The sequence below is a fragment of the Papaver somniferum genome, chromosome 1 (assembly GCF_003573695.1).
Source record: "Papaver somniferum cultivar HN1 chromosome 1, ASM357369v1, whole genome shotgun sequence".
Lineage (NCBI taxonomy): Eukaryota > Viridiplantae > Streptophyta > Magnoliopsida > Ranunculales > Papaveraceae > Papaver > Papaver somniferum.
The window spans coordinates 29,310,219-29,454,397 of record NC_039358.1 but is presented as its reverse complement, the minus strand read 5'-3'; the positions used below and the strand labels follow the sequence as shown (position 1 = coordinate 29,454,397).

General features: G+C 37.0%; 4 protein-coding genes and 1 long non-coding RNA gene across 5 annotated transcripts; 3 read left to right on the top strand and 2 right to left on the bottom strand.

Annotated features, from left to right (window-relative positions):
• The first annotated feature begins 35,061 nt into the window (after positions 1 to 35,061).
• On the top strand, positions 35,062 to 36,150 carry LOC113274024 (UBP1-associated protein 2A-like). Its single transcript, XM_026523586.1, has one exon. The coding sequence runs from the start codon at positions 35,062 to 35,064 to the stop codon at positions 36,148 to 36,150; it is 1,089 nt and encodes a 362-aa protein (XP_026379371.1).
• A 26,819-nt stretch (positions 36,151 to 62,969) lies between these two features.
• LOC113273815 (vicilin-like seed storage protein At2g18540) lies at positions 62,970 to 63,884 on the bottom strand. Its single transcript, XM_026523442.1, has one exon. It carries the CDS (start codon positions 63,882 to 63,884, stop codon positions 62,970 to 62,972), a length of 915 nt encoding a protein of 304 aa, XP_026379227.1.
• A 643-nt stretch (positions 63,885 to 64,527) lies between these two features.
• LOC113273714 (UBP1-associated protein 2B-like) lies at positions 64,528 to 66,062 on the top strand. The gene is made up of 2 exons (XM_026523372.1): positions 64,528 to 64,531; positions 65,323 to 66,062. Exons 1-2 carry the CDS (start codon positions 64,528 to 64,530, stop codon positions 66,060 to 66,062), a joined length of 744 nt encoding a protein of 247 aa, XP_026379157.1.
• A 1,689-nt stretch (positions 66,063 to 67,751) lies between these two features.
• Positions 67,752 to 70,180, top strand: LOC113282092. Its single transcript, XM_026531028.1, has 2 exons — positions 67,752 to 68,159; positions 69,627 to 70,180. Exons 1-2 carry the CDS (start codon positions 67,823 to 67,825, stop codon positions 69,662 to 69,664), a joined length of 375 nt encoding a protein of 124 aa, XP_026386813.1. The 5' UTR covers positions 67,752 to 67,822; the 3' UTR covers positions 69,665 to 70,180.
• A 3,644-nt stretch (positions 70,181 to 73,824) lies between these two features.
• LOC113282090 lies at positions 73,825 to 77,210 on the bottom strand. Its single transcript, XR_003326540.1, has 3 exons — positions 76,847 to 77,210; positions 75,070 to 75,154; positions 73,825 to 74,077 (listed from the first exon to the last, which is right to left on the bottom strand). It is a non-coding gene; the product is annotated as an uncharacterized LOC113282090 (long non-coding RNA).
• Positions 77,211 to 144,179: the final 66,969 nt, after the last annotated feature.

Genomic DNA, 144,179 nt, shown 5'->3' with positions numbered 1-144,179 from the left:
ATCAGTTATTTTCTTCAGTTAATTTTCTTGCTTTTTATTTTCTTGCACCTTGTAGCTTTTGTGCACTGAAGTCAGTGCATAATCCTCACCCTGCCCTTGGCTTCCAAGCCTTGGTTATTTGCTGCTTTTCTTGGCTGTTTCTTTGCTGCTTTACCTTCCAAGCCTTGGTTATTATCTGTGCTTCTTTTCTTAGCTTGTTTCTTTATTGCTTTACCTTGCATCTTTGGTTCATGCCATTTACATGCCCTTAGCTCACTGCCATAGTGCATTGTCACCATTGTTAGCCTAGGAAAACTTCTTATATGCTCCTCTCCCTGTGGACAAACCCCTACTCACCCTTTTATTACAAATCTTGACCTTGTATACTTGCAAGTGTTTCTGTGTGCTTTCTAATCATCACACCAAGTTTTTGGCGCCGCTGCCGGGGAGCTGGCTGCCATATTTTTGAAGTTTTCATAGCTGTTGTGGCCTTGTTGTGCTTGCCTAGTTGTGTGTGTTCATTGCTATCTTGTTCACTTGCTAACTGCTGCTGGAGCTGTGCATTATTTGTTGTTGCTGCCAAGCCTGCTGCAAAGCCTGCTGCTGCTGTTGCTGCTGCTGTTGCTGTTGCTGCTGGTGCTGGTGCCTTCTCTGCCAAGCTGTGCTGTGCTGTTGCTGCCAAGCCAAAGTCTGCTGCTGCTGTTGCTGTTGCTGGTGAACCAAAGCAACTGCTGCTGCCAAGTGAAGCTGCTGGGCTGCCAACTGAAGTGAAGCTGCTGGGCTCTGCCCTCTTCTAGTGGGCTTGTACTTTTCTGAATTGGGCTTCACCAAGTGCTGCTGGGCTCTGCCTCCTTTTGTTGCTGGGCTCGTGGTCTTCTGTGAGCTGGGCTTCGTTGCTGCTTCTGCTGGGCTCTGCTCCACCTGTTGCTGCTGGGCTTGGACGTGAGCTGCTTAGGACGATCCTAAAGCCCAACTGGGCTGTGCAACTAAAAGGGGACTAAAAGCCTATTTTTGGGCTTCCCTCCAAAAACAAGTAAGCCTAACCCATGAGTTAACCCACTTGGGCCTCATTTAAATTCAAATTTGGGCTTGTAATAATTAATTTAATTATTTATTTGGGATTGTAATAATTTTTATTTTCTTTTTCTTTTTTCTTATATTTGGGACTGTAATTATTTTTTTTTGTTTTCTTTTATTTTTCTTTTATTTTTCTTTTTTCTTTTATGGGTTTGTTTTAATTATTATTATTGTTTTTTATTTATTTTCTTTTATGAGTTGTGATAATTTATGCTAGGTTTAGTTCAAATTTTTTTTTTCCAAAGCCCAAATTTTTTTAAAAAAACCAAAAACAAAACCCCTTCTTTAAACCAAAACCCATTCAAAACCAAATCTTCATAACCCTTGTGGGACAAATTGTTTCCGATTGCTCTATCTGACCAACATGTTAGTTAAGGTACCTACTAGGACATGATTGTGACCTACAGAGACCAGACAAACAGACTTGTTAGAATTAACCCAGACGAACCTATCGAAATTCTAAGTTCTGAGGGAGACAGTCCAGATCAACCAGAAACAATGGGAGAACCACGTACCCTCAAGGATTATATGTACCCAACTAGAGCCAGTCAACCTTCTTGTATTTTGCTGCCCGAGGCTAATGGCCATTATGAGCTGAAATCAAGCACAATACAGATGCTTCCTATTTTTAGAGGTGTTGAGAATGAAAACCCGTACCACCACGTGAGAGAATTCGAGGAAATTTGTGGAACTCTGCGTTTCACTCAAATGACCGACGAAACCCTGAAGTTAAGGCTTTTTCCTTTCTCCCTGAAAGATAAGGCAAAGGCCTGGCTCTATGCTTTACAGCCTCAATCCATCATGACATGGGATGACCTCATAAAGGATTTTTTCAAAAAGTTTTTCCCGAACCACAAGACTGCGACAATTCGTCAAAGTCTGAATAGCTTTGTGCAATTAGAAGGTGAGACCTTAGCTAGATACCTGGAGAGATTCAATGAATTATTGCTCCAATGTCCCCATCATGGTTTTGAAAAATGGAGACTTGTGAAAATTTTGTATGAAGGTCTAGATGTGTCCACCCGAACAACGGTTGAGTCGATGTGTAATGGTCTATTCGTAGATAAAACTGCTGACGCGTCTTGGGACTTCTTGATTGAAGTAGCTGAAAAGACGCAACAGTGGGAATCCATCCGTGAAACCAGAAAGACTACTTCCGAAGCAAAGGCTTTTAGGATTGAAGCGGATTTTGAGGGTAGAGCAAACATGGCATCAATAGTTAGGAGATTAGAAGAGTTAGAACTACATAAAAATTCAAAACCTTCCATCACCACTCTCCGAAGTGGTAAGATTGTTGAGAACAATGTAGGCATACCACAATCAAATGAGTCTGAGCCAAGCATATCATTGCCTACACCACCAAAGAACACCTCCAACTTAGAAAAGGAACCTGAGTACATTAGCAAAGCCGACAATCCCACTGTTGTGAATACCCCTCTAACTCCTAATGTTGATGTTGCTCCATATCCTCAGAGGTTAGTTCGCCAACAGATAAACACCCACTACAATGAGATGTTAGAACTGTTCAAAAGAGTCAACATCAACATTCCTTTTCTTGAGGCAATTAAGCAAATCCCTGCATATGCCAAATTCCTCAAAGACTTGTGCACTCAAAAGCGCAAGATCAATGTGCACAAACGTGCTTTCTTAGCTGAACAGGTGAGTTCCATCATTCTGAACAAAACTCCACCTAAGTTTAGGGACCCAGGTTGTCCAACAATCTCTTGCACTATAGGAAACCACATGGTCAGTAAAGCTTTATTAGATCTAGGTGCAAGTGTGAACCTCCTGCCATATTCTGTTTATGCGCAGTTAGGTCTTGGAGAATTGAAGCCAACACCCATAACTCTCCAATTGGCGGACCGATCCGTCAAAGTCCCTCGAGGTGTAGTTGAGGATGTCTTAATTAAGGTTGATAAGTTCTACTTTCCTGTAGACTTTATTGTCTTAGACACTCAACCTGTACAAAACCCGGATAGTCACATTCCTGTCATTTTAGGACGTCCTTTCTTGGCGACATCTAATGCGATCATCAATTGTCGTAATGGAGTGTTGAAGCTGTCTTTTGGGAACATGACTGTCGAGCTGAATGTGTTTAATGTTAGTCAACAACCTGTGAATCTTGATGATGATGATGTACACGAAGTTAATATGATTGAAGGATTAATGCAAGATTCGTTGACTAACATTCTATCCGTTGACCCCTTTCAAGCATGTATGGAGAACTTTAACCCTGATTTCTATGATGATGCATACTGTAGTGACGTCCTATCTCTGCTCGAATCTGTACCTCAAATGGACATCACTGAAAGGAAATATGAAGTGGAACAACCCTTATTCTCTGATTCCAAGCTTATTCCATCCATTGTTGAGCCACCCAAGCTTGAATTGAAACCATTGCCTAGTACGTTGAAGTACGCATTCCTAGGTTCTTCTGATACTTTACCTGTCATTATTTCATCATGTTTAGACACGGAACAGGAAAGTAAGCTTTTAGAAGTACTTAAGGAACACAAAGAGGCCTTAGGATGGACCATCTCAGATCTCAAAGGAATTAGTCCCACCATTTGCATGCACCACATTAACCTTGAAGAGAATGACAAACCATCGAGGGAAATGCAAAGGAGACTTAATCCTAACATGAGAGATGTAGTCAAAGGAGAGATCCTGAAACTACTTGATGCGGGTATCATATACCCAATTCCCGATAGCAAATGGGTTAGTCCCATTCAAGTTGTGCCTAAGAAGTCAGGCATTACTGTAGTTCAGAACGACAAGAATGAATTAGTCCCTACTCGTACAACCACAGGATGGCGAGTATGCATCGACTACAGGAAGTTGAACACAGTAACAAGGAAGGAACACTTCCCGCTCCCTTTCATTGACCAAATGCTAGAACGTGTGTCTGGACACAGTCACTACTGTTTTCTAGATGGCTTTTCCGGTTATAACCAAATTCACATTGCTCCGGAAGATCAGGAAAAAACTACATTCACGTGTCCATTTGGGACGTTTGCTTATAGACGTATGCCCTTCAGGTTGTGTAATGCACCTGCTACTTTTCAGCGTTGCATGATGAGCATTTTTTCTGACATGATAGATAGTTTTCTCGAGATCTTTATGGATGATTTCTCTGTTTTTGGTTCCTCGTTTGACGAATGTTTGAAGCATCTTGCCCTCGTGATATCCAGATGTAAAGAAAAGAACCTTGTTCTAAATTGGGAAAAATGCCATTTTATGGTGAATTCAGGAATAGTTCTAGGACACATCATCTCAGAGAAAGGAATTGAAGTGGATAAAGCTAAAGTTGACCTCATTCAACATCTACCACAACCTTGCTCTGTGAAGGAGATCAGATCATTTCTAGGTCATGCTGGTTTTTACCGGCGATTCATCAAAGATTTCAGCAAAATCTCCAGACCTCTGTGCAGTCTTCTCTCCAAAGATGTTGCCTTCAATTTCGATGATGCTTGTGTGAAGGCATGGGAGGAATTAAAAACCCTTCTCACCACCGCTCCTATAGTCCGACCACCCGATTGGAAGTTTCCGTTCGAACTCATGTGTGATGCCTCTGATTATGCTGTTGGTGCTGTTTTAGGACAGCGAGTTGATAGACTACCATATGTGATATACTATGCTAGCAAAACCCTTAATGATGCCCAACTCAATTATTCAACTACCGAGAAGGAATTGCTTGCCGTCGTTTTCGCATTAGACAAGTTTAGATCTTATCTGATAGGGTCTAAGATCATCATATACACAGACCATGCGGCTTTGAAGTATCTTCTTTCCAAGAAGGATGCTAAAGCTCGCCTTATTCGATGGATACTCTTATTACAGGAATTCGATCTCGAAATCCGTGATAAGAAAGGTTGTGAGAATGTGGTTGCTGATCATTTGTCTAGGTTAACTTTAGAGTCTATTGATGAATGTGAGATGATTGGAGAATCATTCCCTGACGAACAATTGATGTCTGTGACAAACCTTCCTTGGTTTGCCGACATTGTTAACTACCTTGCTACAGGTAGAATGCCCTCACATTGGTCGAGACAAGACCGCTCCAAGTTCTTGGCTGAAGTTAAACATTTCCTTTGGGACGACCCATATTTGTTTAAGTATTGCCCGGACCAAATCATTAGGAGATGTGTCCCCAACACTGAACAGAAAGATGTGATATCTTTCTGTCATGACCAAGCATGTGGAGGCCATTTCAGTGCCAAGAAAACTGCTGCAAAGATCTTGCAGTGTGGATTCTATTGGCCATCATTGTTCAAGGATTGCCATGAGTATTGTGTTGCGTGTGAACGCTGTCAAAAGCTAGGAAGCATTTCGAGGAGAAACATGATGCCATTGAACCCCATTTTGATTGTGGAGATTTTTGATGTTTGGGGGATAGACTTCATGGGTCCATTTCCCATGTCTGACAGCAAGTTGTACATCCTAGTCGCAGTTGATTACGTTTCTAAGTGGGTAGAAGCCATAGCAACCAGAACAAATGACCACAAGGTGGTACTTTCATTTCTAAAAGAGAACATATTTTCACGTTTTGGTACCCCTAGAGCTATCATCAGTGACGGCGGTTCACATTTTCGTAACAAGTACTTTGAGTCCTTAGTACGCAAGTATGGCATAACTCACAAGGTTGCTACTCCGTATCACCCTCAGACTAGTGGACAAGTGGAAGTGTCTAATAGGGAAATCAAGCACATTCTGGAGAAGACGGTCAACCCGTCCAGGAAAGATTGGTCATTGAGATTGAATGATGCTTTATGGGCCTATAGAACAGCTTATAAGACACCAATTGGCATGTCCCCCTATCGTCTAGTGTATGGAAAGCCGTGTCATCTACCTGTGGAATTAGAACATCGTGCCTACTGGGCTATCAAAGAGCTGAATTTCTCTCTGGACGAAGCTGGAATTCAACGGAAACTTCAACTCAACGAGTTGGAAGAATTGAGAAATGAGGCTTATGACAGTGCCAAGCTGTACAAGCAGAAGATGAAGATGTTTCATGACAAGCGTATTCTACGCAAATCCTTCACTCCTGGTCAGAAAGTCTTGCTGTATGACTCCCGATTACATCTTTTTCCAGGAAAACTGCGTTCCAGATGGAAGGGTCCGTACCTAGTACGCACAGTTTTTCCTCATGGAGCTGTAGAGTTGGAGGATGTCTCCAACAAGAACGTTTTCAAAGTCAACGGGCAGAGATTAAAGCCATTCCTTGAGCCATTTCCACCCGACATTGAAACAACCAACCTGGAGGACCCAGTCTATGTGGACTAAACTGGTCCACTCTTTCCCTAAATAACCAAAACAGTTTTCCAAATGTTTCCATCAAAACCAAATTTTTTAGTTTTCCCATCAAAACCAAATGTATCCCAACAAAACCAATTTTTTTCCAAAAAGTCCAACCCCATTAAAAACCAAAATTTTCTTGTAGATAATGTGTTAGTTAAATTTCCCTTTTGTATATATTTTGTGCTCATCCATTGTGACTGCTAATATGATGGATTTTTGCCTTGAAATAACGGAGTTTTAATCGAGCTACCACCGTACAATCGGGTATTCTCTCTCCTTTTACTCTACTCAGCATGTTCCTCTTCATATATTGTTTTATAATTCTTTCCATGTTTTGAAACATTGAGGACAATGTTTAGTTTAGGTTTGGGGGTATAGAGTAGATGCCACGATAATTTGCCATAATTGAAAACGAACTCCTTCTTCTTTTTGAAAAAATTGAAAAATTCCAAAAAAAAATTAAAAAATAAAAATTCAAAAAACAATTAAAAAAATGAAAAAATCATAAAAATGGAGCTCATTTACCTTGAAATGTTGACTCTTGTGCAAATATGTATTTTTATTAGGAGTCTTAGTCTAGATATTTAGGCACCCTGATTCTAGCACAATTCACATTGTGATAAGAAATTTGCACGCGCACGATCTACCAATACATGTATGGCCTCGATCTTCAAGGTGTTTGATAGGAAGTTACGATTTCCAATCACTTTAGAATACTGAACGAAACTTGACTAGCTTGTTCTTTGGTTGGTTGGGATAGAAGGTGGAGGTTACATTAAGAAAGACAACCATCGAATTTAACTGGGTGCATCAAAAAGGGCTACCTCTTGCAAAGTGTCATGTAATTTTTGTTTCCTTTTGTATATGTATCAAAAGTGTTTCCTTGTTCTAAAAAAAAAAAAAAAAAAAAAAAAAAAAAAAAAAAAAAAAAAAAAAAAAAAAAAAAAAAAAAAAAAAAAAAAAAAAAAAAAAAAAAAAAAAAAAAAAAAAAAAAAAAAAAAAAAAAAAAAAAAAAAAATCAAGTATTTATCAATTCCATCATCTCTTGTTCCAAAAATAAAAAGAGATTTGTCAATGTAAATAAGAGTCATGTAAAGAGTTATTTTGTTGTTTTTTGTAATAAGCAAGGAGGGTGTATGCCATTGATGTACAACGCGAGTAATTGTGAAATACCTCCAACTCATTCACAATTCTCGTAAAGTCCGGACAGCTAGCTAGATTTCGACCTTGGTTCTTAGCCTGAGAAACTATCTCTTGGTGATTAGTAGTCATAACATCCGATCTTTCTTTACACATGTGTAGATACACTTTACACTCTTATCACATGTCTTTTTTTTGTTATCAGTGCTAGGATTGTGCCTTCGATAGCTAGATTGACATCTCCATTTTGCTGTGAGCTTAAACTGTTTTGCACATGTCACATTTGATGGAATCTGAGCTTATATTTTGACCTAGAACTTTGTAGGTACGTTCTAAGCAAACCTTCACGAGACTTTCACTCGTCCACTAGGGACACTTAGTGGTTTAAAAGGCTTAGTGCATACGCTAAATGCATTCGAGAGACCAGCGACAGTGGTATAGTTAGGATTTCCTTAGTTTTGTTTTACTTGAGGACAAGTAAAATTCAGGTTTGGGGGTATTTGATGAGTGCCAAATAATGTATATATTTATCCCTTTTTGTTGGCAATTTAACTCATCTTTTATGCATTAATTCTACATTTTATCCCATATTTTGTATTTTCATTGTTTTCAAGAATAAATATTTTTCTTACTTAATTTTGCATTTTTTAGGTAGTAAATAAAGATTGGATGAGTCGCGGAGCGAAAAGAGCAGAAAAGTAGTGAAAAGCCGGGAGAAATCACGCAAGGAAGCAGCGAAGAATGGTGCGCACAACCTCATTTTCTACACACAAAAGCGCCTCCGTTCTCAGCCGTCAGATCAGTTCTCAGAAGCATCCGATGGTCGCTCCTTCATAGAGCATCAAAATCTGAAGTCTCTGCCAAGCACCACAGCGCTGAAATTCCAAGCCTTCGGATTAGATGGTAGTTGAATCCAACGGTCTCTCCCTTGCTGTTCATCAACGTTTGATATCTCCGCCTTACACTACAGCACCTAACCCCATCTAGAGCCGTTAACTTCGTTGTATAAAAAAATCCAGCGGTCGCTACAAGCTTCACTTCATCTCACCGTCCGATTGATCTTTCATCTCCCTATCCCACGGCTCAGCGTCGCAGATCATCACACTCGATACACTCGCCTCACACCCTAGCGACCGAGCACCTACACCTCAAACAAACGCACCCTTCCCTTTCTCCATCGAACCATCTCCTCCATCACCCCCTCTGCAGAACCGCCATGCCCTGTACCACCACCATGTCCGTCTCCATCACCACCACCTCACCCAAATCACTCCACTAATTTCTCCCCAACTCTATTCTACCTAAACCCATCACGTACCATCTCTTTAGCATCACTAATCTCCTCAATTTCTCATCTCTGCTCACTGAAACCCTAGGTGAGAAATTGAAGATATAAGTTGATGTTAGAGCAGCAATTGGAGCGGGAGATGACTCAAGAAGAGAAATAGAAGAATGGGTCGACGAGATGGAGCGAGTATCTCATCAACAGTAGGTAAATCAATTTCACCAAACCCTAGTTCTACTGATTTTGGGGGAAAATTGGGGGAAAACCCAAAAAGGTGTAATGGGTATAAATGGATGTTATGTGAAGTGTGTAGGGGGACACTATATACCTCTCTGGACTAGCCAGTAGAGAATTAGAACAATTTTTATTTTGCAATTCCAATTCCTGATATTTGCATAACTGTTGAAAGTTGAATTTTGCATATGTGCTTAGTTATCTCAAATGTTGCTAGTTGAGTTTGAATTATTACATGTGATGAATGTGAATGTTTTATTCATGGTTAGCATGAGCTAATCAGCTTCAGGCCAAGGCTCAGTGAAGCCTTGTGCACTGTCAAGTGTAAATGAGCTAGGATAGTTACTTCCTTGTATGTTTTGATTGTGCAAATGAGAGATGCCAATGCTCATAGAGCCTGTGATTGGCTGTACTGTCAAAAGACAGCCAATGCTAGGGGTAGACTAGTGAGCAATTTGGTGTTCTTCCATTTCTAGTTGTATGCTTAGGAACAAACATAACCTAGAACATGTCATTTGATTAGGACACAAGGTGGATCATAAGCCTTGGCTTACCCACCAATTCCCTTTCAGTCACTTTTATTTTTCAGTCCTGTGTGCTTGTATTTCAGTTACTTTTCTTGCCTTTTATTTTCTTGCACTTTGTAGCTTCTGTGCACTGAAGTCAGTGCACAATCCTGCCCTTGCCCTTGGCTTCCAAGCCTTGGTTCTTTGCTTATCTTTCCCTGCTGTGGTTCTTAACTGTTTCTTTATTGCTTTACCTTGCATCTTTGGTTCATGCCATTTACCTTGTTTTGCTCACTGCCTTAGTGCATTGTCACCATTGTTATCCTAGGAAGACTTCTTGTATGCTCCTCTCCCTGTGGACAAACCCCTACTCACCCTTATATTATAAATTTTGACCTTGTATACTTGCAAGTGTATTGTGTGCATCTTAATCATCACACCACTTACACACGTATGAGTTATCACACAATGTTTATATCCTTTCAAGGTTATATTATAAACTCTCATTTTAATCATTGAAAAATTCTTAGAGGACGTTATATAGTTGTTGTTCACAAGCTTTTTTTCGTCAAAGCGATTTTCAAGTAATTGAAACTAATATGACTTTCGTCACTACTAAAGATGAACTTTGCCAAAGCGAAAGCTTACCAACACATATTTAGAGAAATAGATAAGCGATATAAACTCGGCTCGAAATAACAAGTGTGTATAATCATAGTCAGATTTGTATGTACGCAATTTCTAGAAAGCTCTGGCGATTGACTCGGTGATTAACTCGGCGACCGAATCGGCCTACTGAGTTTCACTTTCTTTGAATTTCGATCTCTTGTCTTTCAACTTTAATGCTCAGTAATGTTATAGATTTATTTCTTGTCTAGTCCCTGTCGCAATTTTAAAGTGATGCTTTTTAATTTCTTGCTTTCTACTTTACTTTGAATTGATTTCACTCTTTTGTTTTTCTTTGTTCAAGGTGTCGATTGGAGATGTTTAGCAGGTATTGCTAATTGTCCACTGATCTTTCTCTCTGTCAAGATTCCCTTGCAAAGGTTGTTCCTACCCAAAGGTTGTTTTGCTTAAAGGTTGGTCTTGTTCAAGGTGATAAGGATGCATTTGATATGTTCTGACATGACAAACGACAAAGACACAGACAAAGTGCTTAGGAAAAAGGGTTTATGGTTCGATTTCACAAGCAGGTTTAACCAATTTGTTTAAAGAAATCGACATTTATTCATGGTGAATCACCTATCTCTTTACATGAGTAGTGGCATTAGTACTCCTATTTGTACAACATATATTCGATTTAAGTCCTGTAAGTTGTATATAAATAGAGGAGGTTTTCAGTTTAAAATTCACCAGCTCTGGATCTACTATCTGCTCTTTTTCCTAATTCTCTTGTGTTTCACCATGTCAACTAGAAAATCAATAGGAGAAGTCTCTGATCTTATAGAAAGAATCAAGAATACCAATCTGGATGATGATGAGCATACTACTAGAGTTATTCGTTATCCTCATATTAGGCTGCAACCAACTATTCAGAAATGAAGTGTTTGCCTTATGGGAAAAATAATATGTGAATTTCCAATGGGAGCTGATAAGGTGGAACAGGAACTTACAATGTCTTGGGGTCATGGTCACTTTCAAATGAGAAGGCATGATACTAATATGTTTATTTTCAGGTTTTATGATTGGAATAGCTACAACTATGTGCTGGAAGAGGGCCCTTGGATTGTTGATGGGTATTTAGCTATCTTCATAGAATGGAATACCTTTATTCTTCCAGAAAATATTGATTTTTAAACTCAGCAATTTTGGATTGATATCAAAAAGTTGCCTCCAGAGTTTCTTAATGTTGAAGTTGAAAATCAAATTGCAAGAATCCTTGGTAATCCTCTCAAGCTTCTTCTAGAAGATGGTAATCCCACTGATACAAATGTTGTAAGTGTTCTTATTGAGTTTAATATTTACAATCCTATGTTGAGAGGCATAATGACTGAGAATGCAGCAAAGGTAACTCGACGGATTCCTATCTATTTCCAAAGACAACCAAAAAAACTTTGCCCTGCATGTTTAATTTTGGCTCATGATGAAAATGAATGCTTATATAAAGCAAACAATGTGGAGACCATTGATAGTTTTATTTTCAAATTTGGAGAAGACTTTGGTGAGTTTATTGATCCTAGATCTAATAATCCTAAGTATAAGCAGGGTGAACAGATATTCATTTCTCCTAAAAAGTATAGAAGCAAAAAGAGACTGGAAAAGAAGTCATTTCAAATTCCACCGGATGGGTTTCATGTCTCCACAATTTATATTGCATCAGATCAAAGTGCTGAATCTTCCACAACTTGACGATTCAAGCGTTCTACAGATGGATCAGCGGCAAGTAGCTATGTTAGTGCTCCAATTTTTGCAAGTCCACAACAAGATAACTTTTCCAAAGCAACACAATCGGAGGAAACTATGCACTCGGAGTACTATGGAAATGAACATCAAATGCATCCAAATTTGTATAGACCAATTCCTCAGCAAGCAGAATGAGACAATTTCATGGGACAATATTATGGGAATCTTGCAGCAGAGCAGGAAGATAAGGTATCCCCAATCACCTTTTTTTCTTGATATTTCATTCTGCAGTTTTCGGCTAGATTTCTGTAACTTTGATTTCCTTTCTGCTAGTTCTTCTTTAAGTTACATCAAAATGCACATATTAGCATGGAATGTTCAGGGGTTAGGAAATAAGAACATTAGACTTCATTTACAAGATTGCAATCATCAATATATCCCTGATATCATTTTTCTTTCCGAAACTAAACAACAAGACATAAATGCACCCTTTTTACTCCAGAGCATGCATTATCCTAACATTTGGTGTCATAATACTAAGATTAAGGCTGGAGGATTAGCAGTTCTCTGGAAAGATGGTTTCAAAATTGAATTCATGCATTTTACGGAGAATATGGTCAATTTTATTCTCCATAATGGTCCAGAAAATCAACCATGGGTGTTAACTTGTATGTATAGTTCTTGCTATCAAGATGAGCGAAAACAACAATGGCAAACTATAGCTGATATGGGTAGACATATAGATTTGCCTTGGATTATAATAGGAGATTTGAAAGTCACATTGTCCTGTCATGATCGAAATTCGTTTTCTACTCATGCTTATTATATACCAGAAATCATTCAGGACACTATTCATCAATGTGGCCTTATGGAAATTCCTTTTAAGGGACATCCATTTACTTGGTCTAATAGACGTAAGAATCTCCAATTAGTCCAAACAAGACTTGATAGAGCAGTTGCATCCACTCTTTGGTTTTCTTTGTTTCCTGATGCCATCATCAATCATCTCATTCTCTTAGGCTCGGATCATGCACCCATTTTGTTATCCACTAGACCTCAGTCACTCAGAACATACAAACCATTTAGATTATATGAGACTTGGACTAAACATGATACATTTAGAGACCTTATTAAGCATGAATGGGAGAAGGATCAATTTGGCCCATCATCAATGCAATTTACAAAGAAACTGTAGCAACTTAGAAGAGGTATTAGTAAATGGAAGAAGCTTCACTTTGGGAATATTGATGATCACATTAAGGAAGTTCAGCAGAAGATTAAAGAAGCTCATAATCATTCAAGCACCTCCAACTTTGAGGTTACAAAATTGTAACAAGATCTTCAGCATTGGTATAATGTCAAAGAAGATATCAACTACCAACAGTCAAGAGACAAATTGTTACATTGTCAGGACAGAAATACAAAAGTTTTTCATGCTCAAGCTAATTATAGAAGACGAAGGAACCAAATTGATTCAATCAAAGATGAGAAGGGAAACTGGTATACTTCAAGGAGTGATATTCAGCGGCTTCTCATAAAACATTTCAACACTATCACTACCTCTTGTCATCCACCACAAGATGCATATATTTTTCATCTTCCCAGTCCATGTATATCTCTGCAAGAAAATGAAGATCTCACCAAAATTCCATCTAAAGAAGAAATCAGACAGGTTTTCTATCAGATTAATGCTTGAGAAGCTCCGGGTCCGGATGGATTTCAGGCAGGATTTCTACAAGATGTGCTGGGAAGAAGTGGCAGATGGGTTAGTCGCAATGGTACAAGAGTTCTTTCAACATGGTAAAATGCTTCCTCAGATAAACTTTACGTACCAAGTTTTAATTCCCAAAAAATTGTGTGTAGAAACTCCTTCAGATCTTCGACCTATTAGTCTCTGCAACATATCTTATAAAATTATTTAGAAGATTTTAGCCAACAGGTTAAAGAAGCTGCTTCCGGAGATGATTTCACCATGGCAAGCTGCATATGTGCCAGGTCGAAACATTCTTGATAATACTTCATTGCTCACGAAGTTATAGACTATACGAAGAAAACAAAAATTAATGTAGGTGCGGTAGCAATCAAACTGGATATGGCGAAGGCTTTCGATCGCATGAAGTGGGATTTTATTATCAGAATTATGAAGTTTTTGGGATTTAATGAGAAGTGGTGTTCTTTAATTTATCAATGTCTCAGCACGACATCCATTTCAATCCTTCTAAATGGGTCCCCTACACCTCCTTTTAAAACAACTAGAGAAATTTTCCAAGGTGATGCTCTTTCTCCATATATTTTTATAATGTGTATGGAAGCTTTTAGTAGGATGTTGCAAGCAGCTGAAACAAAAGGGTTAATTTAGCCATTGAAACCAGCTCCAAAGGCTCCAAGTATTTCTCATCTTTTTTCGCAGGCGGCTGCATTCTATTTTCCACGGCATCAACTAACTCAGTTATAAATATGATGAATATTATTTCTCAATTTTGTAAGGCTTCAGGGAAGATGGTAAGTCTTAACAAGTCCAATATTCACTTTAGCAATCATATGAGTGCATCAGACAAATATTATATTGCAGATTTGGTGCAGATGTCAAGAATGCCATCAACAGAGAAATATTTGGGTATTCCTTTATTTATTGGTCGCAACAAAAATGCATGTTTTGCAGAAACTGTGAATAAGATGGATAACAGACTTCAAGCTTGGCAGTGTAAGTTGGTTAATCAAGCAGGTAGAAGCACCCAGATCCAAGCTGTCATAGGAACAATAGATGAGTTGTATGCACATCCCAGATAAATTTCTTAAAAATATGAAATCTTTACAGCGTCATTACTGGTGGAATAAACATTCTAATCAAGGTGGATACTTCATTTGTTGGAATGGATTGAGTATACCTAAAAGAATTGGAGGATTGGGTTTTAAAAATTTAAGATATTTCAATGAAGCTCTGCTCACAAAGTTGGCTTGGCTGCTACTGAAGGAAAAGAAAGCTAAGTGGGTGCAACTTCTATAGGCTAGATATTTTTATGATACTGATCCCTTATATGACAACATTAAGAAAAAGGGAACTTGGATTTGGCAGGGAATTTTAAGAGGATTGAGTTGGGTTAGAAGATATCATATTTGGGAGGTAGGATATGGGACTCTCATTAATATACAGGGCCAATGGTTTGGGAGAATTTCAGATCAGCATATCAACATCAACCCATCAAGGTTTCAAGTTCTCAAAACACAATAGTTGACTATATGAATCATGCAACAAGAACCTGGAGACTTGAAAAGCTACAAAATATTTGCCTTCCTCATCAAATTCAGAATATTCAATATATTTTTATCCCTCCACAGCCAGCTTCAGATCAGCTGAGATGGTCCCTCACAAAAAATGGAAAATTTACGGTTAACTCAGCTTATAAGGCCATCTTTTTACAGCAAACTAACGTAATGATCACAGCTCAACAACATCGAATGTGGTTGATGCTTTGGCATATAGAAGTTCCTTACAAATGTCAAATGTTTTTATGGAAATTGGCGAAGAACATTCTTCCAATGGGGGAAATATTTCAAAGGAATCCTATATGTGTTCAGTGCTCTCAAGGAATTGAGACGACCCAACATCTTCTTTTTCAATGTTCTTTCTCTTTAAAGGTTTGGTCTGCTGTTTTCAGTGAAATTCTTCAGGATGCTGACAGATTTGGAGATATCACCCAGTGGCTGCAATCTTGGTTGGATGTAGATTCGTTGCTTTCATCGCAAAGAAGAAATATTAGAAATATGGCGGTTAGCAGAATGTGGTTCTTATGGAAGTGCAGATGTTTGAAAATGTTTGAAGGAAAAGTGCAATCTCCCACAATCGTTGTTCAACAAATTTTTCAATTCTGCTACTCTCATGGCATTCACATACATAATAGGGGTAGCTCATATAGTCATATTGGTCATCATTTAGCTACTAAAACTAGGAAAATTTGGATTCCACCTCCGTATGATTGGCTGAAACTTAACTTTGATGTCTCTATTCTCCCAGATACTGACTTTGCTGGTTTTTCTATTGTCTTACGAAATTCTCTAAGAGATTGCGTGGAAGCCATAGCCTGGACAAGAAATGTAAGAGATGTTGATCAAGCAGAAGTGTTAGCTGTCTTAAAAGTGTTGCAGTGGATTAAGTTTAAGGGTCTATGAAAAATAAAGGTAGAGGGTGATAATAAGACAGTGATGGAGGCTGTTCAAAGGAATTGTAATGACAATATCAGATGGGAAGATCAAATTCTGATGTATGAAAGCTTTAGCCTTTATCAAGACTTAGTGGAGGTTGAGTTTAGGTATGTCAATAGAGTCTGTAACAACGCAGCTGATGCGTTCGCTAAGTTTGCTCGCTTAAATAATTGCAATAGTAGTTGGGTTAGGAATCCACCAGAAGGCGTTTTAAAATTAATCCAGCAGGAGGCTGTTTCAGCAGGAGGATCAAGACCCATACCAAGTTCAAGTTAATTCTTGTAGTATTTGGTTTTGCTTTTTCAAGTCTTCGTAGCTGGCTTTGAGTCTTAGAGGTTGTCCAGTATCTGTGTTGGTTCATCCTTGGTTTGTTTTCGTACTTGTAATCCATTGTTTGTTATCGTGCTTGTAATCCACTGTTTGGTGAAATATAAAGTATGTTTTCAAAAACTGTATCGTGAAGATTGTATGCACAGAACGAAAGTGTTGTGAAGATGATATGCACACAAAGTATAAACAAGCAAATAATAAGAGAAATAATAAACTTTTAGGTTTTTGTTCGATGCCTGAATGGTTACAGAGCTTGAGTATTTATAAATCTAGTGACTTCTTAAACAAACTATCAATAATTAAGGCAACTAATGACTGCCAATTAATAGAACTTCTAGAACTAACTAATTGAGGAAACTAGGTACTAAACAGGGTAATGCATAATAAAGGAATTAAGTGAACTGCAAGGTTGGTGTCCTAACATCCCACCACGCCTGAAAAATGACTTGTCCTCAAGCCTTAAATTCTGTAAATCGATCAAGGAGATCATCAGCATCTTCCCAAGTTGCCTCCTCAATGGAATGGTCTTTCCATTTAACAAGCCATTTAGTGCTAGCAGCATTGTTCCTCTTGTACATCTTGCAATTCAAAGAGGAGTTGGAGCCCATCTTGTCGCTAGGTTGCCAACTAAAAGCTCTTTGTAATCTTCAAATATAAAGTAAAATGTATTTTCAAAAAAATAAAATAAAAAATAATCATAGTATATATAGCAATACGACTTTTGTCTCAAGATAGGAGATAGAGCAGATAGAATTTTGAGTGATAGATAAGTTCAAGTCTCCACATACCTTTTAGTCGATGAAGTTCCACCAGTTCCTTGAGTAGTTCTTAGTCTTTGTATGGTAGACTAGAAATCAAGACTTATAGTTTTGATCACTAATATTGACAAACATGCTTGAGATAGCAACGCATGCGAGTTCGACCGAGCAGTTCTCTAACAATCCCCCCCTTTGTCAATTTTAGACAAAACTATCAATACATATGGAATACCAAATAAATAAATAAAATTTTGTATCTTCTCTTCCACATGCATGATCTCCTTGGTTCTTCAACATTACTCGAAATCTTCGTCACTTCCAAGTACTCCAATGATTCCAAAGGTTGTAAGTTTAACATCATCGTTGTTGAAAATTCGTAGTTATAACAATGAGAAAACAAGAGTTCTCAATCATTGTTACACAGTGTCATAGTATTATTACACAACATCAAAGTTCAATCGTATCACAACTTCGACAACAATATTATGGTGATATGTATCACTCCCCCTTAGTCAATACTCCATCTCACATGGAAACCACTCCCCCTTACATAATGATCCGAAAACCATATGTATTTGTAGTGTGAACTACACATTAATTCTCCACCTTTTTGTCAATAAAATTGGAAAAGGTACGAAAACTAGTGGGATCCTTATAAAATTTCCATAGAGACATTTTATGACCAAAAGAAAGCACATATCAACTTTTTAGATGCCATCATATAGCCGAAGCTAGATGCATTCATCAAAGAGTTTATAGAGATACAAGATAACCCCTATAATATTCCACAGCCGCACTCCCCACAAAGATTTGGCATTAAGCACAAGTTCAATTGAGAACTCTCCCCCATAAAATGGCATTCCCGAAAGAACAAAAAGAGCGACCTTGCTTTCACAAGAAAAGAAGGGTTTCTTTGGACATAAAAAATCACATACGAATATGAATTTGAATCCAAAATACTCAATTAAATTAACCACAAGAAAACCCATGATTAATTTAATCGGAGATGCTCAACATAAGAGAACTTATGGAGCCGCACAGTATATACATAAAAATATGGATCAGGGAAGATCAGTACTATGGAATAGTCAAGGATTCATCACTATTTGCACAATGACATACAATAAACATAATCCTCGTAAACAAAAGTTCATCTTATCTTCCATCAATATTTGCATAATGACATACAATAGGCTTAACTTTTGTAATATCATAAGTTCATTCGTTCTTTTATCAATACTTGCATCTCGACATGTGAAAGACTTAACTTTTGACAAAGTATGTGACAATCATAGTTCACGGACGCAAACACACATATCCCATAACAAATTGCAATATATAAAACCATAAAGATTAATACTGCAAAAATCATCTTCCAAATTTTTTTCGAATTTAACCAAATAAACCTAAAAACAATGAAGATGAAAATGTTGGACATAGCTATGTGTAATCACAATAATGGCTATTCCAAACTCTAGTTATTCTTCCTAAAAACACAAGAATAAAATTCTCATAAGATGATTTACTAGACATTGAGGCCTCTGAAAAAATCTATATCTTTCCCAAACTCCTTGTCGTCAACAGCCATGGGTACATATGATTCATGAAGAAAGGAGTCAATTCCAACAAATCTTCTAGGCTGAAGATGTCGAACCAGGGCCTTCTGAATTTCAAGAGATCTCAAAATAAAAGCCTTTATTTGCTGAAACTCCTTCCTTGTATCCTTTAACTCTTCAAGAACATCAGAAAACTTCTGAGAATTTTAAGGAACAACTCTTGGCTTCCTCACATTCCTTCTTTTTCTTTTCAAAGTTGAAGGTATCGAAGATTTTTCTTTTTCCTTCATGATTGATGGCTTAACAATCATATTAACATCTTTTCCATCAGAAGACATGATGCTTGGAGTATCCATATGCATATGAGTTTGTGAGAGGAAATCACAAAATAAGCTCAACAAGCAGTCTTTGATTGAAAATAGTTTCAAAGAAGGAAAAAATATGTAGGGTTACGAAACCTATAATCACATAGGTTCTTGGACACACAACTCTCAACCCTATAAAAGGTAGAATTGTCTATTTTAACCCTCTTTTTATTGACTAAACAGGGAAGTTCTTTCCAAAATCAATTAGATGTGAAAAGAAACGTGAGACTTTGTTTAAACAAAAGAAAAAAGATCAAGACAACTATAGAATTTTATTTTCTTAAAGCCTGAGATGTGCAAGATCTTGTCTCTTTTTAATCAGGCATATGAGACAAGATGACTTACCAACACAATTTACGTTGTGCTAGGATGAACAATAATTTGTCCTTCATATCCCTTTTGATCGGAATTCATAGAACCTTGTTTATCATACTTCTTAGACCACAACTTTCTCTCCAATGGTATTATTTTTTTTCCTTGGAAACTAACTTCCTAGACGAAGATAAAATCTTACATACCTCAGCAATCTTTTGAGCAAGTTTGAGCTTGTTTGCTAATCGATTTGCTCTTCGTTGAAGTTTGTTGACATGCCTCAATTTGTGTTTATACTTGTAACACTTTGATAGTTCATGACCTTTGAGTGAACAATATGAGCACGTCAATCTTTGATATGATTCAGGCATCTGAGATGTGCAAGCTACTATACACATAGTGGAACCTGAAACATTGCACAAAGAGTTTCCAATAGGAGGGTCAATTTTATCTTCCAGATTGGATGAGTTTTCTTCTGAAAGAATATCAAGATTGATGTATGTATTACTAAAATTATCAAAATCAATATTTTCACAAAGCAGTGCAACACTTGATTTTTCGTCTTCATTAGAATCATAGTTGTCAGACATTTCATCAAGAGTTGTAGCAAGACCTTTGTTCCCAGTATATTTCTTTCGATTTGGACATTCATTTGCAAAATGAACAAAACCTTTACACTTAAAGCACTGAGGCATATCCTCGTCGTATGTTTCATCATTATCCCTATTTTTAGGAGGAACACGATTATGGGGTTTATCCGATGACCTGGATTTATCTATGGAGAACCGTTTACTTCTCTTCAAAAGAAGATCTCTAAACTGTCTTGTGATCAACGAGACTGACTTGTCAAGATCTTCATCTGATGATGAATCAGCCTTAGAAAAATCATCTTCAGAGATGCAAACACTTTTACTTTTATCAAGTAATTTAGTGTTCTTTAGTGCTTTAAAAGTGACATCCTTACTAGACTTGGACGTATGCTTATGATCAAAGATCTTTAATTTCCCAACCAGAGTATTTCTGGAAAGTGTTGCGAGATTATTTCTTTCAACGATTGCATGCTTCTTAGAATCGTATCTAGATGGAAGCGATCTGAGATTTTTCATTACAGTGTCCTATTCAGGAATAGTCTTACCCAATGCAAAAGATACGTTAACAATTTCAGACACTTTGTGATTAAACTCATCAAATGTTTCTTCATCTGCCATATGAAGGTTTTCCCAATCAGAATTTAGGTTTTGAAGCCTAGCTTCTTTCTCACTGGTATTTCCTTCAAATATGGTTTCTAAGATATCCCAGACTTCTTTAGACTTTGTGCACGTAGTCATGTGATGAAGATCTGGGGTAATGGCATATATGATAGCATTTAAGCAGTCATAGTTTTGTTTTGCAACAAGGATTTCTTCCGGACTATATCTACCAATATCCTTAGGTATATATACATTTCCTTCTGTATTAACTGAAGGATCATAGCCATTAACAACACATACCCATGTTTGAAAATCACGAGCTTGAAGAAAAACACGCATAACGATTTTCCACCATAAGTAGTTTGAGCCATCGAAGACTGGTGGAACGTTTATGGAGATAGAATTCCTATCCATAGAGTCAGATCGCTACAAACACAGACTTATAAGGTCTTTAAACATGTTTCACTGCTTTGATACCAATTGAAAAAGCGGGGGTCTAACAACTACACCCAATATTTCGCTTAGCAATCTGTATGGACAAACTCCAATATACTTTTAAGAGAATCAACTAGACAGTCAGACTCAATCTTATTAAAAGTATATCAAAGAGTTATATCTCACTTTCTCGTTTCAATACTTACTCAAGCAAATAAAAATCTTCGAGTCTAATTGAATATAAGAGAAATCACTTGAACATTACCAAAGACCAATGTTCAAGGATCAATCAATTTCAATCAACAACCAAAGATTGGATTTCCCAAATGATCGATTCAACGCACAACCTGTGATATTTCAAATATATAACAAAATATAATGTGGAAAAGAAATAACACAGACACCAGAAGTTTTGTTAACGAGGAAACATCAAATGCAGAAAAAACCGGGGACCTAGTCCAGATTGAACACACACTGTATTAAGCCGCTACACACACTTGCCTACTACAAACTAACTTCGGTCTGGAATGTATTTGAACCCAAATCAATCTCACACTGGTCTAAGTTACAGTTGATCTCCTTAAGTCTCTGATCCCAACAGGATACTACGCAATTGATTCCCTTAGCTGATCTCACCCACAACTAAGAGTTGCTACGACCCAAAGTCGAAGACTTTAATAAACAAATTTGTATCACCCAGAAAAGTATACGATAATAGATAAATATGTTTTTCACAGAAATACCTACGAGTTTTTGTTCCGTCTTTTGATAAATCAAGGTGAAAAAGAATCAATTGATAACCCAGACTTATATTCCCGAAGAACAGCCTAAAATTATCAATAACCTCACAATAATCTTAATCGACTAGCGAAACAAGATATTATGGAATCACAAACGATGAGACGAAGTTGTTTGTGACTACTTTTCTATCTTGCCTATCGGAAAAATTAATCTCAATCCAATCTTACGATTGTACTCAAATACGATTGAAACATCAAGATCAGATCACACAACTATAGAGAAAATAGTTGGGTTTGCTTCACAATCCCAATGAAGTCTTCAAGTCGTTAACCTACAGGGTATCGATAGAAACCTAAGGTTAAAGGAGAATCGACTCTAGCTAATACAACTAGTATCACACAGGAGGTGTGGGGATTAGGTTTCCCAGTTTCTAGAGTTCTCCTTTATATAGTCTTTCAAATCAGGGTTTGCAATCAATGTTAGCTTAGTAACAAAGCATTCAATATTCACCGTTATATGAAAACCTTATTATATTCAAGCTAATATCTTTCAACCATTAGATCGAACTCATCTTGTTACACAAAAATGAAATGCACGTTTATTTAGGTTTGTGTAACCGTACCCAAACATGTAAATTTAGTTGGTTCAACAATAGATAACCAAATAGTTAGCCATATGAGAACTTTCATATCAACCATATTCATCTTAACCATAACTATTTCAAATGACTGAAGAGAACTAGTTAGAGAGTTGTTCAATTGCTGAGCTCTCATAGATGTATATAAGACACAATCGAAGAAAAAACGATTTGATTCACTCGAATCAATTCATGAACTTTATAGCCACGGTTTGCAAGTATGCATTCCTTAGGTTATATAAGTTTAAGTTCACGAATAGTCGTTTTTAGAAACTAACCCACTTAAGTACGCATACTGGTACGCGGGCTTAAGTACCCGGAATAAGTTTGTTTTGACAGTGCGGGTACTGGTACGCGGACTTTAGTTCCATTTTCCTGAGCAGCAAAGTACGCATACTTTGGTTCAAGGAATAAGGACTTACACACGTATGAGTTATCACACAATGTTTATATCCTTTTAAGGTTATATTATAAATTCTCATTTCAATCATTGAAACATTCTTAGAGGACGTTATATAGTTGTTGTTCACAAGCTATTTTTCGTCAAAGCGATTTTCAAGTAATTGAAACTAATATGACTTTTGTCACTAGTAAAGATGAACTTGGAAAAAGAGAAAGCTTACCAACACATATTTCGAGAAATAGATAAGCGAGATAAACTCGGCTCGAAATAGCAAATATGTATGATCATAGTCTATATAGCAATACGACTTTTGTCTCAAGATATGAGATAGAGTAGATAGACTTTTGAGTGATAGATAAGTTCAAGTCTCCACATACCTTTTAGTCGATGAAGTTCTACCAGTTCCTTGAGTAGTTCTTCGTCTTTGTATGATGATCGCCATGGAGTCTAGAGCTCAACTACACTTTTTATCCTAGTCCGAGACTTAGCTAATAGTATACTAGAAATCAAGACTTATAGCTTTGATCACTAATATTGAAAAACATGCTTGAGATAGCAATGCATGCGAGTTCAACCGAGGAGTGCTCTAACAATATGTGCAACAACTAGGCACATGTCTGCGCAACAACTTTCTTGTTTATCTGGAAACACAGTTGTAATAAAATGTTCAAGAAAATTATTCCAGATCCTTTAAATATTGTCAACAACATTTATGCTCCTGTGACATGGTTATTAACTTTCAAGGGCATTACCTCGACAATCTCTATTACAATACAGATTCAAGAATTGTTTCTGCTAATCCAATCACAAAAAGGGGTTTGGTATATAGATAAGTATGTATGTCCTGCATAATATTAAAATTAATTAATTTAGACATGGTTTAATTGTTATATGTTTCTCAGATTGTTGCATTGGAGCAAGAGGTTGTCCTTCATGCAGACCCAATAATGAGAAGTGGGCCAAAGAATAAGCAAATCTAAACTTTGAGTGCTAAGGATCTCCACGGAACTAATGTGGATATGAATATGAGAAAAACCAGATCTTACAATATATTAATGAGGGATACTAGAAATAATTCCAAGAAAAATTCCCCCTGAACCTCCACAGAAGTATAAGTCAGATTAACCATGACATCCATGAGGTCTCTTTTATTATGGGCAACATAACTATTATTTAAAGCTAGAAAAACATTTCGGAAATTAACTTAGTGAAAAGGAAAGGGTACCAAATACACTACCAATTTTTTAGGTCAGCAACCTGTATGGACAAAACCTAGTACGATTTCTAGTATATCTAACTAAAGATCCTTGAAGAATATGTATATAGAGTTTTTGTATTTCTCTTTCATAATCAATATGTATAGATAACAAAGTTAGTGAACCTTAATGTGTAGAAGAGTTCTTGGACGATCTCACAAATCAATATCCAAGATCAATCTAGATGTATCCAAATCAAGAGGGTTTGAACTTTGCCAAGTATGAAACTTTTTATCTATCTTTCAAGATACGAATATAATAATGATAAGTTTGTTATTGATCACAATTGATAAGGACTTAAACAACCTAGATTGAATATGTACTACTTGTGTTATTCCCATATTATAAAAATAAAGCAAAATAATATGGAAAAGGAAAAACCAATACATCAGAAATGTTAACAAGGAAAATTGCACCTGCAGAAAACCCTGGGACCTTGTCCACCTTTGAAACCCAATTGTATTAAGACTTTATAAGTACTAGCCTACTATCATACTTCGGACTGGTATTTAGTTGAAACCGAATTATACCTCCAAGAAATTCAACTGCAGTCATGCTCCTTACGTCTCTTGAACCTCACAAGGCTCCACGCAATTGATTTTCTTAGCTGGAGTCCTTTACATCCGAAGAGTTGATTCTATCTAAGTGAAACCTGAGCTGATCTTCCTGTGACATATAAGTCTATTTAATTTACCTTTAGATCATTTAGATCAAGGCTTGGAAATCTGTTTGCAATAGACAAAGCTAACAAACCTCACGAATCCGGAACACTTAATTAAACTCAGTTAGATGAGAAGCCTGGATCACTAACCACATCTCATGAACAATCTTAAACCAATCGACCGAGAATTTTTTTAGATATCTATCATGAGGAATCAAAAATTCTGAGACGAAGAGAACTTTGCAATTTATATTTATCTCTTTCTTGATTAGAGATTAATAAAAACCTTGACAATCAATAAGAAAAAGAACATGATACACTAACTATCAAGGTAAAGATAGTCGGACCTGGTTTCACGAATCCGTAAGTGAAGTCTTTAAGACATAAACCTAATTATGTTTGTAGGGGATACTTAGGTTAATAGAGGACGACTCTAACAAGCAACTAGGGCACAAAAGTGTCAGGGATTAAAATTCACAGTTGTTTGAGATTCTTTGTTCGTAGACTTTCAATACTATAGTTAGATTTGAATTCAAGCTATGATAACTTGAGATTCAATCAAATACTTTCTAAGTTTAGATAAAAATCTTCCTGGGAATTCATGTAATCATGTGAGAAGTTTATTTTCAAATTATGTAGAAGAATATGGCACAGGGTACTGGAACTGTGTACAATGATAGTTCTTGGAAAATATAGACTAAGCATAATCGTAATTGTTAACACTCGAGACTTAAACCATGATTCATAACACAAACTGATTTGGTGATCAAAGTTGTCTTAGAACTGTTTATGAGAGTTGTAGTAATGTCAAACATATTTGTGAAAATAGTGTATGAGCATCAACTTAATTCATACTGGGTAGGTGTATGTATGGGTACGCATACCTATGGACCAGTTCGTGAGTTCAATTTGCTGGGGTATGCATACTGGGTATGTATACCCTTAGACATTCACGAGCTCAGGCCATTGGAGGACGCGTGCTAGGTATGCATACCTCCTCCCATTCACAAATTTAGAAGCCTTAGGATATGCGTACTTGGTATGCGTACCTTGTTAGAGCATTGATCGGTCGAACTTATAAGTGTTGCTATTTCAAACTTGGTGTAAAATTTAGTTATCAAAACTATATCTTGATTTCTAGTCTACATTTAGTCAAGTATCGAATTAGGATACAAGTGTATAGTTGAGTATCGAATATCACCGTGTTCTAACATTTGAAGGAGAAAATCAACAGGAGTTATGGAGAACTTCTTCAACAAAAGGTAAGTGAAGACTGAACCGCCTATTCCTCAAATTTCACCTTTCTATCTACGAGACATTATCTTATAATTAGACATTAATGCATAATAGAAATTTTGAGTCAAGTTTATTTTGAATTTCGTTCTCGAAATAGGCTAAGCTTAAGAACATTTGTTCATACTTGATGAATTTATAGTTTGAACAATTTATTGTTCAAGACTTAAATTATGATTCAAGATTTAATCATTTGAAAATAGTCTGGAATAGTGATATCTGTCATTGATGTTATTCGGGAATGTTTCAAAATGATTATTAAAGAGATATAAAACTACTATTAATGTTAATCTGGATACGAAACAGTATGCATACCAATTCACATACTTGGAGAACCGTTATAATTCTGGAGCCTCAGTACATGTAGCCAATACACGTACCAACATAGCTATAGTTCAGTTGCGAATTTTTGGCACTTCATAACCGGTATCCATAGGATAAAAAGTTTGTTGACTAGTGAACCAGGAAGGTAAGCATACCTAGTATGCAAACCGAAAAAGATCTATTGGTTTCAAAACTGTAAAGGTAAGCATACTATAAAAGATGTGTGAGTTCCTGAACTCGTTTTTATTTTAAAGGTACACATACCCTGTATACGTACTATGACAAAGATATTCATGAACATGGATAGTACACGTATCAGGTACACGTACTTACCTTGTCAAATATTTTCAGATGCATAAAATTATTTTTATGAGATATCGACATTTGAATAACTATCTAAAAAAAACATCTAGACATGATTGATAACATTTTTTATCAAGAAAAGTCTTAAAGTGTTATATGAAAATGGTTAAGACCATTTTTCAATTGGCTAGTTTCGTCTAACTTTTATGAACCAGGTATTATACACGATTTGGTTACCGTCCATCCTAACCAAAGTGTATATTATGTTATGATAATCTCAAGTCAAGTTTTTCATCTAACGGTGATTATTGATTGATTAATTCCAAAGCCACCTTAGCTTAAATCCACAACAACCTTGATCTTGAAAGTCTATATAAGGAGAACCTCAAACAACTGGGGTCTTTGAATCCCTGACACTATTCTTGTGTGTCCTAGTTGTAAACTGGATTCGTCCTCTCCTTTAAACTCTTTTAGGGTTTAGAGACTAAAAGAGTTCACCTAGGGATTTGTGAAGCCAGGTCCAACTATCTTTATCTTAATAATTCATGTATCCTGATCTTGATAGATATAATTCACAAAGTTTCTTCGTCTCAGACTTTGTGATTCCACAAGTTTATACTTGTGAGGTGAACAATAGTCTAGGCCGCTCTTCGGGAGTCATAAGACCGAATTTTGAGGTTTCCTAGATTTTATCTATTGTAATCGGTTGCTTACCTCACCTTGATCTTTGATCAGAACAGAAATCACATACAATCTTATCTGTGCGAGGAATATTGGTTTAAAGTCTTCAATTTAGTTGAAGCAACTCTTAGGATGTAAATGACGTCACCTAAGGGAATCAATTACGCGGAGTCCTGCTGGGATTCAAGAAGCGTAAGGAGCGCGAATGTAACTGAATTGTCGTGACGATTTAATTTGATCTCTACCACATTCCAGTCCGAAGTTCTGATAGTAGGTTAGAGTGTGTAGCGGATTAATACAATTTTGTGTTCAAATATGGATTAGGTCCCGTGGTTTTTATGCATTTGCGGTTTCCTTTTTAACAAAATTTCTGGTGTATGTGTGATTTCTTTTCCGCATTATATTTTTTATCTTTATAATTGAAATATCACAGGTTGTACGTAAAATAAATTCAAGTAGATAAGTCCATCACAATTTTTGGATACGACTTGATTGAGTCTTGGATATTGATATTTGGAATCATCAAAGTACTCTCACAGAATAATTAGGTTCACGGACTTGTCTTTGTAACATTCTAATTGTGAGAAAAACAGATATAAACTCTCCATATCTTTCCTGATTGAGATTCATTAAGTTGAACTCTCGGAATTATATTTGAGTTTAGTCCATACAGTTTTCCTAAGAAAAAGTTGGTGGCGTATTTTGGTACCCCCACATTTTCATACCTCCCACTCATTCGGATCTCAGATATCTAGGGTACGCGCGTGATGGGTATGCGTACCTACCTTCTGTCAAGAATTTCGGTAGTTCCGAGAACTCTCTTTCAACAATTTGAAACATTTACAATCGCCAAAGATATGAAATATCATTTCTTGGGCAATTTCCAAATGATTAACTTGAGACAAATTAAAATAGGTTTTGAACAATAAATTGTTCTTGACTAAGATTGTAAAGGATATATAACATCCATTGCTTGATCAAATTTCGAGAGATTTATCAAGACAAGATTAACTCGGAAAATATAAAATCTACTAAAATCATATGACATAGCTAGAGGTGGCAACGGGCCGGGTTAGGGTCAACCCGTGGCGGGTTAGAGGGTTCCGGGTTGGTACTAAACAACCCTAACCCAGCTCGTTTACTGCTACGGGTTCTATATTGTCAACCCTAAACCATAGCGGGTTACCCGCGGGTTGACGGGTCGGACCAAGGATATTAGGTGGAACTAGTTTTGCGTATTTTAAAGGATGAAAAAAATAAGGCAGTACAGGAGGTTCGAACCTCGTACCTACAGCTCATGTATACATACTCACATTCTGGTCTCTAATTATTGCTATTATACAATTATATCTATAGATTTTCTACCGATAACTTTTTAATCCCTGGAAATATTCGTCACCTCGTCTTTTTCCTTTCTTACTTTTGTTCTATCTCCATTACTATCTGTTGAAGACCAGCACGAACATGCCATCTCTTTCGTTCTTTTTTTCTTTGAATCGATCGTCATCAATGCTTTCTCTTCTTCTTTAATTGATCGTCATCAACGACCTTGCTCACTGTGATCTCAAAGTTATATATTTTTTTCTATTGATATTATTATTGTGGTGGTGTTGATAAATAATCAATAGATCAATTTTTTTAGATTTGTTTTGTTTTTTACTGATTAGGTTTGTATAATATGTGAACTAACTGAAGAATCGAGATTATCATCAAGGATTTGTTTGTTAAATGTATATGTGAATGTCAGAAGTTTCTTTGTTTTAGTCTTTTAGATCCAAACTAATTGTTAGGGTTTCAGTATATTTGATTGTAAATTTCTAACTACAGTTAGTATTGAAGCCTTTAAAGAGAGAATTCAAATGAAACCTTGATGATGTTCATGATTTGTAAATTAATGGGGAAATCAGTGGTATATTTTACCCCAGAATCCTAGACACCACAATCTAAAAGAAAATTACGGGTTTGGCGGGTCCAACCCATTTATCAGCGGGTCCTAAAATGATCAACCCTAACCCGGCTTGTTTAGGTAACGAGTTAAGACGGGCCGGGTTTACGCAGGTCGGGTTAGGATTGAACCGCGGGTTTCGACCCTAACTGCCAGGTCTAGACATAGCTCATAAAGATTGAATGGTAAATATAATGAGTAAATAGGATGGTTCAATCTTCACATGCCTCTTGGTCGATGATTTCTCCAAATGTCTTCGTTTGATCTTCAGTCTACAATCTTCGAGGGTTATTTAGCAAGTTCTGATACCAAACTACATACTCTAATCCTAGTATGAGATTTGACTTTAATAGACTAGAAATCAAAATATGTATAGTTTTTTGCATCTAACATTCACAACAAGCTTGAAATAGCAAAACTTGTGAGTTCGACCAAGCAATCTCTAACAATCTCCACGTTTGTCAATTCTAGTGACAAAACAATCAATATGTATGAATTCAAAAATAAATAACCTTTCAGCTTAAAATTCATCGTGGTTGATTTTCTTGGTTCTTTAACATCATCTTGAATGTTATTCAAGTTTTTCTTTGATTCTGTATCTGATCGTTTCAACACCTTTGGTATTGAAGATCCGTAACGATGACAACTTATGAGAATACTCGTCTAGAGATTTTTTAGAATAACAAAATCACTCAACTTAATGGTTGTCATGTCGATACGTAGTATTGTTATCTTCATCAAAGGATGGTGCTGGGGTGATGGTTGTGGTGATTTTTTTGTGGTGTGGTTGGTTTTAGCTCTAGTGGTGGTGCTAGTTTATAAGACAAATATGAGAATCCAAAAGTTTCCAAATTTTTTGTATGCCTTCGATTGAGATTTGTTGAAAAGAATAATGTATATATTTTGAAAAAGCGGGGGTCTAACAACCTCACCCAATAATTCTCTTAGAAATCTCTATGGAATAACTCCAATATACTTTCAAGAGAATCAACTAGACAGTCAGACTCAATCTTAAGAAAAAGTATATCAAAGAGTTATATCTCAATTTCTCAATTCAATCCGCAATCAAACAAATAGGAATTTGCGAGCCTGATTGAATATAAGAGAAATAACTTGAACGGTACCAAAGACCAATGTTCAAGGATCAATGAATTTCAATCAACAACCAAAGGTTGGATTTACCAATTGATCGATTCAATGCACAACCTGTGATATTTCAATTATATAACAAAATATAATACGGAAAAGAAATAACACAGATACCAGAAGTTTTGTTAACGAGGATACCGAAAATGCAGAAAAACCCCAGGACCTAGTCAATATTTTAACACCATACTGTATTAAGACGCTACAAACACTAGCCTACTACCAATGAACTTCGGACTGGAATGTAGTTGAGGCCTAATCAATCTCACACTGATCAAGGTACAGTTGCGCTCCTTATGTCTCTGAACCCCAGCAGGATTCTACGCACTTGATTCCCTTAGCTGATCTCAACCATAACTAAGAATTGCTACGATCCAAAGTCGAAGACTTGATAAACAAATCTGTATCACACAGAAAAGTCCATTGAATAGATAAATCTGTCTCCCACAGAAATACCTACGAGTTTTTGTTCCGTCTTTTGATAAATGATGGTGAACATGAACCAATTGATAAACCAGACTTATATTCCTGAAGAACAGCCTAGTATTATCAATCACCTTACAATAATCTTAATCGATTAACGAAACAAGATATTGTGGAATCACAAACGATGAGACGAAGGTGTTTGTGAATATTTTTCAATCTTGCCTATCGGAGATAAAATCTCGAGCAAATCTTAAAGAAGATAGTACTCAATCACGATAGAAAACATCAAGAACACGCAACTATAGTGAAAATAGTTGGGTCTGGCTTCACAATTCCAATGAAGTCTTTAAGTCGTTAACCTACAAGGTTTCGTGAAAAACCTAAGGTTAAAGGAGAATCGACTCTAGATTATGCAGCTAGTATCACACATGAGGTATGGGGATTAGGTTTCCCAGTTGCTAGAGTTCCATTTATAGATTTCAAATCAGGGTTTGCAATACCTTGGTAACAAAGCATTCAATATTCACCGTTAGATGAAAACCTGATTAGATTCAAGCTAATATCTTTCAACCGTTAGATCGAACTTAGCTTGTTATACACAAATGAAATGTATCTTCATTTAGGTTTGAGTAACCGTACCTAAACGTGTACACTTAGTCGGTTCAACAATAGTTAACCAATGGTTAGCCATATGAGCACTTTCATATTAACCTTATTTGTCTTTACTATAACTAGTTCAAATGACTCAAATGAAACTAGTTAGAGAGTTGTTCAATTGCTTAGATCTCATAGAAGTATACAAGACACAATTGAAGCAAAATCGATTATGATTCACTCGAATCAATTCATGAACATCATAGCCACGGTTTGCAAAAGATTGCATCATTTATTATATAAATGTTTTAGTTCATGAACAAACCGATTTTAGAAAATAACCTACTTAAGTATGCAAACGGGTACACATACCTAAGTAGCTGGACTGAGTTTGGTTACGCCAGTACGCATACGAGTACGCATACCAATTCACACTTCCAAACTCCAGCAGAAATTCACTGACCCCAAACTTCCGCCAGTACGCGTACGGGTACGCATACCTTAGTTCCAGACTTCCAACAACCAACTAGTATGCATACTTAGGTTCCCAGTTTTGGATTTTACACAAATGTGAATACACACTATGTTTATATCCAAACATGGTTACTTGTTTTAAACTTTCATTTCAATCATTGAAACTTTCTTAGAGGATGACAATAGTTGTTATCCACAAACTATTAGCATCAAAGCGATTTTTAAGTTATTGAAATAATCAATATGACTTTCGTCAAGAATAAAGATAAACTTTCTTAAAGCGAAAGCTTACCAACACATATTTCGAGAAATAGATAAGTGAGTTAAACTCAGCTCGAAATAGCAAATGTGTGTAATTGAAGTCTATATAGCAATACGATTTTTCTCTCAAATAGGAGATATAATAGATAGACTTTTGAGTGATAGATAAGTTCAAGTCTCCAAATATCTTTTGTTGATGAAGTTACACAAGTTCCTTTGAGTAGTTCTTCTTCTTCATTCGATGAACACCGTGGAGTCTAAAGCTCAACTACACTTACCATCCTAATCCGTGACATAACTACAACTAGACTAGAAATCAAGACTTATAGTTTTGGAAACTGAACTTGACAAACAAGCTTGAGAGAGCAATGCTTACAAGTTCGACCGAGCAGTGCTCTAACATATTTCGCCTGATAATATCCATAAGATTCCATAAAAATTTAGGGGCTTTAACAATATGTATAAATCAAAATAAGTTGGATACCTCATATTTTTGTGGAATTTATTATTGATAAAATTGAATATATATGAATTTAAGGAATTCAAATAAACTTGAATTGAATACCATGAAACTTTTGGGAGTCTTTTTTTTTTATACTTATAACTACTCTATTGAAAGACCGGGCATTGTTGTCTTCTTTATATAATGGAATTGAAAGATTTGTGGAGTTTATAAGAATAAAGAACCCAAATTGAATATATGGAAAATTAATGAACCAAACAAATTTCAATTGAATACTATATCAAAAATAAAATTAACCAACACGGAATGTCCTAGTTGACCAGGGGTCAGAACTCTCAAGGTATATGTTAGAGGCTCGAATACCGTGTCGTTCGTATCAAAAAAAGAAAAAAAAAAGATTACTATGGAATTTTTGGGAATCTAAATTATCCATATAATTCATAATTCAAAATACCCCTCTGCTGTATGATGTCATCTCTGGCTCTTTGGTGGATAACAATGTTTCCCCTAGATAACTATTCTTCCCTTGTCTGTTTCTTTAATTTTTTTTATTTAGAAAGTCACTTTATTATCGATTTTCACTTTACTTATCCAACTTACTTAAAAATCACAAATGTCCATTTAATTTCCAACACATTTATGATCGGGTAGGTTTTCAAAAACTTCATCCAAAATTGATTAGGATTAGGTGATACATCATCCATAAGTGGCTACGAAAAAAATAATATTTCCTAACCGATTTTGTAAAATAAAATTTTACAAAAAGAATTAAGTTACAAATTTATTTACGAAAGAATATTACAATACAGCTGAATCTCTTTCAGTATTTCAGTAACATGAAAATCGACAATGTCGAAATATTATTTCCTCCTTGATTTCGACAGTATTCTTCATGTCTAAAGAATATCATCCACAATCAACTAGTTTTTCTTTAATTTCTCAGCTGATTGCGTGGAATTAGTTGAGATATTTACTCGCCATAACTAATCCTGAAATAAAAAAATTTATATAATCGTAAATGGGTATCTGCAGCAATAAATTCTTCTTATGGCTCATTTGCCTCATCATAATTTTCATTTTGAGTTTTTGTAAAGTCATCTATGATCCAAAAATAAAAACCACTCGTTACAATCTACAAAGTCATGCACCATGGTTGAGCCTTTCGCCTCACTATAGATTAATAGCTAAGCGTAATGAGAATGAAGGCACACCCCACAATGGAGAAGGGGCATCTCTTATCTTCACTATACGAAAACTCACTTAACTACGTGGAAACTTAGTTTCCATGCAAATAGTGCAAAATAGAAATCAAGTTTTCGCTTATTGTTTGTTACATCCGATATTCTAGATGTAAGAGAAATGTAGGAAATTCCTAAAATTTAATGTGTTAAAATATTTTGATAAGTTTCCGTCCAAAATTATATCAATGTCTCATCGTTAGCTTAAGGGTGGAACAAACCCGATCAATTTTTTTGAAACCAAACAACATCGGCACATTCAAACAAGCGAAGGACCATAATAATTGGGTTTCGGTTTCGTTAAAATTATGATATAGCGCAGCGAATTCACCGACCATAATGCTCGACATTTTAAAAGGCTACTTCATCATATAGTTTTACTTTGTCATATCTTGCGGCCCTCTCGGAGTTCTTACGGAAAATAATAATCCCTCCATTTGAACATGCTTCAACCGCAATTCAGAAAAAAATTAAGCTGCCAAATCTTGGTGCATATACAAAAAAAAGTCCTACTCGTTTGCCATGACGCATGACGGTCTCTCAGTTCGTTACATATACTTTTCCATCACTAGACGAAAAGGCAAAATGGCACTTAACCACTCAACGCATGACGGTCATTCCTCCAAATAATTCCACGGCCATACATGTATAACAAATTAACAATCTCTAAAATATGAAAAATGCAACAAGTGCTGTTTTTTCCCACATAAAAATTTCACTTCAATTTTTTAGACCTCCAAAACTACTCTCTTCCCCCGAAATGCCAATTGATGAGGAGGACCTATGAAAGGACTAAGGACCACAAACCCATGAATTGACCGACTTACACCATCAGTCAGAACTGACACTATACTCTCAGACCTTTAAATCGAGTACATCGGTAATGCGCTAGGAGTAGTAGTAAAGAATGTAGCTGGGGAAAGGACTTGCAGCACTTAACCACTCAACCTCAGTAAATGATGTTCTGAACTATTTTTGACTCCGAAGGATTCTACTGTGATACAATCTCCAATCTTAACATGGACATTGAATTGCTTCTGCATACCTGCAAGATTAGCACAGATTAGGTAATCATTTCCACATAAAAATTTCATTTCCAGAACACCAAAATCATTTCATACCCAGATTGGCAGATTGATTATCATTTTTCACCCAACATTTTTTTTTCCCAATACCAAACTTCTGCTCTAAACTTCAACAATCAATGGCCAACATACAAAGGGTTGTTGAGGATGAAGTAGATACAGAACCAGAAATGGATTCAGAACTAGATGATGCACAAGTAGAAGAAGAAACAGAGGAGGGAGAGGAAAAAGAAACAGAGGAGGGGGAAGAAGAAGATATAACAAAACTTCTTGAACCATTCAGTAAAGAACAGCTGGTTGGTATAATTCTTTCAGTGTCGACACAAAACAGAGAAATCATTCAAGAAATTCGTAGAAGAGCTGATCAAGATCCATCTCATTGTACGTTGTTTGTTCATGGATTAGATTGGGAAACAACAGCAGATCAACTCAACGGGATTTTCTCAACTTATGGTGATATCATGCAATGTAGAATTGTTGCTGATAGAAACACAGGGAAATCTAAAGGGTATGGTTTTATACTATACAAGCATCGAAAATCTGTTTTGAAAGCTTTGAAAGAGCCTTCAAAAAAGATCGGTAATCGAACGGCGATTTGCCGCTTAGCTACAAATCAACAACAGCAGAGGAAAATATTTGTAGGTAATGTAGATTCTCAGATTTCGATTATGAGACTACACTCGTTTTTTTCCAAGTATGGGGAAATCGAAGAAGGTCCTTTGGGGTCTGATATGAATACCGGGAGATTTAAAGGGTTTGCGTTGTTTATATATAAAACTGTTGATGGAGCAAGAAGGGCTTTGGAAGAACCAATTAAGCGGCTTGATGGATGTATATTGTATTGTCAAATGGCTACTGATCAAAGGCAAAAAATTGGTTCTGCTGGAGGTGGTGGTTTTAGTCCATATGCTGGTGTTAATGCTCAAAATGGGGTTGCACAGCCTTATGGTCAGGGGATTAATCTCGGTGCTGCTGCTCAACCGTATGGCCAAGGGATTCTCGGTGGTGCTGCGCAGCATTACGGTCAGGGGATTCTCAGTGGTGTTGACCGACCTTATGGTCAGGGAATTCTCCGCGGAGGTGTGCAACTTTACGGTCAGGGGATTCTCGGTGGTGCAGCGCAACCTTATGGCCAAGGAACTCAAAATGTTGAAGCTCTGTTAGCTGCCTCTGGGGATGGTCCTGCTAAGAGACGTGGTTCAGGTTAAGAAACTCGGTTTGTTTATCATGTTTGTTGTGTGTATGCTGTTTCTTTTAACCATTGTTGTTTGATCATGTTGTCCGCTGCAATCTTTACTTTGTTATTTTTCTTTAGAAATCCGAACGTAGTTACTCATATTGCTCAAGGTTGCTATAGATCATGCTTTGTTCTACCAAATGAGTTTCACAAAAGATTATTGTTGTCTTTATGCCGTGCACAACACGAAATGGACTTTGTTTGATACTGGAGAATTATAATTTCAAACGGTTCACTTCAACCAGTGTTCCATTAGTATGACCGAAGACCAAATGCATCTAACTATCCGACTTCTATGTAAACAGATTCAGAAGAAGTAGAAAGGAAGCATTAAAAAAACATCTTGAACCATTTAGTAAAGAGCAATTGATTGATATTATTTGTTTAGAAAAATCATTGATGATGTTCATAAGCTGGCCGATCAAAATGCTCTCTTTGTTATGAGGTTAGGTTGTTCATGCTAAACCTGCTTCTCTTATTAGGTTAGGTTGTTCATGCCTATAAGCTCCCATTTTTGTTTATATAAATAAAATGCTCCCTGAAACAAACTTCAAATCGGCAAAAGAAGTTGTTCTCCCCATCAGGTATGTTTCGGTTATATTAACTTTTCTCTGAACTTCAAAAAATGTTTTGGTTAACTTCAGTAACATTGATCGATCCATACCACTACTATATTAGCCTTACAGAAACCATTTTATGTGACATCAAACTCTGTATTCAGAATTACTTTGTGGCCTCTATCAAAACAAACAAGTTCTTTGACTAGCATTTACTTCCTCTTCGGGTTTTATTGAAGCCGTTAAGTAAATGCTAGTGGAGGAACTTGTGTGTTTTGGTAGAGGAATCCAGCTGATGCATCCTTATTTTTCCGGTTCAATTAATCAGACACCAGGAGGAGGATCAATATCTACAACTCTACAAGCATCCAAAAAAGCACCAATTTCCGGAATCTGTTTAGTTATTAACCTCCCCGAATACATGAAGGTGCTTTTATGAATGCCTGTAGAATATACCGAAGAGGATATTAATCCTCTGAATACATGAATCTGAAAAGTAAAGATGCATCACTTGGATTCCTTGATATACCAAAAACACACAAGTTGTTCCACTAGCATTAATTTACTTGACGGCTTCCATGAAACTCGAAGAGGAAGTTTTGTTTTGATAGAGGCCGCAAAGAAATTCTGAATACAGACTTTGATAAGTATTCTCAGTGGTGCTGCTCAACCTTGTAGTACAAGGAGCGAAACATGTTCAAGTTAGGGGTGCCAACGAGTCCAATCGGATCCGGGTATCATAATATCCGGAACCGGCTATTTTATTCGGTTCCGAGTCCGGTTCCAAAAAATGTTGGACCCGGAACCGGACCCTATAATATTATCGGTTCTTACAGCTAAAATAGTTTTGCGTTAACGTTTTCATTAAAAATGTTTCTGCAATATCATTTGTTAGACCTAATTTAGTCGTATACTTACACAAGCTACACCTGTCCGTGCACAAAACTTCACACAAACAAAAATATATGATCCCATTTAAGTTATTTTCTAATACAGCGAATTTCAAAATAGAAATTATAAGATTAGGAATCTTGGATTGCTACATGGTGTTCTTCTTCCACTACCAACACATTAGAATTGGATGCATACAGTGATCATTTTTTCGTACAAATCAAGCAAACTTAGTATAGACCAGTCTCGCTTATCAATTACTGACCACCAAATATGCAGTATCTAATAGACGAATCACAATTGATTTAGATCTTGTTGTATTCCACGATAATGGTATAACAAATGAAAATTGGAAATGGATGACTATATATATATAACATAAGCTTGATCTAATGTAAATGAAGATAGATTGTTGTCCATAGCCTACTGCATCTGTTCTAATTGATCCTTTTTGCTTCATTGTGTAATGGAGCAGAAGATGTGGCACTAAGGGACGAAGAATAAGAGTTAATATATACTTAAACTTTGTAACCCTAAAATTTTGACAGGATTAGTAACCATAATATAAGCTATATTTACTCTTTACCGGGTACTCGATATCCGACGGGTATACCCGATAAGGACTCGATATTAATCGGTTCTTTAACGGGTCTACCCGGCGGATAGTAAAGTCACTGACGGTTCCAATATTAGGATCCGGAACCGGATCCGGAAGACCCGGTTTCAGTTCGGTTTCGGGTAATCGGGTACCTATTAGCAGCCCTAGTGTTAGCTATATACTTGCTTCTGCTGGACTGAATCCATCTGCTTTAAGCGTAATGAACCTTCCGTTCCCAAGATTTAGTCTAGCTTCTTTGTCACCTACAACTTCCCAAGAATAAATTATGGGAGCTTTTGGAATGGGGAACCCAATTTGTCGGAATCCACGAAGCAATCATCCAAATATTTCACACAAGATTGCACCCTCTGGGGATGGTCCTGCTAAGGGACCTGGTTTGGCTTATTATCTTCTGAAACTTGTATGGTTATCCTGTTTAACCATTGTTCTCTGGTCATGTTGTTTGCTATTCAGTGTATACATTTTGGTTTTAGCTTTAGAATCCAGAAGTAGTTACTCATGTCGCTTTAAACAATTAGGACAGGATATTAGTAATAATAGTAACAGTAACATTGAAATGTCACAGTAACTCTTAGCTGGCATTCTCTTAGCTGGCTTTAACCATTCCCATCTATACACGTGTACTGCTCTCATAGGCTAAACATACACCTATCACACACCGCCACTCTAGAAGAATAAATATCTTCAGTTACTCTCGTTGTTGTAAGATTCTTCTTTGTAATTTCAGTTCTGCAACTGTATTTCCATTAATGAAATTCATTCATTTCTTTAGATCTACTATGGTATCATACTGAGAAAGGTTATTCTTTCTCAGGTTTTTCGATCTTTCTCTTCCGATTCATCTCTGATTCCTGTATGATTCAAGAATTTCCTGCATCTTCATCTCTTCCAATGGAAAATCCTACCTCCAACTCCATTACTAGGGTTTCACTTCATCAACTTCACAGTTTTGTTTCGTTAAAACTTACAGATTCCAATTTTCTCATCTGGAAAAATCTTGTTCTTGTTGTTATTCGAAAATTTAAATTGATGAAATTTCTTGATGGTTCTTCTCCTTGTCCTCCTCAATTCACCAATGCTCGTAATGAAATGAATGGAATTGAGAGTTCTCTTTACACAGATTGGATCGATGAAGATGCTACAATTCTCATGTGGCTACATTCAACTATTTCTGATACAATCATCGCCTACTTTGCTGGATCTCAAACCTCTCATCAACTATGGATCAGCATTGAAGAAAGATTTGCAAGATCTTCTTCAACTCATATAATTCAACTCAGAACAAAGCTCTTGGCCCTAAAACAAGGTGACAAATCGATTCCTGCTTTAATTAGTGAAATCAAATCACTTTCTGATCAACTTGCTGCCGCCGGTGAGGTTATCTCTGATAAATAATTAGTTGTAGTCACTTTATCTGCTCTCAACTCAGATCACATACCATTTGTAACTTCTATGCGTCATCATTATCCTCCTATCACTAGTTTGGAGCTTCATAATAACCTTCTAAGTGAAGAATCAATTATTAATGATAGAAACAAATCACTGCTTACTGAATCATCAAATAGAGTTTTTACTATTGAATCATCACATCAAGTGTTTGCTGCTACTAATCAGCCATATTTCCAACCTTCTGGACGTGGATATGGTGGACGTTATGGTTTTGGTCGTGGTGGTGGAAGATTTTTTAACTTTTACCCAGGTAATACTTCAAGTGGTTCTTCTACAACATCCTTACTAGGCAAAGGTCCTTCAATTGGTTCTTCTACATCAACTGCAGTTCGACCTCCACCAAGTTTTCAATCTCCTACAAATCCATCTTTGTTTTGTCAAATCTGTGGCAAACAAGGTCACACTTCTTTGGGGTGCAGCAACAGACTCAACTTTGCTTATCAAAGCTATCATACACCTCAGCATTTTAGTGATATGTTAGCCTCTGCAAACATTCCAAGCAACAATACATGGTATGCAGATACAGGAGCAAACAATCACATTACTGCAGATGAATCTGAGCTTCATGCTGCAACTACGTATGAGGGTATTGAGGAGATTCAAGCTTCCAATGAAAAAGTATGAGTATTACTCACACAGGTTTTTCTTTCAAATCCGCTCCAAATCACACTTTTAAGCTTAATAATGTCCTTCTGGTACCAAAGGCCACACATAATCTTCTATCAGTCCACAAGTTTACTTCAGATAATCATTGTTCCATAACCTTTGATTCTTCTGGCTTTATTGTGAAGGACTTATTCACTAGGAAGACACTTTTGCAAGGCCCTCACAATAATGGACTTTATCCTCTGCAGTTTACACATCACTCTACCATGAATAAACCACTCTCTGGTGTTCCAATTACTTCCACGATATTTGGCACAAGAGACTTGCTCATTTATCTTATCAAACTATGAAGCTTGTTTGCAGTACTTTAAACATACCAAATGTACTCAAATCTCTTATATTCTGCCGTGATTGTCAGTTAGGAAGGAGCCACAAATTACCATTCACATTGTCCACTCATTGCAGTACCAAACCTTTGGAGTTATTGCATTTTGATTTGTGGGGTCCTAGTCCTGTAACATCCATCTCTGGATACAAATATTATGTCAATATAATAGATGATTTTCTAAATTTTGAAAAGTCAGATTTTAGAAAAGTATTCTATCAGTTCAAAACTTAGGTACAGAAGCATCTTCAACATCATATTCTTACAGTGAGAACTGATGGTGGTGGGGAATTCTTGCACAATGAACTTACCTCTTTTCTTGCCAATTGTGGTATAAATCATGAATTTTCATGTCCTCATATACCTGAGCAGAATGGAATGGCTGAATCCAAGCACATGCATTTTGGTGGATATAGGCAGAACATATCTCATTCAGTCAGGACTTTCAGATAAATTTTGGGTGGAAGCTTTCTCTGCAGCCAATTACACCATCAACAGACTACCTACAAGGTCCATTGGTTTTAAATCTTTTTATGAGGTATTGTTTCACAAAGTACCAGATTATAATTTTTTAAGAGCCTTTGGCTGTCTTTGCTTCCCTTGGATGAAACCCTATACTACTCACAAAGTTCAACCAAGAAGCATATCTTGCATCTTTATTGGGTATAGCCACTCTCATAAAGGCTATAGATGTCTTGATGTCAAAACTGGCAAAGTTTATGTCTCAAGACGTGTCACTTTTCAAGAAGCCAATTTTCCACTAAAATCTATGGACTCCTCAACATCTACTGCTTCAGCTGGCTCTAAGATCTACAGTTCTCCTAAAGATACTTCTTCTGCATCTACAATGCTTGACTCAACTGCTTCTCCTACTGAACTTCCACTGAGTGATTCTGCTACTGCTGATACTACACCTACATTGTGTCCTTCTACTGCATCCGTACCACCATTGTCATCTCCAGCAATATTGAGCTCTGCAGAATCTGACACTAATACTCATACTATGACCACAAGGGCTAAAGCAGGTATCTTTAAACCCAAAGTTTACTCAACTAAATACTATTTATCTGCTTCACTACAAGCTCAAAGGTTGATAGTACCAACTTGTGTTAGTCAAGCTAAAAAATCTCCTCCTTGGAGACACTCTCTTCCTGATGAATATAATGCATTACAGTTAGCTGGTACATGGTCTAAAGTTCCTCCACATCCATCTCAGAATATTGTAGGGTGCAAATGGGTTTTTAGGATCAAACAAACCCAGATGGTACAATTGCTAAACATAAATCCAGATTAGTGGCTAAGGGGTTTCATCAACAAGAAGGAATTGATTATACATACACATTTAGCCCTGTAGCTAAACCAACAACCATTAGAGTTATTTTATCTCTTGCAGTAAATTTTAATTGGTCTATTACCCAACTGGATGCGAGCAATACATTTATGCATGGTGACTTAGCTGAGGAAGTCTACATGCAACAGCCTTCTGGATTTATTAATGAAGAGCATCCAGATTATGTCTGTAAACCTCATAAGTCCATCTATGGCCTCAAACAGGCACCCAGAGCCTGGTATGAGAAACTGATGACTGTTTTACTCTCTTATGGCTTCAAACTATCTGCAGCTGACTCTTCCTTATTTGTGCAAAAGAATGGCACTAGAATAACTATCATTCTTATATATGTGGTTGATATTCTCATCACTGGGAATTCTCAAGATTACTGCAAGGAGCTTATTCTTCAACTTCAACAACACTTTCCTCTCAAAGACATGGGAGAGCTACACTATTTTCTTGGTATGGAAGCAAAAAGAAATGCTAATGGTATGTTTCTCTCTCAAACAAAGTATGCTCTTGATTTGCTTGATAAATTTGACATGGGAGGTTCCAAGACTTGTGCTTCTCCAGTTCCACTCCACAACAAACTTACAGCTCACTCAGGTACACCTTTGTCAGATCCTACAACTTATAGATCTCTTGTTGGTGCACTGCAATACTTGACCTGGACTATGCCAGAAATTAGCTATGCTGTTAACCAGGTCTGCCAGCATATGCAATCTCCAACTTCTGATCATCTCATTGCTGCCAAGAGAATATTGCGCTACATCAAAGGCACTATTGACTATGGCATTCTGTTCAGTAAAGGATTAACGGCTGTTCATGGGTTTAGTGATGCTGACCGAGATGGTGATCCTTACTCTAGAAGAAGCACAGGAGGGTATTGCATTTTCTTTGGCTCAAATCCTATTTCTTGGTCTAGCAAACGTCAACCTATTGTTGCTAGATCTTCCACTGAAGCAGAATTTCGCATTTTAGCTAACTCAGCAGCTGAGGTTCTCTGGATTTGCAACCTTCTCAAAGATCTTCACATCTTCCTACCAACAACTCCATCTTTTCTTTGTGACAACATCAGAGCCATATCTTATTCATCCAATCATGTTTTTCACTCTAGGATGAAACATCTAGCTGTTGATTTTCACTTTGTCAGGGAATTATCTCAGGCCAAAGAACTGCAGATTGCATAATATCTACCATCGATCACGTGGCCGACATTTTCACTAAAGGATTTGCAGGTCCTCGCTTTGCACAAATTTCCCGATTGGAACATCTTGGCTTGGTTCTGATACTCGTGGTTTTGTTGAAGCCGTTAAGTAAATGATGGGGGAACAACTTGTGTGTTTTGGTAGTGGAATCCAGCTGCATCTTACTTTGTCGGTCCATGTGTTGGGACACTAGGAGGAGGATTAATAGCATTCACCAGCCGGAATACATGAAGATGTTTTTCTGGATGGTTGTAGATATTGAAAAGGCCATTAATCATCCTGGCTTCCGATACATGTGCTCGCAAAGTAAAGATGCATCACCTTGTTTCCTCGATCTACCAAAACACACAAGTTCTTCCGATACCATTTACTTTACGGCTTTCATGAAATCTAAAAAGAAAGTAAATGCTAGTTAAGAACTTGTTTGTTTTGATAGAGGCCACAAAATAACTGCGACGTTGATAAGTATTCTAGCTAAGTTAATGGAACTAGAAAATCGGAATGGGATGGGCTTGATAATTTTCGTACACCGGGGTTAAGCCTAAGGTTCACACATTCAGAGGCGACGCTCTGTATTTCCGATTGTCGCTTAAAACTTTATTCTCAGTTTGGTACATAGATTTAAAGTAACGTATGTTTTCTACGTGTATGGGGAGTGGATACTGGGTCTATGTAATGTATAGGGACGGATTCAAGTAAAATAAATATTTGATTCGTACGTTTACATGGTTGGAAGATAAGATCAAACCAGTTGGAGAGAGCCGACGAACAAAATCAATGGCTACACTGTTTTTGGCATTCTTGCAATTCTTAAGCAAAATGGGTAAAAGCCACATAAAATCCTGCTCTTGTAAAGTTGCAATCATGATTGTTTAGTGTTTACTAATACTAGACCTTTACTTGTTCTGGTGAAGTGGGTGACCGAGGGATCAAATCATGTACGCACGGCACGTCCCTAACATGCTATGACATGCTAGAGTATCTAGACATAATGCTGGCGGCACAAGGTCAATCAACATCATCTGACAGCCATACATTTAATTAATGTGAAAATACTTTATCCACCGTATGCCTGTTTCAAAGCCTTGGAAATGATGATTATTAACACCTAAAATGGATTAATATCATAGGCCACACTGGCTGTCTAATGCAGTAATGGTTGATGAGTCCAATCACCGCCCCTGTCAAATCAATGCATGCAAAGCATTTTTTGATCCGTTTACTCTTTCTCACATATGGCATAAATTTATTGACACTAAAGACCTCAAAAGCCCCCAAAATTTATTTCAGAGAGATGAATATGTGGATCTCGTAAGTCGTAAGTTGTAGCATGCAATGGACTTTATTTGGCACCCGGCAATGAAACGGTGCACTTCAACCCATGCGTCAGTATTAGATAAACTCTACAAAAAATCTCAAAGCACTGCTTTTCTACTTCATTTCCAACTTTTCATTGACCCACCACTATCCATGGCTAACAAACGAAGAGCAGAAGATGAAGAGCATACACAGCCAGAAGAAGAGTTAACAAAACTTCTTGAATCATTTACTAAAGATCAATTAATCGATATTATTCGTTCAGTTTCAACAGAGAACACAAAAATCATTGAAGAAATTCGTAAGCGAGCAGATCAAAATCCATCTCATCCTAGAAAATCTACTCTTAAAGCTTCAAAAGAGCCACTCAAAAAGATTGGAAATCGGATGACTGCTTCTTATTCAGCTTCTTCTGATCAACAGCAAATGAATGTGAAGAAAAATGATGCAGAGAGGAAAATCTTTGTAGGCAATGTGAGTTCACAATCTGAAATTACTGCTGAAAAACTGCACAAGTTCTTTTCGAAGTTTGGGGAAATTGAACGAGGTCCGTTAGGATTTGATAAAGACACTGGGAAGCCGAAAGGGTATGCTTTGTTTATATATAAAACTGTTGAAGGAGCAAGAAAGGCTTTAGAAAAACCAACCAAGAATTTTAATGGACATACACTGCATTGTGCAATATCTACCGGTGGCAGTAGTAGTGGTGGTAATAAGCAGAAATCTGCTTCTGGTTCAAATGAAAGCTTAACCTTGATGAATGAAGGGTGTGATTCAGCTGCAACGGCACCTTCAAATATACAACCAAGAGCAGGAGCTTCCGAAATGAGGAAATCTGCAGCTTGTGATAATCCACAAAGTTGTCAACTAAATACTTCACACAAGATTGGACCGTCTAGGAAGGCTCCTGCTAAGAAACCTGCATTGGCGTGGCCAGGAGTATGTGTATGTGCGGCTTGTTTCGGTTTTTACCTTAAAATTTGTATGTTGTTTATCTTGTGTCTGGTAGGTGTGTTGTTTCTTTTATCCAAGGTTTTTTGATTGCATATGGAGTAATTTGTGCTTAGTTTTAACCTCTATGAGCAAGTTATTTTTTTGGTAGCGTCTTGCTCTTGCCTTTTGGTGTTAGTCTTATCACTGTCTACGAATCTTTTTCTCATATGTCCACCAAAATGATAGATTTCATTTGATTAATTAAGTTGGTTATAGCTGCCAAAACAGTTTGGAAATACTAGAGATTTACATGATCAAAATAAATATGAAATTGGTTTACAAGAGAAATGATTCAGATGATCTAATATATCAACTCTTAAATGACTTTAGGAGCACTTAGAAATAGGATCATAACACCATACCGCCAACAAAGTCGATTTGTGGATCACAATTTTCGTAAAATTTACACCCAGTGCTTATAATTACGATACATTTGAGAACTTTACAACCAGTTTCCGTTAACACGATTTCGCCTGTTAGATAGATATATTCAATGGTCGTAGAAAACCAAATGCGAAATAACCAAGTGAAAAAATAAGGACCATTTTAAAGATTTTTACTAGTGGTATTCTGTTGAAGATTGATATAGGTTGAATTCATATTTAGGCCGGCCGCAGTGTGATAAACCTATTCCTATTAGGTTGGTTGGTTCATTCCCCTATTGTGATTATGTTATAATATAAAATCGGCAAAGAGTAGTTGGTTCTTGATTCCATCAGAAATGTTTTGGTTAATTTTCGGAGGGAGTATTTTTACAGCAACAAGCTTTGAAAACATGGCACTTTTGCTGCCTCATAACACCAGTTATTATCAGCAGATTCCTTGGGTCTGAACTTCATTGTTGAAAATAACTCTTCACTTCCAAGTTTTCTCGTCTCTTGCTTTGAATTACAAAATGGCGAGTAATTATGTTTGAGCTTCTTTAGCAGAATTCCTGCTTGGCTTCATAACACTTTTCTTCAATGGCTCATTTGCTGCTATTTTCTTCATTTTGTTGAAAGGAAAAAATGAGCCATTTGGGAAAAGTGTTACGAAGAAGAGAAGCTTGGACATATCGAATTTGTAAGATTCGAAGTAAGAGATGAAAAAAATTAGAGGAGAAAAAACAAGAGAGGAGCTTCTGAAATGAGGAAATTAATCAGCTTGTGAGAATTCAGCAAATTGTCAACTAAATACTTAGCACCAGGATTGGACCATTTGGACATGGTCATGCATTGGCACGGCAAGGAGTATGTGTTGCTTGTTTCGTTTACTACATTAAATATTTTCATGTTGTTTATCTTGTGCCTGGTATGTGCGTTGTTTTTTTTATCTGGAGTTTTCTGATCGTGTATACTTTGTTTTTAGTTTGAACCCCCATATGGGTAAATTCTTCTTTTTTGGGTAGAATGTCTTGGTCCTGACTCCTATCTTGTGGTGTTAGTCCTTTTCACCATCCCATCTTTCTATTGAACTGTCATTTAAGTTAATTATAGCAGCCAAGAACTAAACATTTTAATTTATACAATGGACATGGGAACAAATAACGTTGCTCATTTAGACCTTTCATCCATGCATGACTAGCAACAAACATTCAAATGCCTATAGCACTTAAATTCGGAAATACTACTAGCTGTTTGTAGACTTCTAGGTGAATTTGATTTACATGATATTTATAGGCTTTGAAAACTAAAAAAATAAGAACCTTGATTATAACATAATCATTCAAGATGATCTAATATCTCTATCACAGTATCACCCAGCAAACCGTAGTATATTTCTGCGACATAATCATCATCATTGAGATTAGAACTAAATGAAGTAATGTTTATTTTCCCACATTACACAACCTTTGCTTCTTCCTTTTCTTTTTTTTCCTCCGATATCAAAATCAAACGTGAGTTGCAACTGAGCAATAAGTGGCAAGATATGTGGTTAGTATCTAAAATAAGTGGCAAGATATTTTGTCGAGCAAAACAAATTAAGTGGCAAGATATGTTAAGCAAATCCGTAAAAAGATACTAAAACAAGATAACAAAATATTACTAAGCCAGTAAGTGGTTAGAAGACATGAGGTGTCGAACAGGGGAGTCCTCTCTCATCATATCAAACCTACTCCTTAAGAGGTTGGTTGGTTCATGCCTCTGTTGTGTTTTTGTTACTACATAAATTCGGCAAAGAGCAGTTGGTTCTTAATTCCATCAGAAATGTTTTGGTTAATACTTTATAACAACAACAGAAGAACAAGCGATCGAGAAAGCATGGAACTTCTAGGATCAAAATATCCCACAAGACATTTGTTAGTGTGGGGATGCAACCATCTTAGCATGCGAGAACGTAGCACACGTGCGAGAGAAGTTTGCACAAATATAAGGCAGAAGCTAGCACAAGAATAAGACAAGATGAGCTGTACTCCACTACATGTGAGCGGTTATCCACTATGTAAATACCTATATAAAGAGAAAAGCAGGAGAGAAAGTAATATGACAAGAGAGGATACATTTTAGGAGAGGACACATAATGTAGAGAGTGAAAATAGAATTGTTAGTATTATTATCTTTATCTTCTTCCTCTATCAATCTAGAGCTCCAAATACTCATTAATGGAGTCTCAATTGTAATCCATATGTAATTTCTACAATCATAGTGAAACCTAACCCCGTGGATGTAGATCAAATTGATCGATCCACGTAAATCTTGCGTCCTAATTTATATTTCCATTATCTTTATCTTTATTTTCATATCATATAAGTTTAGATCTAGAAATCATAATCATGATAGTACAAGGGGTGTGTTGTAGGATTTCCTACAACTACAGAACTTTTGCAGCCACGTAACTCTGGTTTTTAATCAGCATAACCCTTGGGGACTTAACTTCAATCTCTCTCAAGCCTGAAACCTACACTAGTTCTATTTTTCTTCCAAGTTTGGGGAAATTGAACGAAGTCTATTAGGATTCGGTTTCGTACGTTAAAATTTTCATGTCGTTTACCTTGTGCCTGGTAGGTGAATTGTTTCTTTTATCCAGAGTTTTCTACTCGTGTGTACAGTGTTTTTAGTTTTTACCTCTATGAGCCTTCTTGTATTTTTGGTAGAATGTCTTGGTCATGTGTTGTGGTGTTAGTCTTTTTCACTATCTATTGAACTGTCATTTAAGTTGATTATAACAGCCAAATACTAAATACTTCAGCACAAATGAAGCTGCATCCTCGTTTTCTGTTTATGTAGTGGACACAGAAACAAGTAACATTGCCCATTTATGCCTTTCATCCATGCATGGCTAGCAACCTAACATTCAAATGCCTGAAGCACTTAATTTTGGATGATACTGCATTTCCTTAGTCTACCAAATGGAACACAACTGTATCTTTTTGGTTGATTAGTAGTGTAGTTGTAAGATTTCTTACAACTACACTCCACTATAACTAGTTCAATCTCTAGGTGATCATTATGAATTCTTGATTTTATTAACAAAAGATTAGGAATGTTTACAAAATAGATTCAAGTATTACAATAATTCTCCTTGAAACCTAAATTCACTTTTTCTCTCTTCGTATCTCTTTACCAAGACTTGTCCTAGAATCCTCTCAGAAACAACGACTCTCTCCTTTATATAGGATTTTACATAGTGGATGACAGCTAAGAATCCCATTATTTTCGGGATCATTATACGACATATTCGCTCATATACAATCGCTCATCTTCGCATAACATACTTCTTCGCATAATTCTTCACACTTTACTCGTGACTTGCTGACATCATCTGGTGCATCATCTTAACTTTGCTATGTTCGACTTCCTTCGCTTAGGTTATATTCTTTACTTCGCATAGTTATTAACGTGTGCGATATTTAACTCCTACATTTTCCTTTTCTCATATCACTTATTCTTCAGAGTGAGCGATATGAGAAGTTCTCCTCTTGCAAATCGCACATGCTTTTCTTTTTTTCATTTTACTTTGCCGACAATTTTCCATATTTCAAACTCCCCTTATGTACGTGTGTCCTTTTAACCACTCATCTTTTGACACGTCTCTTTTAACCGTAAGTTTTTATCCGTTCATTTCTTCGCATTAATGAGTAAATCTTGAAAAACGGGTCGCTCTTTCCTATATATTCTCTTCTATCTTACTCCTTTTATCTCCTTCATTCTTCTTCACCTTCTCTGCAAATTCATATTCTTCATTCCCATTCTTTAATAGCTCCTGCTGGTAAAAAGATGGAGATCGAATTTAACAAAGTGAAAACTGACTTCAATCAGAGGGGTTACAAACTCTCTCTTCCTTCTTCATGTAATTTCCCATCCAAACTTAATCTTGATCTAATGAAATCTGAGCAATGGAATAACCGAAGAATCATCGTTTCGTTAGGTCAACTTCAATTCTTACCAATTCTTTATATAATCCTGAGATTCCTCTTTTCTATAGAATTCTTGCTGATGAGAGATTCACACGAGGAATATTTCAGTTGAGTGGTGATGTTATCAGGATACCATTAGAGTATGCTCGTCGCGCAGCTGGTCTTGGAAATTCTTATCCTGATGAAGTGCGAAAAGAGGATCATCGCTATAAAATTATAGATCCTGCTGAGTATACTCTTGATAATTTCTTTAAGAATTATTAGTCGCTATTATGAAGAGTAATGTGACTAAGTGGGCTGTTCACATAAGGAGAGTAGATGGTATCGCTGAAGATGAAAAGATTATGCGAGACGTTGATTGGAATTCAAATTCTAATCGCGCTGCTCGCAGATCCAATGACTCAAGTTGGATTAATTGCCCTGTTATCTTGGAAGGGCCCTTTATATCTGGTAGATCTATGGATGGTTCTGACGATCCTCTGCCCAAAGATTTCCCTCTTTACCATCCTTGGGAATTTAAATTACTCGAAAATGAGGAAAATAAAGTAGCGGTATGTAATCCTCTTAATCCAATTTGTAAATTCTCGTAACTTTCCTTCTTATATCTTATTTCTTCTCTTTCGCAGGATGCCAAAAAGGTCAGTACATCGCGTAAAATACCATCTTCGCAGAATAAGGAAGTAAGAAACACACTTTATATTTTTAACAATATTGTTGCCTCTGTTTCTTATCTTAATTATTCGCGTAGGTGAATCCTTTGAACGACAAGACTTTAGGCAAAAGCATTAGAACTCCTAAGAAACGTGCGTCAAAATCTGTACCCAAGAACACCTCGTCAAAAGATGAGGTCTCTAGGAAGCGTGCGAGGTATGATTCTTCTTCAAGTTCAGAATCTTCTGATAGAGATACCTTTGCTTCTGAGGAAGTGGTATCGATTGATTCATATCGGAAGAAGTTGTCTGAACTTTTTTCTGGAGATGCTCTCGCTACTCTTGGGGATGATGAAACGGATCGTGCCTTCAAGATGCTCCCAAGGATCTGTACTGCTTCTGATTGGGGGGATCGATCCCTTCGCGGAGCTGCCTCTGCGATAAATCCAGATTTTCAGTTCGCGATGAATGGCTTGGTAATGTTCTGCCATATTTGCCTTTTATCTCTTCCTTATTTTTATTTTTTTTACTTATAACGCTTTTATTTTCCCAGAGTGCCCGCATATCTTATGCGATTTCTTTGGATAATGAAAGAAAACTTCGCAGATTGCAAGATGAGAATGCCACATTAAAACAAGAGAAGTCTATTCTGTCGGATACAAATGCGATTCTTACAGTCGAGAATGCAAAACTTATAAATGAGCATTTAACTAATTCTCAATTGGTTATCCAAACTCGAGAAAGAAACAAGGAACTCATTGGTATGTAACTTATATTTTCTCACTCTTTTCCTTTTATGCGATCGTTCGCACTTCTTACTTTATTGTTTTCGCAGACCTGTATAACCTTTCAGATGAAGAGGCTAATCTTCCCGATGCTGAAACTCTTTTAGAACACCTCAATTCCTCTTTAAGTAATTACCCTACCCGAGGATTTGAAAACCTTAACTTGGAAGAATTAAGATTAAAATATACTACCCTTAGAGAACGCCATAAAAATGCATTATCCGCTGCGAATAATTTTAAACGACGTTTTTACGAGGAGAAAAAAGCAGTTCAAATATTGGAGGCGAAGAAGAACGATCTTATTACTGAAAAAGATGAAATCGCTCTTAGGGGTGCGAAAGCACTAGAACAATTTCAAGAATCCATTATTGAGGTTAAGATAGAACGTGATTCAGCTTGTCGTGAGAGAGACATTCTTATTGAGGAAAAAAATTTAATTCGATCTCAACTCCTTATAGAAAGTGAAGCTGAGTTCAACTGGGCTGCTAGAGTTCAGAACGATGCTACAAATAATCTAGGTGTAAATTGTAGTCTTCATACTGAGCATTCTACACTGGTTGCAGACATTATTTCCAATTATGAAGGTAATCTGTTGTTCTTTGATCTTCATTCATATTTTTTTAAGAATAATTGTCTGTTATCTTAACTCTTTTGTTAATGCTTCGCAGAGAAAGAGAAGGAATATCAAAAGAGAATTTCAGAGCTAGAAACTCGCTTGGCTGCTAAGGAAGAAGAATCATCTGCTCGTAATTCAAAGCATCAACAACTGAAGCAGAATTGGTTTAACTTAGTCTAGAACAACAGTAATGATGCTAATAGTTCTCGTGAGGCTGCTTTTAAAAGAGTTTGTCTAGAGAATGGTATTCCTTTGTCGAAATACAACTTTCCAGCGATTCCTGAAAATGTACACATTCCTGATATCCAAGTTACTAATGGAGAAAAGATTCTGAAGAAGAAATTAGTGATTCTGAGTCTGGAGAAATGAAGAAGATGAAAGTTGATTGCTTCTTCTTGTTTTAATATACTTGTAAATTCTTGTAAATTCAGTTTTCATCTTTTTAATATGATTCTTCTTTCCTTCGCTTCATATTCATGACTTCTTCATATGCATGTGAGACTTATCAAAATGAGGCAAATAACACTTCCTTTGCATTCCCATTCTTGCCTCTTGTTATTTGGCAGATTTTGGTAAACCAAAAATTAATTTGGCACCAAGAATTTTTCTTGGTGCGAACATTATAATTAATTTATTTTCTTATATTATCTAGGATGTCTTATTTTTGCCTTCCTATGTAAAGGTCTTATGTTGCCTCTGTTTATGTGCGACGAGATCGCAGGTGGTCTTTACATCATGATGTATTGACCCATTGATCTCTTCTTATCATTTTCTTGTACTATTTCCTCTTCAGGTTAATTCGCGTAAATACCACAATTCTTAATACTCGTATGAGTTAAAAGTCTTGTGATATTTACGACTTTTGACACAATTCAGCTCCCTAATGGAGGGTGCCGTCCTTATCTTCCCCCTGGCTGCCCCTTCAAGGAAGCTTACCTCTATCTGGTTAAGATTATGGCTCTTCCCATCTGGCTTTTCAACAACCAGTTGATTTCGCAATCTCGCATACACTACCTATATGGTCTATGGCAGCAAGATCGCACCCTAAGTGGGGTATCTTCGGACCGAGTGCATCATAGTCAGGACTTGTCAAGAGTGGCAGGGTACGCTCCAGACGTCCCGGGAACTCTTGACTCAACCGTGTACCTCGGCGCCATGATCGAGTTTCTGCACTCCTTGGGAGAGCCTTTCTCACCTTAGGCTCTCAATTTAAGATTTCTATCTTAAACTGAAATTTTAAGGTATCTCTCCCGGATGGGCATTATCGTTTTATTCTCACCCCAAATCTCCACAATTCAAGTTCCGGGGTCGGTGTAGCCTTCCCTTGAGTCATGCCTTCTAGGTATTTCCAATTATGACGTGCGATAGGTCTTACTATTTTTCCTCTTGCATATGAGCGAATTAGGGTGCACGACATATTTGGATTCCTAACCAATCTGATAATAAATATCATTTTTTGTAGCCTTTTATAAAGGTCTTATTATAAAGATTTCTCTTTGTGTTATCTTATTATGGATTTACCATATGAAACTAAAGTTTCTCATTCCAATCTGTTAACTCGTACAACTCTAGTACATAGATGTTTTTATTGAATCACCTTGCTCAAAGAAAATCATACACATTCATTCTACGCATTTGTCTTCTTCACTTTTGAATCTTCGTAAATTCACATATGTTTATAACCATTCAATTGGTATTGTGCGAAAGTCGTTGTGCCTTCCACCTTTTGATATTTTGTCTCCACCTAGCTTCTCTCTCTTGTTGCTATTCATCTTCATTTTTTTGTTATCCATTTCTGTTGCTGCCGTTATTGATTTCTTCTACTATTTTGTCTCCACCTAGTTTGTTTCTCTTCCTCATGATGATTCTTGATTTTAAACATTCCCATCTAATAAATTCCAGCACTTCGCATACTTGTTTCTCAACTTTGTACACCACATCAAACATCAACCATTAATCTCTCTGCTCTCTGACTATCTGCTGCATACCTTTTCCAATTCCTTCTCTTGGATTCTCTTGCTTCACATCTATCAACATCAATTTCTTGACAATTTTTGCTTTCAACTGTGTCCCCTCTTATAATTCCAACACCCTGAGATAAAGGAAACTTGATGCACTGATGAAATGTTGATGCAACAACGAGTGTACCATGCAGCCATGGTCTTCAAATGAGAGCATTATATGGTGATTCAACATCCACTACAAAGAATGTGATATCTGTTGGTAAGCTTTGTAGAAGAATTCGCATAGTCACCTCCCCTTTTGGTTTGTTCGCAGAACAATTAAAACCATAGATTTTGTATGTTGAAGGGATCAACTCATCATCTCTTCCACCCATTGTTTTATATGTGTGATAAAATAGAATATCCACAGAACTTCCAGTGTCTATAAGAATTCTATTTATCGCCCAGGTGTTTTTCTCATTTTCTTCCTCATCTTCTTCTAACGGTTTTGGATTAATTCACAATCTAACCACCAATGGGCACTCATGTGATGCTTTTCTTTCTGGTATTTCATCTGCGCTGAACGAGATTTTCTTCCTTTGCCAGTCCTTCAAAGATGATATTTTTGCCAGGTTGAAAATTTCCCTTCCTTCAGCATCTCTTGCATATACTCGACTTAAGACATTATCATGAAAATCTTCTATGTTTTTGAACGAATGTATGATCGAGTTACAATATAGATTCTTTGCCTTCGCTCCCACTTCAATAACAAATGTATTCCTGTCCTCCTTTGCATATTTATTTCCTTGAGGTGGTGGTGGTGGTAAATTTCTTGGCTGATTCAGTAAGAAATGGTCCAACTTCCCTTGCTCGATCATTCGCAATATAATCTTCCTCACATTTCTGCAATTGCTTGTTATGTGACCGTGGAATCTATGATAGACACAAAATTCTTTACTCCTCCTCCCTGGTGGTGGATCTTCGCCTTCATTATGTGGTTCTGTAATATCATCCATTAGGAGAGCATCTTCCCATACTTTATCCACTGTAGTGTTCAACTTTGACAGATTTACTTGTTCCCACACTATTCTTCCATCTTTCTTGTTATAATATATTTTCTGTCCTGCAGAGCTTCCTGGTTGAATTGTATCAGTACCTCCATATTTTTTAAGTTTCTTGTCTATGTACTCTTTATCAAACTCTGCTTGATCTGCACTGCCCATAACCACTAACTTTTGTTACATTTCCGCATTACTCCTTCCTTGATTACCCTGCGATGTACTCGCAACAACATTTGTGAGCCTCGGAAGTAAACTTGTATTTCCACCTTTCGAATCAGATATTGCAACTGGGTAAGATTCCATGTCTCTTTGCTTTTCTTCGAGGGCTATATATTCTTCTTGAAATTCGCGCAGTTCCGACATTGTGATTGTATCCTTTACTCTGAAAATTTGGGTATATAATAGGTCTGTTGCAAAGAGAGCATTAATGAATGCGAGAATAAGATGTCGCTCATCCACCCGTCTTCCCATATCACTACACATTGTTCTCCAACGACCGTTAGATGACGCAAACTCTCATTTGTTCTTCTGCGAAGTCCGAATGCAGTCTCAATACCTGGTCTTGATAGATTATTACTTATGTATTGTCCCAAAAAGACATTTTGTAGATGATGAAATGAACCAATGGATTCTATAGGTAGGCCTTCAAACCATTTCAAAGCTTCTCCTGCTAGACTTGCAGCAAAATATTTGCACATTACTGCATCATAATTTTCCCACTGCAATAAACATCTAGAATAAGCTTTCACATGTTGTATCGTGATGAGTGCTAAAAAGTGCATATTTATATATATTTTTCTTGGCATTTAACTCATCTTTTGTGCTCTAATTCTCCATTTTTAACCCATATTCTGTATTTTCATTATTTTCAAGAATAAATCTTTTTATTAATTAATTTTGCATTTTTAGGTACTAAATAAAGCATGGTTATCTCACGGAGCGAAAAGAGCAAAGGAACGGTAAAGACTCCCGCTAGGAGGAAGCGAAGAATGATGTTTGCAAGATCCGGATCAACGAGTAGTGGGCTTGAAGAGGAAGAATTGTTCTTAAAGAAGATATGGGCTTGGCATACCCAAGGCCCAAAACCCTTACCCAAATCCATTTCCATTATCCATACCCATTTCCATGAGAGCCGTCAGATTGGATCCATCTTGTCATCCAACGGTCGCCTCATCATTGTGCATCAAAATCCGAAGCTCCTGTCAAACACCATAGTACCTAACTCCATCTGAAGCCGTCAGTTTTGTTGTATCTCATAATCCAACGGTCGCTACATACCTCTCCATCGTAGCCGTTCGATTCAATCTATATGGGATCATCCAACGCTCTTTACTTGCTGTTCATCAAAGTTCGCTACACCCGATTCACACCCTAGCATCCAAAACCATCGACTTCACCCAAACAAGTTATTCTTACCCAAATATTTTTTCCCCAAAAACTCTCTTCTTCCCCCGACAGTTGCAGTCGAGCTCTGCTCCTGCCTCTCTTCCATGTCCACTGCCACCCTGCCATCGCCACTTCCTCCACTGTCACCAAACACCACCTACACGCCGTAGCTACCTCCCCTACCTCTATAGCCATCTAACTCATTGATTTTTCACCACTGAAACCCTAGGTGATAAATCAATAAATTAGGTGAGGCTATAAGACGCAATTGAAGACATGGAGAGGAGCAGAGAAGAGAGAATAGGCATGGGTCGACATCAATTCAGGGATTAGGTGAGTGGACTTTTCAATTCAAAAATTAGGGTTTGCAAGTTAGGGTTTCGAAATTTGGGGATATTTTGTAAAACTATAAAAGGCAACTGATGTGTGATGTAAAGGCTTATGCTGGGTTAGCAGCCAGTGTCCAGAACTGTTATGTTCTGTTAATGTTTTTTTTTTGAGTCTCTTCAATTTGTGTTGTTTCATGCATTGTTCCTGTTTAATCATGTATGTGTTCTGTTCAAATTGTTGTTCATGTTAAGCTGCTGTTAATGTGATGTTTGTTCCTTCATTGTTCATCTTTTGTTCATTATTTATGTTTTCCTGTTCTCTAATGTTCTTGTTATGTATGTTCTAAACCTCAGATGCTAGGACTAGATGAAACCATGAATCAATAAGATAGTCTTCATCATGTGCAGCTCATGTCCAATGTTGTTAAGCCCTTAGACTAGTTGTACTTTAATCAGACAATTAGTACTTTGGTAACTATTTTAGCTGTGAGTAGAATATCCCTTAGGTTAATGGTGGATTCAACATCCTAGTGTTCTTTCATCTCTCTTGTTTTGTCAACTGTTAGCTTCTCAAATGTTAGGATTAGTTTACTGTTGTGTGTCAATGCTAGGTTAGAGCCTTAGAGCATTGAGTTGATTGAGCAGTGGGGAGAAACTAGTGCTCACTAGTGACTGTGAGCAAGCTGGTTCTCTTCCCACTCTAGATGAATGCCTAAAGCCATTGCCTTGGCTTTGCTTTTTTTTTTTCCTTCCTTTTTTTTACTTCACTGTCTTCTTCACACCCCTGCCCTTGGCTTAGGCCTTGGTTCCATTGTTCTTTGTTTAGTTTCATTGTTCTGTCACTTTTCCTCATTCCTTCACTGCCACTGTTTTACTTTCACTTGTCCTTCATTTTGTTTGCTATTTTCTCCTGCTACTTCAACTTCTCCCTTGCTGCTGCCTCCTGCATCTGAGTTTCTGCAGCTGTTGCTGCCACTCCACTTCTCTTGCCATGTGCTACAGCCACTGCTGCTGCTGCAACTGAGCTTGGCTCACAGCACAAGCCCAGTCCAGTCATTACAAAAGCCCACTGTTCTTCTGTTCAAGCCTAAGGCCCAGCCAACTAAACCCAGTTCACTCTTAAGGTTCAAAAGCCAAAGGCCCAGTTCATTCCCAAAGAACTCAAAGGCCCAAAGCAATTCATCAAAGCCAACTGAATCCAAAACCATTCCAAAACCAAAGCCAAGCCCACTGTGCCTAGAAGTTACCAAAGCCCAATAGCAAATTAAAGCCCAAAATAGCTAAACACTACAAAACACACCCAGTCTCTGTGGATCGACCTGTACTTGCACGAGCTACAACTGATGACCGTGCACTTGCGGTATTACTGTAGGCCCGTTTCATTTCGCTTCAATTTTATACGTTTTCCCGGGCCCACCAACTTTTTGGCGCCGCTGCCGGGGATTGGTGCTGTGTTTTTCGTGTAGTTTTATTAGCTATTTTTGCATTTCACTGCATAGCATTTGCATCTGCATCTGCTTCACTTCATTTGCTGTTGGACCTGCTGTTCTGAACCAGTTTTTCCTCTGCTGGGACGCCACCAAGGAAAAGAACCAAAGCCCAACTGGGTTTTTGCAACAATATCAGAGCAGCTGGGCTGTGCTTAAAAGGTAACCCATTTAAGAGAACCCGAATTGTGGGCTTCCAATTTTTAATTCTGGGCTTGTAATATTAAAGCCAATTTTTGGGTTTTTTATTTTCTGTTGGGTTTGTAATTAATTTTTGTGGGCTTGTTTGTTTAATTTGTGGGCTTGTTTAAATTCTTTCATTGGACTTGTATTTTGGACTCTGGGTTTAAACCCAGCTGAGCTTGTAACCGATTGTGGGCTTGTTTCCACTCAAGAGTGGACCTCGAAACCAAAGTTTTAAAACAAACGTCGGGCCTTAACCAACTGGGCCAAATTAAACTTTCAAAATTAAAACTTAGTGTTTCGTGGGTCGCAGCCTTCCTCCCATTCCATTAGAGGACCAACAGTGGGCTTGCTCCCAATTTCAAAAACCAAAAATTTCTCCCATAAAAACCAAAGTTTTCCAAATGTTTCCCTAAAAAACCAAAATTTTTCTTTTTCCCATCAAAGCCAAATGTCTCCCAACAAAACCAAATTTTTCCCAAAAAATCCAAACCCATTAAAACCAAATATTTTTCCCAAAAAGTCAAATCCCATTAAAAACCAAATTTTCTTGTAGATAATGTGTTAGTTAAAATTCCTTTTGTATATATTTTGTGCTCATCCATTGTGACTCCGAATATGTTGGAGTTTTGCCTTGGATAACGGAGTTTTAATTCTGCTTTCGCCGAAATCGGGTATTCTCTCTCCTTTTACTCTACTCAGCATGTCCCTTTCCATATGTTGCATTCTAATTCTTTCCATATTTTTAAACATTGAGGACAATGTTTAGTTTAGGTTTGGGGGTATAGAGTAGATACCACGATAATATGCTATAATTGAAATCAAACTCCATCTTTTTGAAAAAGTTGAAAAATTCCAAAAAAATTGAAAAATCAAAATTAAAAATTAAAAAATTAAAAAAATCATAAAAATGGAGCTCATTTACCTTGAAATGTTGACTCTTGTGCAAATATGTAATTATTAGGAGTCTTAGTCTAGATATTTAGGCACCCTGATTCTAGCACAATTCACATAGTGATAAGAAATTTGCACGCGCACGATCTACCAATACATGTTTGGCCTCGATCTTCAAGGTGTTTGATAGGAAGTTACGATTGCCAATCACTTTAGAATACTGAACGAAACTTGACTAGCTTGTTCTTTGGTTGGTTGGGATAGAAGGTGGAGGTTACATTAAGAAAGACAACCATCGAATTTAACTGGGTGCATCAAAAAGGGCTACCTCTTGCAAAGTGTCATGTAATTTTTGTTTCCTTTTGTATATGTATCAAAACTGTTTCCTTATCAAAAAAAAAAAAAAAAAAAAACGATGTATATATTCAGAAAAAAAAAAAAAAAAAAAAAAAAAAAAAAAAAAAAAAAAAAAAAAAAATCATGTATTTTTCAATTCCATTCTCTCTTGTTCCAAAAATAAAAGAGAATAGTCAATGTAAATAAGAGTCATGTAAAGAGTCATCTTTTGTGTTTTATTGTAATAAGCAAGGAGGGTGTATGCCATTGATGTACAACGCGAGTAATTGTGAAATACCTCCAACTCATTCACAATTCTCGTAAAGTCCGGACAGCTAGCTAGATTTCGACCTTGGTTCTTAGCCTGAGAAACTATCTCTTGGTGATTAGTAGTCATAACTTCAGATCTTTCTTTACACATGTGTAGATACACTTTACACTCTTATCACATGTCCTTTTTTTGTTATAAGTGCTAGGATTGTGCCTCGATAGCTAGATTGACATCTCCATTTTGCTGTGAGCTTAACTGACTTGCACATGTCACATTTGATGGAATCTGAGCTTATATTTTGACCTAGAACTTTGTAGGTACGTTCTAAGCAAACCTTCACGAGACTTCAACTCGTCCACTAGGGACACTTAGTGGTTTAAAAGGCTTAGTGCATACGCTAAATGCATTCGAGAGACCAGCGACAGTGGTATAGGTAGGATTTCCTTAGTTTTGTTTTACTTGAGGACAAGTAAAATTCAGGTTTGGGGGTATTTGATGAGTGCTAAAAAGTGCATATTTATATATATTTTTCTTGGCATTTAACTCATCTTTTGTGCTCTAATTCTCCATTTTTAACCCATATTCTGTATTTTCATTGTTTTCAAGAATAAATCTTTTTATTAATTAATTTTGCATTTTTAGGTACTAAATAAAGCATGGTTATCTCACGGAGCGAAACGAGCAAAGGAACGGCAAAGACTCCCGCTAGGAGGAAACGAAGAATGATGTTTGCAAGAGCCGGATCAACGAGAAGTGGGCTTGAAGAGGAAGAATTGTTCTTAAAGAAGATATGGGCTTGGCATACCCAAGGCCCAAAACCCTTACCCAAATCCATTTCCATTATCCATACCCATTTCCATGAGAGCCGTCAGATTGGATCCATCTTGTCATCCAACGGTCGCCCCATCATTGTGCATCAAAATCCGAAGCTCCTGTCAAACACCATAGTACCTAACTCCATCTGAAGCCGTCAGTTTTGTTGTATCTCATAATCCAACGGTCGCTACATACCTCTCCATCGTAGCCGTTCGATTCAATCTATATGGGATCATCCAACGCTCTTTACTTGCTGTTCATCAAAGTTCGCTACACCCGCTTCACACCCTAGCATCCAAAACCATCGACTTCACCCAAACAAGTTCTTCTTCCCCAAATCTTTTTTCCCCCAAAACTCTCTTCTTCCCCCGACAGTTGCAGTCGAGCTCTGCTCCTGCCTCTCTTCCATGTCCACTGCCACCCTGCCATCGCCACTTCCTCCACTGTCACCAAACACCACCTACACGCCGTAGCTACCTCCCCTACCTCTATAGCCATCTAACTCATTGATTTTTCACCACTGAAACCCTAGGTGATAAATCAATAAATTAGGTGAGGCTATAAGACGCAATTGAAGACATGGAGAGGAGCAGAGAAGAGAGAATAGGCATGGGTCGACATCAATTCAGGGATTAGGTGAGTGGACTTTTCAATTCAAAAATTAGGGTTTGCAAGTTAGGGTTTCGAAATTTGGGGATATTTTGTAAAACTATAAAAGGCAACTGATGTGTGATGTAAAGGCTTATGCTGGGTTAGCAGCCAGTGTCCAGAACTGTTATGTTCTGTTAATGTTTTTTTTTTGAGTCTCTTCAATTTGTGCTGTTTCATGCATTGTTCCTGTTTAACCATGTATGTGTTCTGTTCAAATTGTTGTTCATGTTAAGCTGCTGTTAATGTGATGTTTGTGATGTTTGTTCCTTCATTGTTCATCTTTTGTTCATTATTTATGTTTTCCTGTTCTCTAATGTTCTTGTTATGTATGTTCTAAACCTCAGATGCTAGGACTAGATGAAACCATGAATCAATAAGATAGTCTTCATCATGTGCAGCTCATGTCCAATGTTGTTAAGCCCTTAGACTAGTTGTACTTTAATCAGACAATTAGTACTTTGGTAACTATTTTAGCTGTGAGTAGAATATCCCTTAGGTTAATGGTGGATTCAACATCCTAGTGTTCTTTCATCTCTCTTGTTTTGTCAACTGTTAGCTTCTCAAATGTTAGGATTAGTTTACTGTTGTGTGTCAATGCTAGGTTAGAGCCTTAGAGCATTGAGTTGATTGAGCAGTGGGGAGAAACTAGTGCTCACTAGTGACTGTGAGCAAGCTGGTTCTCTTCCCACTCTAGATGAATGCCTAAAGCCATTGCCTTGGCTTTGCTTTTTTTTTTCCCTTCCTTTTTTTTTACTTCACTGTCTTCTTCACACCCCTGCCCTTGGCTTAGGCCTTGGTTTACTTCCATTGTTCTTGTTTAGTTTCATTGCACTGTCACTTTTCCTCATTCCTTCACTGCCACTGTTTTACTTTCACTTGTCCTTCATTTTGTTTGCTATTTTCTCCTGCTACTTCAACTTCTCCCTTGCTGCTGCCTCCTGCATCTGAGTTTCTGCAGCTGTTGCTGCCACTCCACTTCTCTTGCCATGTGCTACAGCCACTGCTGCTGCTGCAACTGAGCTTGGCTCACAGCACAAGCCCAGTCCAGTCATTACAAAAGCCCATTGTTCTTCTGTTCAAGCCTAAGGCCCAGCCAACTAAACCTAGTTCACTCTTAAGGTTCAAAAGCCAAAGGCCCAGTTCATTCCCAAAGAACTCAAAGGCCCAAAGCAATTCATCAAAGCCAACTGAATCCAAGACCATTCCAAAACCAAAGCCAAGCCCACTGTGCCTAGAAGTTACCAAAGCCCAATAGCAAATTAAAGCCCAAAATAGCTAAACACTACAAAACACACCCAGTCTCTGTGGATCGACCCGTACTTGCACGAGCTACAACTGACGACCGTGCACTTGCGGTATTACTGTAGGCCCGTTTCATTTCGCTTCAATTTTATACGTTTTCATATCGCACATGCGCTTCCGTCAAATATACTTGTAAATGCCGGTAAACTGCACTTAGATGGTATCAGTGCTCTTTGAATTTCTTTTGTAAATGGAGTTTTTCCAGCTTCCTCCACTGCTTCCTCTAGTTGTCTTCTTCCATCATTTCTCTTTGTAGTCATCATTTCTCTTAATTCTGCCATCTCCTTAAGAATTTCTTCGCTTAATGATTGATCTAAATCCTCTCGCATGGGTCTTTTTAATCTTGCTTGTCTCAATCTATTCTCATGATTGTTTTGACGTATTGCCTCTTATATCTCCTGTTGTTCAGTTTTCTCTCTTCTTCGCCTACGCCTTTCAGTATTTGCTTCAATTTGTACTCTATCGTGTCTTTCTTCATTGCCTGTGCGATCATATCGATGTCTTAATATTTCTCTTTCTTGTGGTATAACTCGACCCTCATCTATTTCTTCTATACGATGACGCTCGCGTCCCCTTATTCGATTATCAATATGACGCAATCCGCTTTGTAATTCTCTTTCTTCGAATTCTTCCCTTCTTCTCTGTCTATCTCTCGCACGTGCAATCTCTCGCTCGCGCTCATATTTGTCTCTCAACATTTCTCTACCATGTAATATCATTTGTCCTTGTCTTGGATCCTCTTCTTTCCTTTCACAATTAGTATTTGCACGACGAAGAAGTTCGCGTGGGTGTTCATATCGATTAGTTGCTGAGTCAATTATACATCTCCTTTTCCTTTGATCTTCCAAATTTTTATCTTCTTGCGAGTTTTCTTCAATGACTTCCATATGTTGCCTTCGCCTATCATTTCTTCGATTAGATTGGCTATGTCGGGAAGAACTCCTATTGGATCTTGATCTTGAGCGTGTAGCACTCCTTGACCTTTGTTCTTGTAATCTAAGATTCTCTTCTCGTAAATCATCATTTTGACGGATTAAATTCGCACGCCCCTCTTCTTCTCTCTTTCTTTCAATTATTAATTTTTGCCTAAGCTCTGCAATCGTCATATTTCCTTCACACGCTGTAATTGGTTCTTCGTTCCCAATTCTCTGTCCTTCATCTGTAGAATTCGTCATCGCAGTATGGAAACTCACTCTATCATAATCTATATCATTATTCTGTCCTTGTTCTCGCTGAGATCCAATTGGAATTTCTGTTCTTTGATGTTCTTCCATTCTTTCCTCTTGTTGCTCAAGATTTGTCATTCGTCTTCATTCAGCAAGTCCGTGACTTCTTCTAGTTGTCATTCCTTGTTCAACAACAGACTCGATCCTTACCATTTCTAAATTTTTAGATCTCACTTTTTTCCTTCAAGTCTATGATATACTATGAGGAATTAGCATCCAGAGCTGTTTTCTAGCGCCAAAAATGTAGTTCTAATCTTACAACTACACTCCACTATAACTAGTTCAATCTCTAGGTGATCATTATGAATTCTTGATTTTATTAACAAAAGATTAGGAATGTTTACAAAATAGATTCAAGTATTACAACAATTCTACTTGAAACCTAAACTCACTTTCTCTCTCTTCGTATCTCTTTACCAAGACTTGTCCTAGAATCCTCTCAGAAACAACGACTATCTCCTTTATATAGGATTTTACATAGTGGATGACAGCTAAGAATCCCATTATTTTCGGGATCATTATGCGACATATTCGCTCATATACAATCATTCATCTTTGCATAACATACTTCTTCGCATAATTCTTCACACTTTACTCGTGACTTTGCTGACATCATCTGGTGCGTCATCTTAACTTTGCTATGTGCGACTTCCTTCGCTTAGGTTATATTCTTTACTTCGCGTAGTTATTAACGTGTGCGATATTTAACTCCTACGAGTAGATGGGTAACTAGATTTGCAACATTTGGTGTTGTGTTGATATTTTGGTTGTGTTGTGTTGTTGCAACTTTATAAAGCTGAAAATGAAGGATATATAACTCCAAGGAACCAACCAACCACTCTATTTCCTAGTCACAGAGCATTTTGCATTTATTCTCTTCTGTTTCATTTTCTTTACAGTAAAACTAAATATGGACCGTGAAACTGTTTTCCTTAAAAGACTTTTGAGTGTAAATCACAAGTTCCTGTGAGAATATCAATTCCAAGACAAAAATAACAACTGAACTGAACCAACATCGACTTAAAGTAAACACTGTACCGCGTAACTCAGAAGTTTCCTTGTGTTCCTTACCGCGTTATAGTAGAGATTGCTTAATTAAACCTACTTACATTTTTGCCATTTCTGTGAAGATGGATAACTTTGATTACATACCTTTTATTAATGTGAAATCATTTCATTTAAAAATGATTTTGCTAGTTTTTTCCACTATAAAAATTTCATTTCAAATCTATAGAACACCCAAAATCAGCTCATACCCAGATTGTCAGATTATCATTTTTCACTCCATTCTTTTCCCACAACTCCAAACTTCTGCTTTAACTTCATCAATCAATGGCCATGAAACAAAGGGTTGAGGATGAAGTAGATACAGAACCAGAAATGGATCCAGAAACAGAGGAGGAAGAGGAAAGAGAAACAGAGGAGGAGGAGGAGGAGGAAGAAGAAGATATAACAAAACTTCTTGAACCATTTAGTAAAAAACAACTGATTGATGTAATCCGTTCAATATCAACAGAGAACAGAGAAATCATTCAAGAAATTCGTAAACGAGCTGATCAAGATCCGGCACATTGTGACTTGTTTGTTCATGGATTAGATTGGGAAACAACATCAGATCAACTCAATGGGATCTTCTCAACTTATGGTGATATCATACAATGTAAAATTGTTGTTGACAGAAACACAGGTAAATCGAAAGGGTATGGTTTCATACTATACAAACATCGAAAATCTGTTTCCAAAGTTTTGAAAGAACCTCTAAAAAAGATCGGCAATCGAATGGTGACTTGTCGGTTAGCTTCAAATCAACCACTGCAGAGGAAAATATTTGTAGGTAATGTGGACTCTGAGATTTCGAGTACGAGATTACACTCGTTTTTTTCCCAGTACGGGGAAATCGAAGATGGTCCATTGGGGTCTGATGTGAACACTGGGAAATTTAGAGGGTATGCCATGTTTATATATAAAACTGTTCAAGGAGCAAGAAGGGCTGTGGAAGAACCAGTTAAGAGGTTTGATGGATACATGTTGTATTGTCAAATGGCTACTGATCAAAGGCAAAAATTGAGTCATGGAGTTTGTGGGTTCCCATGTGTTGGTGTTAGTGCTGGTTTTAATACTCAAAATGGTGCTGTGCAACCTTACGTTCAGGGGATTTTCAGTGGTGCAGCGCAACATGTTCAACCTCTGTTTGCTTCCGGTGGTCAGAATCCAGCTCCTATAATGAACCCCGCTTTCAAGAATCCACAGTCATGATGAACCAAATTCTTCATACAAGATTGCACCCTCTGGGGATGGTCCTGCTGAGAGACGTGGTTTGGGTCATCATTATCTTAAGAAACTTGGCTTGTTTATCATGTTTGTTGTGGGTTTATTTTTTCTTTTAGCCATTGTTCTCTGAAAATCATGTAGATGCTTACTATCCAGTGCTGACGTTTTGGTTTTAGGTTTAGAATCCAGAGCGCAGTTACTGGTGTCGCTTTAGACTATTAGGATGTAGTTTTAGGTGGTTATGAATATGTTCTATGTTCTAACACATTGTTATCTTCCCATGTTTTTGTCATTGGAGCTTTTCCTTGTTCCGTTTTTTCTTGCAACTGAATCGAGCTGCTGGCAGCGTTTCAAGCGAGCTTGCAAATTCTAGATGACTAGACCCAAGGGGCTTTGGATTTCTATTGTTGGTCAGCAAACGAATGTGTAAAGAAAAGTTTTGATATTTTGGCGTTTTACATTTATCTTCTTCTAAGGTAAAAAGTAAATATGGACCACGAAACTGATTGCAGCTTTAAAAGACTACTGGTGTAATATATTTGTCAATTCCAAGGCAAATATAACAACTGAAACCAATAGCGACTTAAACCAACTTGCTGCATGTCAGTAATGGATTCTTTCTCTTCCATCATGTCAATTTTACCGCGTGCATTGCCATTTACTTGACATGGTTTAATTAATTAATTAATTAGATGTTTGTAACCATACTGCACGCAAGTGGACTATAGTTTTCTTAAACACGATCACTGTGAAAACTTTACACCCTGGTTGGTTGGACGGGTAATCCTAAAGATAAACTATTTATAGTGTTTTGATAAATATTTTTTGAAACAATTTCTAGAAGTCAAAAACCAAAAAATTGGTTTGGGTGTTCAATAATGACTTCGGATACACACATCTAAAAGTAACTTTTCAACCTTTCAAAGTCAAAAATCAATAATGCCTTCTGGTGATGGACATAGCCCAGGCGATCACCCTGCTGTTACCATGAGTAGGTAGTTTAGTTGAGCATCATGTCTTTTTCTTCTATAAAAAAAAAAAAAGTCAAAAATCAAGAAATTTGTTTCAGTGTAGAAGGACTTATATAAGCAAAAAAGTGACTTTTAATGAAATAAAATATCTTTTTTTTTTATCCAAACATGTTATAAAGTTTCAAAACAATTTTTAGAAATAAAAAAGCCAATTTTTGTATGAATTGGAGTTAAATATTTTTACTTTTGATTCATGCTTCTGATTTCTACTGTTACTTATTAGTATCCAAACGTGTTAAAAAATCTCAGAACGACTTCGGAAAATAAAAAATCAGACTTTTTGTGACTTCTCCTACTTGAGAAGCAGAAACAATACTGCTTATCCGAACGCCCCTATTAGTACAAGGAAAAATAAAAGGCAATGCACAAAGTCCCGGACGCTATGGCACAGTCTGGCTTGTTCTAGATCCTAGCCAAATGAACAAGAGTCCAGGGATAATAATGACCTGACTATAGACTTTGACTAGATAACCTCTTGGAAGGTTGGGGCACCATCCATGTGACTCACCAAAGACTACCCTGGTCCAGTGGTATGTTAGCCGTTAACACCAAACACATCTAACGAATGAAATCGTCTCATACATAAACAAAACCCTAGAATCTTTGTAGGCCACCCCAAAATTCTCATTTCAACATCCCCAAATCCAAATATTCCTTTACTTCCAAAATTTTAATTCCTCTGGAAAACTCCAAACTTTTGCCCAAACTTCATCAATGGCGAAGAAACGAAGAGCAGAAGAATACTATGAAGAAGAAGACACAAAATCAGAAATAGATTCACAAGAACAAGAAGCAAAATTAGAAGAAGATTTGGTTAAACTTCTTGAACAAATTAGTAAACAACAATTAATCGAAATCATTCGTTCAGTTTCATCAGAAAACAAGAAATTTACTGAAGAAATTCATAAACTAGCTACTGAAGCCTTAAAAGAACAAACAAAAATGACTGCTTGTATTTTAGCTTCTCCTCCTGAAGAACCTCAGCAGCAAATGATGATTGTGAAGAGAAATTCATCTCGAGAGGACAAAGTACAGAGGAAGATCTTTGTAGGTAATGTGATTCCTCAACCTGAAATTACTGGTCTAAAATTATATAAGTTTTTTTTCTAAATATGGAGAAATTGAAGAAGGTCCACATGGATTTGATAAAAAGACTGGGAAACCAATCGGATTTGCGATTTTTGTGTATAAAACTGTTGAAGGAGCAAGGAAGGCTTTGGAAAACCCAATTAAGAAATTTTATGGGCATCCCCTGTATTGTGAAAGAGTTAATGGTGCTACTGGTAGTAGGAATAAGCAGAAATCTGGGTTTGATAGTCCTAGAAATTTACCCCCGAAGAATAATGAGTGTAATAGTGTAGGTAGTAGTCCTCAAATTGGGGTTATTGGTCGTCGGGGTTTTATGGATCAGGGGGATATTAATGGTGGTAGTGGTATTACTAAGCTAAAATCTGGTCCTAGTAGAAATTCACCCCTTGGTGTAGGTAGTAGTAGTCCAAGAGCTGGTGCTGGTGCTAGGTTTGATGCGCAAAATGAGATTAAGGGTCGTCGTATTTTTCTGGATCAGGGGGATATCAATGGTGGTAGTGGTACTAATAAGGTAAAATCTGGTTCTAATGGTCGTAGAATGTTACCCTTGAAGAATGATGCGCCTAATCATGGTGGTAATAGTCCACAAGCTGGTGTTGGGTTTAGTGCTCAAAATGGGGTTGTGGGTCGTCGGTTTTTGGTGGATCGGTGGGATAGTAATAGTTTTTTTGATCGGCAATGGGATAGTAATAGTGGTGCACAACTGTATGGTTGAGGGAAGGAACCAATTCAACGTCGTCAATTAGATGCTTCATGCCAGATTAGACCATCTGGGTATGATAAGGCTAAGCGACCTACATTGGCACGAGCAGGAGCTTCTGTTGCGTGTATGGGACATTATCTTGAAAAACTCGTATTATTTATCTTGTGTCTGCTGGGTGTGTTGTTTCTTCTGTCCGCAGTTATATAGATCATGATTTTGCTCATTAGTCTTTACTTGGTTTTACTTGTCTGGAATTCAAAACTTTAGTTGTACATTTTTCTATAACAAAGTAGGATTTTAAGCCATGAGAGCTTGGGGAATTGGGGGTCTTCAAATGCTTTCTTTATGTTCTAGAAAAGCTATTTTCTGGTTTATGTCCTATGAAGTCCTTAGCAGGTTTTCCCTGCAGCTGAACTACACTAATCATGCTAATCTATTAGGTTTTTGAGACATTAAGCAATGGACTTCTGTCTTATGCCCTTGATGCTTTAGTATTTAGTAAATGTCGATATTGTTTTTCTCTGCTGCATTATTGGAAATGACTTTTAACTTTACCTGTTTGATTTCCGGTCACCTCTTTGTGTTATCCAACCCCATTTTCTGTTTTCCCAGTCATTCAAATTATGGTACTGATTTTTTAAACTTCATGCTGCCGACATTTTTGGGTTAATTTTCACAGCATATGCCCTGCTCTTGCTCTACTTGTGTTTGAATTTTGTATCACAGAATGCATCTGGTATCAAGGTTCCGAATTCTCCTTCTGAAATTTCTGCAAGAATTGTCCATCTGAAAATTCTGCAAGAAGAGAAGCCTGAATACTGTATCAAGTTGGATAGTGGTGATCTTGGTATCACTAACTTGAGCATTGAGGAGAATGCTTTTAGGTAAGGTAAGTAGTTGTAGTTGTTTTCTTTGACACTTTCTTGATATCTTCCTGCAGTAATTACGGTTGTACTCTTGAATATTTTAATTAGTACTAGATATATCAAAATGTTTATATATTTCTTTTTGCAATTTACACTCGTAATCGATATACACCCTTTTAATTTGTTATCAATGTCTTATCTTTTGCTGGTACTGTAGATATTGGAAGACTGAAAAGATCATTCCATTGTTATGTCGGTTCTATGTATTTGATGTTTTTTTTACATTGGTTATGTTTTTGGTCTATATAATCATATACACCATACTAAACGGTATCCCAATGGTACTTGTCCCCTCCTGTTGATTTTTTTATTTTATCCCTGTTCTATCTTCTGTGAAGTCGTTTACGGGTTTTTCTGCAGCTGAACTACACTAATCGCGCCTTTTAGGTGTTTGATTAAAGTTTTTGAGACATTAAGCAATAGAACTGTCTTGCACTCTAGCTGCCTGCTTTAGTATTCAGTAATTGATGATATTCTTTTTCTCTGCTGCACATTGTTGGAAATGATTTTGAACTTTACTTGTTCGAGAGGAAGGGGTGTTTAGGTCTGTTTCCTTTGTTAAGTGATACTATAACTTATGGACTGGGCAGAAGACTGCGGCAGCTTAACCATATCACCCTACACGGCTCTGGAACCTAGATTCATTTATAGTTGGGTCCTTTTTTTTTTTTTTTTTTTTTTTTCATGGCTGAGTTGGTTGGCTCATGCCTAAATACTGTTTTTTCCCTGATAAAAGAGTGAAACAACCTAAAATATTTCAGTTTTCCCTCTTCTCCATTTCCTTGTATTCTGTGTTCATTTCCACATTTTACATGTAAAAAGTAATTATGAGTTTATGACTCCTGGTTTTCTTTTTACCTGATCCACACAAAATATTACTCCTTCCGTTTCAAAAAAATAGGCATGTTTCACGTGTAATGTACATTGAAACAAGCTGGTCTTTTTGGAATGGAGGTGGTATCAGATAACACTTTATTTTTTTGGTCAGGCACTTTATTAAACACACTGAAGAACCTTCTCCTTCTGATTCATTATAGGGGACACTCCACCATACCTGAGAGACTAAGACTCTATCAAGATCAAGGGCACTAGAAGTAATCTCAGGAGAAGGGTGTCTTAATGATTTTGATTTATGTACTATACATGCACATGCACATGACATAGGTGAAAGTTTCAAAACTAGTTTTCCATGGTCATGTAATTTCCGCCTCTAGTGTCCACCAATTTATCGTCGCAACTGTTAACAAACGAAGGAACACTCGCAGTGGCCTCGGTATGAATGGTTCCTGCCTTTCATACACCTTATGCAGTGATATGTTTGAATCATCTTCATCTTAACAATAATTGGTCGTTCAAAGTCGATACAGTGCATTGAAGTTAGTAAGTTACAACAATCATGTATTTGCCGAACGTGCAATATAAACCTTCAAATTTCGGCGAAGGAAGTTAGAGGACATAATGATAGGTTAGTCGGATTCCAAGTTCCAAACGGGAATGTAATAAACAAAGAGTTAACTTTGTCATAGAAAGATACATTACCAAATAGTCAGGTTGACGTTATAAAAATTGAACCATCGTTCATTAACATCCTAAAGAGCTAGGGGCATGAGCAAGCCATGTATGAAAATAGGAAAATATAAGAGACGTAAAAAGAATGTAACTGATATAACTCACCCAGACTAACTGCTAAACTGCAGCCCAAGACGACGATTGGCATGCTACAAAATTCTGATAGAAAGTACATTTTTTCTGACCCATGAATGGGAATGAAAAAGGGATGAATCCTCTTAATTTAGCATCACATGCTTTTTAATTAAAAAAACTCCTAAGACAAACCATGCTGCCATGAAGTCTTCCATGAAGTTAACTACAACTTGCCTTACTGCATCTCTCTACTACGTACCTGAACAAAATAAAATGAGCTTAGTAACCAACTATGACCGGCCAGAAAAGTGACGCACAATGATTGCGCGTTACATCTTGGATGGCCAAGTCAGTAATGCACAAAGGTTGCACATCACTGCATGGACTGCCAAGTGCTGAGGCAACAAGACCCTGTAGGGCCAGTGATGCGCAAAAGGGGCGCTATATTTTAAAGGACAACGACCGAGTAATGAAGTTTATTGGCCGACACAATGAAGCTTCATTGAGGGATTATCAAGACATGACCAAGTTTTCAGATGCAAAATGCGATGTTGGCGTTAAGGCATATCAGGGGAATTGAGTTGGCTCAAACTCAAGGATGATGCAAGAAGGTAGAATAAGCCAAGAGTTGGTCTATGCATTAGTTCAAGGTTGGTCAAAACTTGAATAATGCAAACACACTAGTAATGCATGATTGACATTGCTATTGTCGAGCAAATTGTCTAAGTGAAGCATATGGTGCATATATAACCAGAATAAGCTAAGAAAATGGCCAATTTCAGTAAGCGCAACAGTTGTGCAATATGGAGACCTAGTTCAGTAAAGCATAACAATGCTGCAATCTGAAATCCGAGTTCAGTAAAGCACAACAGTTGTGCAATATGGCTCAAATGAAGGTTAAGAGTTGGTTATTGACTTCACAAGCATGCCAAACACGCGAGACAAGATAGAACGGTTATGAAGCAAGTTTATTAGCGTGGGAGAAGGTTCATAACAACTTAAGAACTAGTGATGGATGACGGCGCGTGTTTGAAGAGAAACTGGCCTAGTTGGCACAGTTACTGGCGGTTGCAGAACTGCTTTATGAGACATATGGATGTCCCATGCGTTTGCAACAGTTGTCCACGGTTTTTGGCTAGTAAAGCTGTTATATAAATAGTCTTAAGGCATGGGAAAATCGACAGGCTTACATAGGAGATTGTGATACTCAGTTAAGAGAGTTTTTGTAAGGCTAAGGCTTGGTTCAAGAGGAACAAGTCTGTGTAAATATCCAAGTGGGCAAGTTTTGTATATCTTCCATTTGATACAATAAAATGAGATAATTGTGTCATGTTGTAAGTGTTCTTGGTTGACTGATTGTTTTTCGTGAAGTATGGCATTGTCTGAATGCATTATGGGGTGCATACAAGTCTAATTGAATGCCTTGACAAGAAAAAATAGTTAACTAACCTAGTGTGTTCCTTGTCTAGAGCTTCTGTTATTACCATACATATTATCAAGTGAACACTATGTTGTCGTATTGTCTCGATTTCTTACAAATAGACGATCACACCAACTGTACTGTGAAAAAGAGGGGGTCTAACAACCACACCCTATATTTTCGTTTTGGCAATCTGTATGGACTAACTCCAATATACTTTCAAGAGAATCAACTAGAGAGTCAGACTCAATCTTTAGAAAAGTATATCAAAGATTTATATCTCTGTTTCTTAATGTAATCAACAAATCAAACTGATAGAAATCCGCGATCCTGATTAATATAAGAAACAACTTGGACGGTATCACAAACCAATATCCAAGTTTCAATCAACAACCCAAAGGCCGGATTCAAGAACTGATTGAACTTACACACAACCTGTGATATTTCAATTATATAGAAAATTTACTGCGGAAAAGAAATAACACATACATCAGAATTTTGTTAACGAGGAAACGCAAATGCAGAAAAACCCCGGGACCTAGTCCATCTTTGAACACCACACTGTATTAAGCCGCTACAGACACTAGGCTACTACAAGTTAACTTCAGACTGGAATGTAGTTGAGCGCTAATCAATTCACACTGATCAAGGCCCAGTTGCGCTCCTTACGTCTCTAAATCCCCCCAGGACTCGATGCACTTGATTCCCTTAGCTGATCTCACCCACAACTAAAAGTTTCTACGACCCAAAGTCGAAGACTTGATAAACAAATCTGTCTCACACAGAAAAGTATTGAAATAGATAAATCTGTCTCCCACAGAAATACCTATGAGTTTTGTTCCATATTTTAATAAATCAAGGTGCACAAAAACCAATTGATAAACTGGAATTATTGTAGCGCCCCCTAAGCTAGCAGCTGATTTAATAGATTAACTATATAAAGAGGCACTAACGATCTAAAACATCTGATTAAACACCAAGAAACAAGTTCTAAGCAAAGATTAACCGAATCTAAACCCTCTCTGAAATAAATACAAGAACTCCTCTCAAATGATACATATTTTATAGTGAGTTGGTTTACAAATAAAATATAACCACAAAATAAGCATAGCGGGAGCTAACCAACTAACGAAACCAACTCCTCGAAGCTTTCATCGCCACGAGTACATCTTGATCCGTCTCTGAAACTGAAAGTGGGAATTGAGTGAGCACATCATCTCGAAGGGTACCCAGTAGAAATAACAACTAATTTTCAAGTAATCACTAGAATGATTTGTAAACAATGCAGGTTTTACTGAAAACCGATAAACGAAAACAGATAAAGCATATTAAGATAATAAGTTGTATGGAAATATAAAATTCTACCAACCAATCTTGCGGCACAGATTCACAACAGAAATAATAGTTAAGCGACGCAGTCTTTCGGAGTAGTAAGGCATGACTCTTGCGGATTCTTCAATGATCATTAAAGTTCCCTGAGGTTTGACGACCCCGTAGTCATATAAGATTTGTACCTTACCAGTACCTCAATATACGCGCACTCTACATAGCAAGTACTGAAAGAAACAAATTATGGCAACAGTATATCTGCCTGAAAGTCTAAATTTTATGGAATGTCATCGCATTCCATAAAATAAGACCAGCAACCACCTACAACATTCCCAACATCCTTTTCCTAAAATACTAGAACAAAATATAATAATTTTTGAAAGTAATTTAAAAGAAACAGTAAACATCCACGTATGAGATATGTGTTGCCCCCATACAGAAATAGGAAAAATATAATGGCCAAATTAAAACCAGACCTATATAATATTCAACCCTACGAGGCCCATCTAGGTTTGCATAAAATAGATATAACATTTGGGGGCACATATCTCACACCAATCAAAAGGAAACCTTCTCCCTTTCATGCTAACAACAAATAAAGATTGTAACCACTTTCCAGTCAACGGAAAGAATCACATTTTGGAAAATAAATAAATACTCCCAAAACACAGATATTAGTTGTTTCTAAAGATCCAAGCCCATCCCAAAATGTAAAAGAAAACTAGTTTGTATTACACACGTATAATACATGCATACAATATCATATAATAACAAAGATATGCATGGATTTCACAAACGATAGATTTGTAAAACAATAATGAACACGAGAGAGTTCGTTATCGATTCCCACCTCTTTTGATGACAAGCCTCGCCTACCTTGAGATGTTCAATCCACTGGATCATCCTTTGAGTCGATCATTGTTAATAACGACCAACTGTTATTCACACAATCACTCTAAATATTAGCCAAAAGGCTCATACAAGGCTCATATCACAATCTCATACAATTTTCTAGTTATAGGCTAAGTGAACTATCTAATGGTTCTAAGCCCATTCATGCTTCTACACCTTTTCATTATCTATCTTTAGCACAAATAAAGGTTTACTAATTCAATTAGGTTGGTTTTATAGTCCATTTGATAATAAGTCTTAAAAATATCTACAACTTTGTAGAAGGGACCAAAGACTAATTCAGACCACAAAGATCCAATACATGTTCATTAGGGAAACTGGCTATTGCCCAAGTTCACTAAACTCGGCCCACCACACAAGGCCCGGTCCACTCGGGTCAACTGACGGACTCTAACAATCAAAGAGTCAACTTAACAGTCAACGTCTAAGTCTAGGTCCAAGTCCCGTCAAATGTCAATCAATGGTCAACGGGTCAAGGTCAGGACAACTGAGTCGACTCAGGTCAAATGGTCTGAGTCAGGTAAGTCAACTAGAATAACTGGGATGACTAACATGCTTAAACTTAAGAAGCAATACACAACATGACAAGATCAAAGCATTTCTAATTCTTTTAGCAAAAATACAAAAACAAAACATCTCTTCTTGATTCAGTTCAAATACTAATAATCACCATTTCTAATTGTAATTCCAATACACCACCAACTCAACTCTCTAATCTGCTGACACTTCAACTCATGAACTGCTATTACAAAATTAAGTTCAACACCACCAATTGCATTTACACCACAATCATTACAGCATCCCTTTTTGCAAGTTCTGTATTAACAATCTTCAGAACTTCCACTTATTTAGGCAACCCATTAGCATTTCCAATTCATCCAACCTCTAACTGCAACAACAACAACACCACTACCACTTGTAGCTCAGTATAATCATTTACATCTGCAATACAACTCCAGCTACAAATACATTCAACCACCAACACAAACAACATTACACATCTCAATTGGAATCTTCAGAATCTCCACTCTTGCAATTACAACTCAACTGTAATACTCTCAGCATCATTATCTTCTTATAGTCACAATCAAACACAACTGCGAACTAATATACATTCATCTAAACTCACTTCCTTCCCAATTCAGTAATAACACCACTAGTTGGAGTTCCATCTTTTCATTACAGGCATTATACATTCAAAACCACCAGCACCATAACAATTTGCAGCTCCATTCCCAGGCAACCACCATCACTATAATCTCATCCCTGACCTGTAACAATCATTCATCTTCTTCATCTCCAACTGTGCTTAACTCCATGAACTCCATGAAATCATTTAGCTCCACCAGATTGCAATTGAGATTCCTAAGATCTCATTCAATCCATGATTTACTACCTCCATACACATATTCTCTCAAGAACAAACCACAAAACAATATTCATCATTTTCTTGTCACAGACCTCCAATTCCAAACCACTAACAGCAGCCTTAATTACCAATTCATCTTCCTTCGAATACTATTCATATAATTCATAATTAAAAACTCAAATTCCTATTTGATTTACGGAAGAACAGGAACCCTAATTTTTCTATGAAATCATAATTAAACATCATACTATTATCTACGCTTTAATTAACAACAAACCCACCTCTAATCTATCATCACAAAGCAGAATCATAAATAAACAACAATCAAATCGAAACCCTAAATTACCTGAATTTCGATTCACCATCAGAAAAACTTCTCCTCGTCAATTCGATAACAACCCCTCGATTCTTCATACATTAACGACCCAGTTCACCTCTCAATTTCATTCCAAACCCTAATTTCGATCTTCTCAAACTTATTCCGAAACTATAACAATATTCAATTGTTCTTCTTCACAAATCAGAACCACAACATCTTCATCATCGCTAAAATAGCTTCAACATCAAGTTTACTTCGATAATCGCTCACATAACTCACCAAAAATCAACAGAGATCGAACAAAGAAAGATAAAGAGAAAGAACAGGAAGAAGAAATAAGAAGAGGAAAGAAGAACAAAGAGAGAAGAAAGAAAAGAGAAATGAATTTCTCTTCGACACGTTTTGGGTGATAAGGCCAAAAAAACTTATTAAGACACCCACGCTTTGGAAAGGGAAGCCAGGTTGGTCTAAGGCAAAATAGTATCACACTAATCTAATGATATCTTCTGCGTCCGGTATCCGAATGACACGTTCGAGTAGTCTATTCCACGTAACTTTTCGAGATATATCTAGTGACACTAGTTTCGTATCCATATTGTTGTTAGATTAACTTCTATTAATTATAATATATGTTAACTAATCGAGTCGTTAGCGATTAATACGTCTCTTGACCGGTCTAACAACGTTGACGAGCTTGAGGGTCGTTACACTTATATTCCCGAAGAACAGCCAAGTATTATCAATCATCTCACAATAATCTTAATCGTATGGAAGCGAAACAAGATATTGTGGAATCACAAACGATAAGAGGAAGATGTTTGTGACTTCTTTTTATCTTACCTATCAGAGATAAATCTCGAGCAAATCTTAGAGAAGATAGTACTCAATCAAGATAGTACAAAGAAAGATCAGAACACGCAACTACAGAGAAAATAGTTGGGTCTGGCTTCACAATCCCAATGAAGTCTTCAAATCGTTAATCTATGAGGGTTTTAGGAAAAACCCATGTTAAAGGAGAATCGACTCTTGTCGCAACTACTATCACACATGAGGTGTGGGGATTAGGTTTCCCAGTTGCTAGTGTTCTCCCTTATATAGTCTTCAAATCAGGGTTTGATAGCTTTGGAACAAAGTAATCAATATTCACCATTAGATGAACTCCTAATTGTATTCAAGCTAATATCTTTCAACCGTTAGATGGAACTTAGCTTGTTACACACAAATAAAATGTACCTTCATTTAGATATGGATAACCGTACCTAAACTTGTACACCAAGTTGTCTCAACAATAGTTAGACGAAGTTAGCCATATGAACAGTTTCATATCAACCTTATTCATCTTAACCACAACTAGTTCAAATGACTCAAATGAAACTAGTTATAGAGTTGTTCAATTGTTTATATTCTCGGAGAAGTATACAAGACACAATTGAAGCAAAATCGGTTTGACTCACTCGAATCAATTCATGAACATTATAGCCACAGTTTGCAAAAGATTGCATTCCTTATTATATAAATGTATCTTTTCATGGAACAACCTATTTTAGAACATAACCCACTCAAGTATTCAAACGGGTACGCATACCTAAGTATCCGGACTTGGACTGTGTTCGCTAGTGTAATGAGCCTCAAGCTCGTCAACGCTATTAGACCATTCATGAGACGACTAAGCCGTTAATGACTCGATTAATTGGAGACAAACGTTAATTAATAGAAAGTAATCTAACAACGATATAGATACGAAATTAGTACCGTTAGATAGAATCGAAAAGTCATGCGAAATAGACTATTCGAACGTTTTATTCGGATACCGGATGAAGAAGATAACATCTGAGTTGTACGAGGGGAAAAATAATCATTTTACATCTAAACCGCCTAGCTGCCCTTATCCATTTTCTGGGCACCCTAATAACGATTCTTTCCTTATCACACCTAAACATGTCGAGAGAAACTCATTCTCTCTACTTCTTTCTCTTTCTTCTTCTTCTTCTTCTTCTTCTTCTTCTTCTTCTTCTTCTTTCTTTCTTTCTTCTTCTGTTCTCGCCTCTGGTGATTCTGAAAGTCTTGAGAGATGAAATTAAATTATGAGATCGTGAGGGTTGAATAGAGATCAAGGCATATCTGAGGATGACGTTGTTGAATCGATTATTGTATCCGAAATTCACAGAGAAAGGTAATTTGAAGATTGAATTTAGGGTTTCTGTTTTGAGTGATTTCTTTATGAAATTGGGTATGTTTGGTGTTTATTTTTCATGGGTTTGTTGTTAATTAGAGTTAAAGGGTTGTTTGGAGTTTAATTTCAGTTCCACACTACACCATTTTTAGGAATTCGCAACAAAGATTCACAACGACAATAGGTCGGTTGCGAAATTTCAGTTGTGAATCTTAGTTGCTAATATTTCGCAACGGGTTGGTGCCGTTTCGAATTTTGCAACCTCACACGGAAGGTTGCGAATTGCAACCGCGCTCAGTTCAAGCGTGCGAACCACTTGCTTGGTCGGAACACTAGAGCTGATAAACACGCCCCAGTCAAACTTCTGTCAAGACTACGTTTTTTTTTCCACCCTTAATCCAAGTCTAGGGTATATCCCACCCTTAGTCGAATTCTATCCTCATTTTTTCTCCGCCAAAACCAGGGAGACTCATCTCTCCTTCCCTCCTCTCCTCCATCTTCATCTCGATAAACCAAAGAGACTCAGCTCTCATCTCCATCTCTATCATCGTATAGATCTGTATACAAGTACAATTTGTGACATAGTTTTTAGGGTTTATAGATTTCGATTTCTAGGGTTTCAGTGATTTCTAGGGTTTCAGAGATTTGATTTCTAGGATTTAGAGATTTTGATTTAAGTTTGTCGAATCCTAGGGTTCCATTTAAGTTTTTCGGTTTTAGGGTTTAATGCTTGATTTCAGTTTTTCGATTTCACTTGTGAATCTGATTCTTTCAGTTTCAGTTTTTTTATTTCTTTTTTTTCTTTCCATTTTATGGTTGGTTGTGTATCTGAATCTAATACCCCCTTTGTTTTTTCCAAGTTAGGGTTTGTCAATATTGAAGAACTGGTCAGAGTTGGTTCAGGAAGAACTAAGAAGGTATATCCAACTATGAAATTGTTGTGGTTATTTTATATTTTATTTCCATTCTATGGTTTGTTGTTTATCTGAATCTAATGCTTTTTTTTTTCCCATGTCTAGGTTTGTCAAGATTAAAGAACTGAAGTTCAGTTCATTAGAGTTTGAAGAAGAACTGGTGAGAATTGGTTTAGGAAAACTAAGAAGGTATATCCAACTGTTTTGATTATTTTGGTTCCTTTTATTCATTAAGCCATTGGGTCTGGTGGGTTGTCTTAACTTGTAAGTATTTTTTTTTCCATTTGTGCAGTTCACACTTTTGTCAGACCTGGAAACTTCTCTCGAAGCTCTTAAAGATAAGCTCTTGTGAATGTGCATTGATTGTTAATTGGTAAAGATAGTTCCATGGATTTAATGAATCTTTCTTATGTTTTCATCTGCAGCTAAGTGTTACCATTAGTATCCCCAGGGAAAAATGAATTTTTTTCCAACCACACGCTTATCTAGGAAGGTATATTGCTGCTAGTTTTGCAGTCTTATTTGATAAAGAATAAAGTTTGCTATTTCGTACTTGCATAAAGAATGAAGTTAGTTCTGGAGTTTTATTTAAATTTGATTTCACTTCTTGGCATGCAGATTAAGCCTGAAATGTGTAGATATGAAGTCATGTCAACTAAAATTGAAATGCGCCTTGCTAAAGCTGAAGTAATCAACTGACATCTCTTGAATATACCAGGGAAAATTCAGTTCAACAGAAATTGAACTCGCCACCAGGTAGGACATTAAGCTTGTTGTATGTCTTGCATCCCAGGTTGTTAGAAGAATTGTGATTTATTGCATTAACTCTTATGAAACTGAATAATTTAATCTGTGATTAGTTCTACTGTAGAAAGACAACTAATTCTAGGGATTAATACCTTAGTTGTTATCCAATTATCTATCCTCAGATTTCCTTGGATATGCGGCATACTTGTTTTTTCACCGCTGTCTGTTATAAGGGAAAAGAATAATATTGAAACCGAAGTCATCTACTATAGATTAAGTGGTGGATTTGATTACCCTAACACCCTAGTTATCTGCCTAATTAGAGTACTCTTTGCTTCTGAATTTGTGTATGTTTTAAAACCCTGTTAATATTCTAGCCGTATCGGAAAACAAAACCCGCTTGTGGTTACTCTTTGTTATAAGTCAGTTGTAGTAAGATAACTTCAACTCTACACCCACCAAGTCCCTGTAGATAGACTTGTGCTTGCCCTATATTGCATATCGACACTGTGCACTTGCAGTTTAATACAATTGTAGGCATCACTAGCGGTGTAATTGTTTCTTTGGTCACATCTTACTGATTTCAGCTCAAGTATTGTATATATGCGTTTAGTCTTCTATTTCTTGTTGTTGTTATAACTTAGTTGTTTATATCCATCTCATGCTTTAGCTTAGTAGCATATCCAGTTTGTACTTCACTTGCATCTGTAACTTTGTTGTTGTATTACAGTTAATCCATTTGTTTATATATCTTGTATCCTTGTATTAGCTTCTGATTAGAAGAATTTGTGATGCTTTGTTCGCAGGTTAATTGAATGATGCTCATGAGATCAGAAAGGTTGGAGAACAAAGCAGCAACCATTAGGTCCCTTAGCAGCTGCAATATTTGTAAGTTTATGTAGCTTATAGTGATTTAAGTTAGAAGAACTTAGGAATTTCGTAATTTTACAAGAACTGAACTTAGGAACCAAGTATGTTTCTAATGTGTACACTAGATTTGTTGTGATACTTAGAAAACATTTGTATCGAATACTCATTCTTTTTGTTCAAATCAATTGAAGAATCCATTTTCCTAATTTGAATCAGTTTTGTATGTTGAAATGAATGAATGAATGTATGTTGAATGAGTGAATGTATAACTGTGGAAATGATGAATGTAGGGAACTGGGTAACTGCAGGGGGGAAATGTGGGGGTAAATGTATTTTGATCAGGTCAATAAAGACTTGACCTTTTTTTTTAAGTTGCAAAATATTAGCAACGTCTTTAATTTGTTACTAAGTTAGAACCAGAACCGGTAAATTAGAACCAGAACCAATAACATATTAGTTCCGGTTATGGGTATTCGTATAGTTAGAAAAAGCTTCGCAACGGCACGACTTGGTTGCGAATAAACAGGGTCACAACGTCAAAGTACGTTGCGAATCCCCGTTGCTGACCAAGAGTCGCAACGGAGCCTATGCTGTTGCGAAAAATGCAACACCGTGTTTTGAAACGTCACTTTGCCGTTGCGATCCCGGTTAGCAACGGACAGGCGTCGTTGCGAATTCCTAAAAATGGTGTAGTGCCATAGAGAATTAGGGTTTTTTCTGTTCTTCCATAAATCGATCAAAAATTAGGGTTTAGAGAATTGAACCGTTGATGAAGATGAATTGTTTAAAGGTGATTGAAATTGGGATTTGTTTAGGGTCTCTGAGAAAAACCAATGATGGTGTTGAAGACTGTTGAGTATGGTTGAGATATAGGGGATATGAAGCTACAATTATAATGAAGTAATGGCTTAGAAGTGTAACTATATTGAAGATTTAGGCTATGGAGTGAACTGGAGATGAATTTGTCTGTGTGTTGGTGAGTGAAAGTGTTTGTGTTGCTTCTTAGGTGCTTGCGTTGGAAATTAGAGGATAAAATAGCTTCTAGATGATGGAACTGATGTTAACTGAAGATGGTGATGGTTCTAGTGTTATAGTTATAAGACTAGTGATGATGCTACTGAAGAGTAGATTATAAATAGAGATGAAGTTATGGGTTGCTGGTAGTATTGAGATTTGAGCAAGCTTTTTATTTTGTGGGTTGTAGTCTTGGCATGAAGCTATGGTAGTATTATTGAACTGGCAAGGGACATGAAGAACTGATATTAGAAATGACTGGATTAGGGATGTACCAATCAGAGCAAGGGGAATGAGTGGCAGTAAGGTATATGAAGTATGAATTACAGATTGTAATGAAGTTGCATATACTAGTTATGAGGAACTGAAATGTAATGGAGGGGTTGGTGATCTTTTGGGAGTTGCAGGTGGTGATAATTAATGAATTACAAGACCTTAGAAATGGTCTTGTAGTTGAGAATGTTGTGTATGATAGTGTTGTTGTTGAAGCTAATATGGCAGTATTGATAGAGTTCAAGAGATTTGAATGAGTTGAAGTTGTATTAGGTTTAGTGATTTACTGGATTGCTGGAGGTAATGAAATTTTTGATCTGAAATGTTGAACTAGTGGTGTTGGTGGTCTAGGTGAGTTGTACATGATCTGAGATTGCTAGCTGAGGATGTTGAGTCATGAGATAGACCTGCTGGTGGTGGTTTCTGAGAAAGGGTGAAGTTAGTTACATATGTGGCTGCTGAGGTTGGATTGAGGATTCATACATGGAGTTGAAATTACAAGAATTAAGTAAGTGTCATTATGTGTATGTAAGAGTCTGAGTTAGTCTGGAATTGGTGTGGTGATGCTGTTCTGGTTAGTTGTGTTGGGACGAGTTGCAGATGTAGTTGTTGGTGCTGATAAAGTAGGTTGCAGGTGGTTGACTGTGTTGTGTATGATTTTGTGTAAGAGATTAAAATGGAGAACAACTGCAGGTACAAGTGGATTATGAAGCTATGTATAGATGTGAAGAGTATGTTACTTAGAGATAGGAATCAGAGTGTAGTGTTTGATGAAAACATGACTTTGGAGTTGGAAGTTAGTTTGTAACTTAGAGAACTGGGTTTAGTTAGAATGTTGTTGAGATTGTGTGTTTGCTTTTGTGCTTTGATTATGCATTAAAGTGTTTGACTCTGTTCTGCTCTTTGTTAGCTGAGTTAGATGTCCGACTTAGATCTTGTTCTGTTTGACTTAGTTTGTCTGACTGAGTCGACTCATCTGAATCAGTCTATGTGACTGAGTTGAACCATTGACCGTTGACTTAATTTGACTGGACTTTGACCTTGACATTAGACGTTGACTGTTAACTGACCCCGTTGACTGTTAGAGACCGTTAGTTGACTCAGATGAACCAGACCTTAAGTTAATGGGCCGAGTTTAGTGGGCTTGGTCTTAGTTGCATGTGTTATTAGTTTGATGTTTTGGATCCTTTATGGTCCGAATTAACCATTGGTTCCTTCTACAAAGTTTTAGATAATATTAAGTCATATCTAATAGATTGTAGAACCAACCTAAATGAATTAGTAAACTTTTATATATGCTTAAGATAAATAATGAAAAGGTGTAGAACCATAAATGGGCTTAGAATCATTAGATGGTTCACTTAGCTTATAACTAGACAATTGTATGAGAATATGTTATGAGCCTTGTGTGAACCTTTTGGATAACCTCTTAGAGTGATTGTGTGATTAACAATTAATATTTATTAACAACGATCGATCTAAAGGATGAACCAGTAGGTTGTGGATCTTGAGGTAGGCGAGGCTTGTCATCAAAAGAGGTGGGAATCGATAACGAATTTTTTTTATTCATTATTGTTTTACAAATCTATCTTTTGTGAAATCCATGCATATCTTTGTTATTATATGATAGTGTATGCATGTATATATGTGTGTAATACAAACTAGTTTTCTTTTACATTTTGGGATGGGATTGGATCTTAAGAAACAACTAATATCTGTGTTTTGGGAGTACTTATTTATTTTCAAAAAGTGATTCTTTCTATTGACTGGAAAGTGGTTACAATATTTACTTATTGTTAGCATGAAAGGGAGAAGGTTTCCTTTTGATTGGTGTGTGATGTGGTTTCCCAAAAGTTATATATATATTTATGCGCTAAAGGAGTGAAAATTTCTGCCAACTAATAAACTATCTAGGTGTGTACTCGTGTCACTGAATATTACTTTCCCTATTTCTGTACGGGCAACGCATCTCTCATACATGAATGTTTACTGTTCTTTTAAATTACTTTCAAAATCTATTTTATCATGTTTTGGTGTTTAGAGAGAATGATGTTGAGAATATTATATAAGATTATTGGATTTACACGTGGGCGGATTGTGGGCTCTCCACTGTATAAGAACTTCGGTCGGATATAATGTTGTTACCATTTGTTTTTTTTTGAATACTTGCTATGTAGAGTGCGCGTAGAATAAGGTACTGGTAAGGTACATATCGTTTATGACTTGAAGACGGAAATCTCATGGGAGCTTTAATGATCATTTAAGAATCCGCAATAGTCATGCCTTGCTACTCCGAAGAAAGACGTCGCTCAACTATTATTTATGTTGTGAATGTGTGCCGGTTTGATGGTTGGTAGAACTTTACATTTCAGTACAACTTATTATTTTAATATGTTTTATATGTTTTTTTTTGCGTTTTATCGTTTTTAGCAAAACCTGCATTGTCTTTAAATCATTCTAGTGATTACTCGAAAGTTAGTTGTTATTTCTACTGGGAACCCTTCGGGATGATGTGCTCACCCATTCCCACTTTCAGTTTCAGAGACAGATCAAGATGTGCACGTGGCGATGAAAGATTCGAGGAGTTGGTTTCGTTAGTTGATTAGCTTCCGCTATGTTTATGTTGTATATATATTATATTTCTAAATCAACTCCCTATTAGATATATATATCACTTGAGAGGAGTTCTTGTATTTATTTCAGAGAGGATTTACATTCGGGTTAATCTTTGTTTAGAACTTCTTGCTTAGTGTTTTTAATAGATGTTTTAAATCGTTAGTGCCTCATTTTATAGCTAATCTCTTGGATTAGTCCGTTGTTAGCTTAGGGGGTGTTACAACTAGTATTCAAATGGGTACGCATTACTGTCGTACACTTCTAAACTTAAATTGAAACCAGTACGGGTACATGTACGCATACTATAGTAACCGGACTTCAACTGACTTCGCCTGTACGTGTACAGGTACGCATACTCCAGCTCCCAGACTTTACCTGACCTCGCCAGTGCGCATACGGGTATGCATAATACACCGGTCTTGGATCAACACATATGCAAATACACATACTGTGCTTATAATCCAATTATAGTTAAGTGTTCTAAACTCCCATTTCCATCATTGAAACATTCTTAGAAGATGACAATAGCTGTCTCACACAAATTATTAGCTTCAAAGCAATTTTCAAATGATCGAATAATCAATACAAAACATTCCGAGTCTACATCAAATGACTGCCTGACACAAATCATATAAGATGTTATCAGGTGATTTTGACATGATTATCTTTTGACTTTCATCAATAATATAAGATGAACTTAGTTAAAGCGAAAGCTTACCAATACATATTTCGAGAAATATGTAAGCGAGTTAAACTCAGCTCGAAATATCAAATGTGTATAATATGAAGTTTATATAGCTATACGACTTTTGTCTCAAATATGAGATAGAGTAGAAATAAAATTCTGAGTAATAGATGAGTTTCAGTCTCCACATACCTTTTTTTGATGAAGTTCCAAAATCTCTCCTTAGTAGTTTTTGTCTTCAATTGATGAACATCGTGAAGTCTAAATCTCAACTACACATTCTATCCTAGTCTGAGACATAGCTATAAGTATACTAGAAATCAAGACTTATAGTTTTGATCATTAAACTTGAGAAACAAGCTTGAGATAACAACTCTTGCGAGTTTGACCGAGCAGTGCTCTAACAATCTCCCCCTTTGTCAATTTTAGTGACAAAACTGTCAATATATATAGATTACAAAATAAATAAACTTTGTAGATTCTCATCCAAATGCTTGATCTCCTTGGTTTTTCAACATTACTCGAAATATTCGTCACTTCCAAGTACTCCAGTGATTCTGAACGTGGTCAACTCAGCATTATAATTTTTGAAGATCCATAGCCATAACAATGAGAAAACATATGCTCTCAATCATTGTTATAAAGTGTCATAGTATTATCACACAACATCAATGTTCAATTGTATCAAAACTTTGACAACAATACTATGGTGATATGTATCAATCCCCCTTAGTCAATAGTTCATCTCACAATGAAAACCACCCCCCTTACATAATGGTCCGTAAACCATATGTATATGTATTGTGAACTACAAAATAATTCTCCTCCTTTTTGTCAATATAAATTGACAAAGGTACGAAAACTAGCGGAATCATAATGAAATTTCCATAGAGATACTTCATGACCAAAAGAGAACATAACAACTTTGTTTCGATGATTTCACATAGTCGAAACTTAGTGTATTCATCAAGGAGTTTATAAAGATACAAGAAAACTCCTATAATATTCCACAGCTGCACTCCCCACAAAGATTTGGCAATTAAACACAAGTTCAATTAAGAAATCCCCCCCATAAAATGTCATTCCCGAAAGAACAACAAGAGCGTTCTTACTTTTACAAGAAAAGTAGGATTTATTTGGATATTAACAAATCACATGAAACATGAATTTGTATCCAAAAATATCAATTAAATTAACCACAAAGGAAATGATTAATTTAATCGGAAGTGCTCAACATAAGAAAAATTACGGAGCAACATAGTATTTTCACAAAGATGTGGATCATGGAATGACCAATACTGCGGAATACACAAAGATTCATTCTATTTTTCATCGATACTTAAAAAAATGGCATATAATAGACTTAATCTTTGTCAAAAAAAGTTCATTCTATCTTCCATCAATATCTGCATAGAGACATATAATAGACTTAACTTTTGAGCATATATGGGACAATCATAGTTCACGGATATAAACACACATATCCCATAACAAGTTTTGCAATGTATAAAACCAATAAAGATTAAAACTGCAAAATCATCTTCCAAATAACTAAGAATTTAAATAAATAAATTTAAAAATATTGCAAGATGAAAACTGTTGGCAATAGCTATGTGTAATCACAATAATTTCTATTCCAAACCCTAGTTATCCTTCTTAAAACACAAGAATAAATTCTTATAAGGAGTTTCCTAGACAATAATTAAAAAACAGTTCCTAAAACAGAGAACATCTCACGTACTTTGAATACTCTTCTCATACTTCCTATAATCTACAAGCTCATCTTCAATTAGATCAATCCTGGATTCAAGATTATCCATGTTTTCCTCAAATTTTTTGGAAGAAGATTCGATTTCACACTTCAAGGCGCGCACTTGTTCCAAGATAAGATTCATGGTTAAAGAGAGCTTATCAAAATCAGAGACATAAGGATTCTTATCAAAAGAGGAATCATGTTTGTCAGACCACATCTCACTATCAGAAGAGTCAAAACAAACTTTCTTAGAGGGAAAAAGAACAATCCATACATCATTTTATTTGCTTGAAATACTTGATGAAGACATGATAGAAGAGACAGATGAAATTCTCTGATCAAAGGAAAATCTTCAATTTAAAAAGAAGGAAGATGGGGGATAAGTTTCCAAAAATACCTTTGACCAAAACCCTAACAGAATTCTGGATATCCCAAAAAAAGTCTTATTAGGAAAACCGCTTATGTATAAAAACGGTTCTTAGCTTAATAAACAAAGTAGCAATACAACTAGAAATAAATTAGGAAAAACACTAATAGAAATCTTCATCACAACTCTCTAGAAGATTATGGTTCTTGCTTCAAGGGAAAAAACAAGAACAATCTTTAACTAAATTACAATTTGTAATTTTTACCATCCATACAGGACAGGGTGGTATCTTATGAGAGGATGAAAACATAGTTATTCCTTGTTTCTGATTTTTCTTCATGGATGAAAGATCAAGTGCAAAATCTTTCCTTTCCAGCACTGTTCCGAACACCTTGTTTAACGATTTTCGCAAACTGTGAATGGTTCTGGAAAAACTCTTTCGAAAAAGATATAGGTTTCTTAGAATATTTTCTTTTATTTTTCTGAAACCTTGGTTTAACAGAAGAAGATTTTCCTTGAACCTTTGTGTACACAGTTTCTAGATGATCCTGATTTTTACACAAGAGAGACAAACCATTTGTTGTGTCCTTGTAATTTCTAATATCATTCTCATTGTAAGAAATATTTGAATCACGATTGCTAGAGTTAGCTTGTTAGATCGCCGATGTTCGATTACAAGGACACAACAAATGGACAAATCCAATTTCTAGAGTTATCTTGTAATTTTCAGTATCTTTCAACCGTTAGATCGAACTTAGCTGGTTACACACAAATGAAATGTATCTTCATTTAGATATGGATAACCGTACATAAACGTGAACATCAAGTTGGCTCAACAGTAGTTAACCGAAGTTAGCCATATGAACACTTTCGTATCAACCTTATTCTTAACCACAACTAGTTCAAATGACTCAAATGAAACTAGTTATAGAGTTGTTCAATTGTTTATTTCTCATAGAAGTATACAAGACAAAATTGAAGCAAAATAGGTTTGATTCACTCGAACCAATTCATGAACATTATAGCCACGGTTTGCAAAAGATTGCATTCCTTATTATATAAATGTATTAGTTCATGGATTCATGGCATAACCAATTCTAGAACATAACCCACTCAAGTATGCAAACAGGTATACATACCTATGTAGCCGGACTTGGACTGTGTTCGCCAGTATGCAAACATGTACGCGTACAAGTACGCATACTCCAGCTCCCTGACTTTAGCTGACCTCGCCAGTACGTATACGGGTATGCATACTACACCGGTCTTGGATCAACACATATGCAAGTACACATACTGTGCTTATAATCCAATTATGGTTAAGTGTTCTAAACTCCCATTTCAATCATTGAATCATTCTTAGAAGACAACAATAGCTGTCTCACACAAATTATTAGCTTCAAAGCAATTTTCAAGTGATCGAATAATCAATACGAAACATTCTGAATCTACATCAAATGACTGTCTCACACAAATAATATAAGATGTCACCAGACAATTTTCACATGATCATCTTTTGACTTTCATCAAGAATATAAGATGAAATTAGTTAAAGCGAAAGCTTACCAATACATATTTCGAGAAATATGTAAGCGAGTTAAACTCAGCTCGAAATGTCAAATGTGTATAATATGAAGTCTATATAGCTATACGACTTTTGTCTCAAATAGGAGATAGAGTAAAAATAGACTTCTTAGTGATAGATAAGTTTCAGTATCCACATACCTTTTGTTGATGAAGTTCCACAAGCTCTCCTTAGTAGTTCCTCGTCTTCAATTGATGAACGCCTTGAAGTCTAAAGCTCAACTACACATTTTATCATAGTCTGAGACATAGCTATAAGTAGACTAGAAATCAAGACTTATAGTTTTGATCACTAAACTTGACAAACAAGCTTGAGATAGCAACGCTTGCGAGTTTGACCGAGCAGTGCTCTAACATATTGGATTTCTCTACTTGACTTTGATATTCTCACATTTCGTCTCTCACCCTGCAGGAACTTGAGGAAATCCATCTCGCCTACTGCTTAGAAGTGGTTTTGAACCAATGACACAAGGTTTTCAGTCTTTTGCTCTAACCATCTAAGATACCCAAGCCTTTAGCCCAGTTCGGACTAATCCTGTTTCAAGTGGACACCATGTTGAAATATTCCTTTAGTGATTGATGCTTCAAGAGGTTTATATATGGTGGGTCTTGGATAGGTTATGATCAAAGCAAAATATTGTGGTGTATTTGAGTATCCTCGTCTTTTCAACAAATAATATTATTAGTTGGCTACAACAGTGACTCCAAAAATATGTTGTTAGCCTGCCTCAGAATAAGTTTCAAAGAAGAAAAAACTTCAGTATTTATATACCAAGGTAGTGTGGACACCAAATTTTTTTTGAAACCGAAAATGTTCTCAAGATATGCAACAAAGCACCTGATTTCGGCTTTGTATCTAATTCCAACCGATGGTTAATAATTTATCAGATATCTCGGGGTTGCTTTACGGTTAAATTTATCATTCTTTCTCATTCATTGAAAACCTAAGAGTAACCTCATGTTTGATCTCATCCAAAACCATAACTTTGTATCTCTATTGAAGAACTTAAACTCTTTCTTTTTGATGCTAAAATAGTGTCCCAAGGTCCAAGACTTAACAAGGAAGTAAATCGTTATTCATTGGTGTATGTCTTCCGAATTTTTTGTTTTTATTTTTGTTGTTACTTGTCGTTCCTTTTCAGAGGTATACAAAATAACTCATTAGTTTAAGATTTCATGAATATCCTAAGTTTAGCGGTAGTTTTTTGAATTTAATGTATGAAATGACCATTATTACCTTCTTCTTTGTTTCTTTCGATCGAAAGATTTCTTTGTCCAATACACATTTATTTTTTTACAATATTATGGTTATATGTTTTGATTGGTTTCCTAAGATACACTGAAGAATTTCAGTGAATTTGGATTGAATTTATGATCACAGGGGAACTGTTGCTAGTCAAAACCTGATTTTGACTTTATTTCCTGGTCGAAACAGGGTTTTTTTTTTTGATGTTGCAAAAATTTTGAATTGCAGTAAACGGTTGCGACCTACTAACATAACAACAATTTAAAACTGTTGCGACCAAAAATTTGCAACTGTAATACAACCGTTCCAAAATATTGCAATATCGACTTTATAGTAATGAGGCATAATTGTTGCCACCCTGCTTTGCAACTGAATCTCGTCGTTGCTAATCACAAAAAAATGGTGTAGTGCACGCTCTCTCATTGTTTCCGATAAAAATCATTTGTGTTTATTAGATGGAATTTGGTGATATATGTTGCGTTGATGGGGTAGTGTGCGATGTGGATTAGGTAAGTGGTTGATACACACCCAACGTACAATCCTTATTATTTTTTATTTCTGAACACTAGATGGTTGTAGGATCAGAATCTCGCAACAACTATGTTTCAGCGAAATTATCAATGACACAGCACTTAAGCGTCGAACAACTCCAGAAATAATAAAATAAACGACGTCATCTAAGAACACGAGAAAGGTATGATAGTCCTGCGAAAATTAGAGAGTTTGCGAAAATGAATATTTGTAAGGTTGCGAGAATGTCGCAAACCATATCCGAAAATAAAGGACAGATTAGCTGTCATCCACTATGTATTTCCTTATAAATAGTCATTTGAGTTGTAAAGAAAAAGAGAGAGATCTTTTTGAGTAAGAATTAAGTAAATAGGAGAGAGAAAGTCCATAGCAGAGATCATTCTTGACTTCTTTATCTTTCTTGTAAGAACATTCAAAAATTAATCAATAAAATTAAGAGTGTAAACCTAAAAATGAGTTGATCAACAATGAAATCATATGAGGGGTATAGTGTAGGATTTCCTGCAACTACGTAATGGCGTTAGAAACAGGGAACTGAAGATCGAAAGTTGAAGATTGTTGATTGAGAATATTCAAATCAAGAAAGTGATTAAATAAATCAGTGAATCAGTTGGAAGAAAGATGAATAGAATTAATGGAAATGGCAAAAGATTGGAGTGTAATATGATAACAAAAAGCTTGATTAATGAATTCCATGAAAACATCAAAGGAAGAATACATAAACGAAATTTCGAAGGAAAGAAAGTTATGGCGGTAGAAAAAACATCACCCTTGAAAGATTGGGAAAAACAAAAAATTACATTCGTGGCGGAAGAAATACCAAAAGAAAATTTGAACCACACATCTCTGTTGGTCATTACAGTGCATGTTACACGAAAAGAGAAGGAGACAACAATAAAATCCACAGGAGAATGGATGTTGAACAGAACTTTAATTGATACAGGAATTCAGTTGATATAATATTTTATCACGCATTCCGGGGAATGGGATTTAAAGATGAAGAAATGTTCAGTTCAACATATTTTGTTCACGGCTTCGGAAAATTCACAACAAAACCTAAAGGAGAGATAGTGGTACTAATTCACTTGGAGAAATCGAAACACATGTAACATTGTGCGTGGTGGATATGGAATCGCCATATAATACGTTATTAGGAAGATCATGGATACATGCGATAAAAGCTGTGGTATCAACATTGTATCAATGTATTAAATTCCCCACTCCAAATGTAATAGGTGAAATCAGAGAAGATGTTGACAATGCGAAATTATGTCATCAAATTGAGGTAAAACATTATGAAGAACAAGCAAAAAAGAAACAATTTCGCAGAAAATTGGCAAAAGAAGCAAAGAAGGAAGAAGAATTTAGAGTATATATGATAAGGGAAAAAGAAGGCAAAGGAATACCCAGCGAAATCTCGGAAGAAGAGGAAGAACCCATAAAAGCAGTAAAAGAACCAACGCCAATGGGAGAACCTAAACCCAGTTACACTGCCGCAGAACCAACAAAAGAAATAAATGTTGGGACTGTGGAGGAGCCTCTAATATTGATAATTGGAACTAAAATGGATATAGAAGAAGAAGAAAGAACTGTCAACTTGTTGCGAGAATATAAAGATATTTTCACAGGAAACATGGATGAGATACCAGGAATAGATCCATCCATTGCTTGCCACAGATTGGAGATTAACAAAAATGTGAGACCATTTAAACAGAGAATAAGAAAAATCGCAACAACTTACCATTCCCAAATAGAAGAAGAGTTACAGAAAATGCTAGAGGCAGGAATTATAAGAGAAGCTAAATACCCAGAATGGATAGCGAATATGGTCATTGTCCCAAAGAAAAACAAGGGAATCAGGATTTTCATAGATTTCACTGATTTGAACAAAGCTTGCCCCAAAGATAGTTTTCCGTTACCCGATATTCCTCAAATGGTGGAATCTGCAGCGGGAAATGATAGGGTATCATCTTTAGATGGGTACAAAGGGTATAACCAAATTCCTCTCGCTGAAGAAGATCAAGAACATACTGCTTTCTTTGCCCCAATAGGTTTATATTGTTACAGGAAAATGCCATTTGGTTTGCGAAATGCGGGAGCGACATATCAAAGAATGGTAGAGAAGGTGTTCGCAAAATGGATACATAAAATATTATAAGTATACGTGGACGACATGTTAGTAAAGAGTAAAGAAGCTAAAGACCATGTACAAGATTTGAGGGAGATTTTTGAACAAATGCGGCAGTATAACATTAAATTGAATCCTGAAGAAGTGTACTATTGGAGTTGCATCGGGAAAATTTTTAGGCTACATTGTATCAAAGGAAGGAATACAGGTTGATCCAGAAAAAGTGCAAGCAGTTCGTGACATGCCAACACCAGCAACAATAAAAGATGTACAAAAGTTGAATGGGCTTCTAGCTTCGCTGAGGAGATTCATTTCGCGATCATCAGACAAATGCAAATATTTTTTCGATATACTCAAGAAGGATGCGAAATTTAAATGGAGTGATGAATGTGAAAAGTCTTTTCAAGGAATCAAAGAACATCTTATGAATACAACTATTTTACAAAAGGCAGAACCAGGAGAAGAATTATTGATTTACCTTGCGACAATGTTGCATGCATTAAGTGTTGTGTTATTGCGAGTAGACGCAGGAGTGGAGAAACCCATTTATTACATTAGAAAAACTTTTAATACTGTTGAGAACAATTACTCAAAGATTGAAAAATTATTCTTAGCATTGGTTTATGCATCATTTAATCTCCGCATATACTTTCAAGCACACAAGATAAAGGTATTAACAAAAGTTCCAATTGAATCAGTGATGAAGAATTCTAAAAGATCAGGAAGGGTAGAGAGATGGAATGCACAAGTAGGCCACTTTGATATTAAATATGAAATTTTGTCTTCACCAAAATCACAAGTTGTTGCGGATTTCTTGGCAGAATTTTCTTTAGAAGAAGATGAAGCAGTAGAAGAAATGATGGATGTAGAAGAAGAACATGGAGATCTAAAAGATTTATTAACAGAACCAAATAGATGGGAAATATTGGTAGATGGATCATCAAATGGAGAATTAAGTGGAGTTGGAATTGTTTTAATTTCGCCAGAAGGAATAAAGATGGCTTTTTCATTCAGATTGGAATTTGTATCCACTAATAATGAAACCGAATATGAAGCTGTGATACATGCCTTAAAATTCGCAATAGAAATGAAACTAGAAAATGCCAGGATCACTAGTGATTCGCAGCTAGTTATTCGCCAAATACAAGAAGAGTATACTACAAATGAACCATCCTTGAAGAAATACAAGAAGCCGGTTGAAGAATTATCAGCGAAAATCCCAAAGATAAAATGGAGGCACATTTCAAGAAATGATAATAGACTCGCAGACGCTTTTGCTTTTATCTCAAGCATGATGACAGATCCAACGGCGAGATGCATAAAAATACAAACACTTCTGTCACCATCAATAAATAAAGAAGAGGAAGATGTAGATGTGATGATAATAGATAATGAAAAAGTAGAACAAATTAACAATGTCCCAGACTGGAGAATGGAACTTCATGCATATCTGGTGAAAGGAGAGACACCAAGAAATAGATTGGAAACACACAAGTTAAAAATCCGAGCAATGAGTTATGAATTAAGAGATGGGTTGCTATACCGAAAATCCTTTAGTGGACCATCACTCAGATGTTTGACACGAGAGGAAGGAGAAAAGGTACTGAAAATGTTACATAGTGGAGATGTTGGCAATCATAGTGGAGGAAGATCTTTGGCACATAGAGCAAAAATGCAAGGTTATTATTGGCCGTACATGCACGAAGATGCAAAACAAATATCAAGGCGTTGCGAAGATTGTCAGTGACATGGAAAGAAAATACATGCACCAGGAGCACCATTGTCATCTTCAACCAGTGTGTGGCCCTTTGGAAAATGGGGCTTAGACATTATGGGGCCATTTTTACCAGGAACTGGACAAATAAGATACTTAATAGTCGCAACAGATTATTTCACAAAATGGACAGAAGTGAAGGCAGTACAACATATTCGCGACAAAGATATCTTTACATTCATATTTGAAAATATCATTTGCAGATTTGGAATTCCTGCACAGTTGGTATCTGATAATGGGAAACAATTTGAAGGACAGAATATGGAAATATTACCTAATGCATTCAAGATAAAATGTGGAAAGTCCACTCCTTTGTATCCACAAGATAATGGGCAAGTGGAAGCAACAAATAAAACAATTGCAGATATATTAAAGAAAAAATTGGAAGGACATCACAGATCATGGTGCGAACAAGTACATAATGCAGTATGGGCTTATAATACAACTAGAAGAGAAGCTATTGGAATGTCACCTTTTTGTTTAACATACGGATTTGAAGCGGTGTTACCGACAGAAGTTGTTATTCCGACAACAAAAAGAGAAGCTTGGGAGAAAAATCTTAGTGCGGGCTTAATTCTAAACAAACTTGATGAATTAGAAGAAAGAAGAGAAAAAACTTTACAACATATGGAGAATTATCAGCGAAGATTAGCTCGAGAATATAATAAACGTGTCAAAGTACGCGAATTTCAACCAGGATATTTAGTTCTGCGAGAAACACCAATATATCAGCGAGAAAATGGTGGAAAATTAGCGAAAAAATGGGAGGGACCTTACATTATTAAGGATATAGTTGGAACAAGAGCTTATAGATTAATGGATCCAGAAGGAAGAGATGTTGGTCATAGATTAGACAGACCATGGAACAGGTTGTATTTAAAAAGATATTATCAGTAAGAAGCTTTGAGAAGTTATGAATTCTGAAAGAATAATTGCAGAATTACTCATATCAAAAGAAGATCATGATGTGCGAAATTGTCGCAGAGATAATCACAGAACAATGACATAAAAGAAAGGGGCGAACCTTTATGGCGTACACCCTAGTTCGCGAATACAATTTCGCAAGAGGAAAATGTAAGACCTAAAGTACGGCATATTAGAGGGTACCTGTTGCGTGACTCAGGGAAAGGCTACACCGCCACCGGAACCCGAGTCATGGAGATTTGGGGTCAATAAAGCCCATCCGGGAGAGGCACCTTGGATTCTCAACTTAAGCATATGACTTAGGTTGGGCGACTAAGGTAATAAAGACTCACTCAAGGAGTGCAGAATCTGATCAAGGCGTCGAGGTATACGGTTGAGTCAAGGGTGCCGGGGGCGTTTGAAGCGTCCTTGCCATTCTTGACAAGTCTTGGCTTATACTGCACTCGGCCTGAAGAAAACCCCACTTAGGGTGCAGTCTCGTAACCATAATCCTTATAGGAAAAAGGGATAAGAGGCTGAGAAAACAACTGGTTGTTGTTAAGACTGGATGGGAGGAGATAACCTTGTATGGTAGAAGTACGCCTCCTTGAAGGGGCAACCAGGGGGGAGATAAGGGCGGCACCCTCCATTAGGGAGATGATAAGTGTCTTAAGACGCAAATGTCATGAGGATTTTTATTCGCTAGGATATTAAGGCTTGTCATATTTGTGCAACAATCCTGAAGAGGCAATAATACAAAAGAAAAAGATAAGACGAGCTCAATGGGTTTTCGCATGAAAGTGTGAAGACGTCCTGCGATTTCGTTGCAAGACGACAATGTCATGGGTCTTTATTTTCGCAAGAATATTTAGGCCTGTCATATTATCGCAACATTCCTGAAGAGTCCATAATACAAAAGGAAAGGTTAAGACAAAATCAATGGGTTTTTGTATGAAAATGTAAGGACGTCCTGCGATTTTGTCGCAATGACAAGAGATGGCATAATAAGACCTTTAATTAGGAAGGCAAAATAAGACCATATGATAAAACAAATTAATGATAAGCATCCACAACAAATTATTTTGTGAAAGAAAGATATTGAGAGGCAAGTATGAGAATCGATATACAAGAAACATTATCTTTCTTATCAACAAAATATTAAAAGGAAAAATTAACTTCAAAGTTATTGAAAATGTAGCTCTCAAAAGTAAAAAAAAAAAAAAGACATCTCAAGAAACCAAAGCTAGAAAAGAAGCTCGAGCTTCAATATTAATATCAGTAGCAGGAGATGACAGAAATCCTTCTTTCCCTTCCCTACACGATACAGCTACTCAGTATCCGTATGAATAGTGCCAAACGGCTACTAAGTAGCCTTTTTATTTTTCAGTTTTTTTTTCCAATTGGAATATGTTTGTCTAGGTAAAAAAAAGATATTTTACCGTAAAAAAAGATATATCAGGAAAAAAGGACATATAATAGGAAAAAAAAAGAGTTTTAGTAAGAAACGGGCACCTAGTTCAGCTGATCATTCTCGTTTCCCAAAGTTTCATGCGCTCCAGGAGGTCCCAGGTTCAAGCCCCCAATGGCGTAATATTGCAGAAATTAACATAGAAAGTAGAGTTAGCTTGCCCCCTTTGTAACACAATCTCATCCCCCCATCCGTTTCGGCTTCATGGCTAGGTTACCCATGAGGCTCTTTATCTAATAATAAAAAATTAGGTAAAACTTTAAAAACCGGAAACATCTACTTAGTTTCCCTGTAAAATGTTAAGGCTACTGAGAACCATAAAGTGTAAATTTATACGCCAACTGAGTAGCAGTGTGATTTCCCTTCCCTACTAGTGGGATCAGATGTGATCCTCCTAGTAGGCAAAGTAGGGATATGAGAGACCATAGTGGATGGGTTTTTTGTTTTTTTTCCCTATATATGAGGGATGGGGAAGGGATAGAAGGCACCATAGTGTTTGGCCTTAGAATTTTTTTTTTTGATACGCGAAAGCCATACCCGAACCCAGCCAGTTGGACAGGCCCCACTGCCAGATCCAACACCGCTCAACCCACTATACAACTAATCTAGTACAAACCTTTACGACAGCGGGGATTGAATCCCTGACTTCCTCCTAACTGGAGTTGCTAGGTACCACTATACAACTAATATAGTACAAACCTTTACACTCGTTTTTAACAAAATACGGGGAAATCGAAGAAGGTCCAATCGGGTTTGATAAATAAACTGGGAAATTTAGAGGGTATGCTATGTTTATATATAAAACTGTTGGAGGAGCAAGAAGGGCTGTAGAAGAACCAATTAAGACGTTCGATGGATATATTATCTACTGTCAAATGGCTACTGATCAAAGGCAAAAATTTGGTCTTGGAATTGGTGGTTTTAGTCTGTCGCGCAACCTTACGTTCAGGGGATTTTCAGTGGTGCAGCGCAACCTTATTATGGTCAAGGAACGCAACATGTTCAAGCTATGTTTGCTCCTGCTGGACAGAATGCATCTGCTTACACAGGTTCTAGTCCAGCTTATATGTCACCTGCAACTTCGCAACAAGGCATACCGGGAGCATTTGGAATGGGGAACTCAGTTTGTCAGAATCCACAAAGTTATGAGCCAAAATTTTCATGCAAGATTGCATCCTCTGGGGATGGTCCTGCTGAGAGATGTGGTTTGGGTTATTATCTAAAGAAACTCGGTTTGTTTATCATGTTTGTTGTGTGTATGTTTGTTCTTTTAGCCATTGTTCTCTGAAAATGTAGTTGTTTGCTATTCAGTGTTTAGGTTTTGGTTTTAGGTTTAGAATCCAATGCGTAGTTACTGGTAGAAGTTGCTTTAGACAATTAGGATGGAATGTTTGGTGGTTATGAACATGTTCTAACACTTTGTTACCTTCCCTTGTTTTTTTTTCTTCTTTTTTGTTCTTTTTCTTCTTGCAACTGAATCGAGCTGCTGGCTACGCTTCAAGCGAGCTTCCAAATTCACCATATTAAATACAGTATGAACTAGGAAGACTGACGGACGGTAAAAGAAAATATGGACCACGAAACTTAACGCACCCTTAAAAGACTAATGATGTGAATCTGAAGTTTCAGTAAAAATTTCATTTACAAGACGAAAATAACAACTTCTTTTTTTATAATAAAAAGAGTAAAGGACAGCTCAAAGGAGATCAACCTACTCCAGAAAAACAACATTGGGATCAACTGGGCTAAGGCTAGCACCAAGAGGATACCTAGATAGAGTATTAAAGTTATTGCAGTAATACCGAATGAGTAAATTTGGACTGAGTTGTAAAGCTTGCCATAATAAGTGCAAATTGGGACCTTTCCAGTTTAGGTTCTGAAATATAGCAGAAGTACTGGTAATTCTAGCTAGTTTAGCAACATTGTTGTGATGCTGAGAATCTAGTTTTGTGAGTCTTCCCAAGACAGAGTCGATGACTTCAAAATTTCTGTCTTCATTCCTAGAGTTTCCTTGAAAACGTTGTTGCACTGCAAGTTTGTAGTCTTTCTGAATGGCTTGTAGAATGGCATCCTCTTCTGCTTCAAAGTTAATGTTGGTCTTTTTCATCTCCTTTCCCAAAGTCAATGCTAGTTGATATCCTCTGCTTTTTCTGCTGAGTCCAGTTGCTGGGTCTTTAAAGTTCCTTGCTCCCATGCATTGCCATGTGAAAGAAAGAGCCACAAAAGCAAAGTTAGTATATTGTGTCCATCACTATTAGCCATATTATTATTAACTTCCATAATGTGTATGCTGATAGTGATCCCAAACTTTTCTCTAGAGTTTCTGTCCAGTCTGTTGTGGCTTATGTTAGAATAAGTGTTGTCATCTTGATAGTGGATGTTGTTTAAGATATGTCCTGGATTTTGCAGCACTCTGTCATAAGAGCAAAGATGCTGAGTGATTTTCAGGGCAGTTGCATCTGCATTATGATATATATTTTTAAAGATCTTGTCACATCTAGCTTTCCAGATGAACTAACAAATGGTAGCATAAGAAGAGTTCCAGTTAGTAGAGGTATTATTGGGTAAAAACCAATTGTTGAACCAATCATGAAAGGATCTGTGAGCAGTAAAAAGCTGGTGATTATCCCCAAAGAGTTTACTCCAAACATCAGAAGTAGTTGGACATGCTAATAGAACATGAGTAATGTCTTCAGTAGCACTCTTGCATAAATTGTAGATTGGATCAATATAATTTAGAATACCATCTGACTTGGCATTAGTTGGGAGAATGCCATGAGCACACTTCCATATGAATAGTTGAATGGATGGGGTGGTATCCAGCTTCCAAATTTCTCTCCAATGAGTTGTCTGGGTGTCACCAGCATATTTATCATCAATCTGTCTATCATAAAGGGATTTGACAGTGAATTTTCTAGTATGAGTTAAGCTCCATTGTATGGTGTCAGCAGTATTTGGATGATGATTTGTCTGGAGAATAAGGTTTTGAATGTCTTGAGTGAACCAGAGAGATAAAACAGTTTGATCCCACTCCCCATTGGTATTGAAAAGTTGATTGACAGGTTTCAGGTTTGAAGGGCAATGAGGTGGTTTTTGGAGTATGTCAGGTAGATTATCTATCCATCTATCTTCCCAAATGTGAATGTTGGTACCATCACCTACTCTCCAGATATAGTACTTTTGAATGTAGGAGATGCCTTTCCAAATCCAAGAATCAGTGTTCTTTGGCTTGGTTTCCATTCTAATAACTTCTTGGTTTGGAAAATGAGAGGCCTTCATGGTACCGGTCCATAAAGAATGTGGTTCTTCTATCAATCTCCAAGCAATTTTTGAGATCATGGCCAGGTTGAAGTATTCCATGTTTTTGAACCCCAGACCCCCTAACTCTTTTGGTTTATTAACTACATCCCAAGTAATATAGGATAGACCTTTGGGTTTGTCTTGGTCTTTATTCAAGAAGAAATTTCTTTGTATAACATTTATCTCTTTGGAGGTGCCCTTAGGAATCTTGAAACAATTCATTTGGTAAATACTTGAGGTTGAGGTAACAGTTTGGATCATAATAACTTCACCAGCTGTAGATAGAGTAGATTTCCAGCCAGCAAGTCTGAGCTTAAGCTTTTCCACACAAGGTTTGAAGGCTTAAATCTTGCTTCTGTTAGTGAGAATGGAGAACCCAGATATTTTTCATAAGTGCTAATTCTTTGAACCTTCATAGTATCACTTATTCTGTCTGCAATGCTTGGGGCAGTGTTCTTGCTGAAGAATATTCCAGATTTGGAGAAGTTTATCAGCTGCCCTGAAGAATGCTGATAGACGCATTTATGTGTCTTACGTAATCTCAATTGTATATATTATTAGTGCTCGATTTTATATTTATTATGGCTTTTTATGTCCCTGTAGGTATTTTTGGAGAAATAAGCTTTTGCGGCGAAATTGGCTAAAAAAGTGGTTTTTGCGCTCGTGGGAGAAAACTACTATACAGACTCTCACTTTGGATAAGGGGTAACCCATTTCGGGCATGTGCTAAAGGGAGGCCGGGATTGGATAAAGGGGAGGTCACTTTCCTTCCCAAATTCAAAAGAAGAAAATTGGCGGGAAAACTAGCTTTCACGCCTGGCAGATTTAGGGTTGGATTATTGGACGTGTTTTAATGAGATTCAATGGCCTATTTTCATGGGATGGACGTGATATGGATATACAATGCTAATATGGGTGATTTCATGGGCTGAATTTGGCTAGAATAGCCGGAAAAAGGAAATCAAGGTTAAGTTACACACGGGTCCCTATTTGGAGCTATTTTTGGAATTCTAGGGAGATTAAAGTGCTACAAAACTTCCCAAAGATTGGTATCTATCTAAGGAAGATTTTGAGATAAGTGGGAAAGCTCAGAAACGCGTGAAACGAATTAGGGAAGGAATTATTGCCGTGACTGCCAAGGAAGGAAAGAAGAGATTTCGAAGCGATTTGGGAGAGATTTAATCGCCCTGTGGTGTATAAATAGGTCTCCTAGGGTCCCTAGAAGAGGTGTTGGTGGCTCTCTAAAAGAGTCACAGAAATGATACCTGCAAGTGCACAGGGTCTGTTGTAGTGAGTGTGCAAGGCAGGGTCGAACCACAGAAACTAGGGTGTATAGTTGAAGTTTTTAAGCTAGTTATCTAAATCAACAAGGAAGTAACTAAAGCAATGAGGTAACAGTGACAAAGAACAAAGAAAGTGAAATTCAGTGGCATTGAATAAGAAACATTGAAACAAAGATAAACAAACCAAGGCTGTGAGCCAAGGGCAGTGATAAAGAAACAAAGGCAGGTCCTCCACCTATGTTCTTGTCCCTTGTTAGTTATCAGTCAGCTTCTAGGCTTTCTGAATAACTAGATGACAGTTGCGGTTCAAAGCCGTCTGTTCATCTAAGGGTTGGTCTAGAAAGGAGGCTAAAGTCATTAAGATGAATTCTAAACCTTGTGATAGTTGGGGCTCTCACACTGCAACTACCCGCAGAGAAGCTTGCTTAGTGTTTTAACAACCTAAAAGGATGTTCAATCCTAGACAATTCAAGCACAACAAGATCAGAGCATGGATAGGATAAAAACAATTGAAGTTTACAACATCATTTAAAATAAAAAAACTAACCCTTGAGGCACTGGCTATTCCAGTCCTCTTGGGTGAAGCACTGGCTAGTCCAGGCATGCCCAAATTCACAACCCCTAACACCTATTTATACATATAAGCAAAATCCCAAAAATCCCCCAAATCAGTGAAATTAGGGTTTACCAAATATCCAAAATTGACTCACCTAACAGCTCTGATTTTACTCAATTATCTTCACCCACTCTGTTATTTCTAGTTACAATCAACAATTCCCAAAAATATTCAATTTGTAAAATTAGGGTTCTCTGTTGTGAAATAGAAATCAAAATCGACTCACCTAATCTATGATAACTGCTCCAAAGTGTCGACCCATACTTCAATTTCCTCTCCTGCATCTCCTATTGTTCCAACTGCTCCTCTAGCTCGAGCTATTTTACCAATTTCTCTTCTTTCCTGTCTTTGAAACCCTAGGAGAGAAATTGGTATGATAGCTGGCTAGAAAGAAGGGGGAAATAGATAGGGTTTCGTTAGGTAATAGCCATGATGGATTTTGGTGGTGGTTGTGGCAGTTGAGGAAGGTGGTGGTGATGATGGTGGTGCGGCAGGGTATGGTAGTGTTGCAGAGGGTGAGGGAGAAAGAGAAGAAGATGGGTTCGATGGAAAGAAGGAGGGGAGTGTTTGGCGATGGGTATAGGTGTGGGTTGTTACAGTGTGAAGCGGGTGTAGCCAATTCGATGTCCAGCGAAGCTGAGCCGTGGGTTGCGGAAATGATAGATAGATCTAACGGCTACAAGTGAAGAGGCTGGTATCGACCGTCGGATGCCTGATACAACGAAACTGATGGCTCAAGATGGAGTTAGGTGCTGTAGTGTTACACAGGAGCTTCAGACTTTGATGTACTGACAATGCTGCGACCGTAGGATGCTGAGATGATCCAATATGACGTCTAGAAAGGGAAACGGGTATGGATATAGGAAATGGACTTGGGTGAGGGTTTTGGGCCTTGGGTATGCCAAGCCCATATCTTCTTTAAGAACAATTCTTCCTCTTCAAGCCCAGTTCTAGCCTCCTGGTCTTGCGCACAACATTCTTCGCGGCTTCCTTGTGTGATTCCTCTTGGCTTCCATCACTTTTCTGCTCTTTTCCGCTCCGCAATTCATCCAAACTTTATTTGGTACCTAAAAATGTAAAATTAATTAATAAAAATATTTATTCTTGAAAACAATGAAAATACAGAATATGGGTTAAAATGGAGAATTAGTGCACAAAAGATGAGTTAAATGCCAAGAAAAATATATAGAAATATGCACTTTTTAGCACTCATCAAATACCCCCAAACCTGAATTTTACTTGTCCTCAAGTAAAACAAAACTAAGGAAATCCTACCTATACCACTGTCGCTGGTCTCTCGATTGCATTTAGCGAATGCAATAAGCCTTTTAAACCACTAAGTGTCCCTAGTGGACGAGTGAAGTCTCGTGAAGGTTTGCTTAGAACGTACCTACAAAGTTCTAGGCCAAAATATAAGCTCATATTCCATGAAATGTGACATGTGCAAGACAATAGAAGCTCACAGCAAAATGGAGATGTCAATCTATCTATCAAAGGCACAATCCTAACACTGATAACAACTAAAGACACGTGATAAGAGTGTAAAGTGTATCTACACATGTTTCTAGAATGACCTGAAGTTATGATTACTAATCACCAAGAGATAGTTTTTAGGCTAAGAACCGAATTCTAAGCCAAGCTAACTGTCCGGCTTTACGAGAATTGTGAATGTTCACCCAATGAGTTGGTGATATTTCAGTTTACCCGCGTTATACATCGATGGCTGCACCCTCCTTGCTTATTACAAGACTATTTACAACAAAAAGATGACTCTTTACATGACTCTTATTTACATTGATTACTCTCTTTTATTTTTGGAACAAGAGAGAACTATTGTCTTTAACATGACAAAACATGGAATAAATACTTGATTTTTTTTAATTTATTATTATTATTATTATTATTATTTTGAGAAATAACTTTGATCTTTACAACATAGTGACACTTTTGATACATGAACAAAAAGAAAAACATAATTACATGACTCTTAGCAAGAGGTGGCGCTTATCGAATGCATCCGGTCAAATTCTATGATTGCTTTTCTTAACGTATCCTCCAACTTCTATCCCAGCCAACCAAAGAACAAGCTAGTCAAGTCTCATTCAGTATTCTAAAGTGATTGGGAATCTAACTTCCTATCAAACACCTTGAAGATCGAGGCTATACATGTATTGGTAGATCGTGCGCGTGCAAGTTTCTTATCACATGTGAATTGTGCTAGAATCAGGGTGCCTAAATATCTAGACTAAGAATCCTTATGTTTACATACATGCACAAGAGTCAACATTTCAAGGTAAATGAGCTCCATTTTTATGATTTATATATATTTTTTTTCATTTTTCATTTTTTTTTTTTCAAAAAGAAAGAGTTCTGTTTTTAATTATAACATGTTATCGTGGTGTATACTCTATACCCCAAACCTAAACTAAACATTGTCCTCAATGTTTCAAAATATGAAAAGAATTATAATACAACATATGAAAAGGATCATGTTGAGTAGAGAAAAAGGAAAGAGAATACCCGGATGTCGGCGAAAGCAAGATTAGAACTCCGTTATTCAAGGAAAAAATCCAACATTTTTTAGCCGAGATCATATTGGATTAGCAAAATATGTACAAAAGAAACAATTTTTTTTTACTGGATTATATACAAAAATTTTTGGTTTCGTCGGGAGACATTTGGTTTTTATGCGTTTTGGAAAACTTTGGTTTTTTTAGGGAAAAGGGGGGGTTTGCAGTTTGTTTGAGGCCCAAAGTTCAGTTTAAAAAGTTGGCCTAGATTTTGGTTTTCAGAGTTATAATTACAGGCCCACAGTAAATTCAAACAAGCCCAAAACAGTTTTAAACAAACTCAAAAACAAATTAATCAAGCCCACAAACTGGGTTCAGGAGCCCAGTTGTGTTTGAAGGTTTGCATTCGTTCTGGCCCAGTTGGTTAAGGCCCAAAGTTCGCTGAAAAACTAAGCCCACTTGGGCTTGAAGATGTTTTGAAAATTTTAGCTTGGGTTACAACCCAGAGTTCAGAAACAGAAAATTATTGCAAGCCCACAAATTAAACACAATTACACAGCCCAGATGGGCTTTTAGTTTAGGCTTACGATTTGATTAGGGGAGCCCAGTTGGGTTTTTAGTTGCACAGCCCAGTTGGGCTTGGTTCAATCCAGCAGCAGCAACAGCAGCAGCAGCCAACAGCAGCAAGCTCAGCAACAGAGACTCAGCAGCAGCAGCAGCACAAGCTCAGCAGGAATTCAGTTGTACCTGGTAGCTCAGCAAAGAAGTTTAGTTCTTGAAACAAAGGCAAGGAAGCACACAAGATGCAAAGAGAGATCAGTGAATGCAGTTACAGATGACAATGTATACACAGCTAAAAACAACCAAGTTATGCTAAATGGTTTATGCTACAGAACAGAATGGCTATGAACAATGAGAGCTACAGATGGAATGCTAAGTTATCAGGGTGCAGTTGTAGATTCAGGTGACAGTTGACTATGCAGAGAACAGATGATGCAGGTATGCAGATGCAGATGATGCAGTGCTTACACTAAGATGCAGATGCAGATGCAGAGATGATGCAGATGATGCGGATGCTTATGCTTACAGCTAAAGATGAACTAAGTTACACTACACTAAGTTACAGGTGCAGATGCAGCAGCAGCACCAGAGGCTGGCTAAGAGGCAAACTAAGATATGCAAGATGCAGATGCACTAAGTTACAGTTAGACTAAGTTACAGCTAAACTAACTACAACTAAAGTTATACTCAGTTATACAAAAACACATGTGGTACTAAGATACAGCATCTACACTAAATTTTTTTTTTCTTTCAACTACACAGCACCAGTCCCCGGCAACGGTGCCAAAAACTTGGTGGGTCTCTAAAAGAGTCACAGAAATGATACCTGCAAGTGCACAGAGTCTGTTGTAGTGAGTGTGCAAGGCAGGGTCGAACCACAGAGACTAGGGTGTATAGTTGAAGTTTTTAAGCTAATAATCTAAATTAACAAGGCAGTAACTAAAGCAATGAGGTAACAGTGACAGAGAACAAAGAAATTGAAATTCAGTGGCAGTGAATAAGAAACATTGAAACAAAGATAAACAAACCAAGGCTGTGATCCAAGGGCAGTGATAAAGAAACAAAGGCAGGTCCTCCAGCTATGTTCTTGTCCCTTGTTAGTTATCAGTCAGCTTCTAGGCTTTCTGAATAACTAGATGACAGTTGCGGTTCAAAGCCGGCTGTTCATCTAAGGGTTGGTCTAGAAAGGAGGCTAAAGGCACTAAGATGAATTCTAAACCTTGTGATAGTTGGGGCTCTCACACTGCAACTACCCGCAAAGAAGCTTGCTTAGTGTTTTAACAACCTAAAAGGATGTTCAATCCTAGACAATTCAAGCACAACAAGATCAGAGCATGGATAGGATAAAAACAATTGAAGTTTACAACATCATTTAAAATAAAAACTAACCCTTGAGGCACTGGATATTCCAGTCCTCTTGGGTGAAGCACTGGCTAGTCCAGGCATGCCCAAATTCACAACCCCTAACACCTATTTATACATATAAGCAAAATCCCAAAAATCCCCCAAATCAGTGAAATTAGGGTTTACCAAATATCCAAAATTGACTCACCTAACAGCTCTGATTTTACTCAATTATCTTCACCCACTCTGTTATTTCTAGTTACAATCAACAATTCCCAAAAATCTTCAATTTGTAAAATTAGGGTTCTCTGTTGTGAAATAGAAATCAAAATCGACTCACCTAATCTATGATAACTGCTCCAAAGTGTCGACCCATACTTCAATTTCCTCTCCTGCGTCTCCTGTTGTTCCAACTGCTCCTCTAGCTCGAGCTATTTTAACAATTTCTCTTCTTTCTTGTCTCTGAAACCCTAGGAGAGAAATTGGTATGATAGCTGGCTAGAAAGAAGGGGGAAATAGATAGGGTTTCGTTAGGTAATAGCCATGATGGATTTTGGTGGTGGTTGTGGCAGTTGAGGAAGGTGGTGGTGATGATGGTGGTGCGGCAGGGTATGGTAGTGTTGCAGAGGGTGAGGGAGAAAGAGAAGAAGATGGGTTCGATGGAAAGAAGGAGGGGAGTGTTTGGCGATGGGTATAGGTGTAGGTTGTTACAGTGTGAAGCGGGTGTAGCCAATTCGATGTCCAGCGAAGCTGAGCCGTGGGATGCGGAAATGATAGATAGATCTAACGGCTACAAGTGAAGAGGCTGGTATCGACCGTCGGATGCCTGATACAACGAAACTGACGGCTCAAGATGGAGTTAGGTGCTGTAGTGTTACACAGGAGCTTCAGACTTTGATGTACTGACAATGCTGCGACCGTAGGATGCTGAGATGATCCAATATGACGGCTAGAAAGGGAAACGGGTATGGATATAGGAAATGGACTTGGGTGAGGGTTTTGGGCCTTGGGTATGCCAAGCCCATATCTTCTTTAAGAACAATTCTTCCTCTTCAAGCCCAGTTCTAGCCTCCTGGTCTTGCGCACAACATTCTTCGCGGCTTCCTTGTGTGATTCCTCTTGGATTCCATCACTTTTCTGCTCTTTTCCGCTCCGCAATTCATCCAAACTTTATTTGGTACCTAAAAATGTAAAGTTAATTAATAAAAATATTTATTCTTGAAAACAATGAAAATACAGAATATGGGTTAAAATGGAGAATTAGTGCACAAAAGATGAGTTAAATGCCAAGAAAAATATATAGAAATATGCACTTTTTAGCACTCATCAGGTGTCGAGAGTTTGGGGTCGAGAGGAGAGCTCAGGAGGCGAGAATCAGAGATTACAGGAAGCTTGTCGCTGCTGCTGCTGGTGCTGAAGAACAACGTTGCAAATAAGAACAACGTCTCAAATTCGCAACACTGCTACAGTATTCTCTCTGTAACAGCTGAACAACCACATTTATCTTCAGTTAGCCACACCTCCTGTAACAGTGAACTCTGTAACGCCATTACTTCGTTGCATATTCACTGAATCATATCATCTCTTCAATAAAAATAACTTTTGAGCCATGAGTTATTCTTTTGAGCCTGTTTTTGATATGAGAAGCTAAACCCTAATACTGGGATGACGGAGGAAGCCCTATATCACGCATGTGGTAATTATAGTAATTCTTTTATGACTATTTGCATTGATTTTTAATCGATTTATGATTTTTATTGAATGGGTGTGATTTCGTTTGTTGGTGTATGCTTGGTCTATGTATTTTTGATACACCATGCTTGTGATTTACAGTCATTGCTTTTCAAAAATCTATTTTTGGCAAAGAATAAGAGTCCATATTTTTAATATTTGATCTATAATTGATTGGAATTATTATTTGAATCACATGAATGGAATTTGGTGGAATCCTGAGTCTCAGTCTCTCTCGACATTGTGACAAACCTTTTGTATATATATTTTCTATTTTTATTTTAAGTCTAGAACCCAATCTTATCGAGTCCGAGTTGAACGAATCTTATTACCACTTTTTCTACAACAATTAAAATCACATCAAATGCCCAAAGTCTTGAAAAATATTGATTAAGTTGTTACATTCTTCCATATTAGCTTTGCAGAAGATCATACAGTCATCAACAAAGAGAAGGTGGTTGATAGCAGGTGCCTCACTGCAGACTTTTGTTCCATGTATGAGACCTTTAGCTTCAGCATCAGTCAGATATCTGGATAAATCTTCCATGCAGAAAAGGAATAAGTATGGAGATAGAGGATCTCCTTGTCTGAGACCTCTAGTAGGTTTAAAAAAAATTCCAGGAGAGACATTTACCAAAACAACCATAGTGGTGGTGGATATACACTGGTGCACTAGATTACACCATTAAGAGCTGAACCCCATTTGTTTCATAACTTGGATAAGGAATTCCCAATTTACCCTATCAAAAGCCTTGGCCATATCAATCTTGATACCCATTGTGTCATTAGCTCCCTTTTTTCCTTTTCTAGTATTCATATGGTGTATAAGTTCATGGGCAATAGATATGTTGTCATATATTTATCTTCCATGAATGAAAGCTGATTGAAAAGGGGATATAAAGTTTGGTATAAGGGGTTTTAGTCTTTGAGCCAGAAGTTTTGAGATGATTTTGTAGGTTGTGTTACATAAGGATATTGGTCTGAAATGAGCAGGGGTAGTAGGACTTTCTGTTTTTGGGATAAGGGAGATGAAAGTAGAGTTCATTTCTTTGAGAATATATCCAGAGGTAAAAAAATTCTGAACCATTGTAGTGATGTCTTCACCCACTACATCCCAGTTGGCTTGGAAGAAGTTTGGTGCATTAGGCCCTGGGGCCTTGTCACCTGCCATACTAAACATGATACTTTTGATTTCCACAACATCAGGTATCTTAAGGAGATTATCATTTTCAGTGGTAGTTATGGTGGTGGCTATGAGACTTATGAGGGAATGATTGATGGTTATTGGTTCAGTAGTGGCCATGGTAGCAAAGTGATTGGTGAAGCAACTAGCAACTTCCTCCTTATTATGCAGCCATGAGCCATTCTCTTGTTGTATATAAACAATTTTATTTCTTCTGTATCTTTTCTTAGCAGATAAGTGAAAGAAGCCAGTGTTCTTCTCTCCAAGTTTGATAAGCTGATATCTGCTTTTAGTCTTCCAAAAGCATTCCTGAATTTCTGCCAGTGTTCAACTTGCTTTTTAGCTTCCCTTATGTCCTTTCCTCTATTGATGTTGAATTGATTTTTCGTAATCCAGTCCAGGTGTTGTAAGCTGTCTTCTAGATTAGTCTTGATATTTCCATAGATCTCCTTGTTTATTTCTTTAATTTAACTTTGATATCTCTTAGTTTTCTTGCAATTTTTATGGCAAGAGATCCTTTGTGGTGGGATTTCCAACATTCATCAATGATGGATTTGCAATCCTGGTGATCAATCCAGGGTCCAAATAATTTGAATGGAATGTGGCCTTGCTTCCAATTGGGATTAGTATTGAGAAGGATTGGGTTATGATCAGAACCAATGGCAGGGAGGTTGGAGATAGTAGTGTTTGGGTGTATTTCAAGCCAGGTTTCATTAGCCATCCCTCTATCCAATCTTCGCTCAGTGAGATGAATACCAGTTCTTCTATTGGTCCAAGTAAAAGGACATTCTGTGTAGTCCAAATCAGTAAGGTTTGCTTCTTCAATTTTCTCCAGAAAGAGAGTAGCTTCAGAAGTATCAACAGGGTGTTGACTGAATTTCTCATGATCATGAAGAACAAAATTTAAATCACCCATTACCAGCCAAGGGAGAGTGTTAGTTCTATCAGTATATTCTATCATTTTCCAAGAGTGTATTTTATCAGGAGTAGTGTAAGGGCTACCATAGTATCCTGTGAAAATTCAAGGTGTTCCTACACTAGGATATATTATGGCACTAATGTGGTGATTGGAGAAATCTTCTATTGTAACCTTAAGATTAGTTTTCCAAGCTAACACTTGGCCTCCAGCAGTATTCTTTTTTCGTTTAGGTTCAACAAACCAAAAATTAGTGACACCTATATTTCCAAGAATGTTTTTCAAATTCCTAGATTGTTGCTTGGTTTCAGATAAAAAGAAAATATCAGGATTATGTTTATTCAACATGTTATTTAGGTGTCTACTAGTATTTGGTTGTCCTAGACCTTCGCAGTTCCAAGACATGACAGAATAAAATTGCTGGAAATAAGAAACATTAGGATAAGTGAAGATGATAATGATATAAACTATAAAAGTATCAGTTTGGAAAGTGGTGTTGTTATGCTGCTTACTGAAGCTAAGGCTGACAATTATCCTTATAACTAAGGCATTGTTTCTATAGCTAATATAATCACTTTGAAAAGGATAACAGAGAGTATAAGAGATTACCTGATGACTTAGGAAAGGATTAGCTCCCTTAGGTCCACCAGTAGTCAGGTCAGTCAGATGATCTTCTTCCATTTGCATTACATGGTTATTGCTCCTCTTGGATGGTTGGTTTTGATCCCATAGTTGGGGAGGATGATCAGTGGAAATTGAGGAGATAAAGAGTTTTCTTTTTGTGTCAATTAGCTGAGGATGAAGTTCAGTGTCCACATCTTTGAGTTTAAACTCTTTCTTTCTTCTTTCCCATGGCAACTTCTTCTGATTGTTGAAATCTGCATTGATTTGGTGTTGGATATCAGCTAGAGAAGGTGTTGTATCAAAGATATTATGTGTTGAATTCTTTGGGAAGGGAGTCTGCACTTTTGGGAAGATGTTGTCAGGGTTGATACTATTTTCCACTCCATTTTCAGTATAAGCATTGTGTTTCCTAGCAGCAGCCTTGATGTTGTAACTCTTGTTTTTCAGCAGTTTGTCCTTGTGATATTGTTATCCATGATTTTTTTGTGTTTCTTTTGACAGGCTATGACCTCAGGGTTGATGGTTGGTATTTATCCATCAATGGATTGATGCAGACCAGCTTTGAAGATAATGTAATCCTCAGGACCATCCAGCTCCTCAGAGTTATTCTTTAGGAGGATTTGTCTTTGTGTTAGCCGCATTTTGATGACAAATTCCTCAGCAGCATCTCTGTCAGTGTAGTGCCTTATCTTGATATTGTTTTGAGGGCTACTGGTGATAGAATTTGTTGGGGTATTGGAAGTTGAGGGGTAAGAATTATTGAGATTGGATGGATGAGCTTTTTGGGTAGCACTTTGTGCCTGTTCTGCCTTCTCTTCACATAGGGGACCAGGGTGATCTAGAATTCTACACACCTTGCAGAAGGCAGTGCCATGTAAGGCATAAGACATTTCAAGCCAGTGAGACATAGTTGGGGTTTCATAAGCATCAATGCCATATTTAAGAGCTCTAGTGACATCAATTGTTAAGAAAACTTCAAGGGTTTTTTCATCTTCATCTCTCCCATAACCTTTCTTGGCTTCTTGAAAGATTCATGTTGGTCTTATAATGTTACTTATATCAGGAATGATATGCCTTGGAACTCTTTTCACAAGTGCCCAAATCTGAACTCTGTAGAAATTTACTTCATCAATAAAGTCTGGACCAGATGGTGGAACTTCAGTTAAGACTATTAGTTTGTCAAATATTTCTCTAGTTCCACCTTTTCTAAAAACCTTGTAGTCTTCTATGATGCCTAATATGATAGAGTAATAGTTTCTTCTCTTCTTCCAAAGATTGACTTGACTTCTGCATGTCTTCTAAGTTCCCAGTTAGAGTTTATGAACCTTGAGATGGTTCTGGTTTCATGAAAAACCTTGCTGCAGTATCTGCCTATAAAGACCCATTTCCAATCCTCTTTCTTTTTGGGTAGAGTATTTTCAGCATTGATAAAAACTTTTGGGAATAAATCTTCAGGAATGTTTAATGATGAATTCATTTGCTCAACCAGATTTTCAACTTGATATGTGGGTTTGGTTCCTGAGGAGGAGGCCATGAGAGAAGTTTTAAAACTAGTAATGGTGGTGATGATGATGTAGAGAATGGTGGTGTGATAAGTACTTGGTCTGGTTACTTTAATTTGAATTTGGGTGTGTAGGTTGGTTGGTTGGCAGGGTTCCAGTTTGTTGTTTAGTTGTAGTTAATGTTGATGTAGGTTAATAGTCCAAGTCTTAACTGAAGGGAAGTACAAATGCGATGTACTAGCTATCCGTTCCCAGAACCCGTGTTGTTGAGCTTTGCTGACTGAGTTGGAGCTTTTGACCACTGGTGAACCTTGAGAGGCCGACCTGTCAAGAGAGCAAAGTCTAACATAATACAAGCTATAAAGACAAAGGGGGTTAGCTGGACAAAGTGAACCATTTAAGGTAATGCATTTTGAGGTGCGGATTAAAGCATGGCCAAAACATTCCCTAGTATTATCGTATCTATCATGCATGTGAAAGGTAGTAAGATAAAGAGAATCGGCTGAGAAATATTTTAGAATCTTACTGACCGATTTTTCATTATTCACTAATAGCAAACCTTGGGATGGCAACCTGATATAGTTGGCTTGTCCAGAAATTTTGCAATATGGCTCGTGTCTGTTCTCCCTCAGAGTGTGATGCCATTCAGCTGTGGGTCTTGGCCGAGTCAGATGAATCTTGAGTTGAGTCTTACTCGTGCGATTGGTATGCACGGAGGAGAGAGCAGTTAATAGCACCGTATTCGCACTCATGTGAGCTTCACGTATGAAAGAATAAACAATTATTGGCGCCGAATGGATTGAACTACCAAGTGTAATGCTGTTTATTCTCCTCGTTCCATCTGTCAAAAAAAGTTGAGTAGGATTAGTGAACCTAGAGAAGAAACGGTTGCTTGGCATAGGTTGTGAGTAATAATGCCTAAGTTGATGGAGAAATGAAACGACAGTGGAGAGATTTTGAGTATTGGAGACGAAATGTGTTGCTCTTTGGGAACCGTCACCACTTAATGGTGGGATGACCAACCACCAACCGATGGGATCCATTATAAGACCCTCTGCTGGAAAATAGAAATGTTTCAGTTTTTTCTTCTTTTCTTCTTCTGTTTCATTGAATTTGTTGAGAAAATTTCTTCTAAACCAATCATCATGGCTGATGCTAATGCAAACATAGATAAAAAGGGTAAGCAGAAGTTGATTGAGGTTGACGAGGAGCCTCGCATCCACTGGTATCCGCGGGAGCATTATGTGACTCGATTTCCTCATGGAATTGCTTTTCCACAAGGTTGTGAATCTCCTGGTAATGAGAGGGATTTCGCTTGGTACTTGGATGATCTTCAACATAACTATGAAATGAAGATTGAGGAATGTATGCATGAAGAGGGACCACCAAGGATTATGCATGAATTGCTGATGGATTCTCCAGTATAAAGTCTTCGGCAACATTTCAATCAGCCAAAGCCTGCACCTATAAATCAGGATATAAGCAATCCATTTGTGGAATTGAATGCCCAATTTGGGGTTGGCAGCAGCAATGAACATGCAACTGGTGAGGAAAAGCGTAGGACTTCTAGAGAAGGTAATGATGTTGAAGGTTGTTATGTTACTGGCATTCCAAAAACTGCTGATCACCCACAGATGGGTTCTAGAGATCACTGGGTTTTGTATGCATTTCATCTCAGGCATGTCCATTTGAGGTTCATGAGGGCGTAGCTGTTGTGGATGATCGGTTATTGGTTTCTGGTGTGAGTCGAATTGGATACCAATCCATCACTCTTGATGCACAGGAGAGGATGATGATTCGTCAGATGGCTGGCCAACCTTGGCACTATGATGAGCCCATGCGCTTTCCTGTGATGGATTCTTTGTGTCCAGCCACTGGAAGGATCGGTCGAGCAATTTTTGCATGTTTTGGGAGACCAAATACTAGTGATTCCACCGTTCCAACAGATGAGCCAACCACTTTTCGTATTGTCGATCCCGGAGAAGAGCCTGGTATGGAAGATGCTGCACCCCCAATGTAAATTTCGACTCGATCCCCCATTACAGAAGATGTCAATGATGTTGGACCTGGTGGTGAGCAACAAAATCCAGTACCTGAGAGGCGTGCTGTTGTGATTAGAACTCCGATGACTCGTAGCCGAACCCGGAGTGTTAGCCAAGGGACTCGGAGCAGGACTCGCCTCTTCCACCAGTAAGAGAAAATTAGTTCTTTTAGGATTCCTTATATTCAATGGTATGTACTGGGTTTTAGACTTGGTTTTATGATGGTGTTTGTTTATGATGTGGATGCTACTCTCTTTGGGTTTCGAACTTCTCTGTTCTGTGGTTATGTTTTTGGATGAACAATTTCGGTTTCTAGTTTGGTGTTTAGCTTTGTGTGAATGGTTATTGAACTCCTGTTTACTGCTAACATAGTTGATTTCCTTCTGATGGTTATGTGCGTTGATAATGTGGGTATGTTCATATAATTTCTGATGATGTTTATCCTTAGGGTGAATAGGATAGATAGTAATCACATGATTTAAATTGAATTTAGGAACAATCCTAGATTGGAAAGCTGGGATTGAACCTACAATATCAACATTATAGCAAATTTTAGTTGAGTCTAATTTATGGTTGAGTTGGAAATGTATAGAGGAATTTCCTGTATCAAATCTGTAGATGATTGTAGAGTTGGTAGAACCTGATTTAGTTAAACCGAGAATGGAATTACTCTTGTAAATGTTGATGAAATTGGTAGAGTGATTATATAAACTATGTCTGGTAAGATCAGTAAGGGTTGTAAGGGTTGAATGATGAGTGATATTTGTGATTGTTGTGTCGCCTGAGGGAATTGTGATTTCTGAGATATTAAAGGACTCTGTGATTGATGGATTTCCTATGATTTCGTTGAGCTTTAGGTGATTCATAATGAAGCAGAGTGAAGAAACAGGTAGCTAAGATGTAATTCCGGCATAAAATCCGATTAAAATCAGGTAGAAATAGACCGTTAGGGGATACGAGACTGAAAAACGGTTAGAAATTGCGGGAAAGAAGAGGGAAAGAGGAGAACTCGGTGGGGATGAGAGAGAAAGAGAGTCGTACATGACTCCTCCTCAATGATTTCAGGTGGGGATGAGAAAGAGAGTCGTACGACGAAAATAACAAGTGAAGTGCTGAACCAATAGCGACTGAAACCTACTTGCTGCATGTCAGTAATGGATCTGTTAACTCAGAAGCTTCCTTCTTTTCCATCATGTCAATTTTATCGCGTGCATTGCCATTTCTGTGATATGGTGTGATTAATTAATTAGATACCTTTTATAACCATACTGCATGCAGTTACCATTTGCGGACTACAGTTTTCTCAAGCACCATTAGTGTGAAAACTTTACACCCCGGTAGGATGTGTAGTAAGGACTTGAAATGGCGTGATTGGAAACAATCGTTCTTAACAGACCAAGAAAAAAAACTGTTAAAACCGTCCCTCGCAGTTTTTTTTTCTTTTCGCGGTCCCAATGGGCCCTATCTTGTGGGAGACGTGCAGGGATGGATTGTGAGGGACGGTTATTTCTCTCCGTTTTTTCCTTACAGGGGGTTAGTCGTGGGAGAGTTCGAGAGATTTTAATGTATTTGGATTTCTCCTGTTAGTCCTGAGGGAGTTTGAGGGAGTCTCTCCAAATCCCCGTTAGTCGTGGGGGAGTTTAGAGGAGTCTCCTAAACTCCCTAAAAAACACCTGTTAGTTGCTGGAGAGTTTAAAAAAAGCTCTTGAACTCCCTGTTAGTCATAAAACCCTACAATACTAGGGAGTTGGTTGCTTTGGGGAGTTCGAAGGAGTTTTTAGTGTATTTTGGTCTCACAACAAATCTCTCAAAAGAGTAGAGATTTTAGTGTATTTGGTCTCACAACCAAATTTGGTTCAAAATCTTTCTTTTCAAATCATACGGATTTCTCAAATCTCACCAACAAAAATGTTGTTTCCAACATGATGAAATGATTGTCAGATGATGGCCATTATGATACGGTGAAACATTTCTAGGAAAATATTAGGATAGTGATCTAGAGTCCATGAAAACGTGTGGATATATAGATTTGTTTAGATCTACATATCCCGTAAGATGCACCAACAAAAAAAAATGTAGAAGTCTTCACAATTAGCGCTTCCCTGAGTTGAATTACATTACCACTTCTGCAACCACCGTCAAAACTATTTTCTCACCACTACCATCACCACCTATAACCAACCACTACTCCCTTAACCACCCCAAATAAGAACCCTAATTTTAGAAATAAATAAGATTCAATAAATGCTATAGCTCGGAGAAAAGATTTTGAACCAAATTTTAATTTCATCACAATACGTGACACATTTGGTCTCTCTCGGTGGACAGTTAGTAAAAACTTCAACATGAAAATGTGGAAAAATGTTCGTGAACAAAGGGAGTTAGAATTGTATGGAGACCGTTAAATTGAAGGGAAAAAAAATTATCTCGTTGCACAAAATAACATACTATTGATACAGAGATATGATCATTTTCATTTATTTATTTTCTTTTGATTAAAGATCAATGTTATTTGCAAATGAGAGTTTATTGTTTCTTAAAAGAGAATGAGTTAGGAGTGAACTCTCTCAAACTCCCCCAAACTCCCTCTAATAAACTCTCTCAAACTCCCTACACTCCCGCAAACTCTCTGAACTCAAAAATACCAAATTTTCTCAAACTCCCTACACTCTCTCAAAATCTCTCAAAATTCCTGAGATTTAAAATACACTCAACTCCCCAGAAATCACTGGAGGACTAACCCCCTGTTAATCTGTTAAGAATTTTTGGTTTGGAAAAGCATCATGAAATAACTTGTAACTTTTAAGTCAAGAAACAACTAGTTTGGGCGTGGAATAGCGCGTTTGATACATGTCCAAGAACGACTTTTCAACTTATTAAAGTCGAAAAATAAAAAGTTAATTTTCACGTAAGAATTTTGAATTATTTTAAGAAATAAGAAAAGAAATAATTATTTCTGAATCAAATATTTTTACGTATGACCTCTGCTTTTAATATCCCAGCGCGTTACATGGAAAACAAAAACATTTCGAATCCTAGTTTCCAAACGCGGCAATAAGTCCAAAGAAGCAGTACACAAAGCCACAGACCCTATTGCAGAGTGTGGCTTGTTCTACGAAGATGCTCGCCAGATGATCAAGTGTCCAGGGATAATAATGACCTGACGGAGATTCAACTGTACTAGATGACCGCTTGGAAGGTTGGGGCAACAACCTTTTGAGTTCCCATGTGACCTCACCAAAGACTAGTCTTTGTTCCATAAATAAATAAAACCCTAGAATCTCGTAGGGTACCCCCAAAATTCTCATTTTCATCATCCCCAAATATTCCTTCACTTCCAAAATTTTAATTCCTCTGTAAAACTCCAAGCTTTTCCCAACTTCATCAATGGCGAAGAAACGAAGAACAGCAGAATACTATGAAGAAGACGACACAAAACTAGAAATTGATTCACAAGAACAAGAAGAAACAGAAGCAAAAGCGAAATCAGAAGAAGATTTAGTAAAACTTCTTGAACAAATTAGTAAACAACAATTGATCGAAATCATTCTTTCAGTATCATCAGAGAACAAGAAATTTACTGAAGAAATTCATAAACTAGCTGCTGAAGCCTTAAATGAACAAGTAAAAATGTTAGGAAATCAAATGACTGCTTGTATTTTAGCCTCTCCTCCTGAAGAACCTCAGCAGCAAATGATGATTGTGAAGAGAAATTCATCTCGAGAGGACAAAGTACAGAGGAAGATCTTTGTAGGTAATGTGATTGATCATCCTGAAATTACTAGTGTAAAATTGTTCAAGTTTTTTTCTAAATATGGAGAAATTGCAGAAGGTCCACATGGATTTGATAAAAAGACCGGGGAACCAAAAGGATTTGCTATATTCATGTATAAAACTGTTGAAGGAGCAAGGAAGGCCCTAGAGAACCCAATTAAGAATTTTTATGGGCATCCTCTCTATTGTGAAAGAGCTAATGGTGCTAGTCCTAATAGAAACGATGAGTGTACTAGTGTAGGTAGTAGTCCACGAGCTGGTGCTGGTTTTAATGCTCAAATTGGGGTTATTGGTCGTCGAGGTTTTGTGGATCAGGGGGATATTAATGGTGGTAGTGGTATTACAAAGCTAAAATCTGGTTCTAATGGTCTTACCAGAAAATTACCCTTGAAGAGTGATGATTGTAATGGTGTGGGTAGTAGTAGTTCACGAGCTGGTGCTGGGTTTGATGCTCAAATTGGGGTTATTGGTCGTCGGGTTTTTCTGGATCAGGGGGGTAGTGGTAGTAATAAGCTGAAATCTGGTTCTAATGATCCTAGTAGAAATTTAGCCCTGAAGAATAATGGTGTAGGTAGTAGTAGTCCAAGAGCTGGTGCTGGTGCTTGGTCTGATGCTCAAAATGAGATTAAGGGTCGTCGGGTTTTTTCGGATCAGGGGGATATTAATGGTGGTAGTGGCACTAATAAGGTAAAATCTGGTTCTAATGGTCGTAGAATGTTATCCCTGAAGAATGATGCGCATAATCATGGTGGTAATAGTCCACAGGCTGGTGATGGTGCTGGGTTTAGTGCTCAAAATGGGGTTATGGGTCGCCGGGTTTTGCAGGATCAATGGGATTGTAATAGTTTTTTTGATCGGCAATGGGATAATAATAGTGGTGCACAACTGTATGGTCGAGGGAAGGAACCAATTCAACGTCGTCAATTAGATGCTTCATGCCAGATTAGACCATCTGGGTATGATCAGGCTCAACGTCGTCGATTAGATGCTTCATGCCAGATTAGACCATCTCGGCATGATCAGACTAAGCGACCTACATTGGCACGAGCAGGAGTAGGGGTGCACATACCCTACCCATTTCCGCCAACCCTACCCTACCCGCCAGTTTTTTAACCGTATCCTATCCTATCCACTATTTGACGGGTAGGGTGGCGGGTAAAGATTTTTTTAACCGCCAGTAAACGGGTAGGGTGGCGGGTATAGCCCATATCCTACCCACCCTACCTAGAAGTGCAATACCCTACTCCTACCCGCCAATCCTACCCTACCCGCCAATTTTTTAACCGTATCCTACCCTATCCATTATTTGGCGGGTAGGGTGGCGGGTAAAGATTTTCTTAACCGCCGGTAAACGGGTAGGGTGGCGGGTACAGGCCATATCCTACCCACCCTACCCGTTGTGCAGCACTAAGCAGGAGCTTCTGTTGTGTGTATTGGTCATTATCTTGATAAACTCGTATTATTTATCTTGTGTCTGCTGGGTGTGCTGTTTCTTCTGTCCGTAGTTTATAGATCATGATTTTACTAATTAGCCTTTACTTGGTTTTACTTGTCTGGAATTCGAAACTTTAGTTGTACATTTTGCTATAACAAAGTAGGATTTTTGAGCCATGAGAGCCTGGGGAATTGGGGGTCTCCAAATGCTTTCTGTATGTTCTAGAAAAGCTATTTTCTGTTTTATGTTCTATGAAGTCCTTAGCGGGTTTTCCCTGCAGCTGAACTACACTAATCTTAATAATTGATTAGGTTTTTGAGACATTAAGCAATGGACTTCTGTCTTGCACCCTTGATGCTTTCGTATTTTGTAAATGGCGATATTGTTTTTCTCTGCTGCAGTATTGGAAATGACTTTTAAGTACCTGTCTGATTTCTGGGCAGCTCTTTGTGTTATCCAACCATTTTCTATTTTCCCAGTCATACAGCTAATGGCCTTTTTTTTAAACTTCATGCTCTTGGTTAAGTTCGTTTTCTTGTCCAGGTACTCCATGCTGCCGACATTTTTGGGTTAATTGTCATAGCATATGCCTTGCTCCTCTATTTGTGTTTGAATTTTGTAGCACAGAATGCATTTGGTATCAAGGTTCCGAATTCTCCTTCTGAAAATTCTGCAAGAAGAGAAGCCTGAAATAGTGTATCAAGTTGGATAGTAGTCATCTTGGAATCATTAACTTGAGCATTGAGGAGAATGCTTTTAGGTAAGTAGTTGTAGTTGTTTTCTTTGACACTTTCTTGAAATCTTCCTGCACTAATCAAGTTGGGTTAATTATCAAAATGTTATGTATTTCTTTTGCAATTTACACTCATAATCAATATACACCCTTTTTTTATTATCAATGTCTTATCCTTTTGCTGGTAGATATTGGAAGACTGAAAAGATTATGCCATTGTTATGTCGCCGCTATATATTTGAGTGTGTTTTTTTTACACTGGTTATGTTTTTGATCTATATGATCATATACACCATACTAAACGGTATCGCAGTGGTACTTTTCCCCTCCTGTTGATGTTGTTTTTACTGTTCTATGTTCTGTGAAGTCGTTTACGGGTTTTTACTGCAGCTGAACTACACTAATGGGTCTTTTTTAGTAATGGATTAAAGTTTTTGAGACATTAAGCAATGGAACTGTGTCTTGCACTCTAGCTGCCTGCTTTAGTATTCAGTAGATGATGATAGGGAACACTCCACCACTATCAAGATCAAGGGCACTAGAAGTAATCTCAGGGGAGGGGTGTTTTAGTGATTTAGATTTATGTATGAGTACCATATATGCACATGCACATGACATGGGTGAAAGTTGAATGAAGGGAAGGGAATATCCGACTATCTGAGAGACTGGTACCATGTAACATCTTGCTCTTTTGATTTTTCTTTCAAGGAATTTTTTCGATCTCAGTTTGATTCTTTTGTCTAAGAGAAGAGATCTCGTCTTGCTTTTGTTTCTTGGGTCCGTCCTCAAAACTAGGTTCGAGTTAGATTTTGAAGCTTCTTGTTGGGCTATGTGTTGTCCGAGTTCGAGTAGGGAAAATTAGAACGATTTTTTGGGGGTCATGGTTTTTTTTTTTGGACCATCGTTTTATTTTGGATAAAGATATTAGAAGTAAATCTAGGTCATCCCTTATCTAGATATTTATATTAATATCTAAATTATCCTCCTGATTAATTTTGGGTGATGATTAGTTAGTGTTAATAATAGTTAGTGTAATGATTAGTGAGATGAATGATTAAGTTAAAGATAATTAGTGAGATTAAAAAATCAGATGTTTTTTTTTAAAGAAGTAGAATTATTGAGAGAGTAAAGTTAGAGAAGATGAAGAAGGAAAACATGAAAAACGATGGATTTTACCAACCACAACCGGAGGAAGGGTATTTGGGTACCCATGTATGCTTCAAACTTAGATAATGTTCGTTGAATTGCTCCAAACTTTAAAAAAAAATGAAATTTTTTTATGTAGATTTGAGCCAGTTCGGCTACCATATATCAAGAACATGTAACCGAACACACCTGAAAGTGTAGTTCGGTTACGTTTTCCAAACACGCAGGTTACCGAACTCGCTCGTTAATGGAGGTTTTGGTCGTACAGTGTAATGTTCGGTTACCTAGGATAAAATGGTAGGTAACCGAACTTTGAACTTAACAATTTATTTGGGCACATCTTGTGTGTTCGGTTAGTTCGCAAACTTCAGCGCAACCAAGTTCCCAACCGAATTGCAGGTTAAAAATAACCTAGTGTTAAAAGTTCGGTTGGTTCGCAAACTTCAACATATATTGCGAACCAACCGAACTGGGCTTATATATGCATATATATGCAATTAGGCAAACGTTCAGTTACTACGAAATTTATTTCTTGGCGAATTAGGTAGAGTTCGGTTATGAAGTTTCAAAGGTAGAGTTCGGTTACAAAGAAAACTTAACATTTTTGGGAACGAACCGAACTTGTGGACTTCTCATTATTTTCGTAAACTAAAGTTCAGTGATATCCTTATTTTGCGAAGGAACCGAACTTATGGACTTGTGTTGTTCTAATACAAGGAGTTCGGTTAAAAGTATTTTTTTTGCGAATCAACCGAAATCTTAGTTCGGTTAAGAAAAAAATTAACTCTTGATAACCGAACTTTTCTCTGGAAAAAAAACTCTCCATTAAACCTCTCTGCAACTTCCATTTTCAACTCATTTTAATGATTACTTCTCATTTATTCAACCAAAAACGAATGACAAGTAATGGGTTTGTGAGAATATCTTTGTTAATGTTTTAAATTAAGCTATATATATATAGTTGTTGTGGTGGTTGGTGGTGGTGGTAATCGGTGGTTGGTGGTGGTGGTAATCGATGGTTGGTGGTGGTGGTAATCGGCGGTGGTGCTAATCGGTGGTTGGTGGTGATCATAATCGGATGGTGGTGGTGGTAATCGGTGATGGGTGGGAGGAGGTGGTGGGAGGAGGTGGTGGTTATATATATAGGTGGTTATTGGGTTGGTTTTAAATTAAATTAGGTTAAGGGTAGGTTAGTCATTTCAATGCTTTAGGACACCCCTTATAACTATATGGAAGGTAGCCTAATAAAATCATGGTCCCCTCAAAAAAATCATGGTCTCTAGAAAATCGTTCGAAAATTAGGGGGAGACCCAAAAAAAAATAATATTCTCATTCTCAGGCCCACAATTAATTTTAGGTACCGTGACACCCATAATTATATGAAATTATTAAAAATGTATGCATGACGGATTATGCATCCGCATGACAGGTTATGCATCAGGGGTATAATTGACAACGCAACTTGGATATAACATATCTAAAAATCCGCGCCTTGGAATTTTACAAAATTTATATCGTTGGAAATCTTTTTAAGAGAGATACGCAACGAGTACAAACAAGAATATCAAATTTTTGTTTTTCACGAAAAAACGGAGGTGATCATCATTTTAGGCAAAATTTTCGAAAACTTGATACATAACCATTATGCAGCCACCAAAAAAGATGCATAACACATTCTACAGACGCATAACAAATTATGCAACCATTTTCTCCACTGCATAACAAATTATGCATTTGGATAACAAAGTTATGCATCTATAACAAGTTATGTAACCATTGTTTTGGTTGATTTTAGTGCGTACATAAAAAAATTGATGCATAATGCAGTATGCATCCATATTTACGGATGCATATCAGGTTATGCATCTATTTTCTCGATGCATAAAAGATTGTGCAACAATTTTCTCGATTATGCAGTCATATTTTCGGATGCATAACAGGTTATGCATCCATTTTCACGACTGCATAACATGTTATGTAGATATTGGCATAGGCGCATGACAAGTTATCCAACCTTATTTTTTGTTGGTTTCAATACTAACAAAAAAAATAGCTGCATAACGTGTTATGCAACCTTTTTCTGGACTGCATAACAAATTATGTAAAAATAAAAAATCTGCAGAACGTGTTATGCAACCAATTTCGAAAATGCATAACAAGTTATGCAACAAATTTTGTAGATGCATAACCTTTTATGCATCACTATTCACACTTCCATTTTCCATTTCGGACCAACAATTGCTTCTCGAGTTCCCATATCAATACCAGCATCAACATTTGAGATCCTGAAGTCATTCCTGTTTGGATAGCTAAAATGGACATTAATTAGCTGCAACAGAGGTGCCTTGAGTTTGGTTGGCCCCGAAAAGTGGAACATTACACTGTAATCTGTCCACTTTTTTGGGGTATTTGTCAACAGCTCGCTGTCCTCGTCCACCTTGCCCCTAGATACTTCTTTTCTTACAAGGATATTGACTCGAGCATTCGCCTTTTCAAGTTGAACCATGTTCCCAGCTCTTGTAGCAACCTTCACCTGTTTTTCATGTGTCTCGGATATTCTATTAACCTCCCTGCGACGTTGCTCATATAATCTTTCAAACTCATAAAAATTGCCACGATACAGTTGAAGTTTATGTTCATAAAGATGAATAATATCACCGCAGATAGTATTGAGGAAATCATGGTCATGTGAGACTATGACAAGAGTCTTTTTTCCAACAACACAAGTATTCTTATGCTCAAATCCTTGTCCAAAACTAAGCTAACAGAACTACAGAATCTGTATTCTTCTTGTCTTCGAAAACCCATCTAAATCCTTGGAAATTACCCTTGGAACATACCCATCAATCGCATGGCTAGTTGCTGGCAAAGAAAAAGAAAGTGATGAAATGACCGCTATGAGACATGGCATGTGGTTCATGCTTTCTGTCGAACACCTTGTAGTTCATTCGGAGAACTGATGATGGATGAGTACTTGTTATATATTATAATTCCACATAGTGACTCCTTCCCTGCAAATTCAACATAAGTATACACATTCATTATCACTTGGCAGCAAAAACTTAGCTCAAACAATCGGGGATACTATCAACCTGGATCCATTCTTGTTAAGCTCTGAATCAATAACAACAATCAATCCACATCTTCATTGTCCCAAATTCGAAACTGATAATAACACCATCTCCAATTTCCATCAAATTTCCCGGCCTTTTTCAACTTCCACATCCTCCTGTTATTCTCCATTAATCCTATTCTTTTTTCTTCTTCTCTGTAGATGCCGCTTTCATTGGATCATCAGAAAGTTTCTTAAAATTAAATTACGAATATGAAGGAAATGAAATTGAAATTGAAATTAATACTAAGAATTAGGGATTTCTGAATTAGGGTTTTTGGGGAATGAATCAATTTAATTACCAGGACTCGATGCATGCAAAAATAATTTTGTTGAAGACCTGCAATTCCTTCATCGAATCATTACTCTTCGTCTTCAATTTCATCTCTATTTTTTTTCTTGGTTCTCTGAGATGTAAACGGTGTTGATGATGACGACGATGAAAATAGAGATCTTTGTGTATCCGTGCTGCGATAGAAGATCGAAGAACACTGGATTTTTAATTATGGAGAAAATTCTCGCCTTAGGTTAGTTTGGAAAGAAAAAAAACGAAAACAGAATTTCACAGAATTATGGGTTTGTGTATAATTTTATTACCGAGAATGGGCGCGCCCATGTTTTTTTTTTTTGCCGTGGGTTTCACAGTGGAAAAGTCTACAGAATTGGGTTTGACTGTAGTTTTCACATTCGAGTAACATGCCTGATGCCTCCGAATCAGGTGCCATGAAGAAAAAAATAATAATCAATATTCAAGTCTAATTGCTAATAGTGTGTTTGGATACAAATTTGCTTTTGACTTCTGCTTCTCCATAAGTAGAAGTCAGGAGCACAGGTCAGAAGAAAAAACATTTTGCTTCACGAAAAACTGACTTTTCTGCTTCTAGAAGTCGTTCTGAAATATTATTGCCAAACTGACTTCTGACTTTTTGACTTCCAGAAGTCGAAAAATAACTTCTAAGTGTGCATCCAAACGCGCTATAAGTCTTTGAAATAGAACTGAACATCACAAGACTTGTTTAATCAATAATGTAATCACATTATAGACACAAGTAGAGTGCACGTGTGTTGCATGAAAAATTCAAAACACTAATTATAAACAAAAAAACTCACGTCGTATTCCTTATTTTCTTGATATATCTTTTTACAGAGTACCGCGTACTTGCATACTTAAAGTTGCAGAAACTGTCCCAATCAAAGTTTTCAAGCTCAAATCCACAGAATGTGAAGTACAATAAAAGCAAATCTTAAAAGCAACAAAATAGTGGTGCTTAGAAGCAAGTCTTCAAAACTATTTTTCCATGCCCATGTAATTTCCGATTTTAGTGTCCTCCAATATATCGTCGCAACTGTTAACAATATATGTAATTAGGTTGTTTTTGTTTTTTTTTTCTTTTGGTTCGTAGGTTGAGGTCTCCTTAACCCCGTAGAATGCTTTTAAACAAAAATTAAATAAAAAAATTTATATCGTCGCAACTGTTAACAAACGAAGGAACGCTCACACTAGCCTCAATATCAATGGTTCCTGCCTTTCATACACCTTATGCAGTGATCTTTTTGACTCATCTTCATCTTAGCAATAACTGGACATTCAAAGTCGATACACGACATTGAAGTTAGTAAGTTATAACAATCATGTATTAGCCGAACGTACAATAAAAAACTTCAAATTTCTGCGAAGGAAGTTAGAGGACATAATGATAGATAATTACTTGGATTCCAAGTTCCAAATAGGAATGTAACAAACAAAGAGTTAACTTAGTCATAGAAAGATACATTACAAAATAGTCAAGTTGACATTATAACAATTGAACCATCATTCTTTAACATCCTAAAGAGCTTGGTGCATGATCAAGCCATGCATGAAAATAGGAAAATATAAGAGACATAAAAAGAATGTGACTGATATAACTCACACATACTAACTGCTAAACTGCATCCCAAGACGATAGGCATGCTACAAAAATCTGATAGAAAGTACATTCTTTTTGACCCATGAATGGAAATGAAAAAGGGATGAATCCTCTTAATTTAGTAGCATCACATGCTTTTTAATAAAATAACTTCTAAGACAAACCATGCCGCCATGAAGTTAACTACAACTTGCCTTACTGCATCTCTCTAACACATACCTGAACCAAATAGAATGAGTTTAGTAACCAACTATGACCGTCCAGGCAAGTGATGCACAATGATTGCGCGTTATATCTTGGATGGCCAAGTGAGTAATGCACAAAGGTTTCGTATTACTGCATAGACTTCCAAGTGTTGAGATGTCATGACCCTACATGGCCAGTGATGCGCAAAAGTGGCGCTACACTGTAAAGGATATTTTCTTAGTAATGAAGCTTATTGGCCGACACAGTGAAGCTTCATTGAGGGATTGGCAAGACATGGCCAATTTGTCAGATGCAACATGCGACGTTGGCATTAAGGTATATCCGGGTAACTGAGTTGTCCCAAAATCAAGGATGATGCAAGAAGGTAGGATAGACCAAGAGTTGGTCTATGCATTAGTTCAAGATTGGTCAAAGCTTGAATAATGCTAACAAGCTAGTAATGCAAGAGTGGTATTGCTATTGTCGAGAAAATTGGTTAAGTGAAGCATATGACGCATATATAACCAGAATGAGCTATGGAAATGGCAAGTTCAGTAAATCGCAAAAGTTGTGCAATATGGAGGCCAAGTTCAGGAAAGCGCAACAGTGGTGCAATCTGAAAGCCGAATTCAGTAAAGCGCAACAGTTTTGCAATATGACTCAAGTGACGGTTAAGAGTTGGTTATTGGCTTCACAAGCACGCCTAAAACGCGAGACAAGATAGAACGGTTATAAAGCAAGTTTATAAGCGTGGGAGAAGGTTCATAACAACTTAAGAACAATTGTTGGATGATGGTGCGAGTTTGAAGAGAAACTGGCCTAGTTGGCACAATTACTAGCTGTTACAGAACTTCTTTATGGGACAGATGGATGTCCCATGCGTGTGCAACAGTTGTGCACGGTTTTTAGCTAGTAATGTTGTTGTATAAATAGTCCTAAGGAATGGGAGAATCGTAAGGCCTACATAAGAGATTGTGAGACTAAGTTGAGAGAGTTTTCATAAGCTAAGGCTTGGTTCAAGAGGAACAAGTCTGTGTGAGTCCTCAAGTGCGTAAGTTATGTATATCTTCCATTTGCTGCAATAATATTGTGTCATGTTCTAAGTGTTCTTGGTTGACTGATTGTTGTTGGTAAAGTATGACGTTGTTTGAATGCATTATGTGGTGCATTCAAGTCTAATCGAATTCCTTGACAAGAAAAACTAGTTAACTAACCTAGTGTTTGTCTTGTCTAAGGTTTCGGTTATTACCGTACCTATTATATCAAGCGAACACTATGTTGTCGTATTGTCTCGATTTATTATCTATAGACGATCACACAAAGTGTATTGGATTTCTCCACTCGACTTTGATATTCTTACATTGTTAGCCCAGTTTGGACTTACCCTGTTTCAAGTGGACATCGTATTGAAGTATTCCTTCAGTGATTGTTGCTTCAAGAGGTTTATACACCTTGGGTCTTGGATAGGTTGTGATCAAAGCGAAAGATTGTTGTGTATTATGGTACCCCTCATCTTTTCAACAAGTAATACTATTAGTTGGCTATAATAGTGACTCCAAAAAGATGAAGTTAGATTTCCTCATAATAATTTTGAAAGAAAAACAAACTTCAGTATTTATATACCAAGGTAGTTTGGACACCAAGGAATTTTCAAAACCGAAAATATTCTCAAGATATGCAATAAAGCACATAAATTCATTTTTGTATGTAATTCCAACCAATAGTTAATAATTTATTAAATATCCCAGGGTTGCTTTATGGTTAATAATTTATCGTTCTTTCTCATTCATTGAAAACCAAAGAGTAAACTCATGTTTTATGTCATCCAGAACCATAACTTTGTATCTCTATTGAAGAACTTAATCTCTTTCTTTTTGATGCTAAAATAGTGTCCCAAGACTTCACAAGGAAGTGACTCGATGTTCAGTGGTGTATGTTTTCTGAATATTTTATTTTTTTATTTTTGTTGTTACTTGTCATTCATTTTCAGAGGTATACAAAATAATTCTTTAGTTTAAGATTTCGTGAATTTCCTAAGTTTAGCGATAGTTTTTTGAATTTAATGTATGAAATGATCATTATTACCTTCTTCTTTGTTTCTTTCGATCGAAAGAACTCTTTGTTCAACAAACATTTATGTTTTTTAGAATATTATGGTTATACGTTTTGATTGTTTTCCTAAGATAAATTAAAGAATTTCAGCGAATTTGGATTGAATTTTTGGTCACAGGGGAACTGTTGCTGGTCAAAACCTGATTTTGACGCTCCATCGACGGGGCCAAAAGTGGAGTATTGGTCTGAGCAAGCCCCTTGATGTCCTAATTTTAACCTGGTCAAGTCAAAAAAAAAACTTTTGTTGATGTTGCAAAAAATTGAAACTGCAATAAACAGTTGCGGCCTATTAACGTTGCAACCAGCAAAAATTTGCAACTATAATACAACTGTTGCAAATATTGCAACATCGACTTTAATACTGGGGCATAATTGTTGCGACCCTGCTTTGCAATTGAGTATCGTCATTGCTAATTACTAAAAATGGTGTAGTGCACACTCCCTCATTGTTTTCGATAAAAACCATATGTCTATTAAATGGAATTTGGTGATATATGTTGCGTTGTTGGGGTAGTGTACGGCGTGGATTGGGTAAGTGGTTGATATACACCCAACAAACAACCCTTATTATTTGTTATGTCTGAACGCTAGACGGTCAAGATCTTGATTTGGATTACCTATAATTACACCGTTTTGCATTTTTCGTTTAAATCACTGTCGTTGAATTTTCTAGATACACTCTCAACGTTGATCTTAATTTTGTCCAAACTGGAGCTCAAGGGGATGAAGGAGTATATCATTGGTAGTAGTAAAAGGAGTAGAACCAATAAAAATCTACCTTGAGAATATAGAGGGAACATCAACTCATTTACGATCAAAGACAACCTTATAAATGAAGATGATGATGTTGCAGTTCATTCCATAAATGAACTCTGTTTTTTTAGGTTTTTATATGGAGTTCATTTCTGGAATGAACTCTGTTTTTTTAGGTTTTTATATGGAGTTCATTTCTGGAATGGACTTTGGTTTTTTAGGCTTTTATATGGAGATCATTTCTGGAATGAACTCTGTTTTTTTAGGTTTTTATATGGAGTTCATTTCTGGAATGAACTCTGTTTTTTTTTTTAGGTTTTTATGTGGAGTTCATTTCTGGAATGAACTCTGGTTTTTTAGGTTTTTATATGGTGTTCATTTCTGGAATGAACTCTGTTTTTTAGGTTTTTATATGGAATTCATTTCTGGAATGAACTCTGGTTTATATAGGTGATTTCTGAAAAAATAAGTAGAAATTAACAGGAGTTCATTTTGACGAATGAACTACTACAAAAAAATAAGTAGAAATTAATACGGAAGGATACTTTTGTTTATTTAATATTTTTAAGTAATTATGGATCAAATAGTAAAGGCGTTTTCCCAAAGAACCAAACTGACTTGAGACCACCTAAAAAAGGACCAAACGATATTTTTCCCAAAGAAAAAACCCTTGATATCACAATCTCCACTTTTCTCCACCCCATTATCCTTTCTTTCTTTTTTTGATCACAGTTTCCCCTTACCAATTCAGAAAACCTTTCTTCTTTTCGGAAAAACCCAAATTCTGTTTGAAACCTTCAAATGGCTTCTTCGATGGCAACTATTACAGCTACTAAAGCTATTTGGACCAACATTAAAAAACCACTACATTCTTTTCTTCTTATTCTATACTTCCATGTTACTGATCCTCTGAATTTCATTAATCCCCAGTTCTTCACTTCCAACTGCATTACAAAATCAAGGTTAGGGTTACACAAAATCAATGAATATTAAATTTCTTCTTCTTCTTCTTCTTCTTCTTCTTAATTTACTTTATGTTGGATTCTTTTTACCAGCAAGAAAGGATTTTGAAAGTATGTCGCGGGATGTTCAGAGAAAAAGGTTTAATTTGGATCTTAATTCACCATCTGTAGAGGTGTCAGAAACAAGGTATGTTCACTTGTTCTTATATGGAATTTCATAGGCTTGTGGAATGGCTACTTGTTAGCTTCTCCGGGAACTTAGCAAATGATTGAGAAGAAAAATTCATTTTGAGAATTTCTCTTCATAATTAAAGTGAATTTCTCTTCACAATCATTTGTTAAGTTCCTGGAGAAGCTCTGTGCGTAATGTGATTTCTCATCCAGAAATTACTGGTCGTTTTCTATCACTAACTATAGAGTGTGTTTTTTGTTAAGGATTTTCTAGCTCGTGAAATGTGCTTTTATTAAGAGATACGTAGTGTTGGGCTCAAGAATATGTCTTGAGACCATGTTTTGAGACCACCTTGGACAGTCCATTTAGATGGACTGACTTGGACAGTCTATGTAGAGAGTCCGTTTCCGTACGTAGCAATCTTGAGACCCAAGTAATCGGTCTCAAGTCGGTAGGTTTAGGGTTTGTATCTTGGAACCCAAGATGAGTCTTGTATAAATTGAAAACGTGATGAATGAATGAAACACAAGGGAATTACCAAACTTAACATGGCATCACGAGCCGGTTAAGAACCCTAACAGAAAACAATGGAGGGTGAAACAGGATCATCCAAAGGGAAAAATATAGAGTATGATATGCAGAAGAAGAACCCAGTCTACCATCTAGGATCAAGTGATGGTCCAGGTATCATCATCACGCCGATTGTTCTAAAGGGGAGTAACTATGAAGAATGGGCTAGAGCCATAAGAAGATCATTGATAGCTAAAAGAAAGTTTGGTTTTGTTGATGGAACAATCACGAAACCTGAAGATAGTGACCAGTTGGAAGAGTGGATTGCTGTCCAGTCGATGCTTGTTTCATGGATTAGCAACACGTTAGACTCATCAATTAGATCGAGCTTGGGAGACTATGATGATGCAAACTTGCTGTGGACACAGTTGAAGAGAAGGTACTTGTTGTGAGCGGAACAAGAATCTGTCAGTTGAAAACTTCGTTAAGTGAGTGCAAACAAAAAAAGCGGAAGGTGTAGCTGAGTACTTTGGGAGACTCAACAAGATATGGGATGAGATGATGACATACATGAAGGTACCTCAGTGCAAGTGTGGTAATTGCACTTGTAATATCGCATCACAAGTAGTACGTTGAGAGAAGAAGACTTTTTGCACTATTTTTTGATTGGATTAGACTCTGTGTATAGTTCCGTGCGAGAACAGCTGTTGGCTAGAGACCCGTTGCCATCAACAGATGTAGCATACCAGACAATGGTCAACTCGGAGCGTCTGCGTATAGGAGAAGTAGCTATATCCACGGAGGTACATGACAATGTGATGGCATTCAGAGTGCAATCTGATCAACGTCAGTTTAACAATACATATGATCCTAACAAGCATTGCAAGTACTGTAACAGAGATGGACACTCAGAGGATGGGTGTTTTCAACGTATTGGATATCCAGAATGGTGGGGAGACAGACCTAGAGGTGGAAGAGGATCTGGTAGAGGAGGCAGAACCAATGGCAGAGGGCGTGGTGGCACTAACTTTACCAGTGGTAGAGGAGGTAGAGGACAAGGTGCAGGCAACCAGGTTCGAGCACACAACCTCAACATATCAGATGCAAGGCAGTCAGGTGGAGCATCCTCATCAGAAGCGTCAGGTCTGACTGGAGTCACAGCAACACAGCTTCAACAGGTGCTTGAGTTTTTAAACTCCAAGAAATCCACGCCTCAACTCCAAGGTAAGAAGAATAAAACTGTGTGGATTGTAGACACGGGGGCAACAAATCATGTTACATATAAAAAGGATGACATGATAGAGATAAAAGATATAAAGGCATGCAATATTGGACTTCCAGATGGGAAGTCTGCATTGTCTAAGAAGATAGGAACTGTTATTCTACCTGGGGGATTGAGACTAGAGAATGTGCTTTATGTGCCTCAGATAACTTGTAACTTAATCGGTTACACAACTTATTGATGAGAAAAGATGTATTATCCAATGTACTAACAGTTTATGTCTTATACAGGACCGGTTGACGAGGAGGATGATTGGAGTGGCTGAGAGACAAGGTGGACTGTATATTTTCTGTGGTGTGCCTCAAGTTGAAGTTATGGCTGTTACTGGAGATACGTATGAGCTATGGCATCGGCGTATGGGACATCCGTCAGAGAAAGTGCTGCAAAAGTTACAAGGAATGAGTAGGTTAATAAAGAAGAATAATGATGCTTGTGATATCTGTCCACGAGCAAAACATCATAGGAGTAGTTTTGCTAGTAGTTTCAGTAAATCCAGTTGTATTTTTGAGTTGGTTCATATAGATTTATGGGGTCCGTATAAGACTCAGTCATCATGTGGAGCACATTATTTTTTGACAATAGTAGATGATTTTTCAAGAGGTGTGTGGATTTATTTGCTTCGAACCAAAACTGAAGTTGAACAGACATTTCTTAACTTCATTGCTCTTGTGAAGCGTCAGTTTGATAAAGAAATCAAAATTGTCAGAAGTGATAATGGAACTGATTTCAATGCATTGCGTGGATACTTTCGAACCAATGGGATAGTGTTTGAGACATCCTGTGTCGGTACACCACAACAGAATGGAAGAGTTGAGAGAAAACATCAACATATAATGAATGTGGCAAGGGCTTTGAGATTTCAAGCCAATTTTCCAATAAGGTTTTGGGGGGAATGTGCATTGACAACTGCGTATTTAATCAATCGCACGCCTACACCTATTTTAGATCATAAAACTCCGTATGAGCTTTTATTTGGAAAACATCCCCCATATCATCAGTTGAGGGTATTTGGATGCCTGTGCTATGTGCATGATCAAAGTGGTAGAGGGGATAAGTTTGCGAGTAGAGGAAGAAGGTGTGTCTTCCTTGGGTATCCGTTTGGTAAAAAGGCGTGGCAAGTATATGATTTAGACACGAAACAATTTAGGGTGTCAAGAGATGTAGTCTTTTTTGAACATCAATTTCCATTTAAGACTGAGGTTGTATCGCGTCAGATGGTGACTGAGATGATGCAGTCGAGATTTAAGACTTCATCTGTGACTGATCCACACGGTGTATTGGCTGAGAAGCTTCAGTACAGTCCTGATGAGTACTGGAGTGATGATGAAAGCAAAGAAGAAGTTGTATTAGCTCCTCAAGGTGGGGATACAACTGAGACGGACAACGTTGGAGTTTCCACTGAGACAGGCAGCACTGATGGTTCAGCTGAGACCGAGGATGCTCCTCCTTCTACCGAGACTGAGGGTGCAGGTGTTTCAGCTGCGTCCGAGAATAAGCAGCATGCAGAAAATGTTGCTTCTCGCAATAATGTTGTTGATGGTGAGATGGGTAAAGGGAAGCGTCAGAAGCTCCCTTCTAGCAGACTAAAAGGATTTGTGACGCACACCATTCGAGAAAACAGTCTACCTCATCCTCATTCTACACAATCATCATCCTCAGGTACGCCTTATCCTTTGACATATTATGTTAGTTGTGATAAATTTTCTGCTATGCATAAGAAATATCTTGCAGCTATAACAGCTGGATCTGCACCACGCAACTTTAAAGAAGCCATGAAGCATCCAGGGTGGAGGAAAGCCATGGAAGCAGAAATCCAAGCTTTGGAAGAACAAGGTACCTGGGAATTGCAAGAATTACCGCCGGGCAAGAGAGCACTAGGAAGTAAATGGATTTACACGGAGAAGTACGATGAAAATGGGAAGTTGGTACGATTAAAAGCACGCTTGGTGATCTTTGGGAATCATCAGGTTGAAGGATTGGATTATAAAGAGACTTTTGCACCAGTTGCAAAAATGACAACGGTACGTACTTTTTTAGCTGTCGCAGCAGTTAAACACTGGGAAGTACATCAGATGGATGTACATAATGCATTTCTTCATGGAGACTTGGAGGATGAGGTGTATATGAAGATACCACCTGGATTTGCTAAGGGTCAGACAAATATGGTGTGTAAAATGAAGAAATCATTATATGGTTTAAGACAGGCTCCTCGTTGTTGGTTTGCCAAACTATCAACAGCCTTGAAGAAATACGGCTTTAGGCAAGCATACTCTGACTATTCTCTTTTTACTATGACCAAGGGAGACATACAGCTTAATGTCTTGGTCTATGTAGATGATTTGATTATTGCGGGGAATAATCTAGTGGAGATTCATACATTTAAATCATACTTGGGACAATGTTTCAAGATGAAAGATTTGGGAAAATTGAAATATTTTCTCGGCTTGGAGATAGCTCGTAGTAAACAGGGTATTTATATATGCCAGAGGAAATATGCATTGGATATTATCATGGAAACGGGCTTATTAGGAGCTAGACCTGCTGAGTTTCCAATGGAGACTAATCATCGTCTGGCTTTGGCGCAGGGAGATTTGTTTGTTTATGTTGAAAAATATAGACGACTAATTGGTAGACTGATTTATTTGGCCGTGACTAGACCTGATCTTACATACTCGGTGCATACACTGTCTCAGTTTATGCAACAACCGAGAATCGAACATTGGGAGGCTGCACTTCGAGTGGTTCGATACTTGAAGAAGAATCCTGGGCAAGGCATTTTGTTGCGCTCTGATAGTAACCTGAGTTTACAAGGGTGGTGTGACTCAGATTGGGCAAGTTGCCCTTTGACTAGACGTTCATTGACAGGATGGTTTGTTCGTCTTGGGCATTCCCCGGTGTCTTGGAAAACAAAGAAGCAACCAACTGTTTCGCGTAGCTCAGCTGAAGCAGAATATCGATCCATGGCAGCAACAACATGTGAGTTGAAGTGGTTGAAACAATTACTTGGTGATTTGGGGGTTCGTCATCCACATGGAATGCAGCTTCTGTGTGATAGTCAATCAGCATTATACATCGCTCAGAATCCAGTTTTTCATGAACGAACCAAACATATAGAAGTGGACTGTCATGTTGTTCGAGATGCTATAGTACAGAAGATTATATCCCCTTCTTACACTCCTACGGCGGTGCAATTGGCAGATATCTTCACCAAATCATTAGGGAAAGCTCAATTTCAAGGTCTTTTGTCCAAGATGGGCATTTGTGACCTACATGCTCCGTCTTGAGGGGGGGTATTAAGAGATACGTAGTGTTGGGCTCAAGAATATGTCTTGAGACCATGTTTTGAGACCACCTTGGACAGTCCATTTAGATGGACTGACTTGGACAGTCTATGTAGAGAGTCCGTTTCCGTACGTAGCAATCTTGAGACCCAAGTAATCGGTCTCAAGTCGGTAGGTTTAGGGTTTGTATCTTGGAACCCAATATGAGTCTTGTATAAATTGAAAACGTGATGAATGAATGAAACACAAGGGAATTACCAAACTTAACAGCTTTTGATCACACTGATATCGCAATCTGGTCAAATGGAGCAGTTAAAAACTAAAATCCACGGACTAAGTGACCAGCCGCCACTAAGTGATTGGCAAATAGCCTTCTTGTGGATGAGGGAAAGCAAATGGGTTCTGGGTATGGTTCCTGGCCGCATACCCCTTCTTCGCATGCCGGCACAGCTGCAAATAGATAAAATTATATTTAGTGACTTACTTGAAGTGACCACTGGAGTATTGTCATGTATTGCTCCCATGTAACGCAACATTCCATATTCAAGCTCCGTAAATCCCTGAAACACGGGAAAAACAACTTAACGAACCTTACTGTGTATATGTGCGAAAAGGATACAAAAGATATACTAAGTGTTTTGCATTTTGAAATGAAATAATTATAAAATGAAGATCATATTTTTATATTTTGGAACATGTAAAAGTATCACATGAATCACATGTGAGAAACATTAAATTTTAAAGGATTTACATTGTATAAGTTTCTTATGTTATTTATACAAAATTTTTATCATTAGTAATACGGAAAACCTGAAACAATCATTGTCAGCGGTTTCTCATGTAAATAGTTCAATTCTCACAATTATACAAATATAAAATAGGAAAAACTATATGGAGAAACTAGGAAAGACCCAAAAAAATAATATTTTCATTCTCAGGCCCACAATTAATTTTGTATACCCAAAAAAAAATAATATTTGCCAATCACTCAGTAAATACATAACACTTGTGAGATTCCATAACATTCGTCCATTCATCCAGAGTCATTCTGCAAATCTTTTAAGTTCCTTGCTCTCTTTTAAATCTCTAACTATATCATACCTATAAATCTCCATCTTCTTTACACAAATCACAAATATCTTCTCTTTATAGTAATATATCCTGCAGTCAATCCTATAAAAACAAGAGACTAGAGTCATTCTGCAATTCTTTTAGTTCCTTCCTATCTTTTAAATCAGTAACTATATCACAATCTTCTTTACACAAACCACCAATCTCTTCTCATTTCAAAACTGCCAGCTTCTACTTCTTCAAGATTTGCTTCTTTCTTTCAAGTTAGGCGGAAAAGAAGGACTTCAAACCTTCAAAAAAATTAGTGCTCTTTTTCACCTCTCTTGCATCCAGGTAATCACAAATAATCCTAATGGTCATGGGGACAAACCCCCTGGCTTCTAGATACCCATGCATAGCCTTTTGCAGGTCCGCATCCAAGTCGCTGCAAACAAAACCAATGTTAAAAGTGTAGTCCAGAATAAACAATCCTATATGGCTTTAAAAAAAAAAATTGTTACCTGAAATTGGGCCGCGCCTTCTTGTATTCATTGGGACCTTTATGACTCAAATCCCATACACATAATGCTTTGGGGAAATTAGGGGAGACCCCAAAAAAATAATATTCTCGTTCTCAGGCCCACAATTAATTTTGTATACCGTGACACCAATAATTATTTTCTTGACACCCATAATTATATGAAATCATTAAAAATATATGTATGACGGATTATGCGTCCGCATGACAGGTTATGCATCGGGGGTAAAATTGGCAACGTAACTTGGATATAACATATCTAAAAATTCGCGCCTTGGAATTTTACAAATTTTATATCGTTGGAAATCTTTTTAAGAGAGCTACGCAACGAGTACAAACAAGAATATAAAATTTTTGTTTTTCACAAAAAAATCGGAGGTGATCATCATTTTATGCAAAATTTTCGAAAACTTGATACATAAACATTATGCAGCCACCAAAAAGGATGCATAACGCATTATGCAGACGCTTAACGAATTATGCAATCATTTTCTCCACTGCATAACAAATTATGCATTTGGATAACAAGTTATATAACCATTGTTTTGGTTGATTTTAGTGCGTACATAAAAAAGATTGATGCATAATGCAGTATGCATCCATATTTACGGATGCATATCAGGTTATGCATCTATTTTCTCGATGCATAAAAGATTTTGCAACAATTTTCTCGATGCCTAACACATTATACAATTATATTTTCGGATGCATAACAGATTATGCATCAATTTTCTCGAATGCATAACATGTTATGCATATATTATTATAAGTGCATAACGTGTTATGCAACCTTTTTTTTGTTGGTTACAATACTAACAAAAAGTAGCTGCATAACGTGTTATGCAACCATTCTCTGTACTACATAACAAGTTATGCAAAAAAAAAGGTTGCATAACTTGTCATCCACCTACAATAATAGCTGCATTACGTGTTATGCAACCATTTTCGGGACTGCATAACAAATTATGCAACATATTTTTTTAGATGCATAACACCTGCAACACAACTTTTTGTCGATCTCCAACCACCGTTAACAACAGCTCAACTTCCTTCCTGACATCTTCCAGCATTAAGACCATAACTAACCGACTAACCAATTCAATCAAATTAATCAAAACTCCCTCTAATCCAAATTCTAAGTACGTTCATACAAGATTTAAACATAAGCAACATTTTATCCATATGAACAATTACAACATTCGGTAAGCAAATAAAGAGAGTGAGAGATATTTTACCCTAGAAAATGGGCGCGCGCCTGAGAATTTCTGAGCGTGGGTTTCATAGTGGGAAGAATCTGTAAAATGGGTCTCCCTGTAGTTTTCACTTTCGGTAACTTGGGATTCTTGTTGGGCTCTGTGGCGTCCGAGATGGGCTTCAGATGGGATTTGAGAAACATGCCTAGGAACCATGTTTTAGGACATACCATATAAAAACAAAAACGGGTTATTAAATAGTAATCTTAAAAGCCCTTATCTATATATTTTGTTTAATGTCAAAACTACTCTTATTTATATTTTTAATTTTTTTTTAAAATTTTAAAAAATGAAATAATTTAAAAAGATACCATTTGTCATAATAATAAAAATAATAAAATATTACAATAAAGATCAAACACTGTTTTTGGTTGGTAGCCTAGCAACAAGTTGGACTCCAACTCCTCTTTAAATAGTAATGCCTTATCTATGAAGATTATTTATTTACTTTTTTAGTTTTTTTTTCTATTTTTGTTAAATTAATTTTTTCTAAAAAACTAAAGAAAAATTATTAAAAATAAATTTGAAAAAAATATGTTTTTTTTTCTACTTTTTTTTAAATAAAAAGTTTCAATTTCTTAAACTTTTTTAAATTTAAAAAAAACATAAAAATAAAGAAAATTAAATAAATATAAAAAAATAAATTAAATAAATTTCTTTTTTCGAAAAAATTTAAATGACAAAATAAATAATAGACAAGTAAATTAATAAATTCATTGAGGGTAACTAAGTAATTTATCTATCCTTGAATACCCCTTATCACCACACCCTAGTTAGGGTAATCATTTTGTATGTCCTAAAATTTTCTTGTATGCCCTAAAACATGATTCCATATTATAAGTGCATTTGATTCGAAACCTGTCTTGAGGCATACTTATTCATGAACGGTTTTTGGGCACTACTCCACTTTAGAGGGGGACTACTTCAAGTTTTTTGGGTGGACATTTGAAGTAAATTTGAGTCATCCCTTATCATAGTTTTTTGTTAATACCAAAAAAGCCCTTGGTAATTAAAACAGTATCATTGTAATGATTACTTAGTGTTAGTGTTGATTAATTAATGATTAGTGAGTTATTAATAGGATAATGTTGTTAGAATCAGAATTACTGAGAAGAAGAAGAAGAAGAAGAAGAAGAAGAAGAAGAAGAAGAAGAAGAAGAAGAAGAAGAAGAAGAAGAAGAGGAAGAGGAAGAGGAAAAATCTTATTTTGAGTTTTGTAAATACGATATGAGTGATTCTTGTGATGATAACTCCTCCTCAGAATCAGAACCTCCTTCATCTCCTAGTGTATTTATCAGTACTTCTAACAATCAGGGTATGAGTTATTTGTTACATGATGAATGTTTTTTTCCCCAAACTCAAGCTAACGACCCAAATGATGAATTTTATCAGCCACAACCAGAAGATGAAGTTATGGGTACTCAGGTATGGCTCAAATTTAGTTAATGTAGCTTGAAATGTGCAAAAATTTAGCCAAAGTGAAAATTTCAGGAACAATTTTCGGCTGGGTCAAAGTAGTTCAGTTACCTAAGTACCCAGAAAATGAAACCGAACTCTTATGTATGTGCAGTTTGGAAACTTGATTGAGCAAAAGCATGTAACTGAACTCCATTTTAATGGAGGTTTTTTGGAGTTCGGCAAGATCGTAAATTACTATTATATAATACCTAACCGAACTTTGGAGTTCAGTTTAGTCAGTGTACTAATTTTGTTGTCGAACTTCTAAAGAGAAAATCGTTCATTCAAAGTTCAACAAGATCGATTTTTTTTTTGTAGAGACTAGATAACCGAACTCCCTATTTGGCAAGGTCGAAAAAATTGTTTACATTGCCGAACATTTCAGTGTTTCTTGTTTGTGGTTGATATTGACGTTGTGCTATTTCTCGTAGGTTGCATGTGATCCAATACCAATGGAAAATTAACCTTTCCCAGTTGATATTTTGTACGACGACACATCCCATCACTACGTGAATGACTTGGTATTCAAAAATCCGGTAGAGGCAAAGAGTTGGGATAGACAACATGCACAAAAAGACATGTGCATATTAGTTTTGAATGAGAATGAAAGAAAAGCTCGCTTTGAAATGGTTTGTGAGAGAAGGGGTGATCCCGAGAAAATCCACAAGAGGAAGGGTTATGTTTATAAAGGAAAGACAAAAAGAAAGAACAAAACTTTCTCAAATAAGATTAAATGCCCATTCAAGCTTGCATTTAATTTCAATAAAGATTTGGATGGATGGTTCTTTACGGGGTCATGGAAGGTCGTCATAACCACCCTCGTCCGGAGAATCTTGAAGGAAATTTCATGGCGGCAAAGCTAAATCCTCCAGAGATTGAAAAGGTAGCTAAAATGAGGACAATGGGTATTTCACAACTTCAAATGCTCCAAATACTAAAGGAGGATAACAATGATAACTACTCATCTTTGTCCACCATTTACAATGCAATGCAATTGAGACAATTAGAAAGAAGAAATTGAGATATAGACAAGTGATGCAACAATTTATTTTTTTGGCTAAAGAGAAATACTACGCGTTTCAAAAGGATGTGGATTCGGATGGAGAGATAACACAACTCTTCATTGCTCATCAGAAGAGTGTTCAATTGGCTCAATGCTTTCATGAAGTTCTAATAATGGATTACACTTATAAGACGAAAAAGTATGAGATGCCATTGTTGAATATTTTTGGGTGTACTTCGAAGAATTCACCGTTTACCGTTGCGTTTTGTTTCTTAAGGGACGAGCAAGAACCTAGTTACATTTGGGAACTACAACAAGTTAAGGCAATCTTCCGAGGTGATGATATTCCCGGTGTTATAGTGACCTACAATGAAGTTGCATTGATGAATGTAATAGAGATAGTGTTCCCAGTAGCCCATAATATTCTTTGTACGTTCCATATATGGTTTAATTTGATGAATAGGTGCAGGCCAATAATTTTTCCACCCAAGAAAAAGGGGTATTATGAGATTAAGAAGTTACCGGAAGATGAACGAGCGGATGCAAAAGAGGAAGTTGAAAAAAAAATACGAACTAAATTACGCTAAATGGGTTGCTTTCAATGGTGAATGGGATTCATTGTGTTGGTCTCTTACCGAGGAAGAGTATCATCTAAATCTTGCGGAGTTTATCGCTCATTGGGATACTCCCGATTACCCCGATGTTATATTGTATGTTCTTCGCCAATGGTTGGAACCACACAAAAAGAGGTTTTTTTATGTTTATAACAACCATATAAACTCTTGGGAAATCAAGCGACAAGTTTGGTAGAGTCGTCTCACCATCGATTGAAGAAGAATCTCTTTGGATGTGTTGATAATTTTGTGATCGTGTGGAATACTATGGAAAATTACTTCAAGCGCGACTTTGATAGAATTAAAGAGAAGTTCCAAAAAATCCGTATATTCAAAATGTCGGGAAAGTATGCTAATCAACAATTGTTCAAGGGAATCCATTACAACGTATCTCGGCAATGTATGAAGTTATTGATCATAGAAATCGAGTTGATTGAAAATTAGGAAACCAAGCCGGATTAGGTGTGTGTTTGTAACATGAAGAAGTCTATGGGACTCCCAATGTCGCCATATGATACTCAACTACGAGCATGACGTAATCCATTTAAGAGACATTGATCCATTCTGTAAGCATCTAAGTTTTATCCCTCCACCAAAGGGAGAAGAGGCCGAAGAAGAGTTTGGTGATAATGAAACGGGAAGAACCGTAATAGAGATGTATCGAGGAATTAACAAACTCCAAAAATAAATATTTTGGGTTGAAATGAGTAAAATCATATATCCACAAACTTCGGAGAATGTTCATGAACCGCAAAAAGGCAAACACAAAGGTAGACCAATCTCCAAAGACACAAAAAAGAAACTTAGAGAATATGCGAAGGTGTTGGCAAAAGAAGAGTGACCAAAATGCAACTACTAGAGATACTTGTGCACATGAGTGGACCGTGGCAAAGTACTTGGAGGACTCTAAGAAACGGGGTTCGAGAATTGAGGAGAAAGGCGAAACAAGTGAGCGAGATTTGAAGAAAAAAGGTATGATGTGTTCATCCCACCAAGGCAACCATCTTTCCCGAGACGTGAAGCTTAAGGATCCAATATTCCCCATCCAACCATCTTCCCTAGACGTGAAGCTTAAGGCTCCAAATAAAGACTACTTGAACGAGCTACCTATATACATTAGAGAATTCGTTATATACACCGACGACGTTCCTCCGGATGGAAATTGTGGTTTCATGTTGTCGTACAACAACTAGGGACTTTATCGAAGGTTCCAAGCGATATAATGAGTGTGCAATCACTCATGTAAGCCAAAGGTTGTTGTGGAAACTAAAGGAGAATCCGGCCTTTTATAAGGAAATGTTGTGTAATGGGGAGGTTAATCTCAACGAGCAATTTGTTAGGTATCAAAGTCGTCTTCATGGGGGCCATCCGATCACAAGGATGAGCATGCCGATATGTAGACACTTAATCGCCGAGGC

Bases quoted from the DNA above. Each gene is read 5' to 3' on its own strand.
- LOC113282092 (XM_026531028.1), top strand. From the start codon at position 67,823: ATGGCGAAGAAACGAAGAGCAGAAGAATACTATGAAGAAGAAGACACA. The intron at 68,160-69,626 runs GTAATGTGATTC...TTTGTATCACAG, and splicing joins ACAGAGGAAGATCTTTGTAG to AATGCATCTGGTATCAAGGT.
- LOC113273815 (XM_026523442.1), bottom strand. From the start codon at position 63,884: ATGACAAATCTTGAGCAACAAGAGGAAAGAATGGAAGAACATCAAAGA.
- LOC113274024 (XM_026523586.1), top strand. From the start codon at position 35,062: ATGGCCAACATACAAAGGGTTGTTGAGGATGAAGTAGATACAGAACCA.